Here is a 144,179-nt window from a genome sequence, read left to right as displayed (position 1 = left end):
TACAAACAATGGCTTGATTACATCCTTTCCATTGTAAGAAATACGTTCATTTTCCAAAACAAAAAAAAAATAATGAAAAAGTAAAGGGTGTGTCACATCAAATTGCATCACGGAAAAAACGCTGTAGAAATTTAATTTTTAGGAATTATATCTTCAGCTTTCGCTTATAATCAGATAAGAGTGTATAGATCACGTTGGCCATGCTTCACTGTAAATTTTTCGTAAATTTTGAAAAATGTCGTCGAACGAAAAAGAGCGTCGTGAATTAATCCTGTGCACTCATTTCGAGAATCCGGAGTTGTCACATCGGGACATCGGTAAGATGCTGGGAATCGTCCAATCCACGGTCAGCAGAGTACTAAAACGATACTTCGAGAACCTAACCATCGACCGGAAGGTGAAGAACGGCAAAAATGGATGCTCCGTCAGTGAAAAAGATCACAAGCGCGTAGTTAAGCAGTTTAGACGTGATCCGAGAAGTTCGGCCCGGGATGTCGTCAATAAGCTGAATTTGTCAAGTTCATTCGTCCAGCGGACCAAGCAGCGGGAGGGCCTGCGTACATACAAGGTTCAGAAGGCTCCTAACCGCGACGAAAGGCAAAACATGGTGAGGAAGACGCGAGCCCGGAAGCTGTACACCGAAATGCTGACGAAGCCGCATTGCCTGGTAATGGACGACGAAACCTACGTCAAAGCGGACTTTCGTCAGCTGTCGGGCCTATTGTTCTTCTCCGCAGAGGACAAATTCAGCGTTTCGGAGGAGATTCGCAAGCAGAAACTATCCAAGTTTGCCAAAAAGTACATGGTGTGGCAAGCGATCTGCTCTTGCGGAAAGCGGAGCGCCCCCTTCGTGATGACCGGCACGGTAAACGGGCAGGTTTACCTTAAGGAGTGCCTACAGAAGCGCTTACTACCACTATTGAAGCAGCACGAGGGCCCGACCATCTTCTGGCCGGATCTCGCTTCGTGCCACTATTCAAAGGACGTGTTGGAGTGGTACGAAGCCAACGGGGTCACCTTCGTGTCAAAGGAAATGAACCCGCCCAACGCGCCGGAGCTTCGCCCAATAGAGAAATATTGGGCGATTATGAAGCAGGCCTTCCTTACGAACCCAAAAGTTGTCAAATCGGAGGCGGACTTCAAGAGAAAATGGATTTCTGTTCAAAAAAAACTACAACCTGACGTTGTACAGAACCTTATGGACGGGGTAAAGAGAAAGGTGCGAGCATACGGGCTTGGGCTCGAAGTATGAATAAAAAGAAAATGCCAAAAGTTGTTTAATAGTTTTTATTTTACTGTCTAAAATTTTCAAAAGGATCGGTCTACTGGGCGAATTTCTACAGCGTTTTTTCCGTGATGCAATTTGATGTGACACACCCTTTATTTTGCGTAATGCTGGGGCTGATTCTGATGCGCGAATGAGAAGTGACAACTCGAAAAAATTGTCTCACTCAATTTCCGAAGGCGACTATGGCGAGATTTTTACCTTGAATGAACTCTCATGAACACTCACTCAATTCTCGTGGGCGATTGCAGTCAAAAAACTTGTCATTTTGTGACTTTTGAAGTCGTATCCTCTTTTGTTATCGACTAGTACGAACAATGGAAGCCAAAAAATGAGTGCGATTTGCGTCTCCATTTATGATAGAATTATATATTTCAGGTTACGTGTGACAAATCGGAAGCAGTTTCAGGAGTTGATAAGGAGGATGGAGAAAAATCCTATTGTGACTAGGAACCTCAAATTTTCTGAGATATAAAAAATGTCGAAGTCCACTTTTGCAGCCTAATTTTATTATCCTTATATTATTCTACTTTTATCGCTTTTTTCTCTAGAACTGCAGCTTCAAAGATGTAGGAATAATTACCCGACTCATATCAATATCACTTGTTGATTTTGGCCGAACAATGTACTCCTTACCCGAAGGCATGGGAACGCGAGCCCATTGTACCCATCCTTTGCTTCCGGATCGTAATACACCCCTAAAAATGAACGAATTTTATTATAATAAAGAAGTTGCTTCCTATTATCATAATTCTTACTTATTAGCCTCGGTAAACGGTAAGCCCTTTTTGCTAGTACTGCTCTGACCCTGTGGGTCAGTCGAGGTTTTGCGTTTTTTGGACATCTGCTGCAAGTCTCGTTCCTGGCGTTCCTCACGTAATATCGCTTTGAAATCGGTGCTCAGGTTGAATATAGGTCGAGCCCATTCGGATATCAATTTTCCAGCGCGCTATCGGTTTAGTTTGGATTCTCGAGGGTGCTTGTAGAGGTACATCACGGCCTTTTCAATTCCTGGCTATTTGAGATAGGACTTTTCAATACAAGGAAACTGAAATCCAAACATTACTTAATGGTTGTCTAAACACTGCAATCTCTCCGACAATCTTACATCGAAAAGAAGTTCCAGAATAGATTCCCGAATCTGCAAACAAGGCAACGATTTGTTCGGTAACGGAGTTTATTAACCCGTCAAAACGTTTAGTACGTTATGCTCGATGAAGGCAGGCTGAAGATCCTTCGTGATCAGCTGGGACATGGCAAACTTGAGATGGTAATTTTCTTGTCTGCTGGCTTATTCTCTTTGTTGAGTTGGCGATCTTCTTCAGCTGCATGTCATCATCTATCCAAAAGGCGAAACTGCTCATTATCTATGGATAAAATTTAGCTTTTGGAATTTTATTAAATGCGATAATAAATATATCTTAGGCCATCTACACACTAGGCAACCTAAGTTGGAAAGCAACTTAACGAATCTGTCAAAAAAGTTGAGAACATGTGTAATCAAATGGGAGCATACACACTAGGCAACTGGCAACTTTGGTCGGACCAACTTTTTCGATTCAACTCAGCATGTCGAGTCGCGCGCGATTTGTGTCGGCAACCTTTTCGTTCAATTTCTGTTGACATTTCGATTTCTGCGTTCGTTGAGTTTCGGTATTTGTCAGTTGCAATACCAAACATTGTTTCCAAAATTGAATTAGTTTACAAAAACACGAATGAAATGTAAGGATTTTACTCATTTGATATACAATTTCATATATTGTTTTATAGTTTTCAGGTGAAAATATTACGGAGCAAGACGCAGTTATTGTGGCGGTCGCTCTTCATACATTCGTGTGTATGTATGGATTCGGGGTAGTCGGTCACTTTAAAAACAATGAATCAGATCGTGAATTACGAGAGAGCACTCCGGTAAAAACATTGTTTCATTAAATAACACGCAACTTTCCTGCCTTCTAGACCCGCATGACATGATTCACTAGAATGATGCATCTTCAATTAACACCGGATCTACGAATGAAATAGAGGGAGAGAGAACAGAACCATAGCTGAGCACAGTCCCGGTGATGTTTCAATGGATGCTGATTTAACCACTACCGAGATCATGTCGGAGGTGATACATGAGAACATTACGGCACTACTGCGAGAATTTAACAAACATTCGAATTCGCTAGCGATAAAATGTTCAACATGAATGTTTCAATTTCATCATTTGTTTTTTGTTTTATGTGAAATATTATTAAAGTCGCCTGCCCAAGAGCAACACGTTATATTTTCTTGTCTTTTTCATGCAATCACTAAATTTGTAGTGATGATGATTATCTGTTTCATGCAGTTGATTTGAATATTGGACTGAATTGGAAGCATTTTTCTACACAAATGTTGTACTATAAAGCTGCTCGTTTTTATATCAATGAGAGTGTTGAAAAGTTACGTATATATTGATGCTTTTGATTTTTTTTCTTTTCGTTCGAATTAAGGAAAAATCTAAGCAAAACAGATTTTTTGAAAATAAACTGTTTTATTAATAATTCGCTTTCCATATGATTTCCTGGGGTAATTGAAGAAAAGACATCTCAGCTAGCGTAATGACGTGTGATGCATGATGACGGATGAAAATGATTTTATCACGTTTGAGTTGCCTCAATGTGCAGAGCTGAGTTGGCGATGCGATTGACATCGCCGACATAGATCGGGTAGCTGTTGCCTAATGTGTAGACGGCCTTACCTGCATGGCTTTTATGTGAGGAGACTATAAAATTAAAAACCTTTTCACCAAACTTTTAGCGTGAATATTACGGAATTAGCGATTCAAAACAGACAGACCAGACACTAAATCAAAACACGGATACAAAATCAAAACAATTGAAATAACATACAATCATATTAATGCAAAGGGACTATGCAAAAACAGATTTGCAAATATTTTTTTTTTATCTTCTTATCCCAGTGATATTATTTTTCATCAATTATAATAAGAGAAAAAATTTATAAAGATGAACGAAATTATTCCCTGTACATATTTGTAACAAGGAATGAAAATTTTTAAAATCAAAAAAATATATATTCATAAAACACATTGAATGCATAGAGCCTTTGCAAAAACACAAGCTTTGGCATATATTTCAATGAACACTGCACCATTTGTCATTCATTTGGTGTCTCACTCCGAAATGAACCTCTCACGTAAGGGCAATCGCCTTCGTCGATACGGTGACCTAAGTCATGTGACTTTGAGGAGTTCATTGCTGTCACATTCCATTCGCGCAGGAGAATCAGCCCCGCTGTTTACACTTTACATAGGATATTTGGTAACTTATCAAGAAGCTCTTGATCAACCTGATAAATCTTCACAAACTGCTCTATGATTAGTTCTCTGACACCAAATTGCTAGATTATTTAATTCCGTAGCAATTTCATTTTAAGCATCTTCAAAAACCACGATTTCTACCATTGTGTTCACACTAACAAGTATTTGAAAAAAAAAAACATGAGGCAGCTCAAACGTTTTATTGTCAAATATGCAGAACAAACCTGAAATTCTTGAAAATGAAAAACAGATTTCGTTGATTTATAAATATAGATGTGATTGTTTTTTTCTCAACTATTTATTTCTCGTATCCACGTGGACATGGGCTATACCACTACCCTTCTCACCGTGGACAATCGTGGACATTCTCGTAACCCCTACCCCCCCCCTAAAGTTGTCCATGTGGTATGTGGACAGCCCCTATATAAAATTGCGCAAATTTGAATTTCTTCCAAACTCATCCCAATCAAATAATCTTTTATGATTATAACATTGTAATTTATGGAAAGAGCTACAAACCTTCTATAAGCTCACATTGCAAAATTTGAAATCATCATCACTTTCACCGCAGCGCCGCCTAGGTGTAGATTTGTACGTTAGATCGCCAATAGTCTAAACCGCACTCTGAAATAGTACATTTTGCGATCATTTACACTGAAGACCAGTCAGAGTCAGTACAGTCAGAGTGGACCAAGTTTATTTTTTAATATACTCAGAATGTGCACATTTTACACATACGGATCCAAGCACATTTTAACAAGGTACCTATTAGCTTCAGGAAAAAAAAAGTTGGTTTGAATTCAACGCTTGATTTTTTTTTAATCCAATTTACAAATGATTGATACATGGTCCATTCTGTCTGCGTATGATATAGAGCCATGACTGCATACGATAAGAGGTTTTCGTTGATCAATCATAACAATTTCGATCAATTATTTCTACTGTATGTGTGATTTGCCAAATCTGATCAATGTGGTATGTAGCTTACATAATGCTCAACCAAATGTAATCAATAACACGAAATTTTCAATTTTGCGACTTGTCAGAGGGGACACTTAACACCGACCAAATGGAAAACAATTTTCTAGAGTGTAAAAAATTCGTAAAGCTTACTAATTATATTTTAAGTCTGCCTGGTAGTACCGGATTAGTTGAAAGTTTTCTTTTACAATGAACATTATGTGGGCAACGAATTATTTATTTCGCGACTCCATGTTGGACAAAAATTCGATCTGGAATGTGACAATTTCTATGGTAAAATTTCCAAAAATCGTAATTTGCCTCGCAAAGCCTCTTCACCATCTGAATATGAACGAATAAAATTCGTTGTAGAGAACAAAGTAGGTAAATCTAAGGGTGCTCATACACTGTTTGACAGAAGCCAAATATTTGATTCTTTTTGACAGATAAAATTTGGTCAACGTGTACTGATCAAATATATTCTACACAAAACACGACATTGAATATTTGCAATTATTGGATGCCTAAAATATTTTTTCAGTCTGTTCTTCGAACCTGTCGGTACATGGTTAGGTTACCTTGGATATTTCAGTTGATTTGTTCGGTGTTCGATATTGTTTACTACTGTTTAAAATTGAAGAGTGGCAAACAAAATAGTGTTTGTACAAATATCAAATCAAACCTTATCTGTCAAAAAATATCAAATATTTGACCTCCGGGCAAACAGTGTACGGCCACCTTAAGAATGTTCGATTATTTGGCTTTATTCCCGGTTTTATTTACTCATTCATGAAATTCGTGAAATTCTACAAAACAAAATTGTGTTTTTTGCTTGCGGTTCCCCTTTTCATTCTTGAACTATTCGGCCAGCCTTAAAATTACACGTTTTAAGATAATAGTGTGCAAATTTTCGAGAAGTTGATTTTGTAAACAAAGCTAACCGTTTGACGTTTCTCCAATGCAATGGTTACGAAAGAACTGTTTAATAGAGGCTATTCAAAACATCGGAAGAATTTTCTGATTGTTTCTGCAATTCATAACATCTTTTGAAACGAAAATGTTTTACATTGGTTCTTTAATTAGGTATCCTCATTCAAGTTCGTTTGGATCGTAGCATTAGCCTCATTCTTCGACATCTCTTTCAGATCACTACCGCTCTCATCCGCTGGTCCATTCGCCCTCCGGTCGATTCACACCGGAAGTGGTAACTACTTCCACTATACCCCGGTGCTCTGCGCTGAGCCCTTGAAGAAGAAAAAGAAAATAGACCCCCAGGTGCTGAAGCAGCGCGAGGAGCGTAAAAAGAAGCGTCTTGAGAAGCAAATTCGACGACTGGAAAAGAATGCTCGCCAGCTGAAACCGGTCGAGGATCTTGACATACCGATCGAACTGATCGACGAGAGGGAGCAACGCAAGCGCACCGGTATCAGGGTGACTCCGGAAGTGCTCGAGAGCCGGGTACTGCTCGAGAAGCAGTGGGCAAAACACAAGCGACTGGAAAAGCTCGCGGATTATCAGCTGATTGATAAGGTGTTGGCGGCCCAGACAAAGGCCCTCAACGAGCTTCGGTTCGAGTCGGAGGAACTGTACCAGAAGGCTATCGAGCCGGATATGGGGATCGTGCCGCTTAAAGTGGAGGGTCCAGTTGCGACGCCACCGATCGATGGGTATGATATGCCCGACGGAGAGTATATCGATGTGTCCAAAAAGTGGGAATAGTGTGCATCGCTAGAATCGATACTAAATGAATGTTGTAAGTAGTATATGTTGTCTAATTATTGATTATATCACAAGGCATTCTTTTTTCCATCTACGTTGTGCGAAAACTATAAACCACGCTCTCGAAGAAACATTTTTTTTTCCTTTATTTAATTAGGCTCAAGTGGATAAAGAGCCACCATTAAGCAATACATTTTAAAACTATTTGAATATATTATAACTACATAATCAATCACTTAAGTCTAATTAGCTAAAACTACAGTGCAACTACAATGCAATATAAAAAAATATATAACTTATTCCTTCGTTGACTCGTCGGTATTATTCTTGTCTGTAACAGTGCCTGTGTGCCTGCCAACTACATTGCCATTTGATGTAGCAACGGTATCCTTCTGTTTGTGTAATAGGACGTTATCTCAACGGGTACTAAGTTCTGTTTGTGTAATAGGAAAGGAAGGGAGAATGGACAGTGGGAGTAGGAGGTGCGACCTAAATAATAACATTAGCGCTTCTTAGGAAGATATATATGGGGAACATAAAATTTTGGTCGCGAGTAGCTGAAATATCGCGAACTGGCATGCGTGAGTGTACTCCTTGAGCCACTAAATCGGCAACCAGTTTGATTCTTTCATTTCAAAATTCATTACATGACCAAACAACGTGCTCGATGTCATGATACCCTTCACCACAGTTGCATAAATTGTTAGTAGCAAGACCTATGCGGAAGAGATACGCATTTAGCGCGGAATGATTGGGCATCAATCTGGACATAGTTCTAATAAAATTTCGTTGCCTTCGTTGAAACTTTGGGGATGATAGAGTATAGCCATCTCCCAAGCTCATCTCTGTTCCATTGGTTTTGCCAACTGGTGAGTGACTGCTGTCGGGAAATGGAGAAGAATTTCCGATACGCTATTTGTCTTTCAAAAACTGTGCCCTGCATACTTCCCATCTTTGCGAGTGTATCCGCTTTCTCATTACCAGGAAGAGAGCAATGGGAAGGAATCCAAATGAAAGTGATTGGAATACTGTTATCAACAAGAAAATTCAATGCATTCCTAATTTTGATAAGAAAATACGATGCTTTCGTCTGTTGTTTCAAGGATAGAATGGTTTGTATACTGCTAAGACTATCAGAGAAAATAAAATAGTGATCAGGTGGTAAGGACTCAATGGTCTTAATTGCATGATATATTGCAGCCAGTTCGGCAACATACACTGAACAAGGGTCTTCAAGTTTATGAAAGCTAGTGTAATGTTCATTAAAGATACCAAAACCAGTGAATCCGTTGATTCTTGAACCATCAGTGAAAAACATTCTTGAAGAATTGATATGGTTATATTTGGAAGCGAAAATATTAGGGATTAACCATGATCGAAGATGATCTGAAATATCTCGATTTTCGTCCTTCATAGAAAGATCGGAATCAACGGAAGATCTGCAAAAGTTCGGAGAGCTAACATTATTGAAGATGTCTGCTGAAGGTTTTATTTCTTGAGAAATGTAATGGGAGTACAGATCCATGAATCTCGACCATTGGATCGAAGAAACATTTGGTGTAATTGAATGTAACTTCAGCCCAAGACTTCCAGTGTCCCAATCGGTTTGCGAACTCAAGAGGGAACTCTGGGCACCCACATTTGCGAGAGTATCTGTCTTCTCATTACCAGGAATTGAACAATAAGAGAAGATCCTTACAAAATTTATAGTACGCGTCATGCAAAAATCACATAACGCTATAAATCCGGATTTTGGACCCCCTCTCCCCTATGTAACGCAATTTACATCTCTAATACACAGTAAGTAATGCAACCTCCCTCCCTCCCTCCTCGCGTTACGTAATTTTTGCACGACGTTGAACGTTGAACTCGAACATCGATGCATGCACACGTACATGGGAGAGAGAAAGAGAGGAACGAATTCGTTTTGAGGGAAGTCACTTCAGAATGCAATGAGGACAATTTGACTGGGAAGAATGAAATGATATAGTCGAGATGGTAGAGGGAGATAGCGACTAAACGCCCATTCAGTCGTTTTGGCGGAGAAACTGCGTGAAGAAGCCGACAGTCATTACCAACTGAATACCGGGGCTCTGGCAATCCTATCCCATCCAATGCAAATTGAGCGTAGGCAGCATAGAACAGGGCTCGCGCTTAGCGGGCTCACGTATTGTTTAATGTTTGGAGTCATATATGTTAATATTTGATTACGTTAGATAGTTTCCTTTGGCAAGCGATGTTTGGTTACTCATCCGGAAGCATTCTTGACGATTTATAATTAAAATCACAGCTGAAGAATCGCGCGGAGAACTTCATTTTTAATTTTAGGTTATGATTTCTATGCTCATGATTTTCTATGCTGGCTACTAAAAGGCGGCCATCTTAGCAATCCCTTGCTGAATACGGATATAGTCAGTCAGATAGTCAGCTGACTATCCTCAGTTGACCATGACTATGCAGAGCCCTGCTTCGTTATCTTCCTCCGTTTTATCAGTGTCCGAGAACGATGCTGATAGTGAATGAACTGGTGTATTAATATCAATAAACGACAAAACTAGGGATATTTCCTTTTGCTCACATTCCGTGAACGCAGGACAGAACGAGAAAAAGAATGAACGAAACTGGATGAATCAACTTTGAGTGACTTGCTGTGATTGTAAGGTTTCTCGTAGGATCATTTTCGGTATTCCGAATGCAATGGTATAAAGATAGAATGTGGTCGGAAATTCAGCTGAAAAGATTGATGTGAAACAGATATTTCCAAACACTGAGAGCAGTACAGTAATCTTTCGCTAACTCGTCCTGGTATAACTGGTCTGCTTTTTAACTGGGCGAACGCTAACTGGTCCTTGGACCAGTTAATAAGCAGAATTTCGTAAACAATCGACGCCATATTCAAATGGAAGATTTGCTGTGAAGGACATTCGAATGTAATTTGAAATGTTATGAAAATTGACATTATTTTCGCATGACAAAAACATGGATTAAATAACAGAAAAATAATTTCCCCAAACTATATTTCATACCTGTTGTCGCACTCAATGCGAAACATCCATTGGAATCCTTTTGTTTATCCAATTCATGATCAACGCGAATCAAACAATTCATTGAAGTTCCCCTCGATTTTATTTGACGTTTAACATGCCGGACCAGTTAAAACGCGAATATCGATAACTGGTCTTCCCTTTTCGCCCAATTAGTGAATGTTTACTGTATCTGTGACAGTGTAGAATTGGGAGAATATGAATAATCAGATGAAGAATTCCCTCCTCTTCTTCTTCTTGAATGGCGTTAACGTTGCCTGTGGAACTTTTGCCGTCTCAACGTATGCATTAACTAGCGTCATTTATTAATGCTTAGTTGAGATTTCTTAAGCCAAATAACACGCCTTGAATGTATTCCGAGGGGCAAGCTCTTGAATACGCGTGACCACAGTGCAAGTCGAAGGAAATTTCTTTGACGAAAAATCCCCCGGCCAGAACGGGAATCGAACCCAAACACCCGGCATGATAATGTGAGACGCTAACCACTCGGCCACGGGTGCTGCCTCCTCTTAAAACTATGAAAATTGAATCGTCCGCCAGAGCGGTGCTGACAGGAAATAAATCGTCGTTCAAGGAGTTAACAGTAAGAGCTTATTTAGTTACAAAAAAAATCCCGTTCTGGAATTTTGTATGTAATCTGGTTTCGCTTGCCAGTAGAAAAACTTTCTCCATTAAGAATAACAGATAGAGTGATTGGAGTACCTCAAAGGTATGGAATAACGGTGCTGGTGTAACAAGTATATAATCGCCTATAGCTGAATGTATGTCAATTGCGAAAAAGGCCACCGGAATAGCGTTCGAGATGCATTGCATTGAAACAAATTGCGACATATGATTTGTTTGTGGATTTTTTTGTGAGGGCAAGAATGAATCATCAATCAATTATCGTCAACTCATCGTCAACAAAAAACCATTTCAAATCGAACGAACTATTTTACTAAACACTTCTTTCTAAAATTTCGCAGCATTCTAAAATAATATACTATATATAATATAATAATATAATAATTATATATATATATATAATATATATATATATAATATATATATATATATATATATATATATATATATATATATATATATATATATATATATATATATATATATATATATATATATATATATATATATATATATATAATATATATAATATAGTTCTAAACAAGTGAATTACTCGCACTCGCATCGAAGACTACGCCTTCTATATCCACATCTCGAGAAAGGATGTAAATGTGATACTCCCTGTTAAAAACCCCAACAATCTTATTTGCCACATTTAAAAAACAACTAAAATCCAGTTTAACGAAAAAAAAAAGTCACAGGAGGGTTGTGTCCGAGACACGACCGCATAGTTTACGTAGGATTTCGTTAGGCTCTCTGTTGATTTTGGATATTTTTGAAGAATTACATCGCTAAGCTTTTTGATAATGATTCGGTGGCTCTGAAAAGGGACCTTTTTTGGTTGTTGGGTATTGTTTGTTCACTCCACCAGTGTTTACCGAATGATGATGACAGAAGGATGGTAAACAGTCGTTGGATGGTGCGTATCAGATGAAAGATACCGACGTGGAACGAGATATGATGGAAACCGCCCTCTGTGGTCCTAAACGAGATGCATCCTGTGTTATGTATGGATGAAATAAAGAGAAAAAAAAACTCACCAATGTGATCCAGATAATTACCAATACCGAACACAATTATCAATTTTTCACATCAGTAAAAACATGTTACATTAATATAGAGAAAACATATTTGAAATGGGAAGGTAATTTTCTTTTATAATTTTTACTTTCTGAGTGTTTATTCAACCCAAAGCGAATTTTAATTGTACTAACAACACCTTTTCTAATATTTCTTCACTTTTCCAATCTTTTTCGCCTATAAACGACCCGTTCTCGAGCTGGAACACACCTTGATTTTTATTTATGAAAATTGAAATAAATCATTTTATATTTCAAGTCATTTTTAACACAACTGCTACCATATACAATTTTACACTTACACTTGTGCTAAATTTTTCACAATACACGATCGGGCATTGATATGAAATTTCACGAAGCAACCAACATTAAAGTTCCAAATTTTAATTATCCCCCTATTTCATGTATTTACAATGTCGATTTCCTCCAGGCAACTTGGTTTTAATGTCTCTGTTAGGGAACACATTTCAGTAGGAACAACAGTTACCCCTACTTTTACGTATTTGCAATGCCGATTTCCCCCTGGCAGCTTGGTTTTGATGTCTCTGTTAGGGATCCGCCGCATGGGTCGTCGATTCGACCAATCAGAAGTGGGTATTTCCGTTAGGATAGGGGTTGAGATTTTTCAATTGTTCGATAGTTAGTTACGTGATATATATTATTTTATTCAAGGTGAATTCAAGAAATTGTTATAGAGTGCCGAAATCGTTTGATGCAAAAATCTCATCAATCCATGAAGAAATGACTGAGCAACAAGCGTTTGAAACTGGACATTTTTCACGATGCGATCGATTTTCGTTTTTCAAATTGTACCCCCATATGTTCCCGAAAGACGTAATCCTACGTCAAAAAAGAAAAAAAACAGCTTCGATATATTGCTACGACAGAGTACGAACAATATACGTCCGACTTTCTCAATTTATCGACGCGGAATGTTGGCATTCGTTTCAAATAATAATACTACTTTGCGTGGGATTGTACATTTTATATTTTATTTCTGTGTACTGAACGTGTGGGCTGCTTTCGCGCTGGCCGCCAATTTGGCTGCCTGCTCGGAACCAACGATCGCCGAGAGACGCAACAAATCGTACTTGGTGTAAAGGCCGGTGACAGTCATCGCGCTGGCATCGATTCCGTCCTTCCGGTTCTGATAATCGTTCGCCATCAGGTTGACCATTTCGGAGTAAAACTGAGGATAGGTCGGCAGTTGGTAGAACACTATGTGACGGATTCCCTTGATGCGAGGTCTCCGGAAGAAGTGCGACCGTTCGGAGTACAGCAGAAAGTGACTGCTGCCGTGGAAGAACATATCGCGGGCACGAGCAATTTTGCCGTCTTTAGTGTATTCGCAAATTTGAACGAAACTCAGCTCTTCTTTTTTGAAGTAATTCCGCAAGCGGACATAGTCGAAATAGGACGGGACAAAAATTAGACAGCGCGCCATCGTCACGGATCGGAGCTGAGGCAGCAGGATGGTGGTAAAATGTTGCAATTTGGCATCGAAGGATTGTTCCAAGGAATTCACCTCGATGCGGTGAAACGTTTGTGGAACTTGTACGATCACATGACGGATAGAACCAACCTTGATAGGGCTTGTGACGCGTATTTTCCCCCGATAATTAGCGCACTTGTTATTAAAGATTGATCGAAATTCGGGCAGATCGTGGGAGGATAGCAGCAAGGTTTGCCGGTAGAATTGTGACCATCCATTGAGACACCACGCGCGCACTCGTGAAAAGTCCGTGTGTTCGGTGCTTTGTGGCTGTAAATGAAGATGGTCCATGAAATGGATCACGTGATCCCAGTTCTGTGCCATACATATTTCCGCCTGGTCCATTATTAACATCTCGAGCGAAGCTAGGAAGTCATAATCGCGCTCTGATTCCCCCTCTGCTCCGATGGTCATTCTCAGTCCCAGGGGAGACGCCAGGATTAGATCCGAATTGTAGTACTTGGTATACAGTTTCATGGAACTTTTACCAAACGAAATGCCAATGCGGAAATTGTCATCGGTATTGCCGCTAAACATTCGCTCGTAATCCTCTGGCTTCGGATTATGCTTCGGGAAGTACAGAGTGTCGCCTCCGTACTCTTCCTGGAAGCGTTTATAGTTGGTGATCGCCTTTTGGTCGTTTCCAGCGAAGATTTTTCTGATCGTTTCCACGATGGCGAGAGCCGAACTCCGGAACGGGGCTACAATAAGAATTTTCGGACGCACAAGCCCCTGATCGCGATACTCAAGTTCGGCAGCTTTGGTTTTCTTCCCTCGTCTTTTTTTACGCTTCGCGCTTTTTTTGTTCGCTTCCGCAAGCTTCGCATTGTGGTGAAGAATTTTCGATGTCGACTTGAGAATGTGGTTCAACGCATGCAGACAGTACGCGAAACGTATCTCTTCGCCGTTATTTAGCGTTCTCATCGGATAGTACAAATCTTGGTAATTGTTCAGAATCGAGAAAAACTCCGCTTGTAATTCGCTGAAAACTGGTTCGCTCAGATGTCTTTGAATTCGTTCCTTCAAATAGAGTGTTTTCACATCCAGCTCGTGTGGGTCCAAAGCTTTCGGGATGGTGCCTTCCGAAGCGTACTTTTCATCATCAGTTAGAAGCACGGCTTCGTCTTTGTTTTGTCCAGAATCTCTAGGGATTTCAACCATTAGTTGACCCATTTTCTTGTATTTAACAGTGCTTTTCTGAACAACCACAGGTTTAGCAGACAGCGATTCCAACATTTGTGGACTTATGTTGTAGTTTATATGCACCATGTAGGGATCCTCGTCAGGGTGCTCCTCTTCAACTTCTTCGATTTCACTATCAGAGCCATCTTTCGATTCTTCCTCAGAATCCATATCTACATCCTGCTCTTCCACCTCCTCAGTCTCCTGCTCCTCCCCCTCATCTGCTTCGATCTCGCTTTCGGATTCGGTTTCACTTTCACTCTCACCGCCACTTTCGATGGCCTCCTCCCGTTTTCCTGCCCCTTTCCGGCCATTGTTCAGCGTCTTCACCAACAGCTCGAAATCGTTCTCCCGCTCATCCTCTTCCGCTTCCGATTCACTCACCGCGTCCTCCTCGGCCGGGCCGTTCATTTTGGTCCTGTACTTCCGCTCCGCCTCCTGCTGTCGTTTGAGCGCTTCCATCGCCTCCTTGCTGCGCTCGATGTGGCGGGAGTTTTTCTTCAGGCGTGAAACCGGTGCCCGCTGGGAACGTTCCTTACGCTGCTGTTTCTTCATCGCCGACGATAACGGGGGGCAATTTTTGCCGCCCTTGCCGCCACGGCCAAACCGTTTGTTGGCCATTGTAGATCAAAACACGTAACCCGGCCGATATAAACACGTGCTGCTCAAATCTATACGAAAACGATTCACAAAACGGAACGAAAAAAATATAAACAAACACACGTTCGTTTGATAAAACGTCAAAATAATCGAGCAGTTGTTAGGGATGTTCATGTACCTTTGAAATCATTGCTCAGAATTTAAAACTGCAAATCGTGAGTAACATGTCAAAACAGTCTATCTCGAAATGTAAAAAAGATTGCATTCTTTGTTTGAGAACTCGCTAACGCTCGGTCAAACCTAACTGAAGGATCGTCTCCCATGTCTCAAACTAACCGGTCAATCGGTGGAACACAGGTTTGCTTGCGAGAGACCGCCGCTTCCGACAGCGATTCGGCGGTCGCTTAAAGTGCGATACACATACAACATCCACGTCACGTTCACGTTCCGTCACGTCACGTTGCGTCAATTATTCTTCCATGGAATTCCTATTGAAGCATTTACATACACCAGCAACGGCAAGTCGAAGTTCCCGTTGCCGGTGTATGTGAATGTTTGCATAAGAACTGCTTGGAAGAATAATTGACGAACGGGACGTTGATGTTGTATGTGAATCGCACTTAAAGGAGACTTCGTCATCATTACATTGATTCTAGAATAAATTTCATTACGAAAACATTAATTTATAATGAATATTGCGTTCCGGTGGCGTTCATACGTTAATATTGGGTTGGGGAAAGAGAAATGTCGTATATTGTCAATATATGGCAACACTTAAACATATCTTGTGTTGTACTTATCGCATCGGATCATACCATATGGTTATTTAAATACGACAAACTGTGCTAAAAGTGTCGTTTTGACAGTGTTGTGATTGTCCTTGTCAGTCTCAAGTTGTATTGCGTCAAAGATGGAGTCCACCAAGCAAGAAATTCGCCATATTTTACGTTTTTACTACCTGCGAGGTAAAACTGCAACGAAGGCGGCCGAAAAAAATCGCACAGCACAGCGTTGGTTTGATCGATTTCGTTCTGGTGTAGTGACTGTCGAAGATACACCCCGTACTGGTAGGCCAATCGTCGTGGAAACCGATAAAATCGTTGAAATCATCCATGTAGACCGGCATGTGAGCACTCGCTCGATTGTCCAGAAACTGGGTATAGACCATAAAACTGTTTGGAACCATTTGCAGAAGATTGGATTCCAAAAAAAACTGGATGTATGGGTGCACCACGAATTGACGCAAAAAATATTTTAGACCGAATCAACGCCTGCGATGCACTGCTGAAACGGAACGAACTCGACCCATTTTTGAAGAAGATGGTGACTGGTGATGGAAAGGGGATAACGTACGACAACCTAAAGCGAAAAAAATTGTGATCGAAGCGCGGTGAGCCGGCCCAAACCATCGCCAAGCTCGGATTGACGGCCAGGAAGGTTTTACTGTGTGTTTGGTGGGATTGAAAGGGAATCATCCACTATGAACTGCTCAACCATGGCCAGACCCTCAACTCGGCTCTCTTCTGTGAGCAGCTTGACCGTTTGAAGCAGGCGATTGACCAGAAGCGACCAGAAATGATCAATAGGAATGGTGTTGTTTTCCACCAGCACAACACTTGGCCTCACACATCTTTGATAACCCGCCAGAAGCTACGGGTGGGATGTCCTATTGCACCCACCGTATAGTCCGGACCTGGCTCCAAGTGATTATCATCTCTTCCGGTCCATGCAAAACGCTCGTGGTGATACTTAGTTGGCCTCAAAAGAGGCTTGCGAAAACTGGCTGTCTGAGTTTTTTTTTGCAAATAAGGAGGGGGGGTTTTATAAGGGGGGGATAATGAAGTTGCCTTCTAAATGGCAACAAGTTTGCGAACAAAACGGCGCATATTTAACTTAAATTGGACAAATTTGAAGTATGTTAAATAAGGCGTCAAATTTCGATCATAAATACGACATTTCTTTTTCCCCAACCCAATATGACAAAATTTATGTTTCTACTAATAGAAATTATTAAATTGATTCAGTGGTAGGGTGGTATAAATATTTAAAATGAGTGGTGATGATGGTTAAGGAATTGTTCAGATGAGATTCGAATTCCGGTTGTTTGGATGATACTTCAGCTGTAACATAACATAGAATACTCGTGGAGATTTGCGGGGAGCATGTTCTTGGCAAATCGCAATGTTTTGTGAGGTTAAAAAAAAATAAAGGGTAAGGTTATTTACACACTAGGCAACCTAAGTTGGAAACCAACTTAACGAATATCGCAAAAAAGTCGAGAGCACGTGTAATCAAACGAGAGCATATACACTAGGAAACTGGCAACATGGGTCGGACCAACGGAGACATTATTTTATTTGCGCTAAAGAATTCAAATGATTGTGGCATTGTACTTTTAGAATTTTGGGCCTATACTATAGAATAGATCAACCTATTTCTTTCGCACGACCTCTTCACAAATCAAAGGATTTCCGATTACATACCGTTTCAATAATTAGTTTAATGGATATGGTTTGAGTTACAACCAAAGCTTAAAAGCTGAAATAAACAAATTGAGTTATAATAGTTCCATTTTTGTAGAAGAACTGAGGCTATATTCACTCAATCAGCAGTTTATCAGGCCATTTATCATTTCTAAACTCATAACATTTAGTTCGCAGTTGCGCAATATACTATTTAAATAAACTTCAAAACCTCAAGGTAGGTTTAATGAAATGCGTTGTATAACAATACCAATCAGAATAAACAATGAATAAGCTATCAAACTTTGCTCAAAAGTAAATTATAAATTTTAATTTCCTCCGATATGATTTTGAAGACATTGGGAGACGTTTTTTTGTACCATTTGAAGATATTTGAAAAAATCACCTGGCATCCCTGATTCAGCAACTCAGCGCAACTGTCATTCAAACAAAACGAGAAACTGCAACGACAACCGGAGAGGTTGATGTGAATACAAAAAAAAGATGGCTAGTATGAGTGACGAAGACGTTGCAGTTTCCGAGGAGAAAGGTAATTTTCCCGTATAAAATCGTTGTTCTCGTCGACAAAAATATGTCCAATTTGTAGTCCGATGCTGCACGGTTCGAAGTACGTAGAAAATCGAACGAGAACGACGTTTGCTGGGCCTCATTTTGTCGCTTTTCGTTTGGCTTCGGTCGGCAGTTCGCAAACAGACGGCTCTTCCGCCATTAGCTTTCGTGTCGTGTACGCTCTGTTTTATCGTGTTTGTCGTGTTGCTTGGTGATTGCCATACTGATATGCACTGTTTTGCATGTGTATTTTCATCACTGTGTGTCTGTTTGATTTGTTGTTGCAGGCCGTAGATCGACTCGGTCGAGAAGAAGTGCACCCCAGCAGACCGCTCCAGCTCCAGCTCCCGCCACTAGATCATCCCGACGGAATAAGAAGATAGAGGAGGTGGTGGAGGAGGAAATGCCGGAGAATACTATTACCGAAGAGGTGAGAAATAACATGCTTCGATGCTGAAATTGAGTGAAAATTTTCTTCCGATGATGATGCTTATTGCGGTTCGGAGGAAACATGACGTTGTTCTGTTTCCTTCTGAAGGGAATAAACTGTTTTTAATGTTTTGTTCTTTAAAGAAGACAACGCAAGGGCCAACTGATTCACGTGTCGGATAATCTTTTTTCGACAAAAAATGTAAAGTTCTAACGCAAAACTTTCATGTATTTTTGTAGGCGATGCAAGATTCGGACGAACCAGACACAAAACAGGTTATGGAGCAATTACAGGATTTGATTGTTCCCGTACGGGAGGGACAAAACAAAACAGCGGATGAGAGCAGTTCTACGAATCTGTTCGAGGAGTTTCAGGCTGATACATTGACCCAGCAGGACGAAAAATCTTCCTCGGATAAAGAGGAATCGAATATCGCCATTGAGGAGAGCGTGTTTTTCGCCAACCTGGCCGCCGAGGAGAATGCCAACAGTCTGCCTTCGGTGAATGATGAAAATTCGGCTTCCCGAGGCGGAGCCGTTGCTGTTGTGGTCGAAGATGACGATTCCGAGCTGCAGGCTCCCGATCCGCCTTCTCTGGAATTGAATGGAGATAATACAGAGGACGCAACGGGAAGCAGCGATCATGCGTTGGCTGAAAATGTTGCCAATGGCTTTAATGAGGATGACTCCAAAAATACAGATTTGGACGCAGAGCTGGTATCGGAAGATGAATTACCTCAGCCGGTTCAGCCGCAAGTGCAAGACGCAGAAGAGGTTTCAGAGGATGAGCTACCTGGCCCGAAGGTTGCAGAACTGCCGCCAGACGCCGAAGTGGTGTCAGAGGATGAGCTGCCACAGTCTTCGGAAAAATTGACACTAGAGCTGCCGACAGATACGGATAATGTGTCCGATGAGGAACTTCCTGCCGCAAAAAAGGCTGAATTGCCAGCAGACACCGATAACGTGTCCGATGACGAACTTCCGGAAGCCAAGAAAGCTGAGCTTCCAGCAGACACTGACAACGTTTCGGATGATGAACTACCGGCCGCCAAGAAGGCAGAACTTCCAGCCGATACGGACAATGTATCAGACGATGAATTACCGGATTCGAAAAAGGTTGAGCTACCAGCGGATGCAGTTAACGTATCCGACGAGGAGTTGCCACGCTCGGCGAAGAAAAATCCTGAAACTGAGGAAAATGAGGCACCGAATGCGGAAAAATCAAAGGAAGTGGAAAAGGAGAAAGAATCCTCCAAGCGGAAGCTTGAAAAAGATGCCGATGGGGTCGCGGAGAAAACTAGTGAGGGGCCGGAGAAGAAGAGCAAAGTAGAAGCTCCTGCAGGTAAGTACAATGATATTTATGCAGAACATAAAGAAAACAATTCATTATTTCCAGAACCAGTTAAAAAGAAACTACCAGATTTGGACAAGTACTGGAAAGCTGTCAATGATGATTCCACCGATTTCACTGCTTGGACATATCTTCTGCAATATGTAGATCAAGAGGTAAGCATTGCATAATGGTCCCGAAAACGAATTTAAGTGGAAATTTACAGTTCGACAGTTATTCTCTTGACAAAAAATGTCTTCGAAAAAGTTGTTAATATAAAAAAGGATGGCCAAAACTTTAGATGATACAAAAAAACTAACATTCTTATCTTTATAGGCAGAGGCAAACATAGTTCGACAATGTTGCAGTCCCAGTTCTTTTAAGCAACTTTGAAGAACAATTTTTTTTTCTATTTTTCTTTCAATACAATCGATTTACCCCTTCGGTTCTTCGTTACATTAGGGTTACCTTGAGAAAAACGAGTTTTTTGCTCTAACTTTCGTATTTAAAATTCTACATGCAAACTGTCTTAGAAGGACTTTTAAAGCTTACTAAGACACTAAGACGCGACTGAAACAAGTATATGCCACCGAAAACTACGCGAATTCGCTTGAAGCTGCGTTGCCGGAAGAGGAACAAACTAACGAAGCTCCTCTTGAGGACTGTTAGAGCATGATAAAACAGCCATAACATCCTAGGACACGTGGAACGAAAACGATGGTACGAGTGGTTCGATGACGAGTGTCAGCAAGTGTTACACGAGAAGAACGGAGCTAATGCTTCGTTAAGCTACCCGTTAGAGCGTGGAATAATATAGACAGAAGCGGAGACAGCAAACACAACTCTTCCGGGAAAAGAAGCGCCGCCAGTAAGAGGAGGAGTGTGAAGAACTCGAACAGCTGCACTGTTTTCACGAGACGCAAAACTTCTACCAGAAACTCAATGCATCTCGAAAAGGCTTCGTGCCACTAGCAGAAATGTGTCGGAATAAGGATGGGAGAATACTGATGAACGAACTTGATGTGACCGAAAGGTTGAGGCAGCACTTCAAACACATGAATGGCGTACAGGCAGAAGACCAAAATAACGATGGAGGCGATTACGTTGGTTCAGTAAATAATGAAGATGTACCACCACTAACGATAAGTGAAGTTAGGAATGTTATCAAACAACTTAAGAACAAAGAATCTTTTGGCAAAGATGGCATCGGAGCGGAACTTATCAAGATGGGCCCGGAAAAATCGTTTAGTTATCTGCATCGGCTGATCAGAATTTGGGAAACAGAACAGAACATTTGTCTTATCTTCAAGAAAGCGGACAAACTAGACTGAAAACTTTCGTGTAATCACCGTCCTGAATGCCGCCTACAAAATACTTACCCAAATCATCTTCCGTCGTCTATCGCCACTGACAAACAGATTCGTGGGAGGTTTTCAGGCCGGCTTCACCGAAGGTCGATCTGACCAATTCTTCACCTTGCAGCAGATCCACCAAAAATGTCGTGAATACAGAGTCCCCACGCACCATCTATTCATCGACTTTAAAGCCGCATACGATTCAATAACACAAAAAGAACTATGGAGAATCATGGACGAAAACGGCTTCCTCGTGAAGCTGACGACTGGTTAAGGCTGCAGTGGATGGAATACAGTGCTGTGTGCGATTATCGGGTGGATTATCCGATTTATTCGAGTCCCCCAGGGGGTTCCGGCAAGGTGATCTCTCTCGCCTGCTGTTCAACATTGCGCTAGAGAGTGTTATGAGACGAGCGGCGTTCAACTTGCGTGGTACGATTTTCAATAGATCCAGTCAATTCATCAGCTTCGCTGATGACGTAGACATTGTCGGCAGAACATTTGCGTCGGTAGCGGATTTGTATACCCGACTGAAACACGAAGCAGGGCTGATTGGGCTTGGAATCAATGCGGGTGGGTTTAGACTAGTGATATATTCATGTGAAGAAATATGATGAGATTTATAGAAATCGCATCAACCGTTTACACTAGCGTGAACTTCTATAATGAATATATTCATATCTTCGGTGAATTTATTCACCTGAAGTAGAACTGCATCCAACTTTAGTGATTTCTCACCAGTGAGAAATTCACAAGCATTTACATATGCTGAATTTATTCAAGTTATATATACCTCGAATAAGTGTATCATATTTATTCTCACCAGTTTACACCTATTTTCACGTGAATAAATCCATCTATAGTTATAGATCTCCCCAATGTAAACCCGCCATAAGACTAAATACATGCGATGGGCAGGGCATGTATGTAGCAAGATTTCCGGACAGTAACCCTGCAAAGATGGTGTTCGCGGATCGAATTCGGTGGAAACAAGAAGAGGAGCACGGTGAGCGAGGTGGTTGGACCAGGTAGAGCTAGATTTGGCAAGAATCGGTGCAGCCACGTGTTCGATTTTTGAGTTCACCTAAAACCTTAGTTACCCAATTTTTGACAACATAAAAATAAGCGCTCCATCATATGCAACAACTTTGTCGAAGACAGTTTTTGTCTAGGGAACAACTGTCGAGTTCTAGATGCATAGATCCACTTAAATTCGTTCCCTGGACCATTGTGCATTGGTGTAATGTGTATCATAATTTCTGGCGTTCCTAAATGCCTAAACTTCTGTTCACAGAGTGATATCGAGGCCGCCCGTGAAGCATACGACGCGTTCTTGGCACACTATCCATACTGTTATGGCTATTGGCGGAAATACGCAGACTACGAAAAGCGCAAGGGAAGCAAGAGAAAGTGCGAAGAGGTAAGTGGCTTTATTTATTGTATTATCTGTTGTACGATATAAGCGACCGAAGCATTGTTTATTTTCTATACTCGACCCCACTCGAAAAACACACAAATCTTCTTTACATGAGCGAACGATTTGAGCGCGTTCGAAATGCAAAAAAATCCTACTTTCGATTTTCAAATCGTCTGTAATAAACCGCACAAGTCCACCCGCCAGCGGGCACTTCAGCCGATGAAGAGAATGGACTCGAGAGAGACGCGGTCATGTGTGTGTGTTGCCAACGCAGCATCAGACAGACGTTTTCAACGTTGTGCCAGGGCTCACCCCATCATCATATGACATCTGAGGCAGCAGAGCACGAGTGTTTGTTCATTATATGTTCATGTGTTGTTAAGTTGCCCAGATTGGCCATGCTGGGGGCTGGCTTGCCGTAAGGTAACTTCCGGTCCGTCTGCCCCCGGCAGCACGGTTCAATCGAGGCGACCCTTATTACAAAACGTATTGTGATTTATCCCCCAAAGAAAAAAAAGATTTGCAAGAGAATATATGATGGTCGGCCATACAAGGTCGGGAGATGGGTATGGATTCGAAAGAAAAGAAACATGTTTATGACGCTATCATCTATCATCATCACACTTCGAAGCGGACGTTCATAAGTTACTCCACACGCATTGTGATGAATCATTTAAGAACAGAATTGACTTATGAACGGACGAACTTCATCGCACCCATCGTTAGATTAGGATGCTAGGGGACAATCGGATCGCAGTTTCACTCGAATTTATAGTTGACGCGGAACTAACCACTCGCGACCGTTTTCTAGGGATAGGTCAGTAGATTTAGACAATAGCAAAACTGTTGTAACACATATATTTTTGGTGATTATTTGTGGTTTTTGATTTTAATTCGTAGCTTCTTTCTATTTGCTATTTGAATGAAATACTAAGATAAAGTGTAAATTAATAATCTCACTGGTCCAGTCTCAAACCGGCTCTCGCAACGTTGACCGTAAGTATGGAAGAAAATGAAATGAATGAAATATAAGACAGTGGATGAATTGTTTAATATAGAGCTAGGCTAAGACATGCAGAACCCTAACCGAACTTTTTACTGTCCCGCAGGATACACAGCCGGAGTTCTGTCGAGGCGTTGACAGATTTTTTTTTTGTTGGGTTGGATGCTAGAGTTGATTGATGACAATAACTGTTTAGGGAGACAACAAAATCTTTTGCTCTCAAAGTATCGAGAGATTTTGAAAACCATTTTGGTTCGCACTGCAAAATGAACGGCTGGTCCATCGAGTGAGACTCGATGTTGTACGGGAAAGGGTTAAAAATCATCAATGGTAACTTGATTTCGGCCCTATGATTTTCAAAGGAGGGCATCTTTCTGTTTCAATTGAAGAAAACAGCAACTGAGGCATCGTATGACTATCGAAATTATCTTCTTTGATGGCACTTACGTCGCTACAGGATATTCGTAATTTCAACATAGTAATTACACGCTTTATTTTTATTAGTACTTAGTTAAGATTTCATTGCCAAATACATGTCTTGGGAGTATTCTATTCTGCTAGAAATCCATCCGAAATCTAATCCAAAACCATTTTTGGATGAAAAAAAATCAATTTTCAAGTAGATGCTGCATTTTTCATTGCTTAAGTTCACTGTCATCATATTGATCCATTCATAATTTAGGCCTTCTTCAGAATATTGCCTTTTCTTGTGCAATTGAACAGGAGAAATTTTATCCAACATCAGTGAACCGGACAAATCATGATCAGAATTGAGGTCATCGAGATGCATTAATTACATGATTTTGAATATTTTTTTACTATCAGATTTATACAAGTGGTGTGCAAGCAAGATGTTTACAATATTTGTAAATGTTATAATCCAGAAAGGGTCTGAATAAGTAGGGGAACCGCGGGTAATACGGACAGTGGGGGTAATATGGACAGGTGGTTCATTTGTATAGTTACATTTTGAATTTCAGATTTCTGTTATTGAGAACACCTTCTACATGTTATTCTCTAATATTTAAGCCACCCTATGGCAATAAATACTGATCAAAAGTGGAGAAGGGAAACAAAAACCGAAAATCATACATGATTCCGCGTAGAGGAGGGCAAACGGTTCATTTCAGTGAACGGTATTGAAACGACGCGGCTCAGTTAATGTTTGATACAGAAAACATGATAGAATAAAGACAGCCCTAAATCGGACCATTCCTTCCTCGAGTTTTGCTCTTACTAACATTCGGCGATCTATTTTTATTTATTTTTATTTATATAACGCAAGATATAGGAGTGTGTTTTATCAAATTAAAATCAATTTCCACTTCCAAACAAAGATAAATTTCGTTAGCGCCCTTAAAACCTCCACATGCCAAATTTGGTACGATTTGCTTGATTGGTTCTCGAGTTATGCAGGAATTTGTGTTCCATTTGTATACGTAACCCGCATAAATTCGAAAGTCGCGATACTTTTTGAACAGACCTCGTATAGATATGCAGAGTCGATTTTTCAAAATTTTTCTAATCATCTCAAATATCTTCCAAAGCATTCTATTGTCCTGATTTGGGTGGCATCATTTTAAAGTCACAACTTTCAGGTATTAGAATATTTTACGTACATATTTTTATCTGTGTGTGTAGGTGTAGTGGGCAACAATATTGGGAAGAAATGGAAAATCAATTTTTCTTTGTTTTTTTAAGAGTATTCTAGACTAGCACAATTTTTTGCTAACCAACTCAATAGCAAATCCAATTAACCTAATCAACTAGCTTTCACTTGGTTCCAAGAACGTTCCTGTAGGACCTTCCCACACAGAGATATTTCAGTTTGAATGAAACATCATTCCTTCGACTTTGATGATGAATAATTCAATAAACAACCATCGCACCGCAAATCGAAGGACAGTTTCGAAAACTCCAATAAATTTTGCACAAGGATAATTTGTTACATTGACGAAAAAAAATCATTTAAATTTTTTGCATCGATTTCAAAAAAGTGCCAAAAACAGGATTTTTATAGTGCTTTGCAATATCTACTGTAATTCTGCAAATATTGCCGTAAGTTCTAATGTTTGCAGGTAAATATTTAGCCTAGTGTATTCCCTAAACATCTGTGAACGTTTTATATTGATACGTTCAGCCGTTTTTTATGGCCGATTCTTTTAGATCAATCGAAAGGCTGTCTTAGTAAATAAGGCGACAGCCTTCGGAATACTGTCGTGAGGTAGTGCTTTTGATACGCCTAGTTTCCATCCTTAATGGAAGTCTCAATAGTTTTTTTTCCGAGTTTAACTGTTGAAACGTTATATTTTTACATTTTTTTTCTTCAATTTGTTGCTGGATACCTGCTAGTAACTTTGAATTATATCGGCGAAACAGTTTTGCTGAATATATGGAGGGGTAAGACTTTTTTGGATAATCCAGCGTATATGAATGAGAAGGGAAACGATTTAGCAACAGTCTTAAAAGTTGATAAATGGGATTCCAGGCAAGCCTTTTCTGTGCTTTACGCTTCTTAAATAATAAAACCTCCTGTCACCAGGGTACTGTTCGATGAGATTAAAAACAAACCTACCGAGAGAGAAGGTGCTTAAAAGAATGTTTCAGTTTAGTATGTTTATCAGTCGTTTTTGAAAGTCACTCCTTTAATTTGGACTGGGTTTACGTTCAGCAATCACGACATGGTGAGTCTTCAGGCTCAGCATTGCTTCAGAAAAACTTTTGAAATGTTGGGATATTTCTCGTATCTGTAATGCCCGTTGTTGTTTACTTTTGATCAGGTGTGCGATACAATAGTTTAAAGTCCGGAATTGAAGCATTTTTGAATTTCGGTTAGTACAAGGGTGTCACTCATCGTGTTGAAGGATTATCTCTTTTTTCCAAGAGGACGATCGCGTCATCAACGAATTCAGTTGATGACGAGGGCGAGTTCTCATCAGATAACATTGAAGGTTCTGATGTGGAACCCTCGTGGCAGAGAGCATCCGTCCGGTTGCTAGTCCTGATGGTTATGATTATATTAGACGGATTTATTTCATTCATACAAGTTCTTCTTATCGTTCTCAAAAATCGAATGTATTCTCTGCATCTCTTTCGGTCGGACCCGTAGTATATAGCGACTTGTAAGAATCAGACAATACACGTGTCGATCTATCGCATCAGGTTAATCGATTAGTTTGCTGAGCAATCGTGTGATAATGGTTTGATTCTTCCTTCGCCTCTCGCTCAGTTGGAACATTGAGAAGGCATATTTCGACAGGAATTTTTAAACTCAATATACCCTCTACAAGCAAGATGACTTCCAGAATAAAACGAGTGGCTTCATTATTACAAATCGTTCGCGATCGCGACGCAAAATAATGGTAATCATGTGGTATGGTATTGGGATCCGTCCTTATCTCACTTTTCTCATGTTCCAAAGCCAATATTCAGTTGAAAAGAAAAAAAACTCACAACACCTAAATATCCCCATGATATTCAGACCTACCCCAGTTGAAAAAATCCCCTTTATCTTGCTACCTGAACACTTTATCTCGCCCCATATATTACATATACCGACAATGCTGCAAAGCCCACTGAAAACACCAGGAGATTGGTTTGTATAACTCAATGAAATATTTGTTTACATACATGGTGAAAACCATTCTCACTTTTCAATAGGAATTCCATCGGAAAGCAGATAGACGCATTGGAGAAACGAAAAGAAGCATCACGGAAAAAAAATGAACAATCGAGAGAGTGAGAGAGCAAATAATCACCATTAATGTGACAGCATTAGGGTTTAAAATAATTTCAATATTTGTTACACATCTTGTAGATTTATATATATATATATATATATACTTAAACTTAACATTGTAATTACGCAAAACATGTACCATTAGCTAATAGCCTGAGCACAAAGATCGCGTGTCACGCAAGTCTCGTTAGCGTGCTTGTCAAAGCCGACCCCAAAAAAAAACAGTCCATAAAATCGAACAAAATCAGTTCACAGCTCCTATGTAAGTGCCATGCGATACGTCAAATATTTACAACGGAAATTCTTTTTCCGCCATCTGGATTTTTCTTCTCTTCTCTTCCCGCGACGACGACGAAACGCGCGCCGCACACAGGTTTTCGAGCGTGGTCTGAAGGCGATCCCGCTGTCGGTCGATCTGTGGATTCACTATTTGGTCCACGTGAGGACTAACCACGCGGATGACGAGACGATGATCCGGTCGCAGTTTGAGCGTGCGTTGGCTGCGTGCGGTTTGGAGTTCCGCTCCGATAAGCTCTGGGAGGCGTACATCAAGTGGGAGAACGAATCGAAACGGGTGGACAAGGTGGTGGCTCTGTATGATCGGCTGCTGGTGACACCCACCCAGGGTTATGCCAATCATTTCGATCAGTGAGTTGCAGGTTACATTTATTGAGTGGTTAATTTATTGTTTCTTTCTCGTTGCAGTTTCAAAGAGGTAGTGGATAACAATCCGGTTCATACACTGGTTAGCAAGGAGGAGTTTATTGATTTGCGAGCATACGTTCGTGAATCGGCCCGCAAGCGCAAGGAGGAGAAGGAGAAGAAGCGTGCCGGATCGCATGATAAGGAAAAGGAACGTAAAAGCGATAAGGACAGACACGACGATCACAAATCCTCAAGGTCGAAGGATAAATCAGACAAACGTGATAAGGATAAGGCTCATGAAGCCGCCGAACCAAAAGAAAAGGACAAAGAAGAGCCAATGCAAACGGATGAGGTGAAGGCTGCCGATGGAGCTGCCAAGGAAGACGAGAAGGAGAACAAGGAGCCGGCAGAAGGGGATAAGGCGGTGGAGAAAATGGAAGTTGATCCGGAAGGGGAGAAAGAAGCCGATGATCACGTAAACAGTCCGGAGGAGGCTGAAGCCATAAAAGATAGAATAATTTCCCGACGCAAAAAGGTGTACAAGGCGACCGTCGCGGCTGTCACCGATCGATGGACCTATGAGGAGGGTATCAAACGGCCATATTTCCACGTGAAACCGCTTGAGCGATGCCAGTTGAAGAATTGGAAGGAATATCTTGATTTCGAAATCGAATATGGCGACGAGAAGCGAGTGCTGGTGCTGTTCGAACGTTGCTTGATTGCGTGTGCACTTTACGATGACTTCTGGCTCAAACTGATCCGTTACCTGGACAGTCTGCCGGAAACCCCCACCACTATTGCTCGAATCCGGGATGGCTATGAACGCGCTTGTACCATCCACCACCCTGACAAACCCAGTCTCCACATGATGTGGTCCGCCTTCGAGGAAACCCAAGGTAACGTGACCAAGGCTGCGGAAATACTGGCGAATCTGGAGAAGGTTTATCCCAACATGATGCAGGTGTCATATCGACGCATCAATCTGGAACGTCGTCGAGGCGACTACGATAAATGTGTGCAACTGTACCAGAAATACCTAACCCAAAACAAGAACAAAACCATCGCCGGAAATGTGGCCATCAAATACGCTCGGTTTCTGAACAAAATCAAGAAAGATCTCAGCCAAGCTTACGCTGTGCTCAAGAGTTTCCTCGAGAAGGATCCCCTGAATACGAGAGTTGCGCTGCAGTTGATCGATCTGTCGCTACAGCGCGAGACGGTGAACGAGAAGGAGGTGCTGGACATTATGGATCAATTTATGGCACGGGAAGGCTTGGAACCTGACCAGAAGGTTTTGTTCGCGCAGAGGAAGGTGGAATTCCTGGAGGACTTTGGCAGCACCGCGAAGGGGCTGCAGGAAGCCCAGAAGGCACTACAGGTCATAATGACCGCGGCAAACGAAGCGAAGAAAAAGAGGTAAGTTTATAACCTTGAATGGGCTCTATCATGGTGGACACAGTTATTGTGTTTTGTGCTGTGATAGTTTATTAATATTTGGTGTGAAATATTGTCGTTTTTCATGGTCCCAGCACATTCCCCTTCGAAGGTATGAGCTGGACGAGTTATCTTGAAGATAAATATTAAGATTTTTTTTAAGCATCAAACTGGCCGGGTGAGAGAGTAAAAAGTGCCCCCAAACCAAATCACTAACTGTATGGAAAATATTGTATAGGGTACTAAATATGAAATTTTGGCAGTAGCACCCTATATTTGAGTCGTTCTATGGCGCAACATAGGATCTATGGTGAAAAATTCACCTTTTCGTTGTTTTTGTTGTTTTTGAGGCGTAATTTTTTCCTGAATTTGCGAGAGCATTGCGAGAAACATAAATAATTTTCTTCATCGTCTGCATTATTATTTTTATTTTCTTGAAATCGATTATTTCATTGTACACCCAGTTTTTACGAGAAACGGAAAATTCCTCGACTTCTCTGGATGCGGATATTCATTGTCTATCCAAAACTAGGCTGGCGGTTGGACTTATACTCTGGCGGACCAATGGGCTGCAAGGGCCTTGTCCGGACTGCATCGGCTCTGTGGCGGACAAGGCTGAGTATTGGCTTGTCTTTTGATATTGTAATAAAATTACATTTTCTTGAATTTATATCTGTGAGTAAAATCAGTTCGTTTTTTGTTAAACTGAATTTTCAAAGCTGAGGAAACAAAATTGTTTTTCAGATAACTCGTCTTGCTCAATCCTCTGTAGGGGAAGTTGGTGGAATCGTCATCCTTTAAATAAAAAGAATATTGTTCACTATAACAAAAAATATCTACGTCTCTTTTTCATCTGAAGGGAGCAATCTCCGCCTAAGAAGATAACGAAGGACACCGCGGCTAGTGTAACCGCAGCACCAGCGTCGGCAGTCGGCAGCAGCTTAACGCCGACCACTAACTATGCTGCCGGAAGTTATGGCTACACGACGAGTGCTGGTGCAGCTCCCTCATACTACAGCAATACCCAAGGAGCGAGTCAGTATCAATACGGCGACAGTCAGTCTTCGTACGGCTACAGCACCTGGAACCAGCAGTATTCCCAGTCTGGTTACGGAGGGTACAATCAGTGGAGCGGGTACAGTGGCTATTATTAGAACCGAGTGGTGGATACATAGGAGCGAAAGATGGTTTAAGGTTTTATTATGTTTTTTAATCCTCTGGTATTCTACATACAAGCTAAAACGATGTTTTATAGTAGTTTAGCTCTTCACACATACACACACACACCAGAACAGACCACATAGCTTTTAGCACGCGTTCATAAGGGATTTCTGTAGGTTTATTTTTTATCGCTCAAATGAGCCAGCCCTGACTTACGTTACAAACTAGACTAACGTTTCTGGAGAGAAAATATCATGATCGATATAGATATAGGCCACTGTAATTCTCCATTTCGCAATGGTCACGCCGAAATCACGAAAAGAATTTCCTTAGACAACACATAGTCTGATCCCATTTTATTTCCGCTCAACTTGGTTTACAAAACAAGGAAAAAACAAATACATTGTAGTTGCATACCATGAAGAGAAAAACATGAAAATATGAAGAACAAATAAAGTTAAGATTTAGTTACTACATCGCGGCGAAGTTTCCGGCGAAGAAATAGTTGAGAACAGAACCCCTCTTTCTCTCTCTAGCGTTCAATCTGGGTAGTCTCGAAAGGAACAATATTGCAGCCCAGCAAACCACGTCCGCTCCATGTTTTTGGTGTGAGCACTAGATCCAGCAGTTTTCCTTCGCGACGAACAATAACCGGAATGGATTTGTTTGCACAATCGCGGGCAACCACCGCAATTTGGGACAGGTCACGAAAGTTAGACGCATTGACGGTTCCAAATTCGACGATTTCATCGCGCATTGCAATGCCCTGAAATGCAACACAAAAAGGTGACGTTCAATAGATATTGTAAGCCACAAACTCCGAAGATTCTCACCGCACTTTGGGCGGGTGATCCATCGCTGACTACGTTAACTTTTGCAATGGACTTCATCGCCGACAAACGCCGCCTATTTATGGTCGATCCTAATCCACTGCTATTCCCTCCATCATCCTCACCATCCCCATCAATGTCCATTCCTTGCATCTTGCTGGAACCGAGACTCTCCTTTTGAGCCGCCGTTTCCGCGTGCACCGTATGCAATCCTTCCTCGATCTGTCGCATCAATGCCTTCAGATCATTCTGCAAGCATATAATTTTATGCCGAGCTTGGCGCACCTGATAGACGTCTATGTCGTTGCGGGGATAGCCGGATTCGTCCACCAGCGGATCGTTCATTCCGACATGATTCTGTGGATTTATGCAAGCATACAATCATCATCGTTTCCAGAGAGTTCTGAACGGGCTCAATGGGAAGCTCACCACTTCGAGGATTCTGCCCTGATCGTTGATTCTCTGCTCGATCGAGTCTTTCTGCTTGATCAGCTCTAGCACTGCATCCCGGGCTGTGTTGGACGGTACAACCATGGTGAATGCTCGATTTGCTCGGATATCTTAACTCCAAAAAAAAAGTTGTTTTTGTGAATAAAGCGTAATTTTGAATGACAAACAAATCTGCAATGCAACAAATAAGAGTTGACAGCATGTAGCGTTGCGCGACATGTTGCTTTGTTTTCCTAGGGACAGTGTTTCCAGCTAATGGAGTGAATAGATTACCATTCGTCTTAATCAGACGTATAGCAGAAGAGCTTGTTGAAATCGTTTTGCGGATGAAATTTCAAAATGAGATTCACCAAGCAATATCAAAAGAAATAGCACAGCAGTGGAACTCAATACAATTCACTGACTAAAAAGTGTCCACATTTTCGTCGCTTGTTTACGTGAAGAATATAATTTTTTCAGGCACACTTGATTTGAGAGTGTATGGATTTCTAGCTGTCTTGACGCAAGATCTTTAAGGAAGAATGAGAAGATGGGAAGGTTTATATAAACATGTTTATAATTACATAAGTTTATTCAAATATTAATATTGACCTTATTTAACTATTCAGTGCAATTTTATCAAAATTTGAAAGAGAAATAAAAAAGGAATGTTTTTTTTTCAATATTTTTATGAGACGTCTATTAAAAATCCATGATTACCTTTGCTCTATTATTTACCCCCCATTATTTGTTAATTTTTCCTGCTTTTCGTTATTTGACCTATCATTTTGACAATTCATTTTGAGGGGTTTAAAATTGCGACAAGATAGAAATTTGGTGTGAAAGAGCGAATTGTGGAAAATTAAGTCGCAAATTCTCTAAACTTTATAATTAAAGTTTGTATGTAGTATTTAATTTTTGAGTTTGTTTGAATGACAGATTGAATTGGATTCATAGCAGAATAAGATTTCATTTGATATTACGATTTTTGAAATCGACTCAATGGTTGTAAAATTATGACGTTTTGGAAGAAATCTTACTTATTTAATCAGCAAAAGGCCCCAGTGGCATGTGCTGTACAGAAAAGTCGTCTCCATTCACATGAATTTTATTTTTTTTCTCCAATTGTTAACTTTCAAACTTATTTCAAGGATCAACATATCATATCTTTCCATTAATTCGCAAACATGCCTAGTAGTAACTTAAAAAAAACAAACTCATAAACGACAAAAAGAGTCTTCGATCGCATATTTTTTATATATTTTTCACAGTTTTATAGTAGTTTTATAACGCTTTTTTAGTTGGAGTGCCTTTTAATTGGCAGTTCGCCGGTTCGAGCACGCGCCAATCAAGAAGCAATCATCCGTCATAATTGTATGTCAGTTTTACTCAGTTTTTCAATGCCATTTTTATTGAAGGGTCTTTGAACGTTATACTCAAAAAATGAAGGCTCAGTATAAAAGTATTTAGTTTTGCAGTTTGTTTGACAAATGTATTCGTTTGAAAATATTTATTAATATATATACATATATAAAATGGATTATATCACATCCACTATTCAAGGAAGTTAATGATATTTTCTACCATCAATCCAAATGCAGTAATCTTAATTATTATTATGGCCGCATTAAAAGACATGAAAAACAACAAGAAAAACGCGAACTTTGAAACTTGTGAACTATTGCAGTATTACTGCAGTATTATTGCAGCCATTCCATGCCAAACTGATATAGTGGTTTTCAGATTTTCGTGAAAATTGGTAGCTTGTTTTCGTTATGGTAAAATATTGAACCTGTATTATTTTTTGTTGGGTCCCAGCAAACATTAAGTCGTATGAATAGCTCTAATTGGAGGCGATATACATACAACCAAGACACATTTGTATGATATATGATGCATATAACTAGCATATACACGCAAAAGTGGAGGCGATATACGTATATGCCATATTTTGTACGTATATAAAGCTGTATATAACGATATGTGATGGTTTTTGGACTGATATGCGAATTGATCCGACAATGTTACCACTCAATTTAATTTTATGCGAGTTTAGATATACATGATCGATATTTTGATTGATATTTTATGCGATTGTGATTTGATACGAATTTATATGTAACTTATCATGTACAAAGTTATACGATTTAATGTTTGCTGTGGTGATTCGATTTTTTTCACTTTTTCCCAAAAATGACTTTTATCAAAAACTCATAACTTTTGAACCACTAAGCCTATTCAGATTATCGATACATCAAATTGCTAGTTAATGAGCTAATCTTTTTTGGAAAAAATATCAAACTTGCAAGAAATTTGAATATTTTTTTTTGTAATTCTTGATTGTATCCGTTTTTATAGTTTACATGGTTTCGGGACCAACGGCGCTATATTTTTCTATATTTTTTCTTGAAAACTGAGGATTTTTAACTCAAAATTAGAAATGTTCTTTTTTTCTTTTTTGAGTTATAATTTTTTTAAATTAACCGATAGTTCGGAATATTAATTTCTTCCCCTTTTTCCTATTCTCAAAACTTCATAACATTTGAACTGCTAGAGCGATTCAGATGATAGATATATCAAATTAAAGCCTAGAATTTTTTGGAAAAATATTGCACTTGCGAAAAAAATAATTTTGTTTTCGTGATTAATAATTGTATCTGTTTTTTATAAATAAAAAAAAATTTTTTTGCAAGTGTGAAATTATTGACTTGAATTAACTATGTCGATTATCTGAATCGGTTCAGTAGATCAAAAGTTATGAATTTTTGAAAAACGTAATTTTTGAAAAAAAAAGGAGAAACATGATTTTTTGAACCATCGGTTAAATTTGAAAAATCATAATTTAATATCGAAGAAGAACACATTTTTGGATATGTTATCTAAAAAATCCTTAGCTTTCGAGAAAAAATTTAAAAAAATGTAGCGCCGTTGAATGAAAACTATAAAGAACAATTACGAACAATAATTGGCATGGAATATATACAGTATATAGTTTGGTGTTAATTTCCCCGGCAGCTAAAAAGCTGATTACTAAAAACTAATTGACGTTGACGTTTCATTACCTTGTACATTCTAGATACAATACCAACAGAGGGTATTTAAAAAAATGGCTTTTTACGGGGTGTGTTCGAAACTGAAAAAAGAGAAATTAATTCAGAAATCATATTTTTATGTTGTTTTTTAAGCGCACATACATTATTTAGTCGTATAATTATTGTATCATTCAATTTATTCCGTTGAGAATGCTTTAAAATATTTCAACTGATGCTCTTACCACATTTTAATTTTCTTATTCAATGTTCAGTTTCTATGGCGAAGCTTCATTCGTAAATTACACATTTGTCATCATTGGTGGAATACGACCATAAATGTTGTTATGAATAGCACAGCAAGTTATGATTACAATACATATGGGTTTATTCTGATAATGCATTATACTTAAGCCGATAAAAATGGATTATAATATTTGTCCACAGCGTTTCAGCGTTTATATGTATATTATATTCAATTTTCAGTTCATAATTTCTATCCCATTCGCCGTGTTTATCATGATGATGCTAACATTATATACGAACCTCCCACCTTATATATGATGTCTCCCACCCTCTTAGAGACATCTTAACAAAATGTTAAATTTTTAGAGCGTAAACCATCTGTCAATTTTTTCATTGTTTACATTTTCTTGCCACAAATCGTTGCCACTTTTTTCTCTCAAGTTCCACTTCTCTTCTCTGGAAATAGCTTCGTGAATGTGGCGTTTTCAAATTGGCAATGCTATGGTCATACGAACGAGTGATTTAAAGATTTTTTTTGTTTCATTTGTTTATTATTAGGCTCATTAGCATTTTAGCTGTAACAGAGCCGGGTTTTAATCGTGTAAATGGTTCTATAAATTGTAAATTACACAGTAGTAGTAGTAGCCACTTAGGCGTTAGGTTTTCTGTTCCATTACATTATGGTAAATTACACAGTAGTAGCCATTTAGGCGTAAGGGTATTCTTTCTGTTCTTCCATTGCTCAACAGACCGGACAGCGGAGACAGTTGATAATGATCATTTTTGGGTTATTTATAGCACAACAGCCCGATTTTACTTGTAGAGCAGAGCAGTTTCATGGATGAATCGACCTTTGTTCCACCGTGGATCGATCTCCATCGCTGATGATGGTTGCGTGGACGTAGTTATTCTATAACAACACAAAGATGGTCAATTGAGGGCCCTGAGTTTGAACTCACGATCAATCGCTTAATAAGCTAACGCGTAACCGAGTGGCTACGAAGACCCCCTTTTAATTTAAAGAATTTATGTCACATTGAAATATTTTTTTTAATAATGAGTTTTTTAATCTTTCTTCCTGTTATTTGGAAAGTATTACTTAGTATTGGCAAGTCTATTTATGAAAGTTTTGATGACCAGGTTGATCATATTGAACTTTTTTTCGTCAGTGAAGATAACCTCTACATTGAAGAACTTCTCGTTATGGTATATAGAAAAATGTATTCTTTTGGAAACATTCTTTGTCACAACATACCATATCTCACTGTCGATTCATGTGAGCTTTGGCAAAACTCAGACGTCTTCCGATGTGAGATGGTGTAATATGAGGAGCTTTAACCTTTTAAACCCCCTTTATGTGAGAATTTTTTACCAAAACTTGACGAATTGTCACCCGAGTAACATTTAAATTGAAATATTGCTTTATTTGCATAAGCGATTTTGAGGTGTTCGAAACTGTTCTAGCTGTTTCCCGCTTATCCCGGTCCGAAAGCTTCGAAAGCGCTCTTCTTCGTACTGTATCTTTGAGGATTCGCCAAATAATTGAGAACTACTTAATGGGATCGTCCAATCCTACGAGAAATTTCTCTGATACCAACATTTTATTGGTGAAATTCATGGATTTGTCTTTCTTTTTTTTCCGTGAGCACCTTTCCCTTCTGTTGTAACTTTATGCCAAAAGCCACAACGGGTTACGGGAGTAATCGTATCGTATAAGAAACGCGTGCAAATACAAACTATAGATTTCTCTTTATATTTAAACTTCGTATGAAAAGATACATGTTGTTCTTCACGTGTGTTGCTGGTAAGTGTAATTGACAGCAGCTTTTTTCCTGGATGATGGTTGTACTAACAGTGTTGCAGTGTTGCCGAAACGATGGATATAACAGCTTTCCCGCGTGTAGAAAAGTTCCTTCCTTCCTAGAGGTCAATACGTTGTGGAGCTCGAACGGTTCTCGATGAACGTCGCATACCTTGACATACAGTAGAATCTGTAGAACCCGTTGATCTCTGGGAATCGGACTGGCCGTTTGAAGTGAACACCCGTTCAGCTGTCTCAGTAGTTGTTTTGGCTTGTGTAAGACAAGGAATATTAGAATCAATACAGTCTGGAACGTTTGAGTGGTCTTGAATACGGGCACCAGAAGTTATTTCGACATTGTTCTTTGAATTTTCATCAGAGTTTAACCCGTTTCCGCGCGAGAAAAATTCGTTCGGTGGAAAGCTTTGTACCCCAGAGCCAACACCGCGCAATTGGTCAATATGGCGTTTCCATGTACGGCCATCGTCAAGATCGATTAGATAATGTAATTTTCCTAAACGTTGCTTGATTTTACCAAAATTCCATTTATTGTCATGCAAATACTCTCTAGCCGACACACGAGCACCTATTTGAAACTCGCGAACTTTTCCTTGAATTTCGCTACGATTAACATCTCCCGACGGTACCATGAGATCTAAACGAGACTTTATTTGTCGACCAAAGACAAGCATAGAAGGAGATTGACCCGTAGCTGGGTGAACAGTTTTCCGATAGGAAAGTAAGATAGAGGACAATTCGGCATGAACTTGCGATGGAGTGCAATTTAAAGCTTTTAGCTTTGTCTTCATCGTTTGAATAAAACGCTCGGCTTGACCATTAGTGGCCGGATGGTACGGTGCACTAAACTTGTGAACCACGCCATTCAAACGCAAGAATTTAGCAAATTCAGTAGACGTAAATTGAGGTCCGTTATCGCTAACGAAAACAGAAGTAATACCGTAGGTGGCAAAATAATCTCTACATTCACGAATAGTAGTTTCAGTTGTCATGTTCTTCAATACACGCACCACTGGCCATTTGGAATACGCATCGACAAATATCAAATAATAAAATCCAAGAAATGGACCAGCATAGTCCACATGGACACGTTGAAACGGTTCTGAAGGTGATTCCCAGCAATGGAATGATACTTTGGGAGGATTTGCTTTAGTAGCTTGACACGAACCACAGTCCTGAACCATGCGTTCAATATCCTTATCAATTCCTTCCCACCAACAGTATGCCCGAGCAAGCGATTTGATACGAGAAACGCCGAAATGGCTAGAGTGGAGTTCATTCAAAACCTTTGAACGTAGCGCAGAAGGGATATAAACACGTATACCTCTCATGAGACAATCTTTTTGGAGATTGAATTCCTCTTGGTTCACTTCAAATCTGTATTTCGGTTCGACTACTCTCCCTAATCTTAAACCCTGTATTAAGACTTTGACATTATTGTCAGCAAGCGTCGCAGAAGCTAGTTCATCCACTGTCAGAGGAAGAGTTTCAATCGTATGTATCTCTACTACATCTGATTCCTCTACTTCCGACTCAGGATCGGTAATAGACAAAGGTAAACGAAACATTGCGTCAGCGTTGCAGTGATCAGAAGAGCGGCAGTATCTGATTTTATAATCAAACGACTGTAAGAAAGCGGCATAATGCTGCATACGCATAGCAGACATTGTAGGTAGTCCTTTATTCTCTGAAAAGATCTGAGAAACAGGCTTGTTGTCGGTAACTAAAACGAAACGTCTTCCGTATAAGTATTGATGGAATTTCCGAATGCCGAAGATTATCGCATACGCTTCTTTGTCAATCTGTGAATATCTTTGTTGCGTACTGCTCAAGGTTTGTGATGCATATTGTAATGGTCTCTCAGTTCCATCGGGATACTGATGACTGAGAACCGCACCAACGCCGTATGGTGACGCATCGGTTGCCAGAACAAGAGGTAGAGTAGGATCGTAGTGCACAAGAAAACGTTCTGACTGCATTTCTTTTTTCACGTAATTGAAGGCTTTATCGCACTTCTCACTCCATACGAATGGAACAGCATCCTTGAGCAAGCTATTTAGAGGGTAAAGAATTGTGCTTAGATTGGGAAAAAATCTTCCATAGTAACCAACCAAACCTATAAACGAACGAACCTGATCCTTATCTTTCGGAATTGGCATACCTTGAATCGCATCCATTTTCTTTTGTAACTTGTGAATTCCAAACTTGTCTACCATATAACCACAGTATTCGATTTTCTCGGCAAAGAAATCACACTTGTCACGGTTCGCACGCATACCATGAATACTCAATCGTTTGAGAACTTCCTCGAGTCTCAGCAAATGTGTCTTATCGTCAGGACCAGTGACACGAACATCGTCAATAAAAACAGTGACACCAGGGATACCTTGTAAAATTTCCTCCATCAGTCGCTGAAATATAGCGGGCGCAGAAGCCACACCATACATCAACCTGGTCGGCCGGTACAAGCCTTTGTGTGTACTCAAGGTTAGAAAATCCCTGTCTTCAGGCCGAACTTCAAGTTGCAAATATGCCTGAGACAAATCCAATTTTGTAAAACGCTCACCTCCTGCGACGGTAGCAAATAATTCTTCTACTGTCGGTAATGGATGGTCGTCCACAAGCAAACAAGGGTTTATTGTGATCTTATAATCACCACAAAGTCTAACTTTTCTTCCTGTCTTCCGTACTGGAACCACAGGGGTCGCCCAATCAGAGTGGTCTACTCTTTCCCAAATACCATCAGCAACGAACTTATCGATTTCTTTTTCGACTGCACTTCGTACCGCGAAAGCAACTGGTCTAGCCTTGATATATACTGGCTGTGAATCAGACCGCAATTTCAATGAAGCTTGAATCCCAACAATCTTACCCATGTTGTTATCGAATACATCAGAATATTTAGTAAGCAAATTCTCTAGTGCGGAAGGTGTTGGCTGTTGAGAAGTATTTGCATGAGTTACAGAATGAACATCTGGCTTAAATACACTATTGAAGTCCAAGTTTAACTCTAACAACCAATCACGCCCTAGTAGTGGGTGTCGATTTGACTCTGCAACGTACAAGGGTAATGTGAGCTTATCACCGTTCGAAATAGTATTTACAAAAATTTTTCCTAACGTTACAATGTCGGTATCGCAATAACTCACCAGTTTTGTACTTGTCGGATGTATGTCGTAGTCCTTGAAATAACATTTCTTGTCTCTAGCACTGATCAGAGAGACAGGTGAACCGGTGTCCACCTCAAACGTCAGCTTCTTCCCATCAATCATCAGATCCAACAGAAACTTGTCGACGAAGCTCCGGATACTGTGTATGTGTAGGATGTCTCTCACTGTCGATGAGCTCTCAATGTGATGTGTATCAGCCTTCGCCTTGTTTCCTTTCAGCTTCGCTTGGCACACCTTTTCCAAGTGTCCTTGCTTCTTGCAGAAATTGCACACTGTTGATTGATGCTTGCACTTGTTAGCCAAATGATTTGAATCCCCGCAACGATAGCAACTTTTGCCGGGTGCAACGTTTTTAGGCTTCTCCTTTGTAGACAAATTCAATTTAGCAGCAACGTTCCTCAATTTCTTTTTCCCATGTTCGATATGCTGCACCACCGGTTTCGAAGTAGAACCATGCATTTCGTCCGTTCCACGATGTGACATTTCCATTCCAAATGCGACATCTTTGGCTTTCGCTAGCGTGAGGTCTCTTACTTCTAGCAAACGAGACTGAATCACGCGATTCCGCAACCCGAAAACGAATTGATTACGGATGGCAGTATCGAGATGATCACCGAAATTGCATGTCTGTGCTAACTTTTCGAGATCCGTAATGTAATCACTAAGCGACTCGTGCTCCAGTTGTTTACGGCTGATGAATTTGAAATTTTCTAATATTTCAAGAGGAGCAGGACTAAAATGCCCTTTCAGCAAAACGACAATTTGTTCGTATGTTTTCGTAACGGGAGCCTCCGCTTTCAGTTTATTGCACAGCACGTCGTATGTGACAGCTCCCATATAATGAAGAAGATAGTCGCGTTTGTCATCAGCACCAACCTTGTAAATCCGGAAAGACACTTCCAGTCGCTCGAGCCAGCGATCGAATTTCATTGTAGCAGGGTTGAATGGTTCGAAGGTGAATGAAGCAGGCATCGCAGCAGCAGCAACAGCAGAACTTCCTCCCGTAGCCATAGCAAAGTAGGGTTAGGTGTATCAGCGGCAGCACCTTTTCCGGGAACAGCACAAATTCCTCAATTCTCGTCGCCAAACTGTTGTAACTTTATGCCAAAAGCCACAACGGGTTACGGGAGTAATCGTATCGTATAAGAAACGCGTGCAAATACAAACTATAGATTTCTCTTTATATTTAAACTTCGTATGAAAAGATACATGTTGTTCTTCACGTGTGTTGCTGGTAAGTGTAATTGACAGCAGCTTTTTTCCTGGATGATGGTTGTACTAACAGTGTTGCAGTGTTGCCGAAACGATGGATATAACACCTTCGGAATTTTCCAGATTTATTGATTAAAACAACGGAAAAATGTAACTGGTCTTATATAAACTTAACTCTTGAAAAACACAAAACCTTTGGTTTACGCTCAGCGCTTGCACACATATATATGAAAATCATGCAGTGTATGGTAGTCACCAATACCAATACACTAGAATATAAGTTGAAGCATTGTTTGTTTACAATGGCAAAAAGCAGCAAGACCATACCCTGGTCTTATAGAAGTTGGACAGAGTGTAGAACGTGCCAATCAAACTGTAATATTTTTTGCCTTACAGCCAACGCAATATGCGGTCTTACATTTTCATGAAGGTTGTCTGCTATGGTAGATTTCAATTGGTTCAGTTGATTGCAATACTTTTCAGGATTGATCTTATCACCATCAAGAAGGAGCTCATAGTACACTACAACTTACCAGTCCCACCAAATGCACGAAAGAACCTTCTTCGAATAAGTTGAGTCTAGGCTTCACAACAGTTGAAGGTCTATTTTCCTTAGACTAAGTGCGTTTTCAATGCACATTTTGGTATAAGATCCAAGTCTCGTCTTCAGTGATAAGTCTCCTTTTGCTTTCGTGTCGCTAGATAAGTGAATCGCACTTTGAGATGCGGTTCACAAGGCTGGTCTCCGTCAATAGGTGTGAATTGTATACCTTCTACGCTTACGGGTTCTACTAAAGGTACCGAGTCACTTCCATTATTCATAGTTGCCCAAATATAAAATCGAAAGGGATTTGCATTTCCATTCACCAACTTTACTTTACTTACCCATTTTCTTAAAGCGAATTCGTTTTTGTTCAGTTTCAACCCTAACTGCTGTCAAAACGTTTTTTTTTATTAACTCAGTTTCAACCCAGGTTTGTACTAGGTTCAACCCGAAAGCTGTTGTGTTTGCACTGAGATGTTTCACGGGTTCGCAATCGGGTTCACCAATACAACTATACTGAACTGTCATGTTCCGTGTATTGTTCTGGAATATCTAAAAATAAATACTATGAAAATGGAAAACCTGCTGCTTTTGCTTTTGTATTATTGAAATCGTAATCCAATTCGGATTCTGAATTTGAATTATTCGCGTAGATGGCATTAAGCTTCTTGTGCTTTCAATGGGAGGCGAAAATAATTATGGATTTTCAGGTGGAATAAACATGCTTTAAAAATGGAAATTATAAATGAAAATTTACTTTTACGTAACGAATATGTATGCTATGTGATGAAGTAAGGCTTTTTTTCAAAATTACAAATACCAACTAAACGTCTGATGATGATTTTATATAAGGCTGTCAAAAAAGTTCTGCGGTATTTTTTTTGAATTTTCATTTGTTCATAAAATTAGTTGCAATCATCCGTTTTGTTCGATGACCCCAATGACCCGATGATCCCAACGAGATGCCAACCTCATAATACCCCTGTTATAGAAGCTCGCTTCCTTATTGGCAAAAAACTCGGATAGCCAATTTTCACAGGCCTCTTTTGTGGCTAACTTCTGACTACCTAGCTCGTTCGCCATGGACAAAAACAGGTGGTATTCACTTGGTGCAAGGTCCGGACTATACGGCGGATGCAAAAGAACCTCCCATCCGAGCTCCCGGAGCTTCACCAAAGAAGTGTGTGGCCTGGCGTTGTCCTGATGGAAGACAATGCGGCCTCTGTTTATCAAAGATTGCCTCTTCTTCATGAGTGCTACCTTCAAGCGGTCCAGTTGTTGGCAGTACAGGTCCGAATTGGGCGTTTGGCCATAGGGAAGCAGCTCATAATAGATTATTCCTTGACAATCCCACCAAACACACAGCAGAACCTTCCTGGCCGTTAATGAGGGCTTGGCCACCGTCTGAGCCGCTTCAGCGGGCTTCGACCACGACCGTTTGCGCTTCACGTTGTCGTAAGTGACCCACTTTTCATCGCCAGTCACCATCCGCTTCAGAAACGGGTCGATTTTGTTGCTACTATGCCGGTCTTTCTCGGCTAATTCAGCGATTTTGTCGCAATTTTCGACGACAGGCCTTCCGGAGCGTGCCGCATCTTCGACGACCTCTACACCAGAACGAAAACGTTGAAACCATCGTTGTGCGGTGGAAATGGAAACTGTATCGGGTCCATAAACTGCACAAATTTTATTGGCAGCTTGAGATGCATTTTTGCCTTTGTCATAGTAGTACTGTAAAATATGTCGGATTTTCTCTTTATTTTGCTCCATATTTGCGACACTATAACTCACGAACGACTTAACCAAACAAAACACTGTCAAGGACTATATTATAGCGCGCAAAAATACCTTTCCAACAAGCTATAGTATGACTCGATACAATGAATATAACTAGAACTACGCGCTTACATCGACACCTCGCGGAAATACCGCAGGACTTTTTTGACAGCCTAATATTATAATGGTAATTATTAGTGAAACAACCAGGAAATGTATCGATAAATGGTTAAGTAAATGTCAGGGCTACATATGCTAGGTAATCAAACAACATGAAATATGAGTTTTCATTCAAACTTTTATAGTTTTACACTGCACTTGGTCCTTCTGATCTGGTAGAGAATAATTTACCTTCCAAGCACTGATATCGCCACCAGATGTCGGAACTGTACATTTGTCATCGCAAATATAAACAAATCAGACTATATAACGCATACCAACAAACCGCCAGATTCATGAACCCGAAAACGTTTTTTTTATTACAGAGACAGTTTGGAACTAACTCAGTTCCAAAAACGAATTCGCTATTACAGAAGCTCAGAAACACATAAGCGAGTTCATGTAGAATTTGAATTTCTAATTTAGGAAGAAGGAAACTTCCAACAATCATAAACAGTATCGAGATACAGTAGAACCCCAATTATTCGCGGTTCATAGTACATAGTTCAGCATGTTTTATCAATACAGAAATCATTCAACTATCCATCTTTAAGCACGTGTATACCACAGGACAGATAATGTGAAAGTCATGAACAAATAAAAAAATCAAGAATTTCGGAAAATTCTATAGAATTACTATAGAGCTCGCTTCAGCGGATAATGCGCACCGGTGACTTACGCACAATAAGGTAGTCTAATTATACTTTTTTCCACGTTCATAGCATTAAACTTTGAAACATTTAAGTACGACGGATGAAACGCATTAATGTAAAACGTTAATCAGTAGAAAAACATTGGCTTATCAAAAATGAACAAAATTGAATTCATTCATTCTCGTTCAATATGATTTGAAGAGACTTTTCGTGTCGTTTTAATATATTTAAAACAGTCATCTGGCATCCCTGGATATGAGTTCAATGTTTACATTTCATTGTGTTGTATGGAGAAGGTCCATTCGAAAATCTGTAATATTTTGCAATTGCTGAATTGAATTTGATGGTTACATTGCTTATGACGTGAAATAATAAAAAAGGCGAAACAGAAGAGTGCCGATGCTTTAAATCAACAAGTTGAACAAACACATCAAACGTACTAGACGACTCGTCTGATTCATCGGTGAGCGCGGCCAAACGGTCAGCAAGCCAGACGAGCTACTCGTGTGTTTTTAGTCGAGCTCGGCTTCTGGAATGTGATAACAAACGAGACGAGCGCTCGTCTGCTTTACTTCACGAAACGGGAATGAGTACAAATAAGTGAAGTGAGATGTAAGCGTAGTGGGAACGTAAGTGTACGTGGATACGGGAATAAGGCCCATTTAATGATGTCTAAATTTTTCATTTATTCGATTATCGATTAATCGTTGGGGCATTTTTATTATCTCGATTTATAAAATATAATATTTCGCTCGGTGTGATAATTATAGATAATTATAGTCGATACAATGACTTCTCGATTCGATTTATATTTATTATATTATATTTAACCTGACTTCAATCCACACTTATACACCCCCTGACACGAATCGCGTACACAATCTTATTCTTACGTTCATATAAAGTGAAACGATAACTTGATTTCTGATGCAAGAAAGTGGTTACACCATTAATGGACGGTTTATTGTTTACCCACCGTGAACTCGAACCAACGAACTTAGACAGTTATCAGGTATGCTATAAAAGTCCTCGTGTTAGTATTAGTGAATAGCGTGCAGTTTGGGAGGAATTCTAAACAAAATTTTTGTTCACTTTGCCTGCGATTTTATGAAAAAAACATACAGAAGAACGGAATTATATCAACAAAGTTCACAAATTTGTCAGTGTTTCTGAACACAACACTGCACGCTATTTTATGAGTGTGAGTAATTTTCGTGTGTGATGCAAAAAAAATCTAGGTCAACTGTAGTATATGTTAAACCAGGTTGAACTCAAACATCGATACATGGATACGTGATATATGAGAGAGAGAGAGAGAAAAGCGAATTCATTTAGGGGAGAATCACTTCAATATGCATTGAAGTCCATTTGACTGGGAAGAATGAAATGAGATAGTCAAGTCGTAGAGTGAAATAGAAACCAAACCCCCGAATGACTCTTAGAGACCCCGCAGACTGTAGACTTGTCGACCGGTCGGCTTCTTAATCAATACGGAGAGGTATGCATGTGCGAACATTACACCGATTCAGTTGGGTCGGTTTTTGCACCAGTAGACCGATCCGACCAAACTGTCGGCTGAAAAAAAGTCTGTAGTGTGCGGGGACTCTTAAGTCATGTGGACCGAGAAACTGCTGGAAGAAGCCAAAACTCATTTCCAATTGAATACGAATGCGACTTTCTTCATAGTCAGCTGACTATCCTGAGTTGAATATGACTTTGCCGAGCCCTTGTTACTACACCACCTGAAGAATTGAAACTTACGAACAAATAGTCTGATACAAAAATAGTTTAATTTATTACCTTTTCCAAAATCTCAATTAGAATCAGAACCGCATTTTTGTCTCAGTGTTCTACCTGGTAACGAAACTTCGCGTTGACGTCTTCACTGTAGCTAGCAGTCTTGTAAACAAACAGGCAGTGGCAGCAGTAGCAGCAGCAGCAGCAGCAGCATCATAGCTCCGTAATCGTTCATAATCAATCAACGCTCGATCCGGGTCGCACGGTTTCGATAAAACGTTCGCTCGCATTTAGCAGAATTTCCCAACGAAATCGCTATTTTTGTGTTGTTTTTCAAAGAATTCACTTTTATCGCCAAGTAGTGCTGTTCGGCGTGAGATTTTGACACGGTACCATCGGTGAAAGAACAACGTGAAAAAATAAAGAGATAGTCTGGTCTGACATCTGTGGCCGGGTGTGTATGTTGCGAAGTGTGAAACAGGAAGAAAAGAAACTGCTGTCAAAAATTTCTTCTATCGCGAAAGAGTTCCAGGTGAAGTTGTTTTGAAGATGCTGCAAATCCTTGCGCAAAGTCTCGATTGATGCACTGGTGTGTTTTTTTTCCTCAGTGAATGGAGGAAGTGCTTGAGAAGATAGAGCTGATAGTAAAGTAGATATTAATATCTTGTGGGAAACGCTTGAGTGAGGTTTTGACCGCTACCGCAGTGCCTAACAGTACACAAGCTTTCTCCCCGGTAGTGCTGAAGTGGCGAAGAAGAAATTAGTTTGCGGTCCCCGGAGAAGGGAAGAAAAGTCGCGCACCAATGACACTGCATTCGTGGCTACGGAGACGAGAGAGCGGCCTGCCGGCGCGTTTCGGCGACGCTGACGCGGTGCACCGGGCAATATACTGCTCGCTGGAACCAAAGAAAAGCTGGAACGACCAGCCGAACGCGTGCAACACCTGCGAGTACGGAGGGGCGTACAATCTTGAGTTTTCACCAGACGGGTAAGTGAATATTGTTTTCTGTTTTTATTATTTTATTATATTTTAATTTCGACGGTTACTGTCTTGTATGTAAGTTTGATTTTTTTCAAAGAGAATAAGCCCCAATTGTTGTCTGGCACCTATCTGAGTAAAATGATTACATGCCTAGAAATTCGGAGAATATTTTTTTTATTGCCTCGCGATCGGATCACGACCGCAATTTGTTTCTCATTCTACGTCGAATAGTACAGGTGAAAGGGAATCCACAGAAGTGGATGACGACACGAACTGCAAGGTCATGATTCTTGTAGGTACCTTCAGTTTATGCCCTCGTCGATAACACCGGATGAAACGAATCTCAGAATCAAGTCGTTTTTATACCAAACATCTGTATCGCAATGATTTCGCAAGCCGTTTATTCGATGGGAATTATGAAACCATTTCGCACTGGTTGATACAGAGAAGAGGCTGCGGGAGAGAAACCACTTATGGGTTATAAAAATTCAAACAGACATGTGTCGAAGTTTGGCATGCAAAAACGCTACCCGGAATATGGAAACTTGGCGCAGGGCACAAAAAAAAGTTACGGAGAAAACAACATTGATTCCTGTTGAGGGGTTTTTTATTGTGGCAATCCAAATTATCGAGTTTTGATTTTAAACTATATTACGAATATACGTCAGCTCAGTGTCAAACATTACCATTGTAGGCGACAAGTGGTAAAATGTTCCGGTTGTGGTCATTCGTTTTTCGTTCAAAATTCTTACACTGCATCATGCTCTCTTACCTAAAACAGAATCTATTCCCCCCAAAACGCGACCGGGGTTGATCCGATTAGTGAATAAACGAGTTTCATCTTGTTACGGGTCGAAGGCATTACCAATCGAGCTGTTCTGGCAACTGGCAATCGCATGATTGGATAAGTCTCGATCACGATGTTATCGAATGTCATTACGCGCTGACCGGCACTTTTCTGGTATCGGAGAGTGGACGCGCGCCGCGCTGCGATCACAGAACGGGTTTGATTTTCGATGCGAATAGGTGGGACTTTGTTGAGTCAAAATTGCTGTTTGCGCACTGATTATCCGAACGGACTTGGTGCGCTGGCTTTACTTGATGTCATTGCTATTATAAAATTTGTACGGGGCGAATGATTTCGAGGAATAGAACAAGTTATTCGCAGGTGACGGCATTTTTTTACCATTTTTTTAAGTTTAGGGCATCGGCTTGCCGCAGAAATCCCGGGCAATTCCTTGACCTTGGCAAACAAGCAGCATTAAAATCCGTTGGAGCATGACTACATACAAGAAATCGCATGATTAATGAATTTCTGGAATTGTAGATAATTGGGATTATAGAACACTGTTATATGTGCACTACACAATAACTGTTTAGAGTCATAGCCAACGGTATGATAAAGTGCTCTTAAATCGAAGCACTCATACACTGCTTGAGCCTGAGCTTGTGTAGACTGTACAATTCGTAGTTGCTCTCCGTGATTGACCTGAACCAACCAAATTGCACAAAGAATACACAGAATGACGCTTGGGACTAGCAAATCATTCTCGTTGTGCAATTTTCGGAGAGCTTTAAATGGTCAATAACGACGCCGGCCACGTCCTTACAGTCACCAGAGGAAGGAAAGGAATGTTAGTATGATATTCGCCGCCCGAAGACCAGAAGGGTCGCCTCTATAGCGTGGTTCCCTAGCGTTTATCATGGAAGGGATAGTTGTTAGTGGGAATGGTTAAGAAAAATCAAGATTCACTGCGGTAAGTGATGTGATCATCTAAGCGCGAACGCTTGACCACTTGATCGATGAAATGGAATTCCGAAAATCATCCATTTATTTAAAGTCATCGAACGCGCGCACTCACTATATAGGGTCCTATTCCAGCAAACGAGACGAGCAGATGAAAGCTCGTTTGTTTTCATATTCCAGAAACCGAGCTCGACTAAAAACAGACGAGTAGTATAATGGATCAGTCGAATCGTCTAGTTTGTTTGATGTGTTTGTTCACCTCGTTGATTGAAAGCATCGGTATTCTTCTGCTCCGCTTTTATCATCTTCAAAAACGGTTTCACGGCTAAACAGCATAAGCAATGTATGTTTTCAACTGCAACCATATTTTCAACATTTCTGAAATTGGTCTGTCGTGTTCTTTAGTGGAAGTTTCAAGGCAACATTTGCCAAATGGCCAAAACTAAACACACATGAGAAAGATCAATATTCGTCTCTGCTATTTTTTGTGGTTGCTGGATTTCACGTAAAACGTAAGCCAAGATCCATGCGGTAGTGATCACCTACACATATTTTCGTCAACCGCCAATGAATCTAGTTCTCGTAAACCAGTCGTTGTTACGTACGAGGACTGTTCAAAAAGTATCGCGACTTTCGAGTTTACGCGGGTTACGTATATTCGATTCAAGATTTTTTTTTTGTGGCATTATGTTGGTACTCATGTCTCTCGCTTATGCTGACAAGTACGGCTATTTTGAATGTTCAGTCAATTTTTTACAACTGCTTTTCTTACACGTGTTTTGGTTCATCTTCGATTTTTGCCTATTGCAAAAATGGATCAAAGAATCTGTATCAAATTTTGTGTGAAAAATAAAATTAAGTGCTCGAACACATTCCGAATGTTGATTGTGACATCTGGTGAACCTATCTTGGAGCGAAATAACGTTTATCGGAGTGTTTATCGGAAAATGTTCTCGGAGGGTCGAAAAGATGTAAACGACGCAAACCGTGCCCGTGCACTGAAACAACTGAAATCGAATATAAGTAACCCGTGGGTATACAAAAATCGTGATGCTTTTAGAACAGCTCTTGTAGATAGAGTGGTCCACTCTATTCCATTCCATTGAGCATTTCCATAGCCATAGCCGATTTTGCTTCAACACTACGAAGGGATTTCTCTAGAGATAGGCAAGAGGCAAAAATCGAAGATGAACCAAAACACGTGTAAGAAAAGCAGATGTCAAAAATTACCTGAACATTCAAAATGGCCGTACTTGTTAGCATAAGAAACAGCAGCTGGGCAGCTTTTCGGCAGTTGGCTGGAACTCTCGCCACTGCTGTCGGAAACATACTTTACGAATGTTTTTCAATTCTTTATTAGCTTTATTAGCAATTCTTGTGCTCCCGTGGCCGAGTGGTTAGCGTCATAACTAACATGCCGGGTGTTCGGGTTCGATTCCCGTTCTGGTCGGGGGAATTTTTCGTCAAAGAAATTTCCTCCGACTTGCACTGTGATCACGCGTATTCTAGAGCTTGCCACTCAGAATGCATTCAAGGCGTGTTATTTGGCATATAAATCTCAACTAAGTACTAATAAAAATGACGCAAGTAATACTACGTTGAGACGGCGAAGTTCCTCTAGGAACGTTAGTGCCATTGAAGAAGATAAAATTAGCTTTATTTATTAGTTCCTCCTCCGTTTTCGCCACGAAATTGTTGAAGTAGTCCTTTCGCTTGAGGTTTGTCCAGGATAAAACTTTCTTCGCAACGGGATAGAACTGCCAGTACGCACATACCATGGAGCGCAACTTCCGCAGTTCGACTGATAGCGCCGTCAAATTTTGTTTGAAAAACTCATGGGTTACTATGATTGAGGCGTTGCGGTGAAAAATTGGTAATATTGCTCCACTTTTATAATATCGTGAAACAAATTCATGATTCGGCAAGGGATTTGTTCCTGTGGCAAGAAAATCAGCGTTTTTGTGACGGATGAGACCATGAATTTGGAAGTATACATAAGAAGTTGTCTCAACAAACAGATTTTACCCCTCCATTAAGTCCGTTAAAGATTCGGTTACATTTTAGTCAGATAGAGCAGGCATCCATTACAGTGATGGGTGCAAAAAAATACAAATCAAAGTGTTCCAATATTAAAAGTTTTTTCAAACATCGGTGTTCCAGCCAATTCTACATGAAAGTAGGTATAACATAGACCATTATCATTTCTGCATCGTTCATTTATTTTTTAGAAAGTTGTTTTTTGCCAAATGGGCTCTTTTAAGGTATGATATGAAAAAATCCACTGCATGATTTTTTGTTAGAAAAAAAAATTAGTTTCGTTCCTAAAACTTTTTGGTATGAGTTAAAAATTCACTTGCGTAAATTTGTTTTATCGTGTTTTCTGCATCAATGCGGTTTTGACAACTGATTGTTTACATAATTTTCGCAGCTGTTTAGTCAACTTTTCGTGCGTAGTGACGTGTTTTTGACGCTGAGGAAGGTATTGAAATCTGTATAAAATCTGTATTTAAATCTGTATAACACTTCTATAACTATCCAATTTTAAGCATTTTGTTGGATTTATTATAATTAATTGGTAACATGTAGATGGTATCCACGTAGTGCTAGCAAGCATAAAGTGTGTAGTGAAAAAACATGTTTTATTAAGGTGAGATGGAAGCTTACATAGCTACAAGGGTACGCATGTTTACATTGTACTACGTAAATATCCTCATATAATACATTTCTTTAATTGAAAAAAAAGAAAAAAATATATATATATATATACAGTCAACTCTCCCTAACTCGATGTTCTGTATCTCGATATTTTCCCTAACTCGATGGATTTAATGGCACCTTCGATTTAACAAGCATTCTTCTCTCCATAACCCGAATCCTCCCTAAGTCGATGCCTCCCTTACTCGATGTGTTTTGATTCATTTTTCCATGGATTTTCACCTCCCTAACTCGATTGATTTTCGCGTACATGTTTTTGTGCGTTATTACCTCAGATTTCAATTGCCCTTGAAAGTGAAGACGGAGTGTTCGTGTCATCAAACAATTTCTTTTCAAGTATGGAAAACCACGAGAAACCTTTCAAGCGAACAATCAAAACGCTAACCATTGCGCAAGGTTTGAGCATCATCGAGCAGGTCGAAAAATATGGACGGAAGGGGTCTGAAGCTGCAAATAATTTCAGTATTGCACAAAGTGCGGTATCAACACTACTCAAACTAAAGTAAAAATGGAATCGGAATGGAAAATTGTATCTAGACCAAAAGCATATAAGGTTGGTCAGAATCGAGAAGCTGGAGCGGTCAATGAGTTTTTGTCTTGTCAAGCTAGACAGAATAATTTACCCCTCTTCTATTATTCGGGATATGGCTTGAGAATTTGTCCAGAAACTGGGAATTCCTAACTTCAAAGCACAACCAACATGGACGGGAGTGATATTCCGCTGGCATAATTAATGCGTCGTGAGCTTGCTGATGTCGACGGTACAATACCGTTCGATTGCTCAATGTCTTTTAATAATTAGTGCAAAAAGGACCAAAACGTGATTTGCTGTGATCTGATGCCAGATACCGATATACTGGAAAGTGTTGAAAAACCTGAGAAAAACGCTGAAGATAGTAGTTCTATTGAGATGTTAATTCGAACGTTTAATCAAACCTGAAGAATATGTCCGGAATATTGAAATTAACTGAAAATGTTCCTGTGAAACTATTCGAACATTTCTTTGTGATTGAACAGTTCCTGCGTGATCGTGACAATTCAGTTTGAGTAACATACTTAATCAATGTTTTCTTTGTTAACCTAGTGCCTCATGCAAGTTGGACTCGATTATATACAAACTCGATTATGTAAAATTTAGGACTCGATTGTATACAGTTTGAAAAAAAAAGTTTTTTTTTATAATTCAAATATGAATAATTTCAAGAAAAAAAAAAGACGGGTGGGTAATGTCGGGGACATAACCGGAGTGACGTAGGACTATACAAAGGGGACAGCTTTTGTTAAATATATATTTTAAATATATTGTTTTATTTTCTTCTCCTACGTGAATACCTACCTATCTACCTAATGGATTAGTTTACTGTTTACTCTTTATGAATATGTTGATGGTTCTGAAAAGAACCTTTGGTGTTGTGCTTTTCTTATCACTCGATATTCCCATCTTGTTCGGTTAAACCTTCCTGTTTAGCTATTGCGTTTGCCACTTGCCACAGCTTTCACAGTTGCAAAATTTCTTCCCATCCAGCTTTGTGACATGTTGTACAGTAAATTACATTCAATGCGACGTGCCGAAGCGCCACTCAGTGTCGCATTGGAGGATTTTAACCTGTAATTGAACATTTGCGATGGCAGTGGTACAGTGTCGACTTTCAATGTGGGGTCATAATTTGGATCTCTATGTTTACAAAAATGTCCAACTAATTAAGTCGCATTACATGTCCGTCCAATTAGCTAAATGTCGAACTAATTGTAGATTACTGTACTTTCAATCTGGAAACAATTTAAGAATTGGTGAAAATTGAATAATCAGGAAAGTCCCCAACTATCAATAAGCTCAGAACAACTGCCAAATTCACATACTCATCAAATCCTGGCAAACAAATTATGAAAACATCAATTTGTGTTTTATTATTATTTTGGATAATGTTTTAGAAAGCATTGAACTTTATTTCCTAAACTCTTTTTTGGAGTGTTTAATGGCCCTGAAAAGCGCCTTGTTTTATGGAATGGTTCCAATTTAGAAAACTTAGTACTCGTGGTTTTGAGAAAAACCATTTCGAACGCCCTCGATGCCGCCTTGTTCTGGATTTGCCATCAAAGCAGTTTGTATAAAGAACAAACTTTTTTCTTCTGCTACCTGAAGCCGTTTTGCGATTGCGTTTGCCACTCGCCACTCGCTGCAACTGCCTGTTGTCTTGATGTCCACCGAACCGAATGTGTTCTGTTCCGAATGCAGGTTTTCTTATCGTCGCGAGCAGCTTTGCCAGCTAACTCGATCACTTCGGCAGCCGAAGCTATACAACGCCGGCTAGGTGGACTGGTGCACTGGTACTAACGCGCTCGGCCTAGCTACCCTTGCGGGGAACTCCAAATCAACACGGTTCGAGCGGGATTTTGCATTTCCCTTCACTTTTCCTCCTTTACCATGTCCAGACATGGCTGCTTGGGTTGGTTTGTTGATGTGTTGTGATGCGAACCGATGTGGTGTACGGTTTGAATGAGAATGATCGTTACGGAAGGAAGGAAGGAAGGTCTTGAATTATAGAGACTTTAAACTTTTGCAGTTCATTCGTCTCTAGCCTTGAGAAAGGCCCTTTGAAAACTCTACTCTACTCTATTACTCTACTCCAGCGCTACCACCTCTGCCCTCTTGCCTTGAGAAAGGCACTCGATCCCTCGCCGTCCAGCTCGTCCAGCAACGATGTTGTCCAGTCGGTGTCCACACAAAGAATGATCGTTACGGCAGCGGAGCGGGGATTTTTAAGCTGACTGGCTGGCTCGAGAATTACGCATGTGTGAGAATGCGACCAATGTTTCGTTCATTGTTTTCTTTTTCCTTTCCAATCGTGCTTCATTCTATTTCGCTGCTGCTCTGGTTGCCCGTTTTGGTCGGTACGATTTGAGGAGCACAAAATGGACCAATCAAAAATGGGCACATAGTGCATTTGGACAATGCTTGATATTTCACAATTATTCAATTATTTATCTCAAGAAAAATGAAATGTTATTCGTTATGATAGATGTGTAGATATATTTCCTATCAATTGATGCAAAAACCTTTGCGATCTATTGAGAAATGCTCGAGTTATAAGCGTTCCAAATCTTGCATTTTTTCCTACTTGTTCAGTGCCTAGATTTCCATTTCACCCCCTATATCTTCCGGTTAGACGTAGTCCTACGTCAAAAAAATAACCTTTCAGCATTAAGGTGAAATTTAAGTGGCTTTTATAAGTACAGTGGGTTAAAAATCGCGATTTTTGAAGATTTTGATTGAATCTTCATCAGGAATTGTTTATATCGATATTGCAGCGAAATTAAGAGAGATAGAAATTGGGCGTCAAAGAACAAATTGTAGAGAGGTTAGAGAGCTTTAATTTAATTGATAGAAACAATCAAGTTTAGTATGAATTTTTAAGATAAAATTAATAATTACAAATAAAAAAAAACTTTTAAATTTTCCACTTCAAAAATGTTTAATCCACTAATTTAGATGTTCCACTACTATATCCTGTACTAAATTTTCTCATCTTTCAAATGAAAGCAACAAAATCGGATTATGTAGCATACTTTTCAATGTAGAGTCAGTTTGAGCCAACAGAATCCGAAACAAAGAAGAAGTTCTATAAGTCTGTCATCGTTGAAATTCTAACATATGCGTAGAAGGATTTTTTTCGTGAAATATAACCGTCTATCACCTCCTGAAAGATTCTGGAAAAAATATTTTTTTTATATGAGAAAGGCGTTTTTTCACTTTAAGGGAATGAATCAGAAATTCAAATTCATACCATAATTGGGACACTTACCCTAATATATAACAATTTGAGACATGAAAAAAATTAGGAAAAAATGTTCTGTATCTCGATACCTCCCTAACTCGATGGTCCCTTTGGATATCGAGTTAGGGAGAGTTGACTGTATATATATATATAATCGATGCAATAATTTAATAGGTAGTGTAATTCAAGAACACAACTATCACGTATGAAAAAGGGACATAAAGTTGTTACAAAGACATGTGCTTACGATACAGATAGTTTCTGAAGGAAATTTATCATTCAAAATAAACTAATTGGATATGTTTTTCATAGAAATTTATATTCTTTAATTGAATCTTCGTCGTGGTACCATTTGACGACTCATCTTAGATTTTTTTTGTTCGTTCATATTCATTGTAGGAAAAATATATCTTCCAATAGTTTCCGGAAAATGTGGGTTAATGAATAAAACTGGTGAAATTGGAAAAGCTTAGCACCTGTTAGTTTTTCTTTTTGTGTGGCTCTTATATCAATGTCTCTGCTAGAAATTCTCGAGTTGATCTCGGAACTAGTTTTCCAACTCCTGAAGATTTCATTGTTGTGAAGATAAAAAAAAAATATTTCTTCCTTTCAATTTTCAAAAACAATTGAAGCTCTCGGCCCCATTCAGGTTTTCTGGTATTTTTTCATTAAACTCTGTTTCCAATGCCGGTGCCCTATCCCTCTTTCGCTGCGACGGCGAGACACACGATGGTTACTCCGACAAACAAACACACTTAAATCTATTGGTTTCGGTTGGTGTCACGACTAATAAATACACATTTAAGGCAGCATACTTCACCTGGACAGTTAAAGCTAGCACTTGCAAATAAACTTTGAAAGTATAACTACATCAATAAATAAATAAATTAAAGAATGAATAAATAATTAAAAATAAATAAATACAACAAAAAAAAAACAACAAAAACCTGGGGGTCTGCGATTAACTGCTTATTTTAATTCAAACAAAAATTTGGACTCATACGTCAAATTTTCTTACAACTGTTAATCACAGACTCCCAACACATTACTTCTTTATTAGTCATATAAGAAATAACATTAAGTCAAACATGAGATGTGGACATGGACTGTGAATTTCTCAAATGACAAGACAGCACAAACAAATATTTTACAAAATTCATTTACAATGTTTGTAAGGTCCAAACCGACAGTTGGCCTTTCTACCAAATTTCACATTGTGACCCAACGTTTGGTTGCAATCTATAAATAAATTTTATCGCTCGTTGATTTCCAAATTCTGTTTTTTTTACTACCAGATTTAGACTCGATTGTAAACGAGGACTTTAGAATGGTAGCGCTATCATAAAGAACCGATGTCAATTTATTCAATGGCAAATTCGGTTTCAGCTAATGTTGTAACAGGTTTCCTGCGAGCCGCCATAAAAATCCACTTCAGCCGTGACGTTGTCACTGAACGAACTAGCTTTTGGAACCTGTCTCAGCGCGTACGCGCCTCTGATTGTGTGTCCACCTGTCATCGACGCACCTCCTTCCTATTCCTCAGCTTAATGATTCTAATTAGCAGCCAGCTGGTACAATCAGCGTAAAGCGGCTTAATTCCGCACACACAAAAAAACACACCCAGCTGTCTGTCACACCACCGTGCGTTACTAACAAGACATTTTGCAAAGTGACGTGTTATGATATGAGGCACCACTAAAACTATGAGGAAGTATTGTTGCTGTAGCCAGCCGTATCGTCGGGGGTCTCGTATGCGTAGTATTCGAAAGGCAGAAAATATAGGGCACGCAAAGCAGCAAGCAACCGCCATAAGTTCCCCACCTGCGCGGAGGAGAACGGAGAAAGAGATGGGTTTGTGGCAGGAATGGACGACAGCGGATTGTGCATTCGAGGCGGCGGCAGCAACAGGTTGAAGGTGGTCATGGTGTTACGATTGGAGCTGGCAATTCGTTCTGTACGAGTGACGACGACAGCGTCGGGACGGGTGGTGCGGATCCTCTTGCTGAGAGCCACGAGTACTCGCGAAGGCCATCACTCGTGTCGGAACTAGGGAAGTTAATCGTATTTTATTTGACGTTCCACGAATTAATTTCCGTGCTATTTTTATGCCTTTCCGAGTTTGAATTTCCTTTTTCGATTAATAGGTCACAAATTCGTCAACAGAAAGGAATGTGCGGGCACAAATAGAACCATGTTATGACAATTGTTTACTATGAATGATATTAATGGGTTACACAACATGCTGTTACATCAGGATGACTAACCGTTCAGTTATGGCATACATTAGGTAAGATTGGCGATGATGATTCGGAATATATCGTTCTCCGGTTATCCGGCACCGAACGCGAGTGCGTTTGCCATATGTGCCCTGTTCTAACGATAGACTGTTATGACTGCAAATTCTTAGTCATCGAGACAGATGATAAAAACATCCAGACTACCTTTCGGCAGACAGCGTCTAATCTATAAATGTAATAAAGTCTGGCAAACCACCACAACACGTGTAATTGTTGTTGTTGTTGTTACCCCCACAGTGGTTCCAGTCTGTTAGCGCCGACAGCGCGTCGTATTATCGCGAGTGAAGTGGCGTGTGGTGGCGGCGGTCATCTCTAACAAATCCATTCCGGTGGCCGCAGCCACTCAACTCATCAACGCGCGTGTACCTGGCTGGCGTTAATCCGTACTTCATGAGTGAGAACATTTGTAATTTAAAGGCTGTCTGCCAAGTCACCCGTGTGTTAGGGCGGCGCTCAATTGGTGCGGTGCAAATACTCATTGGGGCATTCCTCGATGAATCCTTTGGCAGCAGCCAAACACTCTAATTTTTGATACAGCAACGAAACATTAGAAGGAAAAAACGTATTGAATCAACTATTGCATATTGCATATATTGCATTGCATATCCCCGTCCGGGATATCTTAGGTAGCCGGGATCCTGATCTTCTGCTTCATCTATACCTGTTCCTCAGAAACGCCGATGTCAACGTTTAATGATGTTTCCTTCGTTGTGTCCCCGTTTCATATCCCTCCTATCCGATCGATAAACTTTTACTTAGTCGCGGCAATACATACACACACTCTTTACAGATGCACTGGCCGAAGGTTGTGCAGTCCACTGATCATTCAACAAGAGCCAAAGGTTGTACCGCTCATGAAAACTCTACACGAGCTGATGATTGCGCCGGCTAGTGACCATTCTATCCTGGATTCCTCGAGTCGAGAAAGACGCACCACGCTAGATATGAGGTACAGACTAGGGGGGCGTTGCTGATTAATGGTAAGCTGCATCCCAATAGAAAGTATCCCGTGTCGGGCACACGTACAGAGCATCGAAGACTGCAACATACCAATTATGAGAACACTTGTAATACTAACCTCGAGCCAACCGCGAGTAATCGGTTACATATTACTAACATAGTTGTAAGACAAAAATTGTCAAAATATTGGACTCCCGGCCCCGTCAGGCTAACGCCACATGTGCCTTAATAAAAAATATATTTTTGGGGAAAAAAAAAACTATTGCATGCTCATATACTTTTTTAAAACGAAATAACGGTCATACGGCATCAAGAAAATAGTGATATTGGGGTTCCTTGCTTTCTGCGTTCTGTATGGCCAAATGTATTGATAGTCAGTGGCAGTCACCAATCGTCATGCGTTTTTTTGTATCCACCAGCTCGCGAACATTCACAGAAACACCTGATGTGATATTCCGTGCCAATGAAGACCTCTCCGCTATTTTCTTTTTCTATTTTTCTTAGCGCAAAAATGTTACACAAATTTGTAGCTTATTATTTTATGCCTGAGTCTTGTTTTCCTTAAGGGGGTGATACACTATGGAAACTTGAAAATATAAAAAAAAAGTAATTTGAAATGTTCTTTGGGATGTCTACTTTGCTGTGGTTTTGGTCCAAGGTTTGTCCGATGCTCCGTTCCAAAGTTGCATGCCTAAGGCTTTGCGTAAGGAGCGCGTGAAGAATGCACGCAACGCACACATCAAGTTGCCTACGGGAATTGATATCCTTCTAACGATTCCTCCAATATACGAGGAGCTAAATCGTGATGACTTACTGGAAAGATGCTTGGGAGGCTTCACACAAAATTCAAACGGAAGCTTTAATGATTGTATTTGGTCGATGTCTTCAAAAACCATTCATTGTGGAAAGAAATTTTTGGAAATTGCAGCAAATATAGCAACCTGTAACTTCAATGATGGTCTACAAGGCGTTTTGGAGATGATGGAAGAACATAAACTTGAAATTGGACCGGAGTGCAACAATGTCTACGGAGAATCGGTCAAGGAACGAATTGATCAGGCAGAGTTGTGAATGTCAGAAGCATCTAGAAAAGCCCGCAAGTCCACTTTGGCAGCAAAAAAACGACAGTAAGATCATCTTTTAAGCGTTGGAGGATGATTTTATGGTCCAGGGATTGCAGATTGAAGATAAGGTGTAACATAAACGAAATAAACGTATCCAAATTTTAAAACGCGTTTTTCTCGAAATCGTGTGTATCGGAATCGAATTGTATCGTGGCTTATTTTATTGTTTATGTGGTAAAAAGGTTCAGAGTGCAGTCGTATGCTTAGTTCTCGAAAGCAGTAACATTCTCGGTGAAATTTTGAATAATTGACGACTATTCTCTCACATCATACACACCGACACTGAGAGCCTTCGAAACATGCACTTCATAACCTTAAAATAATGAAAATTCGTTTATTTCTATGAACGGGAGGGAGTGAAAATGGCACATGGAAATATCACTTTTATCTGTCTTTTCCGACGTGATTTCAAAAATATTCACTGCACACTATAACATTAGCCTGATATTCAGCGAGAACTTAAAAAAATGTACGTTTTAATTGATAAATAACTTGCTGAAAATAGTATTTTCACATGGATGCGGTGGGCAATCGAAGATAAACACAATGAGTGACGTCACTATTTCAGAAATAGTTATGGCAGCGCATGCTATGTCGCTCGAAAATCTACCATCTTCATTACCTTTTTTCCAGTACATTGGGTCAGACTATAGAATCGGATGTTATTCCTCTTTCAACACTATAAGGCGCTTGCAGCGTGCATATGTATTAGTGATCTGTTGGGCAGGCAAAAGAGATCGCTGCATAGGATTTATATGGATCGACAAGATTGAGCCTTGTTTAAATAATTATTTCAGCGAAATAGTTATAGAAATTACGCGCTACACTATACTAATAACATGCGAATATATGTCTCTTTACATAAAAATATTCACTTTAAGCGTCAAAGCCATATACACGGAGAAAAATAGAAATTTCTGTTATGGGTATGATCCTTATCAATGGAAGCAGATTGATTATTCAAAAAGTTTCACAGAAACAATACAAATTGCACATTGCGATTGTATAGCCGAATTAGGTGAAGTGTGCTCCCATTTAGGCTTTGTGCTTTTTGCCCTGAAATGCTGGTCTCGTGAAGAAGTAAACTGTAATGAATATTCGTGTGCAGATATCCTTAATCGTTGGTGATTATGTTGAAATAAAGAGCATATTCAGCCAGAAAAACCAACCAACCCTCAGATATGATTTTCAGGTACCTGAATGCTCTGCGGAGAAGTGGAATATGGTTATAAGAAAATTGATCGGAAACGAAGAAAATCCATCGATTGGCTAATTCATGGAAAATACAAGGTAGCATTCGAACGTGAGCTCGAGCCTCTGTGTCTTGAATCTATTCAAATCTAGTGGGAAAGTCGCTCAATCGCGAAATAGGTGCTAATAATTTAAGAAATATGCGTCACACAAAAGCTCTTGTACGGTAAATAGCTTGCCTAACTGTTTCACAGAGTTCATGTTAGTTCTATGAAATATTTCGCGCTAATAGAAGGATCACAACTATATTTAAATCATCTACAAGAACGTCGATAAATAAATAAATAAATAAATAAAGATAAAAAAAAACAAATGTTTTTGGATAGATAGCGATACTCTTACGCCTCAAAATGGTAACAGTGTAGTATACAACAAAAGTTATCTTAGGATAAAAAATGTACACGAATGAATTCGGCTCTGTTGCAGCTGAATTGCTAAATGAGCCTAATAAAATAAATTGTTGGGATACAAGAACGTCGATTGATAATGAATCCGCTTCTGCTGCATAGAAGCTACGAATGTAAACAAATGATGTTTGCCCAACAGATGCTCTGCATGTATGTGTAGCAAGAGCCCTATTACTCCTTTACAAAATCAAATCAACGTCAAATTTATATGAATTGCTACAAGCAGTGTTGCCACATTTAAATCTGTACCAGAGGGGTTAAAAATCTTTCTCATCTGTCATCGAAAATCTTCGTTATAGAGAAAAATCTATTTTGTGAACATTAAAAAATACTGATTTATTTACTACAAACACTACATTTACATTTGTAAACCATTCGTGTGTTTGATGATGCTTATACATAGATTGCTTTATTGTGCTATATTGCGATATTGCGGCGTAAAAGTCGTCTATTACCTTAATATTGCATTGTTCAAATGTAAATGTAAGAAATTTCACACGCGGAAAAAAATCTGTACCAATCTGTACTTTTTGACGAAAATCTGTACTGTGTACCGTACAGAATATGTACCAAAAATAACGAATAAATCTGTACCTTTCCAGATAAATCTGTATGGGTGGCAACACTGACTACAAGTTTATAATGCACAAGTCTTGTTTTCAATCAGCCCAATTAGTCTGCTCGATATGCTCTCAAGCATATGTTTAGTTTAAACAATTTTTTTTAAAACGCACGTTTTGATCGGTCCAGTTTGTTTGTGCTACTCGAATTGTACTGGCCAATTCGATCAAGTGAAGTAGCAGCAGGCCACTGATAATAATCAATAACATTGCAAAAACAAATCGTAGCTAACAATCGCCATACAAATGAAACACAAATTTCTACATTACGCAAGAATTAATCAAGCAAATGAGACGAAATTTGGCATGTGGAGGTTTTAGGGTGCAATAAATGTTTCTATGGTGGTTGGGCATTCCACCCCCTCTCTAAGGGGGGGAGAGGGGTGGTGGCTGCCATACAAATGAAACACAAATTTCTGCATTACTCGAGAACTTATTAAGTAAATGAACCGAAATTTGGCATGTGAAGGTTTTAGGGTGCAATAAATGATTCCATGATGATTAGACACTCCTCCCCCTCTCTTAGAAGGGGGCTGCCATACAAATGAAACACAAATTTCTGCATTACTCGAGAACTTATTAAGTAAATGAACCGAAATTTGGCATGTGAAGGTTTCAGGGTGCAATAAATGATTTCATGATGATTAGACACTCCTCCCCCTCTCTTAGAAGGGGGCTGCCATACAAATGAAACACAAATTTCTGCTTTACTCGAGAATTAATCAAATAAACGAAACCAAATTTGGCATGTGAAGGTTTTAGGGTGCAATAAATGTTTTTTACAGTGGTTAGATACTCCTCCCCCCTCACACACTAATTGGAACACAAATTTTAGTATTACTCGAGAACTAATCAAGCAAACGAAACCAAATTTGGCATGTGGAGGTTTTATGGGGAAGAAACATCTCTAAGGTGGTTCCTCCTCCCTTTCAGGACTGAACTTTTTTTAACAATATTTTCACAAAAAGTAAAATGTAAATTTTGGCGCTTTGGCGCTTAGGACTTGTCCATATTCGGAAATTTCTTGAAATTTCAAATGGTTTCCATAACCAGATGGGTCAATTCCAAATCTCCACCATCTCAGAATATTCTCGTAGGATGGTGTACTTCTAATTCAAATGATAAAACTGTCATTCCATCGGCTACAAAAAATGGCAGTTGTGATTATAAGTAATTGGTATCTTTTTATTGGTATCTTCACCGACGTGTAGAACATATGGGAATTGAATTTTTCGAACTTTTCCATTTTTTTCCGTTTTTCGAAAATTTTCAATTGTCATGTTTGGTTGATATATGTGTATTATTTTTATGGAACCCCCTCTCCATTCTAGAGGAGGGAGGGGTGTCATACCATCATAGAATTTTATCGCATTTATCGTACCGAAAAACCCTCACATCCCAAATTTGGCTCAATTTGCTTGATTATTTGTCGAGTTATGCAGAAGTTTGTGTTTTTTTTGTATGGCAGCCACCCCTTAGAGAGAGAGAGGGGAGGGGTGTCTATTCACTATAGAAACATTTCGTGCCCCCTAAAACCTTCACTGCTAACTTTGGTTCTGTTTGCTTGATTAGTTATTGAGTTATGCAGATATATATGCTCCATTAGTTTGGCAGCCCCCTTCTTTGAGAGGGGGAGGAGTGTCTAACCACCATAGAAACATTTTATGCACCCTAAAACCTTCGCATGCCAACTTTGGTTTCGTTTGCTTGATTAATTTCCGAGTAATGCAGAAATTTGTGTTTCATTTGTATGGCAGCCCCGCCTTAGAGAGGGGGAGAAGTGTCTAACTACCATAGAAACATTTATTGTTCCCTTAAACCACCACATGCCAAATCTGGTTTCGTTGGTTTGATTAATTGCCGAGTAATGCAGAAATTTGTGTTTCATTTGTATGGCATGTATTTATCATGTACTTGCAATATTAGAATGAAATATATTTTATTCTCTGTAATTTTTTTTCGAATTTTTATATTTTGACAGCTAAACATCACACCGGTCAAAATGACCCTACTTATATAACAAATGTCGGTAGTTCTAGTGTTAATATAGGACTGGAAAATCCGCTATGCGACGTTAGGGTCAACGAAAAAACATAGTGCTTTAGAGGATCGTTCATTCTTTAGTTCGACATTGACCTCATTCAACAAGAACAACATCGCATACACCTTTGCCGTTGTAGCACCGGTGAGGAAATTTTGGGTTAAAACTGAAATGTGCGTTCTGGGTACTAGGATACTGGTCATAACTAGTTCCACGAGAAGATCAATATTTGTTTTTTTTTTCTTTCTGAACATACAGTAACCTGTCAGAATTGTAACACGTTCCAACGGCTAAGGTTCCGACAAGCCGACTACCCGCCGCGAGACCTTCTCACGTTGACCAGCCGTGCAGAACAACCCATCCATTCCCCCACACATAATACACCTAATTGGATCTATCGCATGGATCGGCCGCCGATATGCACATTATGTTTCATTGAAACGAATTGACATTGTCTGTCGCGCCGGTTGCTGGAGGTGGTTGGCGGCTATCCATCCATCTGCATACTACCGCTTCTTGTTAACACATAGTGTTCATCACCTGCGGCGGGGTTCTAAACGCAAGTATCATCGATTGCTGAGCTGCTGCTCATCATCAGTCAATGATCGCTCGAGCGCATCAGACACGCAAAGTGTGCATCGTTCGCAGACGGCGCGCCGCGGCGCTGCACTGTCTGGCTCTGGCTAGGAATTATAGCGATCGATCAAGGATCAGCCGCATGTTAATTTAAGGCGGCAGGCATACATACGGGGGTTCGTTCCCATTGCCAGACTGCAATTGAGTTCTTGGTCGAATTATTTTGAATTATCAACAAAAATTACTGATATCGCGTCACACAATGGGTTCAACGCGAAAAGAGGTTAGAGGCAGATCGAGATGCCAATTATGCGCTGCTGCAATGCGCTTTGATGGTGAACGTGTCGGAAAACTTGAAACTGGATCACGGGCAATGTTGTTGGAAGGAGTGTGTCATTGCGCAATGTGTTTGTGCGTGCTGTCTCGTTTTTCTCACCGGTTCTACAACGAGGCATAGCTGTATGGTGATGTTGTTCATGCGGATTGAGGTCAAGGCCGAACGAACGAACGAATGAACGATCTCCTAGAGCGCTGCGTTTCTTTCGTTGATCCAAACGTCGTATAGCGGATTTCCCAGATTTGTACCGAGCAGATTTATGCGGTCGCGCGAGAAATTCCATCCAACTAATGTCTTCGTGTGTGTGTGTGTTGGTTGCTGGTCTTCGGAACGCACTCGATTGCGTTTGCGATCGTGCATGCTTCGAACTGGAATCTTGCGAAGTAAGCTGATCACATGATTTGTTGTTATGAATGGAAATTGTATAACGGCTGCCACATGAACAGTTGAACTTTCATAGCACTTTATAATTTATACCCGGACGACATGTCGTTACAACGCATACTGACTGCTTACACCGATAAGCATTTGCTCATTGAAACAATTAACGCAAGAATATGTTTCCGGCTCATAAATCAAAATCGATGATCGTAAACGTATATTTAACATGCCATTGAGTATTACCATATTCGATTCGACGGGGCTTACACACCATCTGTTGGTTTCTTCGGGCACCGAACAAGCACAGAGTGACAGCGCGCCAACAGCGGGCGGTTCTGATCGTTCACACCACACGCGGCACGGCTAGTACCGGTCGATCTTGAAACTAATTTCAAGTGAATGCCGCAAGTGTGTTTAATTATCCTATGGAGCGCTCTCGGGGGGCAGCAGAACGCAGTTGAAGTTCAAGTTGAAGACAAACGTCCGCTGGGGGGCATTGCAGTGACTGCGCGTAGGGCTGCTGATGGCGATATGACTTGACGTAGGATTACGTCTTTCGGGAACATATTGGAGGTACCAATTGGAAAAAAAGTTCATTGCTCAGTCATTTCATGATGGATTCATGAGATTTGACAATTTATTACATTAAAGAAAATATGATCTATCATGAAACTAACTATTGAGCAAATGAAAAAATATCAACCATTATCCAAACGAAATCCTGCGTTCTGATCGATCGAAATCGAAGATGAAATGAAGGAAAATGTTTTTTTTTTTTTATTAATTCGTTTATTTTTACAGGCTCAGTTACTTAAGTTTAAAGGAGCCGAATTCTTAAATATAATTTTAAAACTATATATATATATATATATATATATATATATATATATATATATATATATATATATATATATATATATATAAACAATTTTCTTACATCTATGGTTAGTAAGGTGGAAAACCGATTACTCGCGGTGTACTCGAGGGTGACATATGTTTAGGAGAAGGATGGGATATAAGGAAATTGTAACAATGTTGATGAACACTCATTTCATAAATCTATTCGTATATCTATAGTGTATTTACATTTCAACTTATTCTAATATTTATAGCAAGGGGACGAATTATCCGCAAAGGAAGGAAAGGAGGGTATAAGGATGTAGGGACAATCACACACGAAGATCTATAGCTTTAAGGAAAACATATATATGGGACATGTAATCAAGGTCTAACCGAGCCAACACATCTCTCACCGGCACATTGGGCTGTCTTCCTCGGGCCCGAAGGGAGTTTTCTAAATTCGATCTGGCGACCAGATACACCTCGCACGACCAAACAATGTGCTCGATGTCGTGATAACCTTGGCCACAAACGCAGAGATTGCTGCTGGCAAGATTGAAACGGAAGAGTAGTGCATCTAACGAACAGTGATTGGACATGAGTCGGGAGAAGGTGCGAATAAAGTCCCGACTCAAGTCCAGACTTTTGAACCACGGTTTGAGGCTAACCTTAGGGATAATCGAGTGAAACCACCGGCCCAATTCATCTTCATTCCACTTGCGTTGCCAGTTAGCGATGGTATTTTTGCGGACTAAAGAATAAAATTCATTGAAGGCGATTTGACGCTGATAAATATCGCCTTCAATTGCACCTACCTTTGCTAATGAGTCAGCCCTCTCATTACCCGGAATGGAGCAATGTGAAGGGACCCAGATAAAGGTAATGACATAACAGCGTCTGGATAAAGCACTCAAAATTTCTCGTATTCTCTCAAGGAAGTACGGCGAGTGCTTTTCCGGCCTCACTGAACGGATAGCTTCGACAGAGCTAAGACTATCCGTTACAATGTAATAGTGTTCAACAGGTCGTGAGGCGACGCTGTCCAGCGCCCAATGAATTGCTGCCAATTCAGCAATATACACTGAGCAAGGATTCTGAAGACTGTGTGAGGTGCTAAAAAATTTGTTGAACACTCCAAATCCTGTGGACTCGTTTATAGTGGACCCATCAGTAAAGTACATATTATCACAATTGATACCCCCATACTTTTCATCGAAGATTGTTGGAGCGATCCTCGAGCGTTGGTAATCTGAATATCCATGGATATCTTGCTTCATGGACAGATCAAAATGCACAGAGGAATTGATGTAGTCAGGGAAACAAACACGGTTGGGAATATACGAAGAAGGATCAACCTGCATGGAGATGAATTCATGATATGAACTCATGAATCCGGAGTGAAAATTTAGCTCGGCCAGCTGTTCAAAATTTCCGATCACCAATGTGTTCATCTTCGGTTCCTCATCCGGTGTAAGGTTATGAACCCCTTGGTGATCGGAAATTTTGAGCAGCTGATCGAGCTAAATTTTCATTCTGGATTCATGAGCTCATATCATGAATTCGTCTCCATGCAGGTTGATCCTTCTTCGTATATTCCCAACCGTGTTTGTTTTCCTGACTACATCAATTCCTCTGTGCATTTTGATCTGTCCATGAAGCAAGATATCCATGGATATTCAGATTACCAACGCTCGAGGATCGCTCCAACAATCTTCGATGAAAAGTATGGGGGTATCAATTGTGATAATATGTACTTTACTGATGGGTCCACTATAAACGAGTCCACAGGATTTGGAGTGTTCAACAAATTTTTTAGCACCTCACACAGTCTTCAGAATCCTTGCTCAGTGTATATTGCTGAATTGGCAGCGATACACTGGGCGCTGGACAGCGTCGCCTCACGACCTGTTGAACACTATTACATTGTAACGGATAGTCTTAGCTCTGTCGAAGCTATCCGTTCAGTGAGGCCGGAAAAGCACTCGCCGTACTTCCTTGAGAGAATACGAGAAATTTTGAGTGCTTTATCCAGACGCTGTTATGTCATTACCTTTATCTGGGTCCCTTCACATTGCTCCATTCCGGGTAATGAGAGGGCTGACTCATTAGCAAAGGTAGGTGCAATTGAAGGCGATATTTATCAGCGTCAAATCGCCTTCAATGAATTTTATTCTTTAGTCCGCAAAAATACCATAGTTAACTGGCAACGCAAATGGAACGAAGATGAATTGGGCCGGTGGCTCCACTCGATTATCCCTAAGGTTAGCCTCAAACCATGGTTCAAAAGTCTGGACTTGAGTCGAGACTTTATTCGCACCTTCTCTCGACTCATGTCCAATCACTGTTCGTTAGATGCGCTACTCTTTCGTATTAATCTTGCCGACAACAATCTTTGTGTTTGTGGCCAAGGTTACCACGACATCGAGCACGTTGTTTGGTCGTGCGAGCTGTATCTTGTCGCCAGATCGAATTTAGTAGTCACCCTTCGGGCCCGAGGAAGGCAGCCCATGGTGCCGGTGAGAGACGTGTTGGCTCGGTTAGACCTTGATTACATGTCCCAAATATATGTATTCCTTAAAGCTATCGATCTTCGTGTGTGATTGTCCTTATACCCTTAGTTTTTCCTTTTCCTTTTCCTTTGTGAGAGATCGGATCCCTTCTTAAGAATAAGATGAAATGTAAATACATATTAGATATAAGATAGGTTTAAGAATTGAGTGTGATGAGTGTGATTGAGAGTGTGAGTGTGATCATTGTCAACATATCCTCATATTCCCTCCTTTTCCTGAAGAAAATATATACCCTTCTAAACTCGAGTTGACCGCGAGTAATCGGTTTCCTATATTATTAACATTAGAATTAAGGAAAATGTATATATACTAGTAACAATACAGCCTGTAAAAATAAACGATTTAAATAAAAAAAAAAATGTGTTCATAACCTTACACCGGATGAAGAACCGAAGAGATAATAAATTGAAGCGATCTTTTAGTGGGAGTAGGCCTGCCAAAACCTCGAGACTCATGGTATGCGTTGAGGGCATACATCCCAACGCGATACGGAGACAAAGATACTGAATTCGCTCGAGTTTAATGAGGTGTGTTTTGGCAGCTGATTGAAAACAGAAACTGCCATACTCCATCACTGAGAGAATAGTTGTTCGATACAACATTATAAGATCTTCGGGATGGGCTCCCCACCAGGTGCCGGTAATTGTACGGAGAAAGTTTATTCTTTGTTGGCATTTTTTACTCAGATACCTAATATGGGCCCCCCAAGTACATTTGGAGTCGAACCAGACCCCAAGATACTTGAATGACATAGCATGAGTGATCGGTTTACCCAAAAGTTGAAGCTTTGGTTTTGCTGGTCTATGCTTCCTAGAAAAAACCACCATCTCTGTTTTCTCCGTGGAGAATTCGATCCCTAGCCCAATGGCCCAGGTTGAAAAATTGTTCAAAGTATCTTGTAAGGGTCCTTGCAGGTCGGATTCGTTTGATCCTACGACAGACACCACTCCATCATCTGCAAGTTGTCTTAGGCTGCAATTTTGTGTAGGGCAATTGTCGATGTCGCTTACATAGAAGTTGTACAAAAGGGGGCTTAAACATGAGCCCTGGGGGAGGCCCATGTAAGAGACTCGACTTACTGCCGAATCTCCGTGAGAAAAGTTCAAATGTTTCTCACAAAGCAAGTTATATAACATATTATTCAATAGAGGCGGCAGACCCCGAGAGTGTAATTTGTCTGACAAAACCTCTATTGAAACAGAATCAAAGGCCCCCTTTATGTCCAAGGATACTGAAGCCATTTGTTTTTTTTCGGCGTAAGCCATTTGAATTTCTGAAGAAAGCAACGCAATACAATCATTCGTCCCCTTGCCCCTGCGGAACCCATATTGTGTATCTGAGAGTAGGCCATTCGTTTCAACCCATCGATCAAGGCGAAACAAGATCATTTTCTCCAACAATTTCCGTATACAAGACAGCATTGCTATTGGGCGGTACGAATTGAAGTCGGACGCGGGTTTTCCGGGTTTTTGAATAGCTATAACTCGTACTTGTCTCCAATCATCTGGAACAATATTATTCTCCAGAAACCGATTGAATAAATTCAACAAGCGATGTTTCGCCACATCAGGGAGGTTTTTCAGCAAGTTGAACTTAATTCTATCTGTTCCTGGAGCCGAATTGTTACAAGAAAGGAGAGCAAGAGAGAATTCTACCATCGAAAACTCGGAATCAAGATCGCACCTACCTTGTAGTATATCTCGAACAATTTTTTGCACAGGAGCGGAATCAGGACAAACCTTCCGTGCAAAATTAAAAATCCATCGATGTGAATATTCTTCGCTTTCATTCGTTGAAGAGCGATTTCTCATGTTTCGAGCCACTTTCCATAATTTTTTCATTGACGTTTCTCGTGACAAACCTCCCACGAAATTTCGCCAATAAGCACGTTTTTTCCCTTTGATTAAGTTTTTAAATTGATCTTCAAGGGCTAAATACGTTTGAAAATTTTCAGGGGTTCCACGTTTCCGAAAAGCTTTAAATGCATTCGATTTTGCTACATAAAGCTTGGAACATTGGCTATCCCACCATAGATTGGGAGACCTTCGGGAAATGGTGGAACCTGGGATGGGTTTCGTTTGAGCGCGAACCGCGCTGTCATAGATCAAACGAGAAAGGAAGTTATACTCCTCCAATGGAGGTAAACCATCTCTGGAATTGATGGCTAGAGCAATCGCGTCCGCATATTTTTTCCAGTCAATGTGTCTTGTGAGGTCATATGCCATGTTTATAGATTCAGAAGAATTCGACCCAATGGTGATGGAAATTTTGATTGGCAAGTGATCACTACCGTTGGGGTCCTGGATTACATTCCACTTGCAATCTAACGATAGTGAATTCGAGCAAAGCGAGAGGTCAAGAGCACTTGGGTTAGCAGGAGGTTTAGGTACACGTGTTGTTTCCCCAGTGTTCAAAACGGTCATATTGAAGCTGTTACAAAGGTCATATATCAACAATGAACGATTGTCGTCGTACTGTTCCCCCCAGGCAGTTCCGTGAGAGTTGAAGTCTCCCAAGATCAATCGTGGCTCAGGAAGGAGTGAGCACATGTCATCAAGTTGTTTGCGGCTAACCGCTGGGAAAATGTTTTAATTTGCATAAAAATACCATTTTTTAAATTATGCTAAAAAATGTTATATGAAATGCCCTTACAATTTCCAACAAGTCACCCATATATCGGAAGAATGGCACTTTTACAGGGAAAAAGTTTTTTTTTCTAATAACAACGTTTTCATGTTTTCTTTGAAAAAAATACAATTAAACCTAATTTTATTTAAAGTCAAGCTGGCGATATCGTGTATTCGACAAACTTTTAGATCTTATTAAAATATGAACATTTCTCGAAGACGTCAACTTATATTCTGGATTATATGGCATTTTTGTATGGAGACTCTTGAAAAAAAATTGTTTTTCTCGTAACATTTTTGAGTGTAAATTCTCGCGTTTGACATGTTCTCGTGTTAATTGAAACCTGGCTCGATGATGTTATACCTTCTAACATGCTGTTTAGCAGCGATTATTCGGGACCACACTGCGTTGACGAGCACTAAGAAGCGTTCAGGCGGTGTCCTCATTGCTGTGAAGGATACCATCCCGTCCAGTCTAATTCCGACTAACGTAGACAGCATTGAGCACGTATGGGTGTCGTTAAGCATGTCACAATGTAAGCTTGTCATTGGTGCCGTGTATATTCCTCCAGATAAGGCGTCGGATGTGCAGTTGTCTAATCTCCATATCGACTGTATGGAATCAGTAGTCTCACACTCCGGGCATGATTCGGTTGCTGTATTCGGTGACTACAACAGACCTGGACTGCGATGGATTCGAAACGATAATTCTAGATGTTGCGTGGATCTCACAATATCATCTATTACTCAATCCAACTCTGTTCTGCTTGACGGCATGAGCTCCAATAACATGTGGCAGATGAACTGCCTGAAAAACCACTCCGGGAATACGCTTGATCTGTTATTTGTCAATGAGGAGATAACTAACTACTTGACTATTGATGAAATTGACAATCCTCTTGTTCCAACCGACATCCACCATCCACCTTTCTCATGTACAATCGAAATTGACAAGCCTTTACTAGAGCTCAATGACCATGAATTTGACGTCGAAGCACTTAACTTCAAGAAAGCTGATTTCAACAGATTGGGCCAATATTTATCGTCAGTGGACTGGTCGCCAATGATCCAGTGTGTAAATCTGGATGATGCTGTCGAGAAGTTCACTCTCATACTTCAACGCGCTTTCATCTTATTTGTTCCACATCTACGTCCCCCGCAGAAACCACCTTGGTCAAACGCTGAGCTTCGACGTAGGAATAAACGCTGCAACGCTGCGCATAAGATTTACCGAAGAAATCGTACATCAACGAACAAAGCGTCGTTCCAATTCGCCAGCCGTCAATATAGAAGCCTGAACCGTCAACTCTATCGTAAACATGTGGTCTATATGGAACGAAATTTGAAACGCAATCCAAAAAGCTTCTGGAATTTTGTGAAATCTAAGCGCAAAGAGTCTACACTACCTTCGGCAATGTATTTGGATGAACGATTGGCTTGCAGCTCTTCGGATAAATGTGAGCTTTTTGCTTCCTACTTCAGTTCGATGTTCAACCCCACCTCTGACAGTGTTGAAGCTGCTCTGGAACTAACTCCTGCTGGGAGCGCTGACGCTGATACACCTGAAGTATTATCAGAAGGGATACGAAAAGCGGTCGAGAAATTAAAAATTTCCTATCAGCCTGGACCTGATGGAATTGCAGCGTGTGTTCTGAAAAAATGCTTCGAACATCTGGAGCAGCCACTCACTCATTTGTACCACTTGTCTCTGAGAACTGCAACCTTCCCGACTCGATGGAAAGCATCGTTCATGTTTCCGGTGCATAAAAAAGGAAGCAAAAACGATGTCCGGTGTTACCGGGGCATCACATCGCTGAGTGCTTGCTCAAAGCTATTTGAAATAATTATGTCGGAACACATGTTTCGTCAGGTGAGACACTACATTTTCCCGAACCTACATGGATTTTTTCCTGGCAGAAGTGTCACTACAAATTTGTGTGAATTCACATCCTTCTGTCTTAGCAAAATTGAAGAGGGCCGACAGATTGACGCCATTTACACCGACCTCAAAGCAGCATTCGACAAGGTTGACCATAGTATACTTCTGGCCAAATTAGCAAAACTTGGTTTCTCTGTAAGGCTCGTTAAATGGCTTCGCTCATATTTCCTCGCTAGAAAACTAGCAGTCAAAATTGGCTCTTGCACCTCAACCTGGTTTGAAAGCAGCTCCGCAGTTCCTCAAGGTAGCAATTTGGGACCGCTACTATTCTCACTGTTCATCAACGATGCCATCGTGTATCTTGGAGCCGACTGTTGCCTGGTATATGCTGATGATCTAAAGCTGTACATTGACGTCAACAGCAGTGAAGATTGTCGTAAACTCCAAAAACTTCTTGATAAATTCGCTGCATGGTGTCGCGTAAACAGGATGCAACTAAGCATACCAAAATGCTCTGTCATAAGCTTCCACCGCAAGATGAACCTCTTGTCGTTCGAATACACTGTCGGGGACGAAGTGTTAAGTCGAGTTCAAACGATTCGAGATCTCGGTGTCTTCCTTGATCCAGCTCTGTCATTTCGGAACCACTACGAAGACATCATAGACAAGGCTCGTCGTCAATTGGGATTTGTGAGCAAATTGAGCAGAGAATACCGAGATCCTTACACGCTGAGATCCTTGTATTCGTGCTTGGTTCGGCCGTTTCTAGAAACCGCTTCATTAATATGGGACCCTTATCGTAGCACTATGGCTGCTCGCATCGAATCAATTCAGGGAAGGTTCGTCAGATTCGCCCTACGTCTCCTGCCATGGAATGATCCGCTGAATTTGCCACCGTACGAACATCGATGTCAGTTGATAGGGTTGGAAACGCTGAAGCAAAGGCGGAAACGGGCTAAGGCTCGACTTCTTGTCGCCGAAATTGATGCTCCAAACGTACTTGCGCAAATCGCCATCAATGTTCCTGGTTATACTCTCCGTCGCTCTGACTTCCTTCGCCTGCCGTTCAGACGTCGAGACTACTCCCTCCACGAACCAATACGTTCAATGATGGAATGCTTCAACGATGTTGCCCATTTGTTTGATTTTAATATCACGATTAACGAATTTAAGAGTATAATTAAGCGTTTCGTGTTCAGCTAGTTTCACTACACATTTGTTCATTGAGACATACTTGTCGGATGAAATATAATACTAATAAATAAATAGTAAATAAATAAATAAATAGTAAATAAATAAATAAATAGTTTGTAAATAGAAAAAGTTCACAGAGCATGTCAATGGAGATAATTTACACATAAAAATGTTATGAGTTAATCCTTAGAAGACGGCGCCAGTGGTTGTGTGGTTAGCGTAACAGCTTCGCAATCCGATCGGCCTGGGTTCAATCCCAGCTGGCGTCGTTGGGATTTTCTGAGACGAAAAATCTCTGGTTACGTCTTCCTTCGGATGGGAAGTAAAAGAAGTTTGCCCGGCTCATTATTTGCTGAGTTTGATAGGTAGGAACAGGTGGAGTCGCCTCCCTGATATCGGTGATTGGCACTTAAGTGGCGAAATAGACCTACAAAAAATAAAAAAAAAATTAAAAATCCTTAGTAGTATTTTTTTCAAAGAAACATTGAAAAGTTGTTGTTAGGAAAGCTCTTTTCCTGTAGTAGTACCCTTCTTCCGATGTATAGATGACTTGTTGATATATATATTTTTTTGAATTTTAAAGGAACATTTTTGAGAAAAATGAATTTTTTATTTTCAAAATATTTTGTTTCTAATGAATTTGAAACAAAAAATTGTTTGATATTTTTAATTAAAACATAGATAATTTCCTACATTTCATTCTTTAACTAATGTTTTGTAAATCTTGTAGTTTTTAAGTGAGATTTTTAAATTTATGAGTATTTTCTTAACTTTGTTTTCGAAAAATCTCAACTCTAAAACTTTAAGACCAACAAAATGTTGGTTGAAGAATAAAATATGGGAAATTATTGATGTGTCATTGAAAAATATCAAATAAATTTGAAAAAAAATATTTTGAAAATTAACATTCATTTTTCTCAAAAATATGTTTTTTTAATTCGGAAAAAAATATGAGTAGCCCATACAATTCTTCTCTCCAAATGTGCCCATCATCCGATGTTTTGGTGACTTTTTGGAAACTGTGAGGTTATTCATATGATTTGTTTGAGAATTTTATAAAAATACGTTTTTGAAAAAAGGGAAATTTTAACCCTTTGCGGTCGTTTATTTACTCTCAGTCACCATAGCAAAGAATTATACTAATCTTATACTTTATTGAGCAATTTATCAGTTTACACTCTCTCTAAACGAATGTCCATGTCTAATGCATGTTCACGAATCAAATTCTATGAATAATGGATAACGGTATTTAGTATAAACAAAAGTTGCCACCCATGCTTGGGAAAAGGTTTAGTGGAACATTTTATATAGAGAGGAACTTCGATATAACGTACCCTCGATATAACGTCACTCGATATACCGTACACATTTTCAATGAACGGATTTCATGTCAACTCGTCTTAGGAGTTTGCAGTGGAACGTTGTGGGTTTAAAGACATTGATGAACTTTGCATACTTGAAGAAAATTAAACTACTTTTTGAGAAGTTTTGAGGCCAGTTTTTTTTTCTTATTTTTTACAAATATTTCTAATTCAAAAACTGTCATATCTACTAATTTTAGGTCAAAGAATGAAATGTAGGAAATTTTCATTAGAAAATACCAACCTTTTTTTCAAAATTACGCTTAAAAAAAATTTTAAAAATTGCCAAAAGTAACAGTGCCTTTCTATGGGAGACTTGTTGATGATTGTATGGATACATTTCATACTTTGACCAGAATTTTGTAGGTATTATAGCTTTCGAGTTGTATCTTCCTTATTAACGAAAAACCATAGCAATAGATTTTGCAACATTCTCTTGGTTTATTATCATTTATTATTATTATCAAAAGCTTGAACAAATGTTTATATAGGGGTGGGGAAAAAGAAATGTCGTATTTCTGATCGAAATTTGACGCTTTATTTAACCTACTTAAAATTATCCAATTTAAGACAAATATGTGCCGTTCGGTTCGACAAACTTGTTGCCAACTTCATTATCCCCCCCCTTATAAAACCCCCCCTCTTTATTTGCAAAAAACTCAGACAGCCAGTTTTCGCAAGCCTCTTTTGAGGCCAACTTAGTATCACCAAGAGCGTTTTGCATGGACCGGAAGAGATGATAATCACTTGGAGCCAGGTTTGGACTATACGGTGGGTGCAATAGGTGCAATCCCATCCGAGCTCCCGTAGCTTCTGTCGGGTCATCAAAGATGTGTGAGGCCGAGCGTTGTCCTGGTGGAAAACAACACCATTCCTATTGATCATTTCTGGCCGTTTCTGGTCTAACGTCTGCTTCAAATGGTCAAGCTGCTCACAGTAGAGAACCGAGTTGAGGGTCTGGCCATAGTTGAGCAGCTCATAGTGGATGATTCCCTTCCAATCTTACCAAACACACAGCAAAACCTTCCTGGGCGTCAATCCGGACTTGACGATGGTTTGTTCCTGCTCACCGCGCTTCGACCACGACTTTTTTCGCTTTAGGTTGTCGTACGTGATCCACTTTTCATCCCCAGTCACCATCTTCTTCAAAAATGGGTATAGTTCGTTCCGTTTCAGCAGTGCATCGTAGGCGTTGATCCGGTCTAAAAGATTTTTTTGCGTCAACTCGTGTGGCACCCATACATCCAGCTTTTTTTGGAATCCAATCTTCTGTAAATGGTTCCAAACGGTTTTATGGTCTATACCCAGTTCCTGGCCAATCGAGCGAGTGCTCACATGCCGGTTTACTTGGATGATTTCAACGATTTTATCGGTTTCCACGACGATTGGCCTACCAGTCCGGGTGTATCTTCGACAGCCACTACACCAGAACGAAATCGATCAAACCAACGCTGTGCTGTGCGAATCGTTACAGTATCGGGTCCATAAACTACACGAATTTTTTCGGCCGCATTCGTTGCAGTTTTACCTCGCAGGTAGTAAAAACGTAAAATATGGCGAATTTTTTGCTTGGTGGACTCCATCTTTGACGCGTTATAACTTGAGACTGAAAAAAACAATCACAACACTGTCAAAACGACACTTGTAGCACAGATTGTCGTCTTTAAATAGCCGTATAGTATGACCGATGCGATAAGTACAACACAAGATATGTTTAAGTGTTGCCATATATCGAAAATATACGACATTTCTTTTTCTCCAACCCAATATTTTGCTCACCGACATCATATCCAAACAAACTTGCGAGTGAATCCAAAGAAATTTTGGAAATACATTGATAGTAAGAGGAAAGAGTCTGAACTGCTCGCAGTGATGAAGCGTTACAACGTTGAGGCATCAAACAAAGAATGTGCTTGTGAGTTATTCAGGAATCAGTTCAACAGTGTCTTCGTTTGCGAATGTCTCAGTGACGATCAAGTTTCTGCATCCGTCAGTAATGTTCCCTGCCTCTCATCTGTTGGAGCCTCTCCTGAAAAAAACGCTACGGTTGTACAAGATGCGTGCTGCAAATTTTTAAAATTTTGTGGACTTCTGGACCTGACGGTGGTCTCTCGTTACCTTTGAGTATACTATTCCGTATACTCTATCTTATGTCTAACTTTTCCGAATGCATGGAAGAAGTAATCTGTGTTCTCAGTCTTCAAAAAAGGCGAAATAAGATGTCGGTGAAAATAAGCGACACTTCTTTTCGTGTGACATCCGGGCATCCTCAAGGGAGTCATATCGGTCCATATATTTTCCTGTTGTGTCTCAATGACGTTAATTTAAGTTTGAGGTGCTTCAAACTCTCTTATGCAGACCACTTCCAGCTGTTCCTTCCTGTGAACTCTACTGAAGATGTCGAATTTCAACAGCAGTTAAATTTTTTTCGTGCAAATGGTGCACAACCAACAGAATGATTTCGAATCCTTCGAAGTGTTTTGTTATTTCGTTTACAAGGAAGAGATCTTCTATTATTTTTGAATATAAGATGTGCGGTGAAATTCTAAACCGTGTTGATGTCATCAAAGACCTTGAGATCATGGTAGATTTCAAGTTAACCTTCCGAGATCACATCCCATACATCACCTCTGAGGCGTCTAAAACTCTTGGTTTTATTTTTCAGGCTACAAAACATTTCGGAGATGTACATTGCATGAAGGCTCTGTATTGCGCATTCTTCTGCTCGATCCTCGACTATGCCGGTGTAGTATGGTACGAATCAACAGCGAATTAAGTCGATCCAACGGAAATTCGTTCGTTTTGTCCTTCGAAATTTGCCGTGGAATAAATCATTGCATCTTCCAAGATATGAAGATCGTTGCAAGCTAATTAAGTTAGAATAAAAAAATTGCACAATAATGAGCTTATATTTTATGGGGTATATTATCGTGCAAATTAACATTTCGTAGCAAGTTCCGAATGAAAAATCGAGATAAATATTTCTAATGGCACCCAAAACCATACTTTTCGTTTCGTATACCGAAAAAACTATGGGTGGGTTATACCTATGCTATAACCGTAAGGTTGACGTAGGACTGCCGTTGGCTTAGTAATCAATTGTATTCCTTCAATTAGCAATAATCCTCGAATCCTTGGGTACGATATCGCCGCTGCGCAGAGCTACATTTTGTGTGCATTGATTAAACTATTGATAAAACTAGTGAATGAATGAAACTATTCACGAATTCATTTGCAAACAAATCCCAATTTAAGTCAATTCATGCATTATGGTAGTAGTTATCGCAGCAAATAGTTATCAACATTTTGCCTAATCATCAAACGATATGCGTAGAAGTTCAGTGAGCTGACGACATGAAGAGATTTGTTCCAATACAATCTTGAATAATCGAGCCAAAGCGTTGCATTTGTACCCGCTATCATAGACCGTCATAACAAAACGAATTCCGGAGTGTAAAAATGCTTGGAGGTATAAAAGTATTGCAGCCGCATTGCATCTGCAATGCCGATTTCCCCAACTTCTTGGTCTCGGAATATGTATTGGGAAAACACATTCTGGTTTGCAAAAATGTAAGCGAGTACAAAAGTACCCATAGTTTGCATCTATTTTGCAATGTCAATTTCCCCAGGCACCATGTTTTTGAAATTTGTGTTAAGAAAAATTCCAATTTGCAAAAACGCAAACGAGTACAAAAAGGCTATGCCGATTCCCACAGGCTCCATGGTCTAGAAGTCTGTGTTAGGGAAACATTCCAATTTGTAAAAACCAGACGAGTAAAAAGTTCCCGCTGCTTGCATCTAATTTGCAATGTCGATTTCCCCAGGCTTCATGATTTTGAAGTCTGTGCTAGGGAAACATTCCGATTTCCAGAAACGCAAGCGAATACAAAAGTACCCGCAGCTTGCATCTATTTTGCAATGTCGATTTCCCCAGGCTTCGTGGTTTTGAAGTCTGTGTTAGGGAAACATCCATCCATTCCAGCGATCGTACCTCAATCGTTACGCAATAATAACTCAGGGGATTTCCGAGCGGCACTCGCTTATATACCGATTGGTGATTTCAATAGCCTGTTTTGAAAGCAATTTTAGGGCTATTGAAATAAGTTTTTGGATCAAAAAGTAACAAGCATTTAACGCGTAGACATTTTGTCTTTCGAATGAAGTGTTTATCATACCATTTCGTTCAGTTGTTCAGGAGCTATTAACGCTCAAAATCTCGTTCTCCGGCGTAACGCTTTCGTTTTCGAAACTTTGAACTTACACCCCAGTATAGAAATGAAAGACGTAGTCCTACGTCAAAAAACTATGTCCCAAAAACTACGATTTCCCCCCTTGGGTGATTTTTCGATTTTCAAGAAACTCAAACTTTGACCGCTTTGCGCCATTCTCCCTTAAGTCCGATTGAGCTGAAATTTAGCATAGGGTGTTTTTTCGAGGTGGTGAACATTTTGTATAAGGTAACTTTGAAATTTTAGGGTCGTTTTAATAAGGAAAAATAAGCGATGTTCATTGCTTTGAATACAGAACGAGACTGAAAGTTTGCCTTCTTCTTTCTTTGTTCAATTAAAGAGACATTAAACTTCTTCAGTTCATTCGTCTCTAACCTTCAAAAAAAACCCTTGGAAAACTGTACTCTTTCTCATATGACATTGCCTTGAGAAAGGCACTTGATCGCTCGCCGTCCAGCTCGCTCAGCAACGGTGTTGTCCAGTCGGTGTCCTCACAAAGAAAGAGAGTTTGTCTCAGCGAGATCCACTGTTTATACTCTAGGTAAATATTCCTCTTCGTTCTTCTTTTCCTTTGTTCGCGGAGACTTTGAGACTTACGATTTCCCCTTCGTTGCTCGTCGATAAGTTGCTCGATATTGACGGCACGGGTAGAAAAGCTCACAAATCAGTAGAACAAACGTATGGGAAAATGGAAACGCTTATAGTTTTCATGAATTTCAGCCATTTACACACCAGGGGATTATAATGTGTAGCATAGCAAACAAATCTTAGGGAATTTCCGATTCGTTTGGTATGTGAATCGCCAAAATCCGTTCACGGCAAAAATAGTTACTAACATTAACTCTATTTCATAAAAACGAGACCTTTTTTCTGATTTGGCACCCTTAATGAAAGACGTATTTCTACGTTAAAAAAACGAGCGTTGTCTACGAAAGTTTGAGCCTTGCGTGCGTTTGGTGGGCCTGGACTAATGTTAATAATGCACACTGGCATGAAACTGACACAATGAAATATTTATGGTAGGGTCTGAAGTGGAAACTGGAATTGAGATAGCTCATTCAGAATTGTCTTAAACTATCTTTCGTCAGATGGATATATAGATTATTTCTGATTATAGCAGATCTCTTTTATGTTCTAAGTAGAAACTTTTGCGTATTGGGTTCAATTCCCAATCAGTCAAGTATCTTCCCGGGTTGGAAATTTTCTTGACATGCCTTGGAAAAAACTTTGGGCCTGAAGTTGAGACTATGACTATGTTAATGTCAATATGGATAGGAACATTGTTTATTTTTTCGTAGTTTATGCCTATTTTTAATGTTCTATTAGTAGATATTTATGCTTGCAACAGAGCCAGCTCCCTTTTTTTATAATACTAGTTTCTTGATATGTTTAAAAATAAATATTATCTATCAGATAAATCGTACTGCTCGAACCTTTTGTAGGGGTATGAGGTGGGCCATCATCATCATCATCATCATTAATGAACAATACATCTACCAATATCTCACAATAATACCTAACAATCAAATAAAACGATTATTTCAGGGCTACCAAATTATTATCAAAGAGTTTATTAATGTAGTTTTTCAAACAAATAGCTGAACATAATCCTACGTCAACCATGCGTTCGTGTCTCGGACACAATCCTCTTATAACCTTTTTTTTAAAATAATATCTTGCTCCAATCAAGTCCAAGGCGCAACCAGCTGCCAAGTTCGTGTGACTTAGTTGACGAAAACAGGTTCTGCAAGCGATGATCACGACTTCGAAAGAAATGGCAATATATGGACGGATAAACCTCGAAAGTCGTTGCATGAACCGAAAACAAGCATACTTTTGTGACGGCCGTTTCTGCATAAGTCGCGCTCAAACTGTAAAACGCTGAACTAATTGTTGTCCACCTTCCGCAATCCATTCTATGGTGTCTTTTCCTCATACTTAAGCTGCCTAATCGGTGCACTTCAATTCGTCTAATTAATATGCTAATCGGGGTGGACTTAGCAGTCCATTTCTGTTGCGCTGTGCGCTTTGCTTGCTAACTAGGTCGGCATATGTCAATTATATTCCGTCAACAGTGTTCCGTTGCTTAACGAAGTGTGACGAGCAAGAGTGATCTGATTTTGTTTCTATTCTTTCTTTCTATTCGACAGGTCCATACTGGTGGCGGCATGCGAAAAGAAGACAATCGTCCTGTTCGATCCGATCACCGAGAAGCAGATGTGCACGATCAAGAATGCCCACAATGACAGCGTAAACTGTGTCAAGTAAGTTTCAGCATGATGACATTCCCGTTTTTGGGATAGTAATTTAGGGGCATTTAAGAACATCCGAATCCGAGGTATCATTTCATCTGACCAGCGGACCAAACCGATCTCGCCATCAACAACGGCCAACGCACGCGCTGTCGTCGTCGTCGGCCGCAACTTTTGATCCTAAGCAATAATTACTGATAGAGTAATTAGTTAAAGAAGTGTAAATTGGATAATAACGCGGCTCCGCCGCTGACTTGGCCATCGTCTGTGCAACCGAGGCGACCGTGACAGATCTTGATCCACCGAACGAGGGCTCCGACGACACACACAGAGAGAGAGGCGTGAAAACGCTTCCTAGCTGAACATTAGTGGATTAGTGCCAGAGTGACAACAATTAGCAATAAACTGTGAAGTGCCATATGGGAAACACCAGTCTCGCGTTGAAAAATGCCAGCAAGCAATGACAACCATTGCATTTGCAAAATACGTACGATGTTATTCAAATCTCTGGTGGAAACCCAAGAAATTTATGGTTAGGGAAAAGTTTACCTCCGATGCAAACAACTGGTTTGCTTTGAAGCGATGCCAAAAATACATTTTATCTTTTCAGGTAGCAGCCAAAAACAGGCCCATTCGAGGCATGATTCCCTTCGATTGCTTAAGATAGAATTCCAGCAGCTTGATTTTATTACGCAGCATAAATTTTCATACTATCTCTGTTGGATTCGCAAAAATAAAATCCGATCCGACGATTCAATGTCATGGTCAATGCCATTCTGTGCGCCACTTGAATGATACTGTTACCTGAGAAGAAGAAAATCAGTAAAGAGAAATAGTAAAGTACAAACCACGTAAAGTGATCCGAAATAAATGGAGTAGCAACATACATCGAAGAGAGTCGAAAGAAGATCTCAAGGGTGGGCAACTTCTATTACGAATAACTGGTAACTGACTGCGCAGCGCTCGGTCGCCAGTCACAGAGTGGAGTGCGATGAACACTCTCTGGCTGAACAAAGGATAAGCAGAGTATGGTCTATGTTACGTCAGCCATGGTCAGTATTATGTTGTGACGAGCTCTATCGGAAAGCCCAGTTTCGATTATGAAAGCAGATGAAAAACCATAACAAACGGTGTAACCACGATAGAGCATGCAAATTGCTATATTATGCAGATCTCCGTTTTCGTAGAAACACAAGCAGCTGACAGCGAAAGAAAGAAATCGTGTAATTCGGAGTGATACATTCCTATGGTCACAGTTCTTCGAAATTCTTCTACCAGTTCCATCAAATAAGGCTGAGGAAAAATATCAGATAGTTTACAGTGATACAAACCAGGGTTACCATATCTACAGAAAGATCTGTATTTATACAGATTTTTTCTACTTTTTGAAACCAAGAAACTAGATATTACAGATATTATATTACAGATTTTTCAGGTTTCATACAGATTTTGTAAATTAAAGTTCCAATAATAGTAATGACTTTGTGTTAATAGTATTTTCACCATCTCACCTATTTCATTCACATAACCATCGAATCTGTATAGATCAGAATCATCTGCTTTTGACATTCATATTAAACGTGATGTCCTACGTTCTGATGCAAACGTCTGCGTTATTGGTTAGTGTTCTAATAATAAATAACACTGTTTATCTTTTTCTTACTAAAGAACAGAGAATTTAAAATACGAAAGTGCACTCATACTGTCGTGAAAATTCATTTGCTTCGAAAGTTTTTTAAATATTTAAAAATTTAGAACTCCATCAAGAAGTTTCTACGCAGGATTCCGTTTTCGAGAACATAAATATGAAAAATTGTCCAATTTTAGGTGCTTCATGATCAGACATTCTTCGCGCACCTGGAACGCGAGTACGGACGCTGTCCAAAACATGACATCAAGATTATCATCAAAGATTTCAATGCCCAGATCGGTAAAGAGGAGGAGTTCAAACTTGTAATTGTTATATACGGTGTGCGCGTTAACAAATGAAAACGGCCTAAGACTCATCGATTTCGTCACCTCTAAGAAGATGGCCGTACGCAGAACCTTCTTTCAACACAAATTCCTCCATCAATACACCTGGAGGTCACCAAATCAAGTAGATTCTCGGATCGACCATGTTCTGATAGACGGTCGGCATTTCTCGGACATAACTGCCGTCAGAACTTATCGAGGCGCTAATATCGATTCGGACCACTACCTAGTGATGGTTAAGATGCACCCAAAACTCTCCGTTGTGAACAACCTCTTGAGGACTGTTGGAGCATGATTAAAACAGCCAAAAACAGCGCAGCGGAGAACATCAACAAGAGTTACACGAGAAGAACGCTGCGCGTGGAGTTAGTGTTGCGTCAAGCTATCCGTCAGAACGTGGAACGATATAGACAGAAGCGGAGGCAACAAATGCAACTCTTCCGGGAAAGAAGCGCCGTCTGGAAGAGGAGGAGTGTGAAGAACTAGAACAGCTGCACCGTTCTCATAAGACGCGAAAGTTTTATCGGAAACTCAATCCATCCCGAAAAGGCTTCGTGCCACGAGCAGAAATATGTCTGAGTAAGGATAGGGGTATACTGACGAACGAACGTGATGTGACCGAAAGGTGGAGGCAGAACTTCGATGAACACCTGAATGGCGTACAGACAGAGGACCAAGATGACGATGGAAGCGATTACGTTGGTGCAGTAAATAATGAAGATGTACCAACCCCAACTATAGATGAAGTTAGGAATAATATCAGACAGCTTAAGAACAACAAATCAACTGGCAAAGATGGCATCGGAGCGGAACTTATCAAGATGGGCTCGAAAAAGTTGGTTAGTTTTCTGCATCGACTGATTGTCAGGATTTAAAAAAACAGAACAGCTACCGAAGAATTGGAAAGATGGGGTTATTTGTCCTATTTTCAAGAAAGGGGACAAATTAGACTGTGAAAACTTTCGTGCAATCATCGTCCTGAATGCTGCCTACAAAGTGCTTTCCCAAATCATCTTCCGTCGTCTATCGCCACTGACAAACATTCGTGGGAGGTTATCAGGCCGGTTTCATCGAATGTCGGTCTATTATTGACCCAATCTGGAGCAGATCCTCCAGAAATGCCGTGAGTACAGAGTCTCTACGCACCATCTATTCATCGACTTTAAAGCCGCATACGATTCAATAACAAGAAATCATGGACGAAAACGGCTTCCCCGTGAAGCTGACAAGACTGGATGAGGCTATGATGGATAGAATACAGTGCTGTGTGCGAATATCGAGTGGATTATCTGATTCATTCGAGTCCCGCAGGCGGCTGCGACAAGGTGGATTTCCCATACATTTGTATAGACCGCAGGGCGTTTCCCTACCACTGGAAAATCGGTTTGATCCGTATTAGAAAAACACATCGTAGTCTAGACATTTATAGTAATTTTTCACACAGCACAAAGCGAAAAGAAGGGATTTACTCAATTCAGAAAACTAGAGGCGAATGAACTGAAAAGGTTAAAGCTTCTTAAAGCCAAAAGAAGAAGAAGAAGAATTCAAAAAACATTGTAGCTCGAACAATAAATCTGGAATCCGTCGTTAAACATAATCTAACAGAAATTCTTTTACGACCGAAACCAACAAATAAAACAAAGTTTGAACCATTTGAACAATTTGATGATCGATTTTATAGATTTTTTGAACAACTTTTTGCTATTGATTTTTGAATAGAACAAAACAAACTGATACACCTGGATTCACTCAGACTAATTCGGAGACCAGAACATCTTATCTTATTCCCTTGAGCAATTCATGTCAAAAAAAGTTCATCAAATCTGATGTAGCAGGACCAGATTTTGGAGGTTCTGGTAATCATCTGAAGATATCCGTGTTGAAGCTGTAAAAACACAAACTACTGATCTGAGCGAGAACTAAACAATAGCTTTCAGGGCCATCTACTGAATCATCAAGTGGTTGAACGACGAAAATTTGAATGAAAAATACAAAAAAAATGTTTTTTTTTCAATTTGAATAAAAAACATGAAAAAAAATTTGACCAAAAACATATCCGATGATTTATTCAGAATAAAAAATTATACCGAAAACTGTCCGTATTCTAAGCATTAGCTTCATAGTAAATTTTTGTACCCTTGTCAAACGCTAACAGTTCTCCAGTTTTTGAATTGTTGCTTTATTATGCTACTCTTCAATTGCATTTTAATGCGTATCGGATATATACTATAAAGAATGCCAATCATTGCACAATGGTCCAGGAGATGCACTCAAGTGGTAATTAACATTTAGAGCTCGACAGTTATTCTCTAGACAAAAACTGTCTTCGACAAAGTTGTTACATATAATAGAGCGCACATTTTTATGTTATCAAAAATAGGGTGACCAAAATTATCGGTGAAATAAAAAATATAACTTTCTTATCTTTATAGACAGAGGTAAACATAGCTCGACAATGTTGTAGTCCCAGTTATTTGAGACATCTTTGTAGAACAAAGTTTTTTTTCTATCTCTTGAAATAACCGATATAGCGCCTTTTTTCTAAGTTGCGTTAGAGTCGCCATGAAAAAAACTGTTTTTTTTTGCTCTAACTTTTATATTTCAAAATCTACATACAAACTGTCTTCGAAGAACTTCTAGAACTTACTAATACAAACATTTTGCGATACAGAACTTGTCAATATCTCAACTTCACTCAAAATTATTGATATTTCTTCCCAAAAAATACGCTATCTGCAATTGTTTGTCATTCTTTCTGGGGAAAACACAAACAAAGTTTATTGGCGGCATTTGAAAGAGCACTCTACATGATCTACATGATGTGCGATTTTCAAAATTATGTTATTTTTCGTATTTGAGTAAATTAATATTGAAATCATGAGTTTTTGTGTAAAAAAACATCAGTAACGTTGAGTATGATTAAGATATAGACAAGTTCTGCATCGCAAAATGTTGGTCTTGATAAGCTCTATAAGTCGTACGAAGACAGTTTTGATGTAGAATTTCAAATATAAAAGTTCCATTGTGCATTGATACTAAAGCAAAAATTATGCTCCAAAATGTGACTAATTAATTTAATACGGATTTCAATACAATTTTTTTTGGGAAAAAAAAAATAAGATAAAAGGATTTTTTAGACTAAAAGCACAAATTTTATTATGACAACCCTGATACTACTGACACTACTACATGGACTGAAAAGTCCCGGTATTTTTCAACAGATGGCGCCACTAAAAATGAACAAGATTCATTTCGAGTGATTCATCTGTTACTAGCTTATGTGTGAAGTTTTATGACATTTCGTTTATTTGGAAAATCGAATTTTGATCAAACACTTTTGGTTGGTTCGTCACGTTTACTTCCATTTCGGAAGAATGTCGGGAGCGAGAATTGGACCCGTGACCTCCAGCTTGAGAGGTACGGATGTTACCATTACGCCCGATCGCCTCCTGATCAAACATTGTTTTTTGATAGGAAAAATTCCTGAACAATCAATGCAGATGTCGACGAAATGTTATTCCACTTCCGCTCCTTCGAGAGCAACAGTTTATCGGTGGTTTAGTGAATTTGAAATGGGCCTTACAAGCACCGCAGATCATCAAAAAGACATTGGACATGGAAAAGCTATCCGCGCGTCCGATGCCGCGTTTGCTGACCGTCGACCAAAAACAGCGGCGCATTGATGATTCAACAGCCGGTTTGGCGTTGTTGAAGCTAGTGATCCCCGATAATCGTTCGATTAATCGAATACTTCCTATAGAAATCGAATATTAATCGAACGAATACTGCATAACCAATGATCGAAGCGAACGAATAATTTGCGTCGATTAATCGATCCAAACCCAGAGCAAAAAAACCGTACGGCCGCAGCAGTTTTATTCTGAAAATCAATCATTATCTTTGACGCTCTCCTAAACTCCTAAAAGAAGCTCATGCCGTCGATGCGAAATGACCTTCGTTCACGAGTTTAGGGGTGCGTGAAAGATAATAATAAATTTTCAGGCGGAATGAACACTTTTTTGATTCCAGATGGCTTTCTAACAAATGAGATATATTAGTCTAACTAATTACTTCTCTCAGTATGACGATTAATCGATTAATCGATTATTTGGAGCAATTAATCGTATCGAATAACAAACTGCTGAAAAGTATTCGATTAGTGGATGAACGATTAATTTCAAAAATCGGGGATCACTAGTTGAAGCGTAATCGAGTGGATTTATCACACTCCTGAGTTCAATGGTTGTTGAAACAATGTTGAGGAATAAATACAGCGTCGCTCAAAAAAAAAAACGATTGTTTTTATTAAAAATTTACATTTTTGTGTGGAGACTCCTGAAAAACTAATGTTTAGCTAGTAACATTTTAGCATTTTTGTGTGTAAATTCCCACGTTTGATATGTTCTTAATTTTTATGGAATGTTTTTATGAACATTTGAACAATTTGCTACATTCCATTCTTTGATCAAACTTTTGTAGATATTATAGTTTTAAGTGAGTATTTTTTGCGAAAAATTGAGAGGAAAAACTTTAGCCCTTTTCAAAAAGCAGACTAATTCTTCCCTGGAGATTTTTTTCTGTATTATAGTGACATTCAACACTTTTTTTGCTGATTCGTCACTTTACTCACATTTTTGGAAAAGTGTTGGGAGTAAGAATTGAACTTTAGCGTGAGAGGTATGGATTAGGATGCTAATGAATGTATGGGAAAAAATCGACCCTGAAATTTCAAAATTTCAGTTACCCTATACAAAATGTTCACCACCTCGAAAAAACACCCTATGCCTAATATCAACTCAATCGTACTTAAGGGACAGTAGCGCAAAGCGGTCAAAGTTTGAGATTTTTGAAAATCGAATAATCACCCAAAGGAGGAGTAAAGGAAATCGGGGTTTTCGAAAAACTATTTTTTGATGTCAATTGTCTTACAATTGCATGAAACGTCGAGGTCTAGTGTCATCTGGAAAAACAATTTTTTGTCAAAAATCGACACTCTGGGACTCTGTTTTTTTTTGGGATACGAGACGAAACGTATGATTTTGGGTACCAATCAAAATAGTTATCTTGATTTTTCTTTTGGAACTTGCTGCGAAATGTTGATTTGCATGATAATATACCCTATGCAAAATATTAGCGCATTCGAACTTCTTTTATTGGTGTTGCAGTCGTTAAAATTTAAGTTTTTTGAAAACCGAAAAATCACCGGAAATCGAGGATTTCAAAGTTTTTTTTTTGTGCCAAATGCTTGAAAATTGCCTGATCTACTGTTTAAAATTTGAAGTTATAAATTGTAAAAGTCCAAAACAACCGACTTGCAAGTTTTGAATCAAGAGTTGTAAATCGCATGTAAATTACAAAAAAACGATAAGATAACCCCCGTAAACACCCGTAGAAGCACGTACAGGAACATACTGAATCAATCGAAACTGGAAGACGGAATTTTCATACGCATCAAAGCTTTAATTTAATGGCCTTCATAATTCGGAGAGCTATTTAGGAACACCCTCCCCTATACCAATTTACGAGCACAAGAGAGAGAGAGAAAACAGCCTCTCGCATATGACAGCTAGTTAACCTGCTGTATGTAGCTCCCTTGCTAGTGATAGTAACACTACACACACATTTTATTGCAATGTCATAAAAAAACACAAACACGCGTATTGAATGAATTCGAATCTGGAAGCCTGTAAAAATGTTTCACACAGGGGGTTAAAAGTGTAGTTTCCAATCGATTCATGCACTTCACAACTTCACTTTCCACTTTGACCGCTTTGCGCCACTCTCCATTAAGTCCGATTGAGCTGATATTTGGCATAGGGTGTTTTTTCGAGGTGGTGAACATTTTTTATGGGGTAATTTTTTGAAATCAGAGATGACCATTTACATTGGCACCCTAGTATGGATGTTACCACTACGCCAGATTGCCTCCTCATCCCTAGAGATTACAAATATGCAAACATACAGGGTTTTCCAACTTTAAATTCCGAAAGTAAATTGAAATAAAACACACTTAGAATTCGAATTTCGATGAAACTTTTATTTCAAATTAAAGTTTGGTTTATGCCATTATGTATTTCACACATAATGGCATAAACCAAACTTTAATTTGAAATAAAAGTTTCATCGAAATTCGAATTCAAAGACATCATTCAAATGTCCACCTAGGGCTTCCTCACACACCTTGATCCGGAACAGGTTATTTTCGATGACTTTTCGGCACATATGGGGCGGTATCTCGATCATAACTTCACGAATGTTGTCTTTCAAATGTTCAAGAGTTTGTGGAGAGTTGGCATAGACACGGTCTTTCGCATAACCCCACAAAAAAAAGTCTAGCGGGTTCAAATCGCATGATCTGGACGGCCAATTGGCATCACCAAAACGCGAAATTATGCGTCCCTCAAATTTCGTTCGCAATATGGCCATGTTCGGTCGTGTTGTGTGGCACGTGGCGCCGTCCTGCTGGAACCACATGTCATCCGTATCCATATCTTCAATTTGTGGCAAAAAAAAATCGGTTAACATGCGGCCATAGCGCTCACCATTCACAGTTACTGTCTCGCCGTCCTCTTTTTCAAAGAAATACGGCCCGATGACTCCACCAGACCATAATGCGCACCAAACAGTGACTTTTGGCGGATGCAATGGCCTCTCAACAATCACGTGTGGATTTTCTGAGCCCCATATACGGAAATTTTGGGTGTTCACATAGTCACCGAGCTCGAAATGTGCCTCATCGCTGAAGAAAATTTGATGCGAAAATTCAGCATTTTGCTGCTGTTGTTCGTTCACACAATCGACGTATGCCCGACGCATTCCATGGTCACCACGCTCTAATTTTTGTACCAGTTGGACTTTATATGGATGTAGGTGCAAGTCCAAATGCAAAATTCGCCACAATGATGTGTTTGACAAGCCCAATTGCTGAGCACGCCGTGGAATCGAAGCATTCGGGTCATCCTCCACACTGGCAGCAACAGCAGCAATATTTTCGGCCGAACGCACATTACGATGATGCACAGGTTTCACAATATTCGCTACGGATCCAGTTTGTTCGAATTTACGCACTACATTAGCGATTGTGTGCTCTGTAGGCCGCCCATGACGACCAAAATCCGTCCGTAATGCTCGAAAAACATTTGCCGGTTTTTCATCATTTTTATAGTATAATTTAACAAAATTAACACGTTGTGCGATGCTAAAACGATCCATATTGTAAAATGGCAGACATTCAACTAACGATATGACGCTTTGGTTGACAGCTATGTCAAACGGTTGTCAGCGCAGGGCTGTATACTTTCGGAAGCCCGAAATGGAAAACCCTGTACTTGAATGACCAATGTCTTTACACCCACAACGTTTCACTGCAATCTGAGATAGTGCTGCCAGTCGAGTTGGCATTAAATTCGTCTGTAGTAAATTCTTGTCTCACATTCGGACTGGAGCGTTCAGACCGTGCTAAACAATTTTGTCCCACATACCATCGCGTCATTCGTACTGTAACTTGATTTACTGCTCCCGTCGGTTCAGGATACGTCTTGGAGGAAACTGTCCCGTATTGTAGTTATTGGTCAACTCCTTTATGGTTATACTCGTGGTCCACTTACGACTCCTTTCGGTTGGCTCATTCGTCTGCAGCGATCAACTGGTACTCCTTTGAACTCGCGCAGCTACACTTGCAAGAACTCGCGGAACTATAGTAAAGGTATGCAAATCAGGAACTGAAGGTTGTCGATTAACGTGTTGACTCGCTCACGGCTCAATCCAGGAGAACTAGTCACTCGTCGCGTATCCACAATCAGGACTCTTCGTCCCGTCATGGCTGTCGTTTACGGGCTTCCGCCGAGGAGAGCCATTTCACAAATGGCAGTTGATGTAGGACTATGAAGCTTGATTGAGGGAATATAAGGATAAGGAAATGAATCGAGGATAGTGGGATTCGAGGTAACCTGCAGGTGGTCCCTAGATTGCGAACGGGTCACCTAGCTTCACATATCACAGAGGTGAACTCATGAGGTAGTTGGGTTTCCATTTTCGTCTGATTTTGGACACCACCTTTAAAAATCCAGGGGTGCACCTGTAGACAGAAAACAAGGATCTCGTCTCAAACAAGACAATGTACTCAAAAATGTATGGGGAAGAGTGCCAGCAGAAACGTTTCTTTCCGTTTATTAAGGCTCACAAAGGTCCTGTGAATCTTTGGCCTGATTTGCCAAGCCGTCAACATAGTCGATAGGTGCTTCAGTGATACCATGACAATGGTATTGATTACACTAAAAAGGACCTTAATCCTCCCAAATTGCCCCTGGGATGCTGTAGCCATGAAGAGATCGTGGAATAAATTGACCGCTGAAGTTAACCAACAGATAGTCCAAACTTTGATGGAGGGTATCCAAGGTACAAGAAATTGTCAGTATTTTGATATTTGTTGTACCTTTAACCAATCCCGAGATACAACTGGTTATGTGATTCCGGATTCTGAATGTTTCAAACTTTATGGTCCCTGTCTACCAAACAATGGAACACGTGGAATGCGCAAATGGAAACCAGACAAACAAAATCAACAACGAAATTATTGAAGGCTCATGTAACCTACATGGACCAGCATTCGGAAGTCATAAACATAAATCAGACACGGACAACCAATAAACGCCGAAACCCAATACAACAAGGAAAATGTAGTAATCGAAGTCCCCAACATTTGACTGCCGAGCCGCCCACTCTGGACTCCCACTTATCACACTTGTGTTCGACACAGGCGAAACATTCAACGACCGAAAATCTCTCAATTGAAAATATGGTCGGTGTTAATTCATAGAAAACCAAGTCGCAAAATTAGAAAAAAAACGAGTTATTGATTGCATTAGGTTAAGCATTTTGTGAGCTACATACCACATTCATTAAATTTGGAAAAACCAAGCGTACAGCAGGAATAACGGATCGAATTTCGGAACCAATAACACCGTATAGCACTAAACTTCAAGCTCGTTTTTGTCGAAATCATGAAAATGTCACATAGTCCAGTTCGACTTAACACCGACCATATATAAAAAATTGTCATTAATAAAAATTGAATGTCTTTTAGAGATGAAATTGATTTTTTATGCAATACAATGTTTAAGCACAGAAAGACTTCAGAACTCGCGTATTCGGTCAGGATACGATCGTTGGATTGACGGTTATTGATAACGAAATTCATAAAAAAATGGCGCTCTATACAAACAAAAACTTTAACCGGAAGCTGGTGTTGATTGTACAGGAAGAAATATTCCACCTCAAGCCATGAGTATTGACCACAAAAGTCATAAAATGAGCCGATAATTTATAACGTCTATCGAAAGTGTTTTGCCCCGGGCAAAATTTTGCTCCGTCTCACATCTGTGACCGTTTCATAACTAACTGATAATGATCATTCTTCATTTCCTTGTCGACAGATTCCTCGACAATCGCATGTTCGCCACCTGCTCGGACGACTCAACGGTGGCCCTGTGGGACACCCGGAATCTCAAATCGAAAATCCGCAGCCTGCATGGACACTCGAACTGGGTGAAGAACATTGAGTACTCGAAAAAAGACTGCCTCCTGGTGACGTCCGGCTTCGACGGGTCGATCTTCACCTGGGACATCAACAGCTACACCGAGCACGGCTTCGTGTACCAGAAGGTGTTCCACACGCCCGGACTGATGCGCTGCCGACTGGTGCCGGACGAAAACCGGCTGGTGATATGCACCACCGGTGGTTATCTGATTATCATCCACAATCTCAACCTGGCTTCGCTGGCGAAAGATTTGCGGGGATTCAGGGTGGGTGTCTTCCCTTATGTCCCTTGCATGAAATTAATTCTACTGATTATTCTTTTCTCTCAACCCCCAGCCCAACCTGTACCGGTTGATGCAGCTGCGCCACCAGTTCATCCCGAACGCCGCCCGGTACGACCATGCCTTCTCCAAGAAGCAAAAATACAACCGAATCGAACTGGTCAGTGATTTTCCGGAAGGAAACGACGCGGAAGTGATCAGTGCTCTGCAGGTAAATTTGTCCATCCACCCCCATCAGAGCGCGCTGCCGATCAGTATGTAAAATCAGGCATTCAAATCGGAAACCTATCGCTTCCGATACCGCCGAACCGCCGTCGTTGGTTGGTTGGTTGGTTGGTGTGAAATTTATCGACCATGCCTGAATTACCATTGCAAATGCAATTGGCTTCATTGCTAGGTGGAAGTTCTTAAGTCGCCATCGCAAAGCACAAAGCAGCAGCACTCAAGTGCCGCGTAAGAGTAACTTTATGTCGAGAGAAGAGGGTATTGACTTTTGAGCAGCCACCTTTATGACGACCGTTTCCACCGTTCACAAGTCAAGTTTGCCAAGTGATGGTGGCATTGACCATGATTTTGAAGTTGGATCTTTTTGCTCGCTCAGAATATTTGCGTTGCGTAATTATAGCGTCAGCGGTAATACTGAAAAATGGTTCAAAACGTGGGTGTTTAAAGTGGTACGTATTGCTCTCACACATAATCCGCTCCGGTGTTTATATGGCCAATTAAGTCCGTTTCGCACCGTGAAACCAGACAGACGATGGCTTCTGCTCTGCCCACCAAACATACGTGCAGTGTACACACGTACGTGTCTGATTTATTTTATTTTGACGGTTGGCTGAGTTTTTGATTGCGATTTGTCATGATTTTATTGCTTCTGGGTTTTTTGGGTGGGTGGCAGTTCTACGTTTGGTTTATTTCTTCCTAGAGTGTGTAGCGGTACCTATTTCCTGCCCACAATCGCGCAACCCATTCGCCACTGCTAACACACTGCCGTACTTCCTTATTATTTGCAGATTCACCCCCAAGGCTGGTGCGCACTTAGCAGAAACATGAGCTACGATGAAAGCTCCGAGGTTAGTATTGAAACGATCTTTTCATAAATTTTATTGTTGTATTTTTTTATTTGGCTCAAATTTTGCAGACGCATTCTTTATGACCAAAAAGAACAATTTGCATCATCGGTTTGCCATTTTGACTCTAGGATTACTTTTGAGAAGGGCCTACGCAAAGATTGATTAAAAATTTTCAAAAAAAAATAGCTCAGAAACGGTTGGTCCAATTGACTTGGTGTCTGTCTTCCGCAATGTTTTAGGTTATTATTGGGACACGATGTTCGTGGTCGAACTCCTCCGAAACTGCTAGACCGATTTCAATGTAGTTATGTTCAAAAAAAAAAAAGAAGTTAGGCATGAGAATAGGTCGTAAACTAGATATGACGCCGCTAGGATACCGATTACCGTTTATTTAGTACCGATTAGTGTGGCCCTATGTACACCCAAAATTGATTTTTAGCTTATATTTTGTCATCCCGATTTATGAAATTAAATGAGACATAACATAACAGAAAATGTCATGACTCTCAAATACTGGTAAGCAGGGTTGCCAATAATATTTTTGAAAAAAACTGGAAGATTGCTCTTAAAAAAACAGGAAGTGGGTTATATCTATGGTATAACCGCAAGGGTGACGTAGGACTATCGTTGATTTAGAGATCATTTGTTTGAAGTTGAATCTAAATCCATTCTGAATGAATGAATACCTTGTTCTGAAGAATAGTCTTCAGAAGCTTTCCTGCTAACTGCACTTGATTGACAAATCACAAAACCAAATGTATTATATGGATATTTTATGGATAGAAAACATTAAAATAAACTCTTTCGCTTGAATGTAATTTTCAATTCCAAGGGGAACTGGCAGATTATTTTCCAGCAATGATTAGATCTTTCCGGAACTTTCTCGATGCTGAATGGCATCCAAACGGAAAGAATTCTGAGCGTGTATGTGTCGATCCTTCGCCGTCCAGCATCCTCAGCAACGATGTTGTCTTGTCGATGTCCTCACGAAAAATGAATGCGTCTCACCACCAGAATATCGCTTAAGTATGCTTTTTGTGTGTGATTGAATCGAGAGAACGTGTGGTTTACGATGGCAATTTGGAAGGCAAACTAGAGGGGAATGAACTCTCTGAGCTTAAAACTTTCGGCAACTGAGCAATAATCGATTGCGTGCGCATAAAATATTGGATACGGAAATATCCTACTGATGGGGAAGAATAATCTTCAGAAGCTTTCCTGCTAATTACACTTGGTTGAAAAATTACAAAATCAAATGAATTTGATCGCTGTGTTACATGGTTAGAAAACATTAAAATAAACTCTTTCACATGAATGTATTTTTAAATTCCCAGAGGAACTGGCAGATTATTTTCCAGAAATGATTAGATCTTTCCGGAACTTTCTCGATGCTGAATGGCATCCAAACGGAAAGAATTCCGCGCGTGTATGTATGTGTGTGTAGCGGCTGCTTCGAGATCTTCCCGGGGAACCGTTTGTGGCATCACTCTCCTCCTGATGGATTCCCTTCTGGCCTAAGGTGCACAAACAGGCTCTTGGTGACACCGTTCATCCGCGCTTTCATGATAAACGAAGAGCTTCACCACAACAGCGACAACATGTTCCAATCGCTGTTCAATTAGAACTGAGGGGATTTCCGAGCGGCGCTCGCTTATATAACGATTGGTGATTTCAATAGCCTGTTTCAAGAACAATTTTAAGACTATTGAAACAAGTTTTTGGATCAAAAAGTAACAAGTACATAACGCGTAGACATTTTATCTTTCGAATGAAGTGTTTATCATACCATTTCGTTCAGTTGTTCAGGAGCTATTAACGCTCAAAATCTCGGTCTCCGGCGTAACGCTTTCGGTTTCGAAACTTTGATTTTACACCCCGGTATAGAAATGAGTAGTCCTACGTCAAAACTGGAAGAAAACTGGATCCCGAAAACCTTTTTATTTTGAGAAGACCCGCTATGATTTATCTAAATTGATTTTTTACCCATTGCTTGAGAAAATAGAATTTGTTTATGCTTCGTGTAGTTTTTTTATGTAGTTAATAAAACTGTAACTGTAATTACTGTGGAACAATATTTAAGGGATGGTTTTATTTGGGCAAAACTTGGAGAGTTTCGTATTTATCGCTTCATGAAATCCATAAAATCGCTGATAGAAGAGCGTAGCAAAACTGCGTATTGTTCGATACCTCAAAAAGGCACGGATCAGCATGAGATACGAGGTAAAATACAAAATAAAATACCATAAAGAACTTCTCATAATGTTATTTCAATACTCAAATAACCACAAACAACGTTGCTCAAGTATTACTTTGGTATTGAAATTATCAAATTTTGGTTCTTCTTCTTGAATGGCGTTAACGTTCCCTGTGGAACTTTTGCCGTCTCAACGTATGCGTTAACTAGTGTCATTTATTAATACTCAGTTGAGATTTCTATGCCGAATAACACGCCTTGAATGTATTCTGGAGTTTCAAGTTCTAGAATACGCGTGACCACAGGGCAGGTCGAAGGAAATTTCTTTGATGAAAAATCCCTGGACCAGAACGGGAATCCAACCCGAACACCCGGTATGATAATGTGAGACGCTAACTACTCGGCCACGGATGCACGACATCAAATTTTGGTATTGAGAAGCTATTTCTAAAATTTTTTTTTGTGTTTTTCATTGCTAATCTACATCTTATATTAGGCTTGTACGAACCAAATTTCGGTATCAAGATCAAGATGAGGGACTCTTAAATATTTCCTCTAGGTGGAGAAAGCACATGTATATGCATTTATATTTAAATATGCATAGTATGCTTTCTTGCAAAATGTACACTATGGTTCACATGCATTTTATGCATGTTAGCTATTAGCTGTTTAGAGGAGTTTGTTTGCATAAATTAAATTGATCATATTTAGAACTAAAATACCTTCGAGTGACTATGAGAAACTAATATCCATTTGTTGTAAACGGAAGCAAAGTTACTTGGGTTTTATATTCATATCAATTAAAGCCAATGGAAACCATTTACTCTATGACCTTCTGAACTTCGGAATGTTTTGGAGGATCTATAACATCAGATGTTTATATAAACTCAGAGCCTGCATAGCACGAGGACTCTATGAACTATTTTGGGTAAGTTTTCTTTCTATGAACATTGTACCAGTCGCGAATGGAATGGTAGATCAATTGGTATGAACTTTAGAATGGTTTGGAACATCCGATATTTATATAAATTGAAACACAGTGTAGCACATTGATTCTTGGGTAGGCTGTTAAATAAAATTAACAATTGAGTGATACCACCATTCGGGAAAGCTTTTCGTTTTGAAATTTTCGACAAAACACCGACCGATTGAACATAATGGAAATAACCGAATTACAACCTCGCCTGTCGCAGAAAAGAGAGATCGATCCAAGGTCGAATGATAAATGTAAGAAAATAAAATTACATAAGGGATAGGAAGAGGGAGGGACAGATAATATTTATCATTGTAAATTTATTTTACATAAAATGGATAAAACTAGGGCACACATATGAAAAACTGGACGATATTCCAAAAAACTGGAAGATTTTAGGGTGCAACTGGATGACTGGATCGAAAATAAAAACTGGAAAAATCCAGTTTAAGCTGGAACATCGGCAACGCTGCTGGTAAGCATTTGTATGATATACATGATGCACCAATATAAGATCAATACGAGCGAGCGAAACAAAAGACAAATAAGCTTTCCGCATACTTTGCCACATGCACGGCCCAGATCAAGATAGATATTGTTCTCCTTCATGCGCTCCTTTTTGACGTAGGACTACGTCTAACCGGAAGATATAGGGGGTGAAATGGAAATCTAGGCACTGAACAAGTAGGAAAAAATGCAAGATTTGGAACGCTTATAACTCGAGCATTTCTCAATAGATCGCAAAGGTTTTTGCATCAATTGATAGGAAATATATCTACGCATCTATCATAACAAATAACATTTCATTTTTCTTGAGATAAATAATTGAATAATTGTGAAATATCAAGCATTGTCAAAATGCACTATGTGCCCATTTTTGATTGGTCCATTTTGTGCTCCTCAAATCGTACCGACCAAAACGGGCAACCAGAGCAGCAGCGAAATAGAATGAAGCACGATTGGAAAGGAAAAAGAAAAAAATGAACGAAACATTGGTCGCAGTCTCACACATGCGTAATTATCGAGCCAGCCAGTCAGCTTAAAAATCCCCGCTCCGCTGCCGTAACGATCATTCTCATTCAAGCCGTACACAACATCGTTTCGCAAAATCCCGCTCGAACCGTGTTGATCTGGAGTTCCCCGCAAGGGTAGCTAGGCCGAGCGAGTTAGCTGGCAAAGCTGCTCGCGACGATAAGAAAACCCGCATTCGGAACAGAACACATTCGGTTCGTTGGACATCAAGACAACAGGCAGTTGCAGCGAGTGGCGAGTGGCAAACGTAATCGCAAAACGGCTTCAGGTAGCAGAAGAAAAAAGTTTGTTCTTTATACAAACTGCTTTGATGGCAAATCCAGAACAAGGCGGCATCGAGGGCGTTCGAAATGGTTTTTCTCAAAACCACGAGTACTAAGTTTTCTAAATTGGAACCATTCCATAAAACAAGGCGCTTTTCAGGGCCATTAAACCTCCCAAAAAAGAGTTTAGGAAATACAGTTCAATGCTTTCTAAAACAATATCCAAAATAATAATAAAACACAAATTGATTTTTTCATTATTTGTTTGCCAGGATATGATGAGTATGTGAATTTGGCAGTTGTTCTGACCTTTTTGATTTTCACCAATTCTTAAATTGCTTCTAGATTGAAAGTACAGTAATTTACACTTATCTCGACATTTAGCTAATTGGACGGACCTGTAATGCGACATATTTAGTTGGACATTTTTGTAAACATAGAGTTCGGGGTCCAAATTATGACCCCACATTGAAAGTCGACACTGTACCACTGTCATCGCAAATGCTCAATTACAGGTTAAAAGTACCTCCAATCCGATACTGAGTGGTGGTAATGCGACGTGCCATTGAATGTAATTTACTGTAAAATATGTCACAAGCTGGATGGGAAGAAATTTTCCAACTGTGAAAGCTGTGGCGAGTGGCAAATGCAATCGCTAAACAGAAAGGTTTAGCCGAACAAGATGGGGATATCGAGTGATAACAAAACAATAAACTCTTTAGATTGAAAATAATTTTGTGATCCTGAAAAGGACCCTTTTTAGCCTGCATGTGAATCCAACGAGCGAACAAATCGTAATGAATGTATTTTCTTCTTCTTCTTTTTGACTTTAAGAGGGTTTATACTTTTCAGTTCATTCGCCTCTAGTGAATGTACTTTTTTTTGCCATCGCTCCATTTTAACGCTCATTCGTTCGTCTCGTTAGATTCGCCCCTCTGGCTGAGTCTGCCGATTTGTCTCTATCCTGTGAGTGTGTACCGCTTGAGTATAAAACACGCAGACCCCAAAAAAATATCTTATTTTCTTTCAAACCGTAAACCCGTGTGGTTGTACGGCATCGGCATCGTGGACGTAACAAAGGAGGACAAGTTAAGGGAAAGGCAAAGTCTCACTCGAACCGTGCAGGTCTCCAGTTCCCTGTTGGTCAGATTCACTAATTGCTCCGCAATGGTAACTAGGCCGAACGGATTGGTCCCGGAGCACCAGTATACCTAACAGCGATTATAGAGCTTCGGCCGTCGGAGTGCTCGAGTTGGCTTGTAAAGCTGCTCACGACAATCAGAAAACCCGCATCAAGAACAGAGCAGCTTCGGTTCGGCGCTCATCAAGGCAACAATTAGTTTCAGTGAGTGGCAAAGTGCTTCTCCGGCACGTCGCATTAAATGTAATTTACTGAACAACATGTCACAAGCTGGATGGGAAGAAATTTTCCAACTGTGAAAGCTGTAGCGAGTGGCAAATGCAATCGCTAAACAGGAAGGTTTAACCGAACAAGATGGGAATATCGAGTGATAACAAAAACACAACACCAAAGGTTCTTTTCAGAACCATCAACATATTCATAAAGAGTAAACAGTAAGCTAATCCATTTTTCAGGTAGATAGGTAGGTATTCACGTAGGAGAAGAAAATAAAACAATATATTTAAAATATATATTTAACAAAAGCTGTCCCCTTTGTATACTCCTACGTCACTCCGGTTATGTCCCCGACATTACCCACCCGTCTTTTCACTCTTAGAAAACACTTTCTAAGAGTGAATTTAATAATCAGGTGATAATATATAATATACGATAATATACGTGATAATATTGACGCAATTACATCATTACAGCATCATTTACCATGTGGATAGCGTGGTTGTGTAAAACAATCTTGCGTCCTAGCCGGTCTTGGTTCGATCCTCGTTGTCGTCGTTTGGACTTTTTTTGGGGTGCTATCCCAAAAAAGATGAAACAAGAATAAAGAAAGAGATGTCTGCTTCCATACATACAAACATTTTAAAGCGTTGGGGGACAGATGGCATTATTTGCCTGTTTGACGCTTCAAGGCAGGAAATGGCATGTTTTCTGTCGAAAATGAAATGCTTTCTGACAACGCTAGTTTGCGTGTAGAGAAAAAAAAGATTTTTTCTGAATATATTTTTTTGAATATTATTTGTTTCAAATTCGGCTTCGAAACATACATGAAACCACAAATTTTCACTCTCTAACCCCTATTCCCTATTTTTCCATCGTGATTTAAATATGTTTATGAACAATATCTAAATGATATATATATATATCCGCCGTTCGTTTTTCAAACAAAACAAATTTATTTACGTTGTTAAATGAAAAATGGAACTACGTCTGCTTCATCGAACTTCCATCCACATATGCCCAAGTAAGCTCAATTAGCCGCAAGTCTGGCGCATCACTGGCGAGTAGAAAGCCTTATTGAATGAGTACAATGAATTATTGAAATTCTTAAAATCACACATGCTCGGATTGCACACCAACACCAAGTGGAGAGCATGTGAGTAGATCCAATGCTCCTGATATTGAAGACGTTGCTGGAATCATGGAAAGCAACTACACTGCAACGCGAAATATTTTGGATAATGTGGACTTCTGAAATGAAACAACAATCTAGAGTCGACGATGAGACACACATCGTTCATAAGACACCCTCTATCGTCTTCAACGGCACTAACGTTCGCCGTCTCAACGCAGTATTACTTGCGTCATTTTTGTTGAGAATTTTATGCCAAGCAACACGCCTTGAATGTATTCTGAGTGACAAGCTCAAAATGTGTGACCAATGTGAAAATCAAAAGAAATTTCTTTGTTTATCTAACTTTATTCACTATAAACATCATTACATTTTTTTGAGTTAATGTTTATGTTCATTATGAACAGTGGATACGAAACAAACAAGAGAGTGAATTGTATTCCGATGGATTTCTATGTGTATCATATGATGTTGTCAAGAGCTGTGTCAACAATTTATGGTCGACATGTACACGAGAGGAGAGCGAACGACTGCGATTCCTACGACACAATCAACAGAAGCGGTGTACAAAGGAATACACTCTCTTGCGAGACATTATCGTGAGCAACGTCAACACAGCCTTTTCTATTGTAATGTCAAAACGCAATTCATTTTCATGATGTTGCAGCATGTATTCGTGAAAATGGTAATGGATTCTCAGGTGGAATAAGCACGCTTTTGAGATCAAAGTTATATATTAAAATTAACTCTAACGTATCAGAAATGTGTTCTATGTAAAAGGTTTACTTTTTTACATTCCCTGCAGGTCGGTTAAATTTTTTAACAAAAATTGTGTCTGATAATGATTTCATATCCATATAAATAAGCGCAAAACTCGAGGAAGGAATCTTCCGATTTAAGCCGTCTTTTTTTGTATTTTGTATCAATGTTAAGATGAAAAAAAATTGATTTTTTCTTTGTAAAACTTCGAAGAAAAATGGGAATTGAATTTCCATATGTTCTACTATTATTCCATTTGATGTTTTCATTCCATTTGAAATTCATTTTGGTTCGGAAATGGTTATGGATTCTCAGGTGGAGTAACACAATCTTTTATCTTAGATCTTCTATATCAGGATTGGCCAAGGCGCCGACTATGGGCGACTGGTCGTCTGCGTAGTCATTGCAGCCACCTACCTTTCTAACATGTAGTTTTCTTTTCTTGAAATACTCGTGTACAACGAGAGCGGTCGTATTTTGGAAAACATTACCCTGAATTGGAAAGTTACTGTTTTGGTACATCGCCGTTTATTTTTTAAATTACATGTAGTCCGCAGTGCTGCTAACCTTGGCCATCCCTGTTTTATATAAAAATAGCTGACCCGGCAAACTTCGACCCTCCCAAAATTTATTTTTCGTTATCACATTCACGTTTTTTTTTTACCAAGCGCACGTTCGTAGGTCCAATCGCAGAACTGTTCATTGATTGATTTTCTAATCTACCCGTTAAAATTACATTTTACTACAAAATTCCTAGTACTTCTACCAAAACTCGTCATTATAATATCAGATTATTTTCAGACACAATCCTCGTTCAAGATTTTTCAACCATTTGCAAATAACATGTTTCTAGAATAAATGTTTTCAATTCCTTTCTCGAGTTTTGCTCTTATCAACACATTCGGTGATCCATTTTTATTTATATAGATAGATGAAGATATAGGAGTTTTATCACATTAAAAAAAATTTCAATTGTCATGTTTGGTTGAAATATGTGTATTATTTTTACGGGACCCCCTCTCCATCTCAGAGAAGCGAGGGGTGTCTACCATCATAGAAACATTTCTCATATTCAAAAACCTTCACATGCCAAATTGGCTCCATTTGATTGATTAGTTTTCGAATTATGCAGAAAATTGTGTTTCATTTGTATGGTAGCCTCCCCTTAGAAAGGAGGGAGGAGTGTCGAACCACCATAGAAACGTTTATCGATCCCTAAAACCTCTATATGCTAGGGTCAATTCCAATTGGTTGATTAGTTCTCCAGTTGTTAAGCACCCTCCCCTCCTCATCTTTAGAGAAGAGAAAGGAGTGTCAAACCACCATAAAAACATTTATTGCTCCCTAAAATCTCCATATGTGAAATTTGGTTCCATTTGCTTGGATAGTTCTCGAGTTATGCAGAAATTTATGTTTCATTTCTATGGCAAACACCGCCCCCCCCTCCTTAGAAAGGTAGGAGGAGTGTTGAACCACCTTAGAAATGTTTCTTGCTGCCTAAAAACTCCATATGCCAAATTCGGCTCCATTTGCTTGATTAGTTTTCGAGTTAGGCAGAAATTTTGCAAAAACTAAAATGTGTAAATTGTGTTACTATCAGTTTAATCGGAAATTAAATTTCCTTTTCAATTTTGTTTAGCTTTATATAATAGCGGTATTGATTTGGGAGTTACAGCTGTTTTTTTCTTTATTAAATCGTTTATTTTTACAGGCTTAGTTACATAAGTTTAAAGGAGCCAAACTCCTATCTGTATTGTTACAAGTATATATAAACATTTTTCATTAATTCTAGTGTTAATGAAGTAGAGAACCGATTACTCGCGGTTTGCTCGAGTTTAGAAGGGTGACATTTTTTTCAGGAAAAGGAAGGGATATAAGGATATGTTGACAATGTTCACACTCACATTCATCATACTCAATTGTTAAGCCTATCTTATATCTAATATGTATTTACATTTCACCTTATTCTATTGTTAGTAAGAAGGGATTTGCTTTCTCGCGAAGGAAAAGGAAAAGGAGAATATAAGGATATAAGAACAATCACACACGAAGATCGATAACTTTTAGGAGGACATATATTTGAGACATGTAATCAAGGTCTAACCGAGCCACTGACAGTTCTGCTTGAGATTTTGCTAACGATCCTAGCATCAATCATAGCACCCGGCTGTTTTCACCACTTGTTTACATCGACGAATATATTTTTTTCCACTATGTTTTGTTGGAGAGTGTATGTATACTGACAGATTTCTACTACGAGGTGTTTAATGAAGGATGAAAGGTGGGAATGTTTATGTTTATATATGATTTATCGTACGATTTAATTGAATGCATAAAAGATGTCAACAAAACTGGAGTTAAGCACCTTTTTGAATTTGAACAAATATTGATAAGAGATTCCCAGCAATTCTTTATGTTTATTGCGTGATTTGGTTACTGTATAAGTTGTTTGAAACGAAGGTTTAGTGTAATGATTTTATTTTGAGGATTATATTCACAAACATACAAGTATAATTAATATAAATTGCATGTATATGATGCGCCTGCCAGCCCATACATGCAAACGTGGAAGCGATATACATATTTTTTTACGAACGGATTTAAACGATTTGCATACCAATCAAATTGGAAATTTTCTAAGATTTTTTTTGTTTGATATGCTATACATTACAATCCCATAGTCTGTATATGGTTTAAATTGATGAAAATTTGAAGCATTCCCTCTTTTCCATACATTTGTTCTGTCCATTTGTGTACTTTCCCGAACAGAGCTGTCAATAACGGGTATCTTATGCAGCCGCTAGAACAGAAACAACGAAGGGGGATAGCGGGAAGAGAAAATTTGCGAAGTAAACTTCACCCTTGCATAGCAAGTAAGCTGTCACTAGCGTATAAGTATTGCATCTCCTCTGAGGAAAATTCTCAGAATCTTTCTGTGCCCGAAACAACAAAGGTCGCTTATTCTGCTCGTTTTGTGTTTAATGTTTCCCCTCGAGCTGTGAACGCTAGCGAATATTTCACTTGATGTGCATCTGGCATTGTAATTAACACAACCATCCGAGTCATGGCAAAGAAGGCGAAAAAAGAGAAGAGTGCAAATGATTATAGGTCGCTTCTAAACATGTTTGGTGTTTGGTTTTTTGTGTGTTGCTTGTTTTCGTTGCGCGAAACATAGAAACTTAGAAAAACTTTGTTGACGGCTTTGAACGATAATCGAGAAACGGTCATTCTCGCGATACTTCATTTTTAGCACTGTAACTGTGTGCATCTGTTGGACGCGTGTTTGATGCTTGTTGAATGACGATGCACTTCTTTTTCTTTCGAATTATAGACACTTGAAACTAAGACAGTTCATTCGTCTTTGATGGCGATGCGCGAGGATGCCTCCTGGTAATTTTTAGTGCAATGCATGCATTGATATAAAGAAACAAATTGCGACATATGACCATTTAGTGTATTGTTCTCGCAAAGGTAAAAAATGATCGTTGCTTCTCGAAATGATTCTACAAAACTACGCAAGTCATTAAACCTTTTCAGGATCTCCGGAACTTTTTTCTCAAGAGTTATTTATTAAATTTCGACGTATTCACAAATAATATTCGAAATGATAAACCATCAAATTTCAAAAGAAAAAGGATTGCGTAGTCCTACGTTCTAAGCGGTCGTGTCTCGGATACAACCCCTCGAATTTTTTACGATTTGCTGGGCAGGCCCGAAGGCAGTTTTAAATTGTTAAAATATGAATGAAATTTTTTACTTCATGTTATTGATTACTTGAAACATGTAGTACTGAATATTAATTAACCATTTTTATATAAATTTTGCGATATTTCCACTAAAGCACAATAAACAATCAGAAATGACGTATCCGATTGTAACTCTTTCGTATCATATGTAAGAGCTTCAATTGCCCTAAAATCATATTTCAGATAGCCGTACGAGATCCCATCGGAGTAATTTTATAACCGTCGCCACCACTCGTATCAAACATTTATATCCCTAAAAATCCCTAAATTGATTAATTCCTATTTGTACAAACATAAATGTTTATAAAAGTTCTATATACATACAAAAATGGTGATTCCCCGGGCCGAACATTTTACTTTAATATTTTCCGCCATTTTTTTATAGCAGTTGTCGCGGCCCGGACCACATCAAAGGAAAATACACAATGTAATTTTCAACACTTTATTTAAATCTAAACAAAACTTTAAAGTTACAAAACAACAAACACCATTTAACACTAAAACACTAAACACATTTAAATCAACACACATCCTGAATCCGCAACTGGAAAAGAATAATAATTAACGCATCTACATATTTGTTTATTAATCGATACTCACCTTTTCATCGGGAACAAAACATAAAACATTATTTGTACAACACACAATAATCACAACAAATAAACAATAACATCCCAATTGTCATAGAACGGGAACGGATGGAAACGAACCCGCTATACAACGCGTAATTGTTTATAGCGAACTTTCGAGAAGGAACCCGACCAAAGAAACAATTGCTAAAGGCTATTCAAATGACTATGGGCCAATAGTATAAATAGGGCACAAAATGTCAAGAACAAATCAGTCACAATAAATCCGTCGATCAGTATACATCAAGCGTCTTGATTATATTCGATCATATCTCATCACTTCTACATCGGGTAGCCAGTCTACTCTACTTCGGAACTTTGCTCAGAAACTATCTGGGCGGAGACATTGGCGCTGTAGACAGGATTAACGCTGTAATCCTGAAAATCAAACCACAGTCGAAACATGGATCGACTTCGAAGAAGACGTTTTGCGGTGGAACGGCGGTTGCAGAAAATTGCTGCAAGAGTCAACGTTTTGGACTGCTACTCAGCCAGCAGCGATTATCTCAACACTGAGCGAGACAGTTTGAACGAAGCATTTGGAGACTACCTGGTCATCTTCGACGAGCTACTGGAGGAAGGCAGCGACGATATCTCTACCTTCGAGCCAGTGGAACACAAACGCAGAGCGCAGGAGCTGTACAAGTCTACAGAGGCCACGATTGATAAGCGACATCGCATTGCCTACCACAGCGACAACGTACCAGCTATCTTCTCGGTCCAACTGTTGAATGATTCATCGGCATCAGATGAGTATTCAACTAATCCGCTTCAAGAGCCTCACCATCCAATGGATTTGCCGCAATCTACAATTTCGAACGTACTAACGGAAACAACGATGGACGAGCGATATCGCACACAATGTTGGGACGATTCACATGCTATTGGTTCGGCCTCGTTAAATAGAAATAACGATGAATCTTCTGCAACACATCAGCCGTTAGATACGCTGTCACAATCTTCACCGAATACAAACGAGTCAACGGACCGGCGAAGACGCTCAGCCTACCATCGAGACGACGCACGAACGACTACAAAGCACCAGCATATTCCCAGTCAGGTCGGTAATCCAACAAGCTCAACAAAATCAACTCAACGGCATGCAGGCAGACTCACATCGTATAGTAAAGTTTCTGATCCTGCATGCATCTTGGTTTACGAGCGACGGAGAACAACCACCGCTAATCACTACAAATCAGTAAAGGCAGCGATGGACAAGCGATATCACTTTGCCTTTAATAACACATCAACAAATCTCAACATGTTAACGGAGATAGCGATGGACGAGCGATCGTTTAATTCTCCATCAGGACAACGCATTGTACACATTAGCATACCCACAGCAGAGAATCAATCGGTCAGGACCTATATCGTCAACGATGTTTGCAATTGATCCAGGTGGACAGAAACTCGTATCAAAGAAATCAACGCAACTTATTTCATCGAATCGCAACGGAAGTCAAACTCTACACAACTCAGCAGCAACATATCGTATCGACCATCGCATCGTAAAATTAAGCAAATCCTACATCGATTCATCACGGCGGGCGGTAGCCACCCAACTGGACACTCAAAACATCGACAACAAAAGTCAGTAACAAGGATCAACTTCCTAATCCTGCATGGTGGGCGGCAAATATCGAGCATGGAAAATACCAAAATACCCTATCAGCGAACATGAAACGGACATCAAACCTATTACCAATACTCATCAACGTATCAGAAATCAAGAAAATTGATACCCAATTTTGATGGGCGGAATGTCGCGGCCCGGACCACATCAAAGGAAAATACACAATGTAATTTTCAACACTTTATTTAAATCTAAACAAAACTTTAAAGTTACAAAACAACAAACACCATTTAACACTAAAACACTAAACACATTTAAATCAACACTCATCCTGAATCCGCAACTGGAAAAGAATAATAATTAACGCATCTACATATTTGTTTATTAATCGATACTCACCTTTTCATCGGGAACAAAACATAAAACATTATTTGTACAACACACAATAATCACAACAAATAAACAATAACATCCCAATTGTCATAGAACGGGAACGGATGGAAACGAACCCGCTATACAACGCGTAATTGTTTATAGCGAACTTTCGAGAAGGAACCCGACCAAAGAAACAATTGCTAAAGGCTATTCAAATGACTATGGGCCAATAGTATAAATAGGGCACAAAATGTCAAGAACAAATCAGTCACAATAAATCCGTCGATCAGTATACATCAAGCGTCTTGATTATATTCGATCATATCTCATCACTTCTACATCGGGTAGCCAGTCTACTCTACTTCGGAACTTTGCTCAGAAACTATCTGGGCGGAGACAGCAGTGATGAACGTATATTCGTATGACAACAGACTTATTATGTTATTAGGTATTGCCTAATAATTGTACAGTAAGTAACCTCTAATTCGACATTAAGTTATTTGGACGGACATGTAATGGGACACAAATAATTGGACATTTTCATCTCTAATTGGATATTTTGTAAACATCGAGTTTGATACCCAAAGTATGGCCCCAGATTGAAAGTAGCCACCAGATGTGAACATTGTACCACTATCATCGTGAATGTCCAATTACAGACCAATCAACTCTAATGCAATACTGAGTAGTGACTCGGTATGTCGAGGATTAGAGGTAACTTACTGTATATGCTATTTGGGTGCATCATATACCACTAAAAATATCAGATATTCGATGCTCTATATACAATTTAATGTTTGGTGGGTTGGCATACTTGGCAGCTTGGTTTGTCAAGTTCATAATCTCATGTTTACAGTTTTGAGTTAAGTGCAATTGAATGACGAAGTTGAACTAATTTATTTTTGTCGCTATGTTTATCAGAACGCAAAAGATCGGCAAACAGATAATCTTCCGTTCTTAAAAGTTAAAAATAAAAAAAAAGCAACGTGAAAGTTAAACACTTTTCTTGAAACATACATGTATTTACAAAAATCTATAATAATTATTATAATCATCAAGAACGTTTTCCGCCATTAGTTTTTTGGTTGTCTGTAGTAAATCGTATATACGCATGACAATAGTCGCACTAGATGCATGTATAAGTCGTATATTCATCCATCCAATCATCGTGAATACTGTTGCAAGTGGAAAATAAATGTGTGTTCATTGCTTATGATGCGAACATAAACAACACTATAATACAGTAATTTAAATTTTATACGACATGCCGAGGCACCACTCAGTGTCGCTTTGGAGGCGATTTTGACTTGTAATTGAACATTGACGATGTGAGTTGTATAGTGTCTACGTCTGGTGGCAACTTCAATGTGGCGCCATAATTTGGGCCCCAAACTAGATGTTTACAAAAATGTCCAATTAAGCATTACAGGTCTGGCCAATAATCCAAACGTCGCATTAAATGCAACTTACTGTATATAAACAATATTTATTCCCAGCTGTTTTGAGGCATCTCGCACAAATTGACAATATCTAAGATAAGATCAGACAATAGGGGGTCTTTTACGGACCAAATTTCTGTCAGATACGGACCAAATTTCTGTCAGTCGTTCTGATTTCTGATTGGTCGATTTCGATAAATTTTGTAAACAAAGTCGATTTTTCCAGTGTTGCTAATAAAAATAAATTACGTTGGGTTTGTATTGAATTTAGAAAAAAAATGAATTTAATTGATATTACGATACTTAGTTTAGAGGAAATGTGAAGGAATTGTATACACGTTTTACCTAATTATTTTGTTACTATATTTTGATTGAATTGAAAAATTAATATATATATATATATATATATATATATATATATATATATATATATATATATATATATATATATATATATATATATATACATCCATTTCATGTCAAACCGATATAGTGCTCCTCAGATTTCCATGAAAAGTGGTAGTTTCTTTCTTTATTGCAAAATATTAGACCCGTATTTTTTATTTTTTCGTTAGGGTGACCTTTTCTTATTTTAGGGTGGTCCGAAAAATCATTTTTTAGACGGCGCCAGTGGTTGTATGGTTAGCGTAACAGCCTCACAATCCGATCGGCCTGGGTTCAATCCCAGCTGGCGTCGTTGGGATTTTCTGAGGCGAAAAATCTCTGGTTACGTCTTCCTTCGGAGCGGAAGTAAAAGAAGTTGGCCCGGCTCATGAGTTGTTGAGTCTGATAGGTAGGAACAGGTGGAGTCGCCTCCCTGATGTCGGTGATTGGCACTAAAGTGGCGGAAATAGGCCGACGAAAAAATAAGCGAAGAAAAATCATTTTTTTCAACTTTTTCCTAAAAGTGCCTTTTTTAAAAATTCATAACTTTTGAATCACTGAACCGATTTAGATGATCGATATATCAAATTGAAGCCAATTAATCTTTTTTGGAAAAATATTAGGCTTGCCAAGAAATCGAATTTTGTTTTCGTAACTATTGATTGTAGTTGTTTTTTGTTATTTTTATGTTTTTTGTTTTTATGTTTTTATATTTTATGTTTTTTCTTGAAAGCTGAGGATTTATTACATAACATATCTCGATATCAGATAGGCTTTTTTGTGTTTTTGAGTGACTTTTCAAAGTTAACCGGTCGTCCGTAAAATCATTTTTCCACTCTTATCCAAAAATAATTTTTTGCAAAAATTTATTACATTTGAACTACTGAACTGATTGAGATGATCGACATATTAAATTGAAGCCAATAAGCCAATCTTTTTTGAAAAAATATCACACTTACCGGAAAGATAGGATTCTAGTCGCATAGGTCTAGTCTAGTCACATAAGAATATTGAACGAAGACTTAAAACATGTTAAATTTACAAAATAATGACTCTAAAACGAAAAAAACACCTCTCTAGAACCCTCTTTCCAAGTTCAATACTTTTTTCAATATTTTTTCTATTAAAAATCTACCTCATTGGCTTCAATTAGATTTACTGATCATCTGAATCGGTTCAGAGGTTCAAAAGTTATGATTTTTTGAAAAAGTCATTTTTGGGAAAAAGTGGAAAAAATGAGTTTTCGGACAACACTAAAATGGAAATGGACATAAGTTTAGTTTAATAATAATCTATTTGGTTTCTGATACTAATATATTTTATTTCTACCATGCCATGCTCCTGCTATCAAATTTTCGTTTCCTTGTTTTTTTGTTTTCTCCGCTTTTTAAACGAAAAGATATAAATTTTTTTATAATGTCATTCCTTGTTTTTTCACAATGGAATAAAGTGGATGGCAAAACATACATTTCTCCTGCCATTTTCTTCGGCAAATCAGCTTCGTTAGGTTCCAAATGCGATTTCATATTTCGGAATAGAATTTCCATTGCTAAGAAGAAATTAAAAGTCTCATCATTCACTATGCAGATGGGAGAGTTAGAAGCTGTAGCTCGCAAATATGAAAAAAGAGACGGTTGATACAATCTAGGTTGTGTTTTGCTGACTACCAATCTCTTGTTACACTGCTGACATGTTCTTTCCCGCTGAATAATTTTTTTGATGATGAAACCAGCTATATAGAACAACGAATTTTGTTCTGTTCTGTCGAGAAAAGTTTTCGCTTCATCGACGGTGTACTCATAGTCGAATTCAATATTCATATCATCCACATTATCACTAGAATTAGATGAAGCTGAAATTCGATATGATGTCGATGCTGCTTCATTGTCCATCAATTTCTGGGCTGAACATTCTTCACGCCGCTTTGATAGCAAATCTATCAATCCAATAAGATGTTGTTGTGTATCGGCTGTATACGAAGCATTCGGTACTACGGTCATGTATTGCGAAAGAGTCACAATTTTCAAGTTATTGCTGAATTGCAATGGAGTTGGGCGTCGTTGCTTTGCACGAATCAATGAGAAAAGACTCTCCAGACAATCTTGGACGAACCGCGATGTAAATATTTGTGGGTGTCCTTCATGCAAAAGTCGATCTGTCAACCTCACAATTGCATTCGTGCAAACGATTACACTTGTTTGCCATGGTTTCCAATGTCCGTGTCCTACTTGGAGATCATACATTAACCGCACCATGGTCTTCAGATGAGCGATATCCTCGTCATATTTCATAGGATCATTCAAACAAAATACTTTTTCTTCTGCCCTATTATTGATAAGCTCGAACCATCGAGCAAAGTCTTCTATGAAGCATGCGGTAGTAAGAAGCTCCGGTAATTCTCGTATTTCCGCATGAAACTTCAATGCTGCAGCCACCGTCCTGTTGCAATATTTTGTTGCGTTGCATACTTTCATTTTATCTATTGAAGATGTTCTGTTGTCAAAGCACACATCCGAGGCCGTTAGTCTGTGACAAAGCCGCAACGTGTTGTTTATTTCGGAGTTCACGATTGTGGTTAAATGGTCTCGATGAACAATATTGGATGTTAGCTTTTTTTCACGAACATACCAATCCGGAACTTTCAGGTAGACATTGTTCAACCAGCCATGTACTGTATTTTTAAATACGTGTACGGGATCGGGTATGATCTCTAGCATTCTGTTCTCAGCGTTTGGATGAGGTATCGCAGCATTTAATGTCTCATTTTTGCGACGAATATCGAGCCCCAAATCCTTCCACATGCGCTGGTTTTCGGACCCGGAATCTGTTGTTATAAAATGGACACGCAAACTGATTCCCTCTGCTCTTGAAACTGCAGACAATACAGCATTCTTCAAAAACTCTTTTTGTATAGAGTTGCCGGTGTACTCGAAAGCAACCACCTGTTTCCAGCGCGCTGCGATTCCAACTAGCATGAATACCAAAGCTTTACAGGCTAAAGTTTGGGACATAGGAAGCGTTGTTGTTCCAACAAACTGCTTCGTATTTTGGCAAAACTCATTTGCCTCGTCTATGCTCATTTCGTCTAGAACCAATCCGCAGTCCTTTTCTTCAACCGACATTGTGGAGACTTTATGTTGTAGCAGCTCGAATATATCTTCAAGAATACCTACAAAATATCATTTCATATATTAACATGCGATGAGACATATGATTATAATTACATACCAGGACTGAAACGAACTCCTTCAATTTGGCGTAGTAGAGTCCTCGTGGATGGGAACGGGAAGCCTTTTTGAATAAGCTTGTCGTATCCACCTTGACATGCAAACCGAATTTGTAAATTTTCCGTAATCGTTTCATTGGACCAACGTTTCACTTTTTTAACCTCTCCTGTTAATAGCTTAATTTGATCTTCTCTGAAAAGCTTCTTCAAGGGTTGTTTTACACGAATTCTCGAGGTCAGATATCCGCATTTTTTCTTCCATTGTTTTACAATTCTATTAACGGTTACATCAATATAAAATATTAGAAAATAACATATTTTTTGACACACTACCTTTTCAGCTTGGAAATTTGATGTTTCAAACGAAATATTTCTTCCTGTAGTTGTTTATCTACTTCATATACGTCAACCAAATCATAATTGTTCTCAATACTTTGTATCTCTTCCCATTCCTCATTCGCGGATGCAGCTAAGGTCGGAATTTTCGTAACTCCATTTTCATTGTATTTCCCATCAACAAAATGAGCCTGTATATATACTAGTATTAGGATATGTTTTAGAATTAGTTTTTAATACTTACGCTACATATTCTTGTGCTTGATTTGATTTCAAAGAATGGAACTTCTAATTCACTGTTCACGCAAAATCGAATCCATTCTTTCCGAATATTTTTGTCTTGAGGGAACCGATAAAATTTATACTCAGGATGAGTATCCGTCCTTCGCTCACAATTTAAGGCTTTACACTTCATTTTTATTTTTGAATTACGTTTTGTATGAATAAAATGGCTTCCTAACGTTGTTTTGGTTGTATTCCTGCTCATATAATAAGATAGAATGTTTTGGTTCAGACAATGAGAATCTGCATAACGCTGTAACGGTTGTCAGATTAGATTTATTTGCTAAAAAAAAATCCCAAATTTGTTTTGGAAACGATTATATTATAGATATGGGTATTTAAAAGACTTATTTTATGCTTTTAAAGCATATTTTTGAGATTGTCTATTTGAAAATATGCAATAATTATTGAATTCGCACCAACCAAATGTTACGATTCATTAAAATAGAAATTTGAAAAATCCGATATTTTATAATATTTGGCAGCTCTGGCATCTTCATGTCATGGCTTCGTTTTTGGACGACGAAGAAGAGTAAGAAGCCAGTTGTCTGGTCTTGTCTTAGGACAATATCATTCAGTTGTCAGTGCAAGTCGGTGCAATTTTTAGAGTGTAAAAAAAGTTCACTGTTTACATAAAAGCAATCTCGAATCGGCCCCACTTTTTTGCTTGAAGTTACTATCCCCTGATATTATCACTATTTACAGCTGTTTATAGTAATGCATTTTTTCTGTCATAAAGGTCATAAAGAATGCATCTACAAAATCCGAGCCAAATCAATAAATACAAAAAAAGTTGACCTCCGAATTCAAATGATCGACTTCAATTTCCCGACATTCTCTTCTGATGCTCGCCTATGTTTGTGTGTTTCAGTGGAGCTGTATACACGACATCCAGGAGATCTCCTTGAGCGAGGAAATGGACAGCGACGACGAAGAGGATGGGACCGCCGCCGCGGCCTCCGAGGGTGACCAACAGGGTGAGAGCGGTAACCAAGATGCACATACGGCCGGCGAAGGCGGAGGAGGTGGGCTGGCCAACATGCCGGGAGCAGCAATTGTGAATATCGCCCTGGGTGAACCAGCAGAACCGAACAACGCCAGTGGAAACCGTGTGGGATCCAACAACCAGCCGAATGGCGATTTCCCTACGCCGAGTTCGGACATCTGGGCCGCCGAAGTGTCGCTGCGGAACCGAAATCTTCGGGTGGAAAATACTCGGTCGCTTAATATGGCCAACGTGTATGGTATCACCAGCGGGCTGATACCACTATCCCCAGCGGAACATCAGCAGAAATTCCAGCAAACGATAACGGTCAACGTGAATCGAATGCTGTACTACATAGAGGAACCGAACAAGGGCAAAGGCTTCATCAAAGAGCCCTGCTTTTCGTCGGACGGGCGAATAATCTGCTCCCCCCATGGTTACGGTGTCCGACTGTTGGCGTTCAACGCGCAATGCAACGAGCTGCCGTTCATCGCGGACCGGGAGAAAGCCAGCCCGAAACTATTGTACGAGATTAAAACAAAACACTGCCACTCGGACGTGGTGGTTAGCTGTAAGTTCAGCCCGAAGTTCCCTCTGCTCGTATCGGGCTGTCTACGCGGTAAGATTGTATGGCATCAGCCAGTAGTGTAAGGAACCAAGTGGTTCTGGTGTGTGATAGAGAATGAATGCGATGGATGAAAGAAAATCACAAAATTCCACAACACAAACAAACAAAACAAAAAACAGGAATGAGTACGAAAGACGTTTGTTAAGGTACTTATTTCGAACTATTACTTTTACGTTGTTGAATAGATAGATACAACAGATTACGCAAGCGACTTAAAATTAAGTCTTCTGTAGGGCCACACACACACACACGCATGATGTGTGCGTGCGTAGAGTACTCCTCTGTGCTTATAAATTTATGTATCTAGATTTACTAGACAACCGAATCTTGCTCCCTCTGAACGGAGAGGATGTGTTTCTTCGGTCACTTAAAACTCCCAACTGTTGCTATATGTTGTGATCGGCGAAGATTCAGTCAGTTCGATCGGAATCAATGCAATTGCAAGAGATGATAACTTATGGTGAAGACTGGAACATAGCGTTCAGTTTTATGATTGGATACAATGTTGAGAAAGAAACCCAAACTAAACATAAACATCGCAGTGTACAGAAACAAGACTCAAGAGTTTATTTTTTACGAAAGAACGTCCCGTAAGATTGGAAGTGTAACAGTGTAACAGTTGATGGGAATAGGATGTATCACGATGTAACATTGAATGTACAGAGTTCGGTGGAGACACTGCGTTACTCATAATGAGCAGTGGTTCCCTAGACATTCGCGTTTAGCACAGTTGAAATATGGAGAAATACCGAGATGAAGAATAGAAGGTGGGAAGATTCACGGGTTTTGGTTGTGTTGAACTTTGATTGTGTTAGTAGCCAGGAAGATAGGAAGTTCACATACCAGTTACTCAAATGGTACAAAATTGAATGTGTCAACGAATAACGTTGAAAGAGGATATACAGAAGCTAATTACAGATTTCCAAATCATATTTTTCGCATCATGAAAAAAAACGAAACATCACGAACTAAAATGTTTAATTATTTCTTTGATTTCAGATATAGTATTCTAATGTCTACTATGTTTGGATTCTAGAGCAACTTCATGGAAGTTTGACAGTTGTCAGCAATTGTAATTACTTTTTCACAATTAAGGTGCTAAAAATTTCAGTCGTCTAAAAATAAGACGCAAGCGGAAAATTTTTCGTCTCAAATGTTTATCCGTCAAAGGAACAAAAGATTGTATGATTCGTTTACGTTTTTGGTCGACGTAACGAGAAGTAAAATTGAATTGAAATTATGTTTAGAACACTTCAAAAACACTGAAATTTCAGTTTCCGTTAAAATGTCGGGCCCTTGTGATTTTGAACGCTAGCATTGATTTAGGAAAAAAGTAGTTCATTTCATTTGTTTATTTTTACTTTTAATAACAACACTTTTCCTATGTAGTGGACTATTATAAGAAAAGTAACATACATAAACAAAATCTGTGACGTCACAGATTTAAAAAATCTTCCCACCTTTCATTTTCCATCTCGGAGAAATACTGCCAACCACAATTCTGCCGTAATTTTGCAAAGTGACGCAAGCGCCAGAGGGAAGAATTTTCAGTACGAGACTTTTCGTAAAATTGCATGTATAATCAGCTTACGCGTACATTACGAAAATCTGATCTGTTCCAATTGTGTACACTTGATGGAAAAACATTGCCATCGACTTGATTTTTGAAAAAAATGCCGTTTTATTTAAGCTATTTTACCAACCCCAATTTGTTGTGGAGCATGAGAAAGCATCAGGGAGAAAAGTTCCACACATTTTCCGACTTTGTAACATGCGTTGAACAGGCTAACATAGTTGAGAACCCGATTGTAACAATTATAAAGGGTGTGTCACATCAAATTGCATCACGGAAAAAAAGCTATAGAAATTTAATTTTTAGGAATTATATCTTCAGCTTTCGCTTATAATCAGATAAGAGTGTATAGATTACGTTGGCCATGCTTCACTCTCAATTTTTCGTAAATTTGGAAAAAATGTCGTCGAACGAAAAAGAGCGTCGTGAATTAATCCTGTGCACTCATTTCGAGAATCCGGAGTTGTCACATCGGGACATCGGTAAGATGCTGGGAATCGTCCAATCCACGGTCAGCAGAGTACTAAAACGATACTTCGAGAACCTAACCATCGACCGGAAGGTGGAGACCGGCAAAAATGGATGCTCCGTCAGTGAAAAAGATCACAAGCGCGTAGTTAAGCAGTTTAGACGTGATCCGAGAAGTTCGGTCCGGGATGTCGCCAATAAGCTGAATTTGTCAAGTTCATTCGTCCAGCGGACCAAGCAGCGGGAGGGTCTGCGTACATACAAGGTTCAGAAGGCTCCTAACCGCGACGAAAGGCAAAACATGGTGGGGAAGACGCGAGCCCGGAAGCTGTACACCGAAATGCTGACGAAGCCGCATTGCCTGGTAATGGACGACGAAACCTACGTCAAAGCGGACTTTCGTTAGCTGCCGGGCCTGTTGTTCTTCTCCGCAGAGGACAAATTCAGCGTTCCGGAGGAGATTCGCAAGCAGAAACTATCCAAGTTTGCCAAAAAGTACATGGTGTGGCAAGCGATCTGCTCTTGCGGAAAGCGGAGCGCCCCCTTCGTGATGACCGGCACGGTAAACGGGCAGGATTACCTTAAGGAGTGCCTACAGAAGCGCTTACTACCACTATTGAAGCAGCACGAGGGCCCGACCGTCTTCTGGCCGGATCTCGCTTCGTGTCACTATTCAAAGGACGTGTTGGAGTGGTACGAAGCCAACGGGGTCACCTTCGTGCCAAAGGAAATGAACCCGCCCAACGTGCCGGAGCTTCGCCCAATAGAGAAATATTGGGCGATTATGAAGCAGGCCCTCCGGAAGAACCCAAAAGTTGTCAAATCGGAGGCGGACTTCAAGAGAAAATGGATTTCTGTTCAAAAAAAAAAAAAAAACTACAACCTGACGTTGTACAGAACCTTATGGACAGGGTAAGGAGGAAGGTGCGAGCATACGGGCTTGGGCTCGAAGTATGAATAAAAATAAAATGCCAAAAGTTGTTTAATAGTTTTTATTTTACTGTCAAAAATTTTCAAAAGGATCGGTCTACTGGGCGAATTTCTACAGCGTTTTTTCCGTGATGCAATTTGATGTGACACACCCTTTAGACAGTACCGTTTTTTTCCAACCCAAAATACAATTGAAAACATAAGATAATCCCGTCCAGAATCATCCGATGTAAAGCAGATACAGTTTATGCGAGTATGTTTTAAGTTTTGTTACAAGATGCGTTTCGATGGAGGATTTATAAAAGTGCAGCTTTTCACCAAATCCGACATTTACCCTTCAATCAACACTCAGCTTCAATCCATCCGAAAGAGAAATGAGCATGTGAGAAAGTAAACAGCGTCAAGAAGCTTTATCGCTTGATACCTGAGGATAGAAGACATCATTGCCATCAAAAGACATCAATTCTGGTAATCAACAATTAAATTGATGAGTTTAAACTAATTAGTTACAATTTTTATGTGCAATATGTGATCGATCAAGGATATTTTTTTCCTTTGAGGTGAGTTTGATTTTATGAATTTAAATATTTGACGAGATTTATAAACAGAGCAAAGTACATTATTTGTAGTTCTGAAACAAATTTCTATTATAAATGTAGCACTGCATGGGGATGGACTGTTTTGGATTAAAATATTTGACATGACGAACTTTTTGGAAAAGTGATTTTCATTATGCTAAACGTTCATTTCGGAAGATGTTTTTATGTGAAATTTGCTGTCCCTGCTAATCCATTCTATGCTATCAGATCAGATAGAAAATCACTTCCTATCATAATTAAATCACACCATAGGAAAATGGCGCTTGCGCCACATCACAGTGGAAATGGCGCTTGCGCCACTCCGTTTTTAGACTTTTACGGGGTCATTTTTTCACATTTCTGTAAAACTTCGCAGTTGTTTGAAAGCATTTGGAATTCTTCATCGATCTATAACAAAAAAAGGAAAATGTCAATTTTGGCGCTTGCGTCACTTTGCAAGATTACGGCAGAATGGGACGAGACGCTCTCGAGACGAATGATGAGAAATGCGAGGAACGATAAGTTCTAAAATTGATTTTCTTTTATTGTTAGTGGATGCGACACCGATGGAAAAATAAGAACACAAAAATGAGTTCCGGGTAAATGAGAAAAGCTCAGAACTTATTGAAATAATTAAAACAACTCTCCCCTATCCCTTCTCAGGTTTCGTATTTCCGATTCAGTGTTGGAATCGATCCTACCCAAAACAAAAATCGAGAATGCTTCAAGTGGTCCATCCTCCATATTGTGCAGTGATGAAAAACAAGGTAGGTTTATGGTGAAGGTGGAACGAAGCCATTGTAGTAGTATAGGTGAAACCACGCGTTCTTATGGGGTAATAGTTTTTGTGAGAGAAGAGCAAAGAACACCGTTTGTTTTGATTTTGACGTGGGACTACGTCTAACCGGAATATATGGAGTGTAAAATGAAAACCTAAACACAGAACATGCAGGAAAAAATGAAAGATTTCGAATGCTTATAGCTCGAACATTTCGTACTGGATAGGAGAGATGTTTGCATCACTTGATAGGGAATATTTCTACGCATCTATCGCAACTAACAAAATGTTGTTTTTCATTAGATAAACAATTGAAAAACTGTAAAATATTAGGCGTTATCTAAACGACCTAACTGCATCGTTTTGATTGGCCCGATTTACGGTTTCCCTAACACAGCCATCAAAACCAAGCAGCCTTGGGGAAATCGGCATTGCAAATACATGAAAGTAGGGGGACTTTTGTTCTCATCGAAAAATGTTCCCTAACACAGACTTTAAAACCAAGCAGCGAAATCGGCATTGCAAACACACGAAAGAGCCTAGAGGCGAGTGAACTGAAAAGTTTAAACCCTCTTAAAGCCAAAAAGAAGAAGAACACACGAAAGTAGGGGGAGCTTTTGTTCCCACCGAAATGTGTTCCCTAATAGAGATTTCTAAACCAAGGTGCCTGGAGAAATCGGTATTTCAAATTCATGCAAGTCGGGGGTATTTTTGTTCCGATTGAAATGTGTTTCCCTAACACAGACTTCAACACCGAGGTTTCTGGGGAAATCGGCTCTGCAAATAAATGCAAACTGCGAGTACTTTTGTCCTCGCTTGCCTTTGTGCAGAGTGGAATATGTCTGTCCTAACATGATCTTCTAAACTTAGGAACCTGGGAAAATCGTGCAGCCACTAGAAGCGAATGAACTTCCCAGTTTCAAGCAAATTCGAGATTCGAGAAGTATGTACACTTTTGGGATGTATACTTCAGAGGAAAATGTAAAATAAAATAATCGTTTGATAATTTTGTTTTTATTTGTCTTTATTGGAAAGATTTTCAGCCTTAGGCTGGTTCATCAAACGTTTGATAATTCTTCCGTACATATATTTTGTTCTAGTCATCATACCAAACGTAAAAGGTCCGTCATTAAATTTACTTGTAACGAAGAACAATCAATCACAATAAATGAATTGACTTTACACGGCATTTGTTCATTTTTTTCACTCACAGAGCAAATATATTGAACTCAATTGAATTTGGAAACTGTTTCATTCAATCAAGAATTTAATCAATACAAACGAATGATTGCTAAGCTAAGGTAGTTCCACGTGAACCTTGCGGTTATATCATAGATATAACCCACTCATTTTTTTTTTACGTAAATAGATCATTTCACTTATCAGACTGTGTGGCGCTTCACGGACACGAGTCTTATGGCGGGTTTACATTAGGGAGATCTATAGCTATAGATGGATTTATTCCCGTGAAAATAGGTGTAAACGGGTGAGAATAAATATGATACACTTATTCGAGGTATATATAACTTGAATAAATTCAGCATATGTAAACGTTTGTGAATTTGTCACTGGTGAGAAATCACTAAAGTTGGATGCAGTTCTACTTCAGGTGAATAAATTCATCGAAAATAAGAATATATTCATTATAGAAGTTCTCGCTAGTGTAAACGGTTGATGCGATTTCTATAAATCGCATCATATTTATTCACATGAATATATCACTAGTCTAAACCCACTCTTAGAATACATTTGAGAAAAAATAACAATTCAATACTAAAATAAAATGTATGAACGATGTTTTCCGATGAACAATTGCAAATATAGATATACAGGTCGGACTCGATAATATGTGATAGAATTATACACAATTTTGAACTCGATTATATACAGTTTGGATTTTTTTTATATTTCAAACATGACTTATTTCAAGAATAAATGTAACCTTTCAACGTTAAGCTGAAGTGACTATTATATGTACAGTGGGGTAAAAATCGTTTTTTTTGCTTGAATTTTCACCAGGAATTGTTTATATCGATATTGCAGCCAAACTAAGAAAGACAGAAGTTGGGTGTCAAAGAACAAATTGTAGAGCGGCTAGAGAGCTTCAATATAATTGATAGAAATAAACTAGTTTAATATAATTTTTTAGGAAAAAATTAACGATAACACTAACTTTTAAGTTTTGCACTTCCAAAGTCTTATTAAAATCCACTAATTTAGTTGTTCCACTACTATATCCTGTACTAAATTTTCTCATCTTTCAAATAAAAGCATCAGAATCGTCTTCCGTAGTGTACTTTTTAATGTAGAGTCAGTTTGAGGCAACAGAGTCCGAAACAAAAAAAAAGTTCTATAACTCTGTCATTGTTGAAATTTAAACATATGCGTAGAAGGATTCTTTTTTTCATCAAATATGATCGTCTATCACCTCATGAGAGAATCTGGATAAATTTATCTTTTGCGTGTGAGAAAGATGTCCCCCAGTAAACATTAAATCGCATAACAAGCGTATATATAACATCATATGCCCTATAATTTGGTTGGCATATAATGCGCCTAACTGGTATATGCATGCAAAAGTGGAGGCCATATACATACATCGCAAATGCTTACCGAATTTGTTTGGATGAATATGCAACTTTGGCCGGATATAATAGCGTTTATGTCGAAATTGAATTGCGATCTAATATGAATATATTCATGAATTGTCAAAGCACCAAATACGACTTTTGCCATACTCATATACGATTTATTACAGACATAGAAAAAAAACAAATGACGCAAAATATTTTCGTGAAATATTTATTATAGCCTCACGAATCGCCATTTTTATATAGGAGTATTTATGTTTGTAGAAATAATAATTGTTTGATTGACTTGTGTTGGGAGTGGAATATGAATGTTTGAAATGCCACAGATTGATGTTTGGTGAAAACTGCTCCGATGTGGGTTCGAACTCCGGTCGTCTGGATTATCATCCACCAGCTATCTCGCGCGGCTATCTGAAATTTAATTCAACAGCGGTTAAAACTTTCGAGTGCATCAGCATTTCATTGACATTTGAATATGATGTAATATGTCCTTTATTCGGATCTAATATGATTTACTGTTTCATGATTTTCTTCAGCATGCAACACGATTCACTACAGTACTGAATCGATTTAAATTATACGCTTATACGACACACAAACTGCATCAGCGTAATATACGCATATGATGCGGATTAAATATATTTTACGACAATGTACATCATAAAATTGATTTATGCGATTTCAAATATACACGATCAAGCAAACCATTTGTCATGACAATTGTCATGCGTAAATGCGAAAACAGAATAGAAACATACGGTATGAGGCATGATGTCGACGCCAACCTCTCTCAGTTTCTATTCTGTTTTCGCATTTTCGCATGACAATTGTCATGACAAATGGTTTGCTTGTACACGATACATACTTTGATTGATATTATATGCGATTATGATTTATTCGGATTTCTTATAAGACTTGGCACGTGCAAAATTATACGATTTAATGTTTGCTGGGGCTTTCTGACTTTAAGGGGATGAATCAAAAATACCATTTTCTTTTATATTCAAAAAACGAAATATACATGCAAAAAACGAATTAAAATATTTTTTTGTATCAGTGAAAAGAAATCAAAAACTGTATATAATCGAGTCCGCCCTGTATATAGAAGGTGTATTTGCATGTGAAGAAAAATTCTGATCATACGCGATCATATCCGATCATGAGCAAATTTATAACACATGCGTAGTAACTCGATATTGATAATTTCTTAATATTTTCCTTCGTTGACCGTATTTTTATCACATACTAGCTAACCCGGCAAACTTCGTCCCGCCCATTCACTTGATTAATTCTCGAGTAATGCAGAAATTTGTGTTTTATTTGTATGGCAGCCCCCCCTTTGAGTGGGGGAAGGACTGTCTAACCATCATAGAAACATTTATTGCACCCTAAAACTTTCACATGCCAACTTTGGTTTCGTTTGCTTGGTTAATTTCCGAGTAATGCAGAAATTTGTGTTTCATTTGTATGGCAGCCCCCCCTTTGAGTGGGGGAAGGACTGTCTAACCATCATAGAAACATTTATTGCACCCTAAAACTTTCACATGCCAACTTTGGTTTCGTTTGCTTGGTTAATTTCCGAGTAATGCAGAAATTTGTGTTTCATTTGTATGGCAGCCCCCCCCCCCCCCCCCTTAGAGACGGGGGAGGGGTCTCAAAATATCACGAAAACCTTCCCCGGCCCCAAAAACCCCTACATACCAATTTTCATGTCGATCGGTTCAGTAGTTTCCGAGTCTATAAGAATCAGACAGACAGACAGACATCACTCCATTTTTATATATATATATATATATATATATATAGATAGATAGATTCACGTTGGAGTGCTTTAACCCTTCTCTGGCCGAGGCATTTTGATTGATTGTAATCCTCCATATTATATTAGGAAGGGAATCTGATTAATTCACTGGCCAACGGTAGCCTAATTACCGACAAAACGTTTTTTTTTTTAGTTAGGTCACGAGCCCAGTATTGGGACTCTTTTTCTTTTTTAGTTTACTCATCAATCCTCATTCACCGCCCTCTGAAGCTAGTTTTAAGATGGGTGAAAAATCGATATAACGAGTAGGGACGGTGATAAGATTTTCGGCAGAAATTGCGTTTTTTCTGTAGCTCTTCTGTGTTTTCTTTTTTGACGTAGAACTGCGTCTTTCATTAAGGGTGCCAAATCAGAAAAGAGGTCAAGTTTTTATGAAATAAAGTTAACGTTAATAACTATTTTTGCCGTGAACGGATTTTGGCGATTTAATTATCAAACGAATCGGAAATTCCCTAAGATTTGTTTGATATGCTATACATTACAATCCCATAGTCTGTATATAGTTTAAATTGAAGAAAATTGGAAGTATTCCCATTTCCTTATTCATTTGTTCTGTCCATTTGTGTGCTTTCCCGAACAGAGCTGTCAATAACGAGCAATTTATCGACGAGCAACCAAGGTGAAATCGTAAGTAGTGATGTCTAAATTTTTCATTTCTTCGATTATCGACTATTCGTTGGAACATGTTTCAATATTCAATTCATTCGAATAATTTTCTTTCAATATTCAATTAATCGAACGAATATTTATTTTTTTGAAATAATCACGTATCGCGTTGTCATTCTGGTCGCGTGGTCTATCGGGTTGTCGATGTTACATGGTTGGATAAAAAATGTTGGATGAAAAAAAAATATATAGCGTAATTCTTAGCCTAAAAATGCATTAACCTTGAGAAAGATTCCTTCTTTTATTAATCACGATTACAGTGACAGTTATTCGATGTATTCATATTTTGATTTCTAATCATTCGATACAAAATTGATCGATTATAACTTCAGATATTCGATTATTTGAATTAATCGAACGATTAACCGACGTCTCTAATCGTAAGATGTAAAGACTCAGTGAACAAAGGAAAAGAAGAAGAACGAAGGGGAATATTTGCCTAGAGTATAAACAGTGGATCTCGCTGAGGCAAACGGTAGAGGCGAATGAACTGCAAAGTTTAAAGCCTCTTAAATACAAAGAAAGAAGAAATGAGGCAAACTTTCATTCTTCGTGAGGAAATCGACTGAACAACATCTTTGCCAGGCGAGCTGGACGGCGAGGGATGGATAAAGTGAAGTTTTCCAAGGGCCCTTTTGAATGTTAGAGACGAATGAACTGAAGAAGTTTAAAGTCTCAAGCAAGGAAGGAAGGCAAACTTCTAGTATCGTTCTGTATTCAGAGCAATGAATATTGCTTGTTCTTCCTTGTTTTGCGCCATCACATGTCTTCGTTTCGGACTGAGCTGTAGACGCGACCAAATTACTCACTCACTGATGTCTCTAGCATTGCAATCAATGCATTAAACTGACGCCATTGCATTAAGGTTCTGAGCTACACAATTATGTGGGGAATCATCATACTAGGCTTTCGTCAGCAAGAAAATAAATGTTCTGGAATTTTGTCAGTGATTTGGTTTCGCATTACGGTAGGAAACCTCTCTCAAAAAAGGATGATAGCTTATCTAGACTGGCAATATTAGCAGAAAAGGATTTTGTTGAGGAGAGCGCAAAACGGAGATAAGTGTGTGTGTATATTTAGTTGCTTCAAGCCATCGATACATGGATATTTGTGTGCCGTACGTAAAAATAGTGCATCTTCGCTACGCTGAAACCCCAATTGTATCTGCTCCCGTGTGCATTGGCCCTGTAACGATGCAACAACCGCCTAATTTTTTTATGCTATGATTGACGATTGTTTGGTGTTGCAAATTATGCAGTCGTAATGGTAAATATAAACAAGGTGGAGAGATAGCGGGGAAGAAATATTTACGCTAGGGTATTAGTGATAAATCTCTGCTGAGGCAAATATTCAGCCTTTGTCCAAGCAGTTAACCTTGTTTGTTTCTGTCATCAATGCATTGAACTGTGCACCAAATGTTTTTTTTGGGGAATACCAAGTTATTCAATAAGTTATATTAAGTTATTAATTTATTTGGGCTCGCTTGTCAGTCGCAAAACTGCTTCCAACTAGGATTGTATTTACGCTAATCTTGATCATAATGAAGCAGTGTTACTTTTTTCGAGGTTATGGAGATCAACAGATAGAGTTTATTTCGTTTATTTAGTCACCAAGAAAGTAAATGTCGTTCTGGAATTTTGTATGTGATTTGGTTTCGCTTGCCAGTAGCAAAACTTTTTCCACTGAGGATGACAGCTGCGCTTATTTCGAGCATGTACTGTTCTGCGAGCACAAGAATGAATCATCAAACAATTATCGTCAAATGATTCTACAGTAAAAAAAAACATTTCAGGGTGACCAAACCGGTAGAATGGTTATTTTAAAATGTTCGTAGCATTATAAAATAATATCCGTAGTTATAAACAAGCGACTTGAATTAAACCACAGCGTAGTTCTACGCAACAATGTGGTCGTGTCTTGAACACAACCTCCTATAATTTTTTTATTGCGAACAAACGGTTACATACCGTTTCAATACATCATTTTTCTGGACATTGTTTGACTTACCACCAAAACATCAAAGTTGAAATAAACAAATTGAGTTATTTATAAAAAATGTTTGACAAATGAAAGTCATTGATTCTTCGTACAGCCCACCCTAATAGAACACTTTTCACGGTTCCTTTTGACGTAGGACTACGTCTAACCGGAAGATATAGGGGGTGAAATGGAAATCTAGGCACTGAACAAGTAGGAAAAAATGCAGGATTTGGAACGCATTTGGAGCATTTCTCAATAGATCGCAAAGGTTTTTGTATCAATTGATAGGAAATATATCTACGCATCTATCATAACGAATAACATTTCATTTTTCTTGAGATAAATAATTGAATAATTGTGAAATATCAAGCATTGTCAAAATGCACTATGTGCCCATTTTTGATTGGTCCATTTTGTGCTCCTCAAATCGTACCGACCAAAACGGGCAACCAGAGCAGCAGCGAAATAGAATGAAGCACGATTGGAAAGGAAAAAGAAAAAAAATGAGTGGGTTATATCTATGATATAACCGCAAGGTACACGTGGAACTACCTTAGCTTAGCAATCATTCGTTTGTATTGATTAAATTCTTGATTGAATGAAACAGTTTCCAAATTCAATTGAGTTCAATATATATGCTCTGTGAGTGAAAAAAATTAACAAATGCCGTGTAAAGTCAATTCATTTATTGTGATTGATTGTTCTTTTTTACAAGTAAATTTAATGACGGACCTTTTACGTTTGGTATGATGACTAGAACAAAATATATGTACGGAAGAATTATCAAACGTTTGATGAACCAGCCTAAGGCTGAAAATCTTTCCAATAAAGACAAAAAAAAATTATCAAACGATTATTTTATTTTACATTTCCCTCTGAAGTTTACATCCCAAAAGTGTACATACTTCTCGAATCTCGAATTTGCTTGAAACTGGGAAGTTCATTCGCTTCTAGTGTCTGCACGATTTTCCCAGGTTCCTATGTTTAGAAGATCATGTTAGGACAGACATATTCCACTCTGCACAAAGGCAAGCGAGGACAAAAGTACTCGCAGTTTGCATTTATTTGCAGAGCCGATTTCCCCAGAAACCTCGGTTTTGAAGTCTGTGTTAGGGAAACACAATTCAATCGGAACAAAAATAACCCCGATTTGTATGAATTCGCAATGCCGATTTCCCCACGCTTCATGGATTTGAAGTCTGTGTTAGGGAAACACATTCCAGTCGGAACAAAAATACCCCCGACTTGCATGAATTTGAAACACCGATTTCTCCAGGCACCTTGGTTTAGAAATCTCTATTAGGGAACACATTTCGGTGGGAACAAAAGCTCCCCCTACTTTCGTGTGTTCTTTTTCTTCTTTTTGGCTTTAAGAGGGTTTAAACTTTTCAGTTCACTCGCCTCTAGGCTCTTTCGTGTGTTTGCAATGCCGATTTCGCTGCTTGGTTTTAAAGTCTGTGTTAGGGAACATTTTTCGATGAGAACAAAAGTCCCCCTACTTTCATGTATTTGCAATGCCGATTTCCCCAAGGCTGCTTGGTTTTGATGGCTGTGTTAGGGAAACCGTAAATCGGGCCAATCAAAACGATGCAGTTAGGGCGTTTAGATAACGCCTAATATTTTACAGTTTTTCAATTGTTTATCTAATGAAAAACAACATTTTGTTAGTTGCGATAGATGCGTAGAAATATTCTCTATCAAGTGATGCAAACATCTCTCCTATCCAGTACGAAATGTTCGAGCTATAAGCATTCGAAATCTTTCATTTTTTCCTGCATGTTCTGTGTTTAGGTTTTCATTTTACCCTCCATATATTCCGGTTAGACGTAGTCCCACGTCAAAAAATGAACGAAACATTGGTCGCAGTCTCACACATGCGTAATTCTCGAGCCAGCCAGTCAGCTTAAAAATCCCCGCTCCGCTGCCGTAACGATCATTCTTTGTGTGGACACCGACTGGACAACATCGTTGCTGGACGAGCTGGACGGCGAGGGATCGAGTGCCTTTCTCAAGGCAAGAGGGCAGAGGTGGTAGCGCTGGAGTAGAGTAATAGAGTAGAGTAGAGTTTTCAAAGGGCCTTTCTCAAGGCTAGAGACGAATGAACTGCAAAAGTTTAAAGTCTCTATAATTCAAGACCTTCCTTCCTTCCTTCCGTAACGATCATTCTCATTCAAACCGTACACCACATCGGTTCGCATCACAACACATCAACAAACCAACCCAAGCAGCCATGTCTGGACGTGGTAAAGGAGGAAAAGTGAAGGGAAATGCAAAATCCCGCTCGAACCGTGTTGATCTGAAGTTCCCCGCAAGGGTAGCTAAGCCGAGCGCGTTAGTACCAGGGCACCAGTCCACCTAGCCGGCGTTATATAGTTTCGGCCGCCGAAGTGATCGAGTTAGCTGGCAAAGCTGCTCGCGACGATAAGAAAACCTACATTCAGAACAGACCACATTCGGAACAGAACACATCAAGACGACAACAGGCAGTTGCAGCGTGTGGCGAGTGGCAAACGCAATCGCAAAACGGCATCAGGTAGCAGAAGAAAAAAGTTTGTTCTTTATACAAACTGCTTTGGTGGCAATCCAGAACAAGGCAGCATCGAGGGCGTTCGAAATGGTTTTTTTCAAAACCACGAGTACTAAGTTTTCTAAATTGGAACCATTCCATAAAACAAGGCGCTTTTCAGGGCCATTAAACCTCCCAAAAAAAGAGTTTAGGAAATACAGTTCAATGCTTTCTAAAACAATATCCAAAATAATAAAACACAAATTGATTTTTTCATAATTTGTTTGCCAGGATATGATGAGTATGTGAATTTGGCAGAATTGCTTCTAGATTGAAAGTACAGTAATTTACACTTATCTCGACATTTAGCTAATTGGACGGACATGTAATGCGACATATTTAGTTGGACATTTTTGTAAACATAGAGTTCGGGGTCCAAATTATGACCCCACATTGAAAGTCGACACTGTACCACTGTCATCGCAAATGTTTAATTACAGGTTAAAATTACCTCCAATCCGGCACTGAGGGGTGGTAATGCGACGTGCCATTGAATGTAATTCACTGTAAAATATGTCACAAGCTGGATGGGAAGAAATTTTCCAACTGTGAAAGCTGTGGCGAGTGGCAAATGCAATCGCTAAACAGAAAGGTTGGATATCGAGGGATATCGAGTGATAACAAAACAATAAACTCTTTAGATTGAGATAATTTTGTGATCCTGAAAAGGACCCTTTTTAGCCTGCATGTGAATCCAACGAGCGAACAAATCGTTGTTCCGTCCCCGAAACGTCCGGAAGAGGGATTATTTCGTATCATTAGCACCGCCCCTTTTTCATACGAAACGAAGCGATTCAGCATAAAAGTGCGCCCCGACCGTGCGGAATGATCAGTCTCCATCCAACCACCCAGCTAGCAACAAGTGCAACAGTGCAAAAGTGGAAGCAACAACAACAGTAGCAGTATCGCAAGAGTGCGACTTCAGTAACAACAATATCAGCAAGAGCAGTAGCAGCAAGAGTCGCTGCATGACAACGAGGAGCAAAAACCATCCGCAACGCAAGTGTAGCAACAGCAGCATCAGCATAACCTTAACATTAGTAGCAGCAATAACGCAGTGGAATCGCATCAATTAAATATTGTCAATTCGATAAGTGAGATTCATGAATAAAGTGTAAATAGTTTGAACACCATGTTTCCACTCTGCACTGCTCAAACCCCTTTTTCTGAAACACATCCCAAAGAGTAAAACTTCCGAAAGAGTAAAGAGTTTTCCATGCACGGAGCGGAGCCATTGGGGCTCCCACCCGTCAAAAGGGCGTGAGGAACACGAGGGTTCCTTCCACGCATCCGTTGTGTCCAAGAGTGGAACAACGCAACCTATATACAGTCCACTTTCAGTTCCCAGCAGACGGAACAATCGTAATGAATGTATTTTTTTGCCATCGCTCCATTTTAACGCTCATTCGTTCGTCTCGTTGGATTCGCCCCTCTGGCTGAGTCTGCCGATTTGTCTCTATCCTGTGAGTGTGTACCGCTTGAGTATAAAACACGCAGACCCCAAAAAAATATCTTATTTTCTTTCAAACCGTAAACCCGTGTGGTTGTACGGCATCGGCATCGTGGACGTAACAAAGGAGGACAAGTTAAGGGAAAGGCAAAGTCTCACTCGAACCGTGCAGGTCTCCAGTTCCCTGTTGGTCGCATTCACTGATTGCTCCGCAAGGGTAACTAGGCCGAACGGATTGGTGCCGGAGCTCCAGTAACAGCGATTATAGATTTTCGGCCGTCGGAGTGCTCGAGTTGGCTTGCAAAGCTGCTCACGACGATCAGAAAACCCGCATCAAGAACAGAGCAGCTTCGGTTCGGCGCTCATCAAGGCAACAATTAGTTTCAGTGAGTGGCAAAGTGCTTCTCCGGCACGTCGCATTAAATGTAATTTACTGAACAACATGTCACAAGCTGGATGGGAAGAAATTTTCCAACTGTGAAAGCTGTGGCGAGTGGCAAACGCAATAGCTAAACAGGAAGGTTTAACCGAACAAGATGGGAATATCGAGTGATAACAAAAACACAACACCAAAGGTTCTTTTCAGAACCATCAACATATTCATAAAGAGTAAACAGTAAACTAATCAATTTTTCAAGGTAGATAGGTAGGTATTCACGTAGGAGAAGAAAATAAAATAATATATTTAAAATATATATTTAACAAAAGCTGTCCCCTTTGTATAGTCCTACGTCACTCCGGTTATGTCCCCGACATTACCCACCCGTCTATTTTTTTTATGGAAGAATTGAGATGATATTCACTCTATCAACGGTTTATCGTGTCAATTATAATTTCTAAAGTCATAAAATTTAGTTGGCGGTTGCGCAAAATATTCTTTGTTGTTTATTTAAATAAATTGCAAAATCTCAAGGTAAGTATAACGAAATGTGCTATATAAGAATATCAATTAAATAGAATAATCTATCAAACATTGTTCAAAATTCAATTATAAATTTTAGTTTCCTTCAATATGATTGTGGAGACACTTGAAGACACTTTTTCGTTCCATTTGAAGACATCTGAAAAAATCACCAGACATTCCTGATGTTCATGTCGAATTCAACACAGTTAACATCGAAATCACCGTTCCAAATTCTCAAAGGGTCGTGTCACGACTAATGTATAGTCGATACACTCCTCCAATATCCGACACGATGATATTGGGACTAAATTTTTGACGCACCTCTCATCAAAGCATTGGCACAAGATCAAAGCAAACACGTGATTTTACAGTGACAAGTATTCAAGCCCTGTGAAAAGATAGGATAATTGAAAGTCGTGGTACAAGTAGTGAAAGTGATATAAATTTGTAAGATATTGAGATTTTTGAAATTAATACTTGTACAGCTGTGTAGTGAAGACGGCTGGAGCGGAATAACTGTAGGTAAGTCTCGGTTTGCTCTTGTATACCAATTTAATTTTCTAAACACTCATCATGGATCACTTAACCTGCAATCCAAAAAACACACAAAACAAACATCGTGACTGAATCGGACCCGGCCGGCTAAATAAAGTTAGCAAATTTTGGGAGTAATTTTTCGCTTGGAGTCAAAATTTAAATTAGTGCTTAGCGGGAGTGAAAATAAGTTGAGAAATATAAATTTCTCGAAGAAAATGTTTGAACGTCACTAAACATAGTGAAGAATATCCAGCTTTTGTCTTTTCGTAAAAGAGAAAGTGCATTTAAGCTGAGTTGTGTCACACGTGGTGCATGGTGCAAGTAAAGCACCACCAATCGAGGTTAAGATGGAGAAGTTTAAAGATCCTCCAGATATTAATTCAAAAAGGAATTCAGATGAAATCATGGATGCAAGCACTTCGCAATCGATTGCCGACCATCAGAGCTGTAGCTTAGACGTTTCGACCAGCGCTTCTGGTCAAAACATTGTCAAAAGAAGCATCTCAACAAAAACATCAGGAGAGTTACACATACACTTACCAGGACTGTGCACCTTACAGGATCTATGTAGAACTACGAAAGAAAGATGATAACATGAAAATAAACAAGTTTTCTCTAGGCTCGATGATCAGAGGAATTAACGAGTATCGACAACATATAACAGACATGAAGTAACAACAAGATATTGGTGTTTACAAACAGCTTTTACAAGGCTAATTCATTGATGGAAGCCCTGAACAAAACAGAAGGATTGTACAAAGCGTACGTACCTCGGCATCTCGTGACAATCACAGGTGTCAATTCTGGTATCCCTGTGGACATTAAAGAAGCAGAAATCGAAGCGGATATTGATTGTGAGTACCCGATTGTAGGAATTCGACGGCTAACGAGATCTTTCAACGGAGAAAAATTGCCCACCACAAAAGTAAGCATCACCTTCAGAGCCCATGAACTGCCCAAGCAAGTCAAAATCTTCTGTTGTCGGAGTTCAGTTCGGCCGTTCTTCCAAAAGGTAGTGATTTGCACTAAATGCCTTCGGTTCAATCACCGCGAACAGAACTGCAGAGGACAGAGGCGTTGTCACGAATGCACCAAGCAGCACGAAACACGCGAGGAGTTTGAAAGATGCAAGGAGGAAGCTAAATGTGCTAGCTGTAGGAAGCCAGGACATAACACCCTGGACCCCTGCTGCCCAGAGAAGCGAAGACAAGAAAAAATTAAGAACTTAATGGCACGTAAATGCGTTACCTACACGGAGGCTTGTGAAATGATTCCAGTAGTCATAGAGAACATATACGAGCGACTGAGTGATGCGGACGAGTTCCCAACTTTGGAACAATCTTTTGCAAACGTCACAGGAGATCCATTGAGAGAACAATGGATTAAAACTAACATGGAGCGGAAGGCAGTTCAAGCAGCGGTCAAAATTGCAGCAGAAAAGGAGAAAAATGAAAAAACAAAGAAGAATATTAACAAAAGGCCCAGAAGTTCGGAAAATACACCCAACGATGCACAGAGAACGTCGTACGAACGCAACCAGATTATCACACAGGAGACTGCAAAAAACAATAATGAAGCGAGTTTGAAAAATCCATTCAGCGTGAGCGAGAAAGAAAGATGGGAAGCGATCATCAAGGAAGCGAACACAAAAGCTGAAGCGAAAGCGCAAGCTACTGTTAAAGTAGCTGAAGAAAAAAGACAAGCGGAGCTAATGTCGTTCTATACGGATTTCGTGGAACAATTGGGATCAGGAGAAATAGCAAAAAGGTTTCAAGGAATGTACGGTAAAACACTTCAATTTAACGAATACTGTAGTACATAACAGTAACGACAAGTAAAAAGACTTTGGAGACGCCTTATACTGTATTTCAATTAAAAAGTTTTAAATTATCAGTATCTTCAATATCATACAGAGCAATGTACAGAGCTTGAGCAAGAATAGATCGGAAATTCAAAGGATATTAATAGGTAATGAAGTGCAGGTGGCTATTTTATCAGAAGTGTGGACTAAAGTCACAGAAGAAAGTACGAATAAGTACAAAATTGGGGGTTATCATACAATCCTCAAATCGCGTTTCGATGGGTATGGTGGTGCCGCAATATTGCTGGATAATACATTCAACTATCTAGTCATCACATTGCCAATGTTATCAGATAAAACGCAAGCGGTATGCATAAAAATCCTGCCAACAAATGTTGTAATCATGTCTGTCTACATAAGTCCATCAATAACTATAAGTGATTTCAAAGAAGACACTACGAAGCTTTTCGATGTTGTTGCGAGGTTGCGAAAAGTAATCATAGGAGGTGACTTTAATGCCCATCACTGGGCATGGGGTAACGAAACATGCGATAACAAAGGCGAAATTCTACTTGACCGAATAAATAATTCTAATTTGATGATTTGCAATGATGGGTCTCCAACTTTCATACCGACACAGTTAAACAGACGGTCAACGGCTTTGGATATAACATTAGGAAGCGCGGACTTCTTTTCCAGGATCACATGGGAGGTCACAGATTACAGCATCGGGAGCCATCATATGGCGATTCAGATCGTGCTGGATTCTAGGGAGGAACCTAGACCATATTACTACGTTAAACGAAAGCAAGTACAGAAAGAAATAGCGGATTTAAAAGATACCGAAGTCAACTCCATATCAGAATTACAGTACAGCATTAGAGCAGTCATCAAAAGAAATCGCTACAAAAACACAAAAAAAACGACATTTTGGTGGCCTTCTGAAGTCGACGAAGCGTGGAAGGCTAAAACTGAAGCCAGAAGGTCATTCAACAAAATATCTAGTCAAGAAAACCTAATTAATTTCAAAAAGAAAGCTGCTATCTTTCAGAGGCGTACAAGAGAGGAAATGCGTAAGAAATTTGATGAACTTCATGAAGGAGTCGGTCCTTTCACTAGCTCAAAGGAACACTGGACAAAAATCAGACGTTTAACAGGACACAAACTTCGAAGGAAGTAAAATATAATAGCATTAGACAGTAGAGCAGATGCAGAGAAATTCCTAGACATTCATATTGGCAAAAACGACGTGGTGCCTAGAGAAAATGCAACAACAATAGTAAATTATCCAATCATGACTCTGGAAAAATGGTATGATATACTTTCCAGAAAAAAGAAAACAACAGCACCCGGCGAAGATGGCATCAGTTACGACGAGCTCCGCAGTTTTCGACCAAACGTGGTTAAGAATGTTATCAAAGACATCAATGACATGTGGTTTAACGGATGCATACACGAAGAGCTCAAAATCATCAAAGTTGTCTCTATTCCTAAGCCGGGGCGCGACCAATATTCTCCGGAAGGTAAAAGACTAAAGTGACCAGATGGCCAGAGGTCTAACGCGGGACGCCAACAAAAAAAAACGTACGTTATGTGACAATATACAGGGCGGACTCGATTATATATAATCTCCGATTTATTCCCACTGTGTGTAATCGAACCCTGTATATAATCGAGTCAAACAAATTTTTTTATTTCTTTTTTATACATACAGGCAAAACTGTTTTTGTGCGATCGCATTTTGTGCAATTGCTCATTTGTGTGATTTTTTTGTGCGATTTTATTGATTGTGAAATTGGTTTGTGTGATTCAAGCCCCAATTTCATAATAAAATCGCACAAAGAGATTCACACAAACGAGGAATTGCACAAAAAGGGATCCCACAAAAACAGGTTTGCCTGTATATGGTGGCAATATTTTTGCCGCTGTCTTGTAAGTTCACTTCATTGCCAGTATAAAATAAACTTTGTAGAAATTAAGACAAAAAGGGTTTATTATTCTATTATTCTAGTGAAAAACTTATCAACTTATTGGATTTCCAACGAATTTCAACATAATTTTCTGTAGGCGTTTTAAAAACGCGGGTTGTTTACATAAAAATGACTGCCAAATGAATATCCTACACTTTCAGCAGCCTTAGAAAAATTGAAGTATAGTCAGATACTTTTAGAAGTCGTCAGTTAAAAAAAGTCACAGGAGGGTTGTGTCCGAGACACGACCGCATAGTTGACGTAGGATTCCGTTAGGTTATCTGTTGATTTTGGATATGTTTGAGGAATAACATTATTAAACTCTTCGATAATGATGTGGTGGCCCTGAAAAGGGCCGTTTTGTTTGGATGTTGCATATTGTTTGTTCACTTTACCAGTGTTTACCGAGTGATGATGACAGAAGGATGGTAAACAGTGATTGGATGGTGCGTATCAGATAGAAGATGCCGAAGTGAAATGAGATATGATGAAAACAGCCCTCTATGTCCCTAGACGAGATGCGTCCAGTGTTATGTATTGATGAAACAAAGAAAAAAAAAACGCCGATTTAATATAAGATAATCATCAATACCGAACACAATTATCAATTTTTCTCATCAGTAAAAACATGTTACTTCAAGAGAAAACATATATGTAATGGAAGAGGTAATTTTCTTTTATATGGTTTACCTTCCGAGTGTTTATTCAACCCAATGCGAATTTTAATTGAACTAACAATACCTAATACTATATGTAGAGCATATGGGAAATCACTATTCGAATATTTCTTCACTTTTCTAATTTTCTTCGCCGTACGAACTTTCCTTAGGTGAGAATGAACACAACAAAACAACAGACAACTTAAACCGAAAGACCCGTTCTCAAGCGGGAACACACCTTGATTTTGATTTATGAAAATTGAAATAAATCTTTTCATATATCAAGTCATGTTTAACACAACTGCTACCATATACAATTTTACACTTACACTTGTGCTCAATTTTTCACAATACACGATCGGTCATTGATATGAAATATCACGAAGCAACCAACATTAAAGTTCCAAATTTAAATTTTATTTGCTAAAATTAATCGTATCACTCACCTTACTTGCAATATAAAAATGCCCCCGACTTGCAGATACTTGCGATTTCCCCCAGGCAGCTTGGTTTTGAAGTCTCTGTTAGGGAACTCATTTCGGTGGGAGCAAATGCTCCCCCTACTTTCATGTAATTGCAATGTCGATTTCCCCCAGGCAGCTTGGTTTTGATGTCTCTGTTAGGGAACCGCCGCATGTGTCGTCAATTTCGACCAATCAGAAGCGGGTATTTCCGTTAGGATAGGGGTTGAGATTTTTCAATTGTTCGATAGTTAGTTTCATGACATATATTATTTTATTCAATATAAAAAATTGTTATGGAGTGCCGAAATCGTTTGACGCAAAAATTTCATCAATCCATCACGAAATGACTGAGCAATAAGCGTTTGAAATTGGACAATTTTCACGATGTGCTCGATTTTCTATTTTCAATTTGTACCCTAATATGTTCCCGAAAGACGTAATCCTACGTCAAAAAATAAATAAAAACACTATCCCAAGTGCAGGGACGAAAATAATGTTTGTGGGAGACAATATAGTTGCCACTGCTTTAACGTGGGTTAACGTATCGACAGTTGGTTGTGATTTTTCGGTGATCCAGACTTTATTTACGACTGAAAAAAAATGCTAAATTACAGTATTTGTACCTGGTGAGCACAATGCGAATTCTACAATTTTCTTTAAATTAAAATTTACCATTTTTTTTAAAGTGCTTAAAAATTTCGGCACATTGCTCAACAGAACACGAAGCCAGAACATTCATTCCAATCATTTCCATTTTTGTGGGATCACATAATAATGTTGACTCAAAGAGAGAGTGAACTAAAATTAGCTTTAATTTTTTTTGTCGAGAGATTTGACAAACGCGGGACGTTCCGCGGGACAGAATCTGACGCGGGACATTTTGCTAAAACGCGGGACTGTCCCGCGAAAAGTGGGACGTCTGGTCAGTTTATAAAAGACCTATATAATTAGTACCAACAATAACCAAAATCACGAATACAGCAGTATTAGAATTGCTACAAGAACATTTAGATAGGAATGAAACACTACCCGATATCTCATTCGGATTTAGACGCGGCATGTCCACTTCTACTTGCGTTTCCTATGTGGTGAATAAAGTGAAGCGTAATAAAAGAGAGAAGAAATTGTCAGCGCTTATCTGTATTGACCTGTCGAACGCGTTTAACGCGGTCAAAACTGAAAAGTTAAACGAAATTCTATCACATATAAATGTGTCTCACGAAATCCAAGCATGGATAGAATCTTTTCTGTCAAACAGGAAAATCAAATTTCACATGAGGAATGAAATTGTTTCCAGGACGGTAAGCAATGGGCTTCCCCAGGGAGACGTCCTATCACCAACTCTTTTTAATATTTACACGCTTCCGTTGCACGAGGTCAAGGTAGAAGGTGTTGCACTGGTTCAGTACGCTGATGATTTCGGAATCTTAGTAACCGCGAAGAACATAGAAGAAATTAATACGAACGGTCAACTTTTTTTTGTATGAGTTTGGAAGAATAGCAGCGGATCTGAAATTCAAAATCAACCCTGCAAAGACTAAAGTAGTATTGTTTCAAAAAAGCAACAACGTCCTCACTCTCCGAGTAGATAATCAAACAATCGAAACCGTACGCAGCACAAAATACTTAGGAGTCACCATAGACAGATCGCTTAGTTTTGGAACACATCTGAGATATGTGGCAGAGAAAGCAAGGGATAGAATCAACGTGGTGAAGGTTTTATCAGGAATAAAAAATGGTGCTCACCCGAAAAGCATGCTGAAGCTGCATAATGGACTGGTCAGAAGCGTTATGGAATATGGGAGTTGTATTCACAATAACGCGAGACGAACAACTAGAAGAATCACCGAGGTACTTAATAACCTAAGTCTACGTAAACCCACTGGAACAACGAAAACAACACCAATCAATGCTTTGGTTGGTCTAAGCGGTCAGGAGCCGATTCGCATCCGATTGGAATATATTGCTGCTAAAGAAATAGTCAGAAACGTATCCAAACGTAACGCTCTTGGTAACCAATTGATATCTTTGTCAACGACCACTTCTGAATTTACGGAGACCGATTTTAGCTTCGTCGAGCAGATGTATCTAGAACACAAGGACATTTTCGATGCAATATCTCCTGTGATCAAACTATCCGTCACACCAGAACTAGTCATCAATTCTTCTTTGGAGGGGATGGACAACTCCAAGAAGAACAATAATCCGATTCGTTTGAAGCAGCTTGTACTATTTGCAATGCATGGAAAGTTTAAAAACCGGAGGAGAATATTCACTGACGCCTCGAAGGAAGATAACAAATGTGGTATCGGTGTGTATTTATGGAGTTTTCGAATCAAAGGATATCCCGTCATCTGAAAAAAGAGACCAGTATTACTAGCGCGGAACTTATAGCTATTGAAGTGGCAGTACAGTCATTCGCAGAACTCGAGCTGCAGGATTGTGTCATTTATACTGATTCGAAATCAGCATGCATCATGCTGAATAATGCACTGGAAGCTGGGAAAGGGGAAATGCTGTTGGTGTACATCATCGAAGCGGCAGCGAAATGGAATATAAGTCTGCAATGGATACCCAGTCATGTAGCCATCGTCGGAAATGATTTAGCGGATCAATTGGCCAAGCAAGGCGTAAAACAACTTGTAACAACACTGGAAAACTCTATACTCGCGAATGATGCTTTACAATATTTCAAAAAATGTAAACAGGAGGCAACAGAAAAGTGGTATGAAGAATACTCTAAAACGAAAGGAAGAACTTTCTTCGCCGTTCAACCCAAATTTTTAGAAAAACCATGGTTCATGGATGTAGACATGAAAGGCCCGGATATAAGACTTTTAAACCGTTTAATGACGGGTCATAACTATTCGAAGTACTGGCTAAGCAAAATGAAGATCGAGAACGACCCAGATTGCGATATCTGTGAAGAGGCCGAAACAGCAGAACACTCAATTTTGTTCTGTTCCAGATTTAATAATATTCGAAGCAGTTTTTCTTTTGATGGTAATTACCGAACTTTGAAGGATATATTCAAAACAAAGGATATAAAGATTTACGAAGAAATTGCACAATTTGTCCGAGCAACTCAGCTCAACCTGTAATAAACGTAATGTAATGAGCGATTACAGGGCATATAGTCACAGTAACTGGCCCTCAAACATATGAAACTGTCAGTGACAGTTCAAAGTAGATAGAAGAAGAACCTGCAATCATACTTACTTACAATACTGTAAAATTCTCTTTCAAAGATCATTCATTCTCTACAGATGTGGAATTGGGTGTCATCAATAACCAGTTTAAAACTTAAGCAACAATCCACAATTTAGATTTTTTTAAAAGGTTTTTCCTTTTCTTTATAATATAAGCACAATACATATAATCGTACATTTTTTGTTTTGCATGCTGATTCCTCCCGTAGATAATTCATATTGGTATGTATGTTTGTTTGTGTTTGGGTATGAGCTTTTCTTTCCTCTCACAAAGTCAGCTTCTCTGTGTTTCATACATTTTATACGTTTTATCTATCCGACCCTTTTTTTCACATATCATCATCATCATCGGGTGTGTGTATGTCTCATTAATTTACATTCGCGCTGATTCTGCGTCGTGTTTTGTTAGGTGTGGGTGAGTAATGTTACTGCGCTGCTTTTCGAGAATTTGTTCAATTTCAGGACGCGAAAGGCATTCTTGTGTACCGTATAGCGTTTATATACGGGGGTGTTGGATAGGTGTGAGTTTTTCAAATGTGTCGGTTTGTGTGTGTGTGGCGGGGATATGTAAGACACCTTCCCTCGTCGTTTCCTGCTAAGTAAGTCTTTGGACGTATGTTTTTTCATATTCATTATTTAAATTTTCTTTACTCACATTCCCATGGGGTACACAAGGGGTATGTATACGCGTGTGTTTGTGTATGAACTCTCAGTAAATATAAAGTGTCTCCTAAATTTTCTCTTGTTTCTAATTTTGGGTTTTAACACTTTTTGTGGATCGATGAAGATGGTCCTCTTCATCGTGCTCTCAAAATGTGGTGTAGGTAATTATTTCCGATCGTAATTGAAACAGTTGATTTATCATCACTTGTGTCAGGTATGCAATTTAGTTTTTCGTCGGAGCGTCTTGAGTGTCATGCTTCCTTTCTCTCGCTCTGACTGCGGGTGAAGTTGCTATAGAGTTACAATATTTATTCTATTTGCAATCCAGCAAATCCAGTGCTTGAGAAATGCTGATAAATTGACTCTTTTCTCTCATTTCTATTTTTTTACTTTGTTCTGCTGTGTATATGTATTTTAAGTCAATTTTTTTTGGATACCTAAGTACTGACTGATGGATCCATCATATATATATATATATATATATATATATATATATATATATATATATATATATATATATATATATATATATATATATATATATATATATATATATATATATATATATATATATTCGTTTGTTTGTCTGGCTTCCAATGCAAAGGTTGATCAATCATCTCTACTATTATAATTAATTCTTCGTATAGTTTACAGTATAACGGCGTTTCCATGAAACCGATGAATGAAATTCATTAAGTAGGAAGGATATTTTTTAGCCTTCAAGTAAATATTACTTTTTTCATATTCAACTCTACAAGAAAATATCGTTTGCTTCTTCTTTTTCTGCTTTCGCTGCTACTAGTCGTGATATAAGTAAAATAACTCTTCAAAAAACCCTTCCGAACCGTTATAAAATCCTTTTCTTGTTCTGTTTTTTTTTTTTGGCCTAACTACTCTGGTTGTATGTGTGTTTATCGTTTTTTTTTTTCTATCATGTCCACAATGGGTGTGAGATATAAAATTTAGCTCCCAAACCCTTCCTCGCCTAGTATGTGATACACTCTATACGTTGTTTTGTCGTTCTCTAATGTTTACCTCTCTCTCAATAGTATACTTCATAAAGCACATTGATTCTCTTTCGTTCTTTCGCGCTCTCCTAATCTCGCTTTTTCCGTCTTAATGAATAATTAAAAATAAAGGGTTTCGATTGGAAAAATATCTTTTTTATTTTTTCTTGTTTTTAATTTTAAATTTCTATCGTTTTCTATACCTCTTTTCTCTTATGGCACTATTCTTGGAATAGCTAAAATTCGTGTATTTTCTTTTTTGTTTCGTTTAGTATCAGTTGATAATCTCTACAAAGAACATTCATCTCACTCGTTTTTCTTTCTCGATTTTTTCGGGAATACACACAGTGTGTCCGAAGAATTGTCCGTACCAGAGTGTGAAGACACAGAGAGGTCAATTTGATGAACGGACGAATACTGGAGCAATTTCATAATGTTCATTGAATGATAACAATGAAGTCGAGTTTCGCGCAAATCAATAAGAACTGAAGGTATTCCTGTGCCGTATTATCTGAAGATCAAAGCATTCATTTATCAAATAACACTGATGAACAAGAGAAGATTCAGGAACAGCGGGGGGTTCTATCACCTCTCCTTTGGTCACTAGTGGTTGATGACCTTTTAAGAAGCTTAGAGGCAAAAGTTTTCGAATTCGTGGGTTTGGCTGATGATCTAGTCATAATGGTATGTGGAAAGTTCAACGACGCGATACCGAGGATTCTACACTGCAATTGTGCCTGATGACTAAAGACTAAGATGGCAATCCACAACCCA

General features: G+C 39.2%; 6 protein-coding genes and 1 pseudogene across 8 annotated transcripts in view; 3 read left to right on the top strand and 4 right to left on the bottom strand.

Moving 5' to 3' along the window:
• Positions 1-1,772: 1,772 nt before the first annotated feature.
• Positions 1,773-2,614, bottom strand: LOC129761664 (protein IWS1 homolog; annotated as a pseudogene).
• A 3,619-nt stretch (positions 2,615-6,233) lies between these two features.
• Positions 6,234-7,318, top strand: LOC129761899 (39S ribosomal protein L40, mitochondrial). The gene is made up of 2 exons (XM_055759736.1): positions 6,234-6,638; positions 6,701-7,318. The coding sequence occupies exons 1-2, from the start codon at positions 6,613-6,615 to the stop codon at positions 7,272-7,274; spliced, it is 600 nt and encodes a 199-aa protein (XP_055615711.1). The 5' UTR covers positions 6,234-6,612; the 3' UTR covers positions 7,275-7,318.
• Positions 7,319-12,997: 5,679 nt separating this feature from the next.
• On the bottom strand, positions 12,998-15,430 carry LOC129771983 (U3 small nucleolar RNA-associated protein 25 homolog). Its single transcript, XM_055776162.1, has one exon. The coding sequence runs from the start codon at positions 15,314-15,316 to the stop codon at positions 13,013-13,015; it is 2,304 nt and encodes a 767-aa protein (XP_055632137.1). The 5' UTR covers positions 15,317-15,430; the 3' UTR covers positions 12,998-13,012.
• A 2,768-nt stretch (positions 15,431-18,198) lies between these two features.
• Positions 18,199-31,316, top strand: LOC129771391 (pre-mRNA-processing factor 39). 2 transcript variants are annotated; one of them, XM_055774993.1, is made up of 8 exons: positions 18,199-18,307; positions 18,615-18,757; positions 18,997-20,098; positions 20,153-20,262; positions 22,736-22,861; positions 27,974-28,248; positions 28,306-29,661; positions 30,539-31,316. In XM_055774993.1, exons 1-8 carry the CDS (start codon positions 18,262-18,264, stop codon positions 30,831-30,833), a joined length of 3,453 nt encoding a protein of 1,150 aa, XP_055630968.1. In that variant the 5' UTR covers positions 18,199-18,261; the 3' UTR covers positions 30,834-31,316. The 2 variants fall into 2 exon arrangements, with proteins under 2 accessions (XP_055630968.1, XP_055630976.1); XM_055775001.1 differs by lacking the exon at positions 18,199-18,307 and adding an exon at positions 18,393-18,538.
• Positions 31,165-32,302, bottom strand: LOC129771405 (26S proteasome non-ATPase regulatory subunit 9). The gene is made up of 3 exons (XM_055775011.1): positions 32,100-32,302; positions 31,674-32,027; positions 31,165-31,606 (listed from the first exon to the last, which is right to left on the bottom strand). The coding sequence occupies exons 1-3, from the start codon at positions 32,202-32,204 to the stop codon at positions 31,373-31,375; spliced, it is 693 nt and encodes a 230-aa protein (XP_055630986.1). The 5' UTR covers positions 32,205-32,302; the 3' UTR covers positions 31,165-31,372.
• A 14,322-nt stretch (positions 32,303-46,624) lies between these two features.
• Positions 46,625-117,344, top strand: LOC129761906 (DDB1- and CUL4-associated factor 10 homolog). The gene is made up of 6 exons (XM_055759750.1): positions 46,625-47,432; positions 82,509-82,622; positions 94,019-94,388; positions 94,459-94,614; positions 95,417-95,476; positions 116,048-117,344. Exons 1-6 carry the CDS (start codon positions 47,248-47,250, stop codon positions 116,810-116,812), a joined length of 1,650 nt encoding a protein of 549 aa, XP_055615725.1. The 5' UTR covers positions 46,625-47,247; the 3' UTR covers positions 116,813-117,344.
• A 24,917-nt stretch (positions 117,345-142,261) lies between these two features.
• Positions 142,262-144,179, bottom strand: part of LOC129762458 (signal transducer and transcription activator) — a 193,354-nt gene continuing 191,436 nt past the window's right edge. For both annotated transcript variants that reach the window (XM_055760724.1, XM_055760723.1), the window contains exon 9: positions 142,262-144,179. This exon is cut by the window's right edge. The gene's annotated coding sequence lies outside the window, so the exon portion shown is untranslated.

Source organism: Toxorhynchites rutilus, chromosome 1, assembly GCF_029784135.1.
Source record: "Toxorhynchites rutilus septentrionalis strain SRP chromosome 1, ASM2978413v1, whole genome shotgun sequence".
Classification (NCBI taxonomy): domain Eukaryota; kingdom Metazoa; phylum Arthropoda; class Insecta; order Diptera; family Culicidae; genus Toxorhynchites; species Toxorhynchites rutilus.
Note: the sequence above shows the minus strand (reverse complement) of the source record. Positions and strands in the feature narration are given on the sequence as shown.

Coding starts and splice junctions, on each gene's coding strand:
- LOC129771405 (XM_055775011.1), bottom strand. CDS start 32,204: ATGGTTGTACCGTCCAACACAGCCCGGGATGCAGTGCTAGAGCTGATC. Junction 32,028..32,099: donor AGGGCAGAATCCTCGAAGTG/GTGAGCTTCCCA, acceptor ATAAATCCACAG/AATCATGTCGGAATGAACGA. Junction 31,607..31,673: donor GATCACCCGCCCAAAGTGCG/GTGAGAATCTTC, acceptor GTTGCATTTCAG/GGCATTGCAATGCGCGATGA.
- LOC129771983 (XM_055776162.1), bottom strand. CDS start 15,316: ATGGCCAACAAACGGTTTGGCCGTGGCGGCAAGGGCGGCAAAAATTGC.
- LOC129761899 (XM_055759736.1), top strand. CDS start 6,613: ATGTTTTACATTGGTTCTTTAATTAG. Junction 6,639..6,700: donor TACATTGGTTCTTTAATTAG/GTATCCTCATTC, acceptor CATCTCTTTCAG/ATCACTACCGCTCTCATCCG.
- LOC129761906 (XM_055759750.1), top strand. CDS start 47,248: ATGACACTGCATTCGTGGCTACGGAGACGAGAGAGCGGCCTGCCGGCG. Junction 94,389..94,458: donor AAGATTTGCGGGGATTCAGG/GTGGGTGTCTTC, acceptor CTCAACCCCCAG/CCCAACCTGTACCGGTTGAT. Junction 94,615..95,416: donor AAGTGATCAGTGCTCTGCAG/GTAAATTTGTCC, acceptor TATTATTTGCAG/ATTCACCCCCAAGGCTGGTG.
- LOC129771391 (XM_055774993.1), top strand. CDS start 18,262: ATGGCTAGTATGAGTGACGAAGACGTTGCAGTTTCCGAGGAGAAAG. Junction 18,758..18,996: donor AGAATACTATTACCGAAGAG/GTGAGAAATAAC, acceptor GTATTTTTGTAG/GCGATGCAAGATTCGGACGA. Junction 22,862..27,973: donor GCAAGAGAAAGTGCGAAGAG/GTAAGTGGCTTT, acceptor CGCCGCACACAG/GTTTTCGAGCGTGGTCTGAA.